Here is a 144179-nt window from a genome sequence, read left to right as displayed (position 1 = left end):
TTCTTCTTCACGTGTTCTGTTGTAATGTGATGTGATATGATGTTGTAATATGATGTTGTATTATGGGTTCTTTTTTGTTGTTGTTGTTGTTGTTGTTTTTTGCTCTTTTTTTGCTTTTTGTTTTTTTGTTTTTTGTTTCTGTGTGTGTGTGTTTTTTTTTTGTTTGTTTGTTTGTTTGTTTGTTTTTTTTTTGGGGGGGTATTTCCTCATTGCCATATGTTGCGGATCCGGTCCAGGGCAGCATCAGTCGCAAGTTCTGAAAGCCTTCCTGGGAACATCCGCAGATGGCATCGTCCTCCACGATCATATGACGCAGTTTAATTTAGTTCTATTTTGTTTTTTATTTTTTCTGTAAAATAAACCGTAACCAAAAAAAAAAAAAATAATAAAGTCTGTCAGTCACAAACAAACTACAAGCTTCAATGTCTGATGCCTTTTTACTTAAATTCTAATAAGTAGTGGTTATTAACACATTTGACTTTCAGAGGATCAAGGTCATATAGGCTTACATCCAAAAATCCCACGTACGACAGCACTACTATGTTGAATCAAGCAAAAGTAAATTAATCAAATAAAATGCATATTGTAATCATACAACTCCCCATGACAAGATCATCATGCAGACCTGGTTAAAATTCAACACAATTCCTCTGAGTATTAAAATTTAAGTGGAAGAATATTTCGATGATATTATATCTTCCGATGCTTCAAGAGGAATAGGCACTGATACATATTTTACCCCTCATCTCGTTATGTATTATTCAATACGTTTGTTGATCTGGATTCATTTTAATCTAATCTCTCATGGGGAATTTCCAGTAAAAGCAGAAATCTTATCTTTTTTTTTTACTTCAGAAAATAAATCCGTTATTTTAAGAATTTAGAATCAGAATTTAGAACTTAGAACGAAGTTTAATCAACTATTCAAAAGGGCTGTCTTTAATGTATTGATTCTCGAAACAATCCCTACTTTTACATTTGAAATTTTTATTTATTTTATATTTTTTTATAACACAGTGTCCATTCATAGCCAACTCGTCTTTTGTCTTTTATTTTGAACAGCCCCAGATCACTCCTAGCGCAAATAACCATAAGACTTCACTCTGAACAATGGCAATATTACTCCGCAAAGACAAAGTTCCCAGCAATGTGCACACTGCATCACACTTTGCACAGCACAAACGTATGCAGTTTCCTTTAAAATGGCAAATCATTATTATCGATTATGACATTTTATACTCTTAATGATTCAAGCTGGCTGTATGTGTCCTTAATCATTAAAAAATGGATGGGGGGGGGGGGGTCACAGGCAAGACTGATACCAATAAAAGATACCAAGTTTTGATGCTTTAAAAACACAAGCAAAGTATGGATGCCTGTCTTTTTTTGCCAGGTGAATTCATTTGCGTCTGCATAGTTAAAGAATAAATTAAATTAAAGAGGTCTTTTTCAACAATATAAGCGGCGTTTCATTTTTAAGGGGAGGGGCGAAAGAACATTGAGCTTATGCTGAATACCCACCACGTGAGAAAAACCCTGAGACTGACATGGAGAGGGAAAAAGAACTCTGGAACGTTTTTACAAGTGTCCCGTCATTTAGCCTGGAGACAGGGCTGAGACATTTCTAAAAAGTGATTAATTCATTGTAAATCACAAGAGGATGTGATGTAGGATATAACCTCTGTGGCCTAGAATTATATTGATAAAAATGTTATGATCAAACCGTCCAACTCCAGAGCCTGATTGTTAGTTTTCTCGTTTATTTCTCTCTTTTCCATTTTCAAATTGAATTTTTGATGTAAACACAACACGAATACAACTTTATATAATATATAATTATGTACACACATGTGTGTGTGCATGTGTGTATCTTTTAATTGATCAAACATTGCTAATTGTATATTGTGTTTATACATTCAAGATTAATGTTTTTCATGTGAAATTATAGAAATAAAAAAAAGACTGAAAACAGTGGTTGTGTGTTTGTGTTTGTGTGATGTTACGAAAGAAAAAACGGTGAGTATAGCTTGGCATTATTATTCCTGTATACTGTTCCTCCTTTTTGGAAAAAGTCACGAGTTGAATGCATATATATATATATATATATATATATATATATATATATATATACATGTATATATATATTGCCATGATTGTGAATTCTTATACACGGAAGAAAAATCTATGTAATAAAACCGAAAAACGCAATATTTGAACATAAATATCATTGATACTATCAGTCCTGTATTTTACTGTAAAGTTGTGCCTTACTAAAATGCTAATATCCTGTGTTTGATATAGGCCTACTCCTGGGTCCCAGTGAGATTATACATGCACACATGTCAAACATACCCAAAAGCAAATGACAACAACAACAAGAACAGTAGTAGTAGTAGTAGTAATGTAAATAATAATACTAATAATAATGATATCAATAAACTCTTCAGCAAGGCTTTAAAGTACGATAGATGCAAGTAGACAAATCCTGAAACGTTTTGTCCTGAAAGATATTCTGGTACAAGATGAGTTTATTATAAAATCCACCGCATCATCAGTCTCTCTTTTGCATGTCGGTGCTTTTGAGAATTACAGACTGTATATAGTTATATTGGGAATCTCTAAACAGATAAATGAAAATTCAGCATGACGGTTGGTACATAATATACACTGTAGACCCCCTATACGTATGATTCGCATAAATCACCTCTTGGTACTGACATATTTGTAAAAATATTTGAAGCTGAATTATATTTCGATGAATATAGTAGAGGCCCATGGATATGCCAGACATTTCGCTCCAGCTGGCCTGGTGGCAAAATGGATTCTATTAGACTTTTTTTTTTTTTTTTTTTTTTTGGGGGGGGGGGGCAATTTTGGGTTCCTGATTCAAATATAAAATGTATTTACTTAAAGTATACTGTCATTAGTTTAGGAACTTCTGTCCGTCTCTTCTGAAACAGACTGAACAGTTTGAATAAACACACAATTGATTCCTACGTAGAAAAATCAGTGAGATTGATGAAGCCCATTGAGAGACATAATTAACCCTAGTCTTACTTTGAATGGCACTTATTCAGAAAGACACGTGTTGAATGTTCTTATGTACAATCAAGTTTACACAGCTGACAGCCAACAGCTGTGTGTACAAAGTGCTGTTGTGAGTTTTGGATTGTGCATTATAAAACAAACAAAACGTCGCACGACCTGACTTTTAATTCAATTTGCAGGGACTCAAAATAGGGGAAATGAATCAACCTGATAATTTTCCTACTTTTTTTTCTAAAAAGGGTAAATCTTTTTTTCATGTATAGACTTATTGTTTGTATCATAAAGAAATGGGATATAACCCAATTTTTCTATATTAATAAAGATTTTTTATTATTTATGTGATTGGGTATGGCCGAGAGGTCCCTTTCCATTTCTTAAAAACCTTTTACACACTCTTCACCTTCAACTCTACTAACTTTTTGAAAGAATGATGCTAATACATTGAAAGTTGGTATGCATTGGCCATGAAGAGAATACAAAATAAAATATCAGATTAACTTCATAATTCCTTCATAGTGCTAGCTATGATTTTTTTTTTTTTTTGGTCTTAGTCACTGCACTGATAATGGGTGAGAGAGATTAAACCCTACTATGTATCATCTTTTCTCAGTCAACACTTCTCCAGTAATGTTCCTTCGTAAATGAAAATAATATATTATTCAGAGGAAATGTCGGAATTTCGGAGCTTGGGTATTTCAATTTCAATTCGTTTATTCATCTCATTTTCTGATAAAACAATACAACAGTATTGAATTTTACAATACAGAACAAACAAGATAATCAATCATTTACATATATCTGTGAAAATGAAAAAAAGAGAACTTGAATAAAGCCAAAAGGGCCTTGTAAAGTAAGTTCCCTTATGTACGAGTATGCACAAAATAATTGATTTTTAAAGTACAAAGTGTAGACATGGACAGAAAACCAACAAATACAACAACACATAACAAAACAAAACAAAACAAAACAAAACAAAACTTAAGACAAATTATATGATAGATTGACAATGTGTGATTTGTTGGAAGGTATATTTTCAAAAATTTCTTAAATGAGGACAGGCTATTGCGTGAACAGATATCTTAAGGAATCGAATACCAGATTAATGGAAATTGGTGACGTAGGGAGTTTGAAACCAGATATGTTTTTACTAACAACATATGACGTCTATTGCAATTTCGTGTGTTGTATTTATGAATTTCATTATTGGTGCAAAACATACATGAAATATTATGAGGTAACATACCTTTGAAATAACAAAATCCCAAAATAGCGGTATTATAAGTATACAAATCAAATATATTCAAAGTATTATATTTACGAAAAAGAGGAGCAAAATGAGCAAGTTCCAAGTTGTTCCAAGTTTATGGCGTTACTGCTGGCAACCAGAGATAGCTTGCTGCCCGAAAGCAGTAGATGACAGGTTCGAGTCCCACTGGTTCCTTTTTTTTCCCGACATGTTTGTTAGTTTATAGATCAGCAGTTGCGATCTTAACAAATTTCATTTGCAGAGGGAGACAAATTGAAGAAACTCACACCTGAATGTTCCTTCTTGTCATTGTTAGATAAAGCAACAAAAAGCAATCTTGCTTGCTGATCGATAGACACGATATCAGACTGGTATCGTTTCATTGAAATAACCATTTTATCGACCGTTGAATATAGATTTTCCCGGCCAATTTCCCACTTTTGTCAGTCTAATTCCTTATTGCTGCATTCAATTTAGCAAAATTAAGTGTAGATGACATGCTTGGTATTTCAATTTTATAATCTCTTCATTCAAATTCATTTTGGAGCATTCAAATTACCTTTAACCTCATTCTAATCAACACTTATTCAATTTAAATTCGTAAAACAAGCATCATTTCGTTATTCGTTCATTCAATTTAGAATGATATGGTCACGTGATCACGTATATGCTGCACTCGTTCATTCGAATTCATTTTTGGGCATCCAATTTAACATATTTTGCAGACAATTTAGCACACATGTTTATGCTTTGGTTCTTTCTTTACTTTTTTTTTCAACATAGTTATTGTTTTGTAAACATCATTATATTTCATCTTTTCGTATTCATTTTAGAGATTTTGGCAACAGTTTCCTTTTTTCAATGTGCTTATTGAGTCTCCCAGTCCGGAGATGGTGCATGTGGCTACAACTTCATCTACCCCTTCTGAGAACATTATTGGCTCAGAATACATTTATATACACAGGCCCTTGATTCTGGAATTCATTAAGTTGTGAAATAAAAAATTCTCCTTCTTTGTATTCCTTTAAGCGTAAGTTGAAATCCTTTCTGTTAAACCCTCTCTGATGTTCGTTTTTATTAACCAAGTCCCAACAACCACAGGGTTCATCATCCAACCATCAATCAATTAATCTCTGAACTCATCAATTCATGAAATAGCCATCATAATCTCTACACGGCTGTATGCAACCACCGGCTGTTTAAAGCATCTCTTCAATTCCCTCTTCAATTCCCTCTTTCGTTTCTTTGATCAGCGTGTAGGCATTCTCTTTCTTCCTTCCTTCCTTCCATTTTCCACCTTTCTGTCTAGTCGTGTCATGTTATTGTGTGTCTCCTGTTTTGTTCCGTCTTGTTTAAATTATACTTGTGTTAAGCATATACAAATAAGTATTTCGTTAGAGTTTCTTGAGTGGTTCACAATCTACAAGCTTACTTTTAAGTGGACCTCTCAGTTCTCCTTTTTTTTTTCAACTGAAACATAGACTTGTATTATTTTGCGTATACATGTATATATATGTGAATTTATTATTGTATCATTTGATATTATTTCCAAGCTGTGTGTATACGATTGTGATGATAACCTAATTCATACTGTGTTGTGTTCTGTTGGAAAAAGGAGAATGAAATAAAAATGAAATGAAAATGAAAATGAAAACTTATCTGGCCGTTGAGCGCTTTATTCGGAGTGTGTCGGCCAGTTCTTGGAAGTCAAGGTTATCATCATCAAATGTTCCTATAATTCTTTCTCTGTCTTCTTGAGATATACGTTTGTATCTAACTTGTGCTGTCATGACTGTAAGAAGATGAAGTTAATCTGTAGTACTGGTACATGTTGGCCTATATGTATGAAAGAAAAGGGGCGTTACAGAACAACAAACTCGAGTTATATCTGGTCAAAAAATGACACTTTTGCTGCGTAACAGTGTGTGGATGAAACAAAAAGTCACATAGAAATGCACACATTTAAATGCTCTCACCTTTTCAAAATTTGAATGAAAATGTTTGGAATTTGACTGCCCATTCGCGAAATTGACTGACTCAAATACCCTTTTCGGCAAGTGTTAATGGCGAATTTGAATGAACGTAGAGTACCAGCCAATTTGAATGCCCTTTTTACGAATTCGAAAGCCACATGTGCAAATTTCTTTGATCGAAATGCTAAATTGAACGCACGGATTGCAATTTTGAAAGACAGACTGTGCGATAACGAGGGGTTTTGTTGAATTGAATGAACCTTCTATCAAATGGTCTTGCAGGCATAAGTGCGAAATAGGCCAGGAAAACCTATAATAATATTTTGTAAAGTAGTAACTCTTCCCTGTTGACTTAGATGACTTGTAGAACGCTGAGTGAGTCGCAAAAACAAGAAAAACAACAAGAAAAACAACAACAACAACAACAACAACAAAACCCGAAGTTCCTGTACAGATAGATGAAGACTGGCTGAGCCACATAAATGTAAGAAAACTTGCAATCAGTTCTGCTCTACCCTAGGAAGACGTATGTTCAGAATGTTTATTCGATTCCACACGTTTGTAAGGGCCCTGTCAAAACTTTCCGGGCAAGCCCAGCATGCGACTTGCGAAGAACAATTTTTGCTATACCCGGAGGTGACCGTAGATGACCCACACATGACAGTACCTAGCACGTATCGGAGTTGCGCACGCAAGTCCTATTCACCCCAGCCAAGTTTAGGCCCTGTCACACTGTCACTTATTTGTTGCCAATTAAATATCGACTAAACAATTAAGTGAAGTTTGTTTAATATAAAAAAAAAACTTTCAATTATGAACTTAAGTACGAAAAAAAAAACACAACTTCAAAGAATCAAACCAGTCAAACTTTGGATAAGTCACAAACAGTCAATTAACTTGATTTTTAAAGGGACTGTACAGTACTGGTTGAGGTGGGGATTCATGTTTTGAACATTCTTAAGTGAGATCATGAGAAACCTCTTACGAAATATGAAAGAGCATGTAAATTTAAGGAGTATTCAACGTTTATTTGATGAAAATTGGTTTTCAAATGGCTGAGATATCCAAAAAAGTGATAATAATAAAAGGCGACATGCCACAACTTTATTAGGATCTCTTTGTTTCACCTTGTTTTTGGATATCTCAGCCATTTCAAAACCGATTTTCATCAAATAAACTTTTGATACCCCCTCAGAATTGCATGCTCTTTGGCATCTCATAGAGTGGTTTCTGAATATCTCGCAAAACATTAAAAGCTAAATCCTCACCTCGTCCAGAACTGTACACACCCTTTAATATAATGTACCTTTCCCCTCAAATATTCAAATACATATACTATCAATACAATAATCACAGTCAAATGTACGATTTTGGTTGACAACATACACAGTATTTTGATTACAAATTTGATGGTTTTATAATTTTACAACAGTTTCAATATTCAAAATTCTTGCAATATATTTTGATTAACTTGACCTAAAACCCTAAGGTGCACCAATAAAATAATACCGACTTTACATGGGGGCGGAAATATAAAGCTCCGCGATGAGGGAGATCACGCGTGGGTAATCATGGTGATAAAGAGTTCGTCGGCTACTGGTAATCAATGACGAGGTCGTTGTCGGAGATAATCGAGGTCGTTCGAGACCAATTTGCCGAAAGCGTGGAGTTCGAGGAGTTGACAGTCTTGGCCAATGGCCGGCGTCTACGAAGAAGACATGGAGCTTACTTAGCCCAGCTAAGTTTGGAGTAAGACGAGGAACGGGATGAGGAAATCTCTGTGGTCTTGGGTTTGGAGATGTGCTTTGGTGTGCTGTGGCAGCCAAAAGGAAGTCCAGAAAATTGCAAGTCTGACAATTACTTGCTAGTGGGGGATCCAAGTCGAGGCCTTTTCACACCCAGAATCCACACACATCCAGTCACACCACTGTGAGGATGAAGAGCTCTCTCTCTCTCAACTCAAAGGTTCAATATGGAGTGCACCGATTTTCCCTCACACAACTCTCTCCTAAACACAGGACTGCACGCACCCAAAAACTTAACCAATTATCTCCTACCCTGCCAAGTAACCTAGCAACTGAAAAACAATTTAATTACCGCATTCCTAAGCCTATATAAACTGTGCACAGCCCCAGCACAGCTAGCTAAAACACCAGACTGAGGCTTTGTTAAAATTAGCCAAACGCGGAGACCTACTACAGCACTAGGCCGAACAAGAGAGAATGCAAATGAGTATGCCTTGCCAGAGTGAGTTTAAGAAAAAGAAATAAAAATGCAAATGAGTTTGCCTTGCCAGAATGAGCTTAGGGAACAGGGTGACACACACCTTTCCGGGCAAACTAGGCGGGCTTGTTGCGTGTGGGGATTTTCCTGCACGCACGACAATTATTGCAGGCGGACAAGGATTTGGGCGAGTTTCGCATGCGTCTTACCTGCTGGACCCGAGCTACTTACGTTCTACTTACGTGCATTCCGTTTGGCCTGCGTGTCAGGCGCATGGGTGGCGAGTGAGGGCCGACAACTCGGTGAAGGAATCCCTCTGAAGGAATTTGATATGGCACAATTCCCACAGAATGTCATTATCTTGGCCGCAGCCAACTCTCAAAAAAGCAGCAGAAAGGCAGTAACCGACCCTCAGCATGCACGCAATTTCCTCGTACAGCTCGCTCCACGCCCACAGAATTGAAGAGTTACACGGATATTGGCAGTTTCGACACCTTTCCTTGCCAGTAAAACGCCTGTATTATGCTCGTAGAACACCCGCAGATGACACGCGCTTCTGGCGCATAAGCATAGATCCACGGGCAACTTACGTACTTCAAGCGTGTTAACTGCCTGTGACTTGCGGCAGCTACGGGCCTCCTACTGGCGTTCTGCGCGGACTAGCTCTGCGGGCAATCCCCGCGACTCACCCGGAAAAAGTTTTTGTCGTGCTCTAAACTTGGCTGCGGGTAAATCGGACATGCGTGCGCACCTCCGGACAACTATGGGCGAGATACGCGCTAGGTACTGTCAGGTGCGGGCCAACTGCTGGGAGGTCCGGGTAGCAAAAAAAAAAAAAAAAAAAAAATCCCCGGATGTCAACCCGCAAGGCTTACCCACACACGGTGTGACAAGGCCTTGAGCATGCTCAAAACTCGTTCCGGGTGAGTCGCGGGGGTTTGCCCGCAGAGGTACACGCAGAACACCAGTAGGAGGCCCTTAGCGGTAGCACCTCGCAAGCAACTCCCACGCAGGTACTTCGCACCTGTAACGCAGGTACTTCGCAGTCCCCGTATGTCGCTCGTAACTGAAAACGGATCGGTTTCGAAACTCTCACACAGGTCACACGGAACACACGCACGTAGCGGGTAAGTAGCACGCGTCTAGCAGTAAGACGCAAGTACGGAACTCGCAAACATCCTTGTCAGCCCGCAGGAAATTCTCCTGCGAGCTGCAAAATCCGTACTCGCAACAAGCCCGCGGAAAGGTGTGACAGGGCCTTAAAAATAGGACATAGAATGCAGCATATGCTGCTCCTGTGACCATACTCTATGAACCATTGGTTTATGTATAGATAGTCGTGCCACTTTGATTGCAGTATAAGCTTTGGATCATTAATTCATCATTTTATTGCATATCTGATAATCCGTCTTCAATATAGGGCTCACACCCGTAAGTACAATGGACCGTCCCAGACCCCTTCACAAATTCGTACCAAAGATACCAAAATAAATGAAGAAAAAAAAATTAATTAAAAATCAATGATGTAGTTTGGCAAAAAACTGAATAGCTGTAGATATTGAGTATGAATTCCTCTACAAATTGCATTTTGGTTGGAAGATGAAAGCTTTTCTGGTGGAATTTGAGGGGACTATATTTCATTGGGTACGTGTACGGAAAATGGTGATATTTTGAGTGACAAGAACTCGTAGTCTGGCTTTGCGGACCCCTGGACAGAATTTGAACTGAATTATCCACCCTGAGAATTTGATGGATGAAAGGGTATATCTAACTTATTCAGGTTAGTGAAGCTGAAACACCTCATTTCTCCCAGCTATTTTACAGAATTTTTTGAAATGTGATTTTTAACACACATCCCTATGGGGAAATATTTATGGGTGTGAGCCCTATACAGGTAATACATCAATTGCCAAAGAGTCATCGAGAGAGGGCGGTAGAGTCCCATTCTTTTAAAGATGTTTTTCCCGTCATTGGTTATACATGTACTGGCAAAAAAAGAGATTAGTAATGTGTGTGTGTAGTGTGTGTGTGTGTGGGGGGGGGGGGGTGGTCCTAACAAATGTATATCAAAATGTCAACCTCTGTATTTCTAAGGTCCAAAGTGCTTATCTTCATTTTAACAAACATGATGGGATCTACTGCTCTCAGTGCAGCGACACTACCACCAGGCTTTCCCTGGTTGCCGGCAGTGACACGATAAACTGGAAACAAATGCCTAGGCTCGGAAATTCCGACGTTCTTATGTTAAACAGTCCAAAGCGGACAAGACTTATCAAACGAGAGAAAGCGATTATCAATACACACGGGAATATGTGCTGTGATAAATTTGTACCAAATTAATGTCACCCTCTACATATTTATCAGTGAAAACTGAGCAAAGAAAATGGATTCCATCAGAATAGTGCAGTGTCGCTGCCTATAAAGCAATAGATCACAGGTCCGAATCACAGGGGATTATTTTCTATGAGTGGTACATGTATTCTTGTACTATATGTTATCATAAACACCGATCGTCTTCTTCTTCTTCTTCTTCTTCTTCTTCTTCCTTCTCTTCTTGTCATTATCATTATCTTTGACAGGCGTGTATCTTTAGAATTAAAGGGAAAGGTTATAACCGCATTTTCAGCAGTGCAGTACTCTTGTCACACAAATTCTGTCATTTTTCATGTATCGAAATTAGAAAGTTATTAGCTACAACTACTTTTGTTGTTGTTGTTGTTGTTGTTGTTTTCACCTCGTGCCCAACATCTTCCACAGCTCGGTTGCTCCGCACCCTTGTATTCTCCAAGTTTTGCAACACCCCCCCCCCCCCCCGAAAACGGATCAATATCCCTGTTTGTGTATGTGGATGATAAAATAATGTTCATGATTATAGTTGGTTGTGTTTGTGTGTATGTGTGTATGTGTGTGTGGTTGTTTGAACATTACATTATGATAGCCTCTCTGGACCGCGAATCCCCCCCCCCCCCCCCAGGCCTGAGGACTTGTCTATCTGGAAGTGACACGATGCAGGGGCCGTGGAACCAGGAGGGTGGTCTGCAGCCCCTCCCCCCCACCCCCCCCCCCCCCCCCACACACACACTTTTTATGGGAGGCCTATGTCAAGAAAAAAGTAAAAACAAACCACATTATTAAGCAGGGGCGGGGGGGGGGGGGAGGTATAGGGAATCGGGAAATAGGGACCCGTTATAGCCATTTCAGCCCTGTTATGAAGTTTTGGCCGTAATTAGGATAGACTATTAATGATAATGACACTTTTTATAACTCTTGTCAAAACATGTTATTGCAATTTGGAACAGTAATGCAGCTAAGATTAATTTCAATCCACTAACTTGTTCTATAATTTACATATTTTATATTTTCCACGGATTGGTAATGCTTAGTGTGGTCATGAAAATTAAGTATTAGCTTCTATATGAATATATTCTTGCAAGCAAAGCGTTTTACACTTAGGACTCGAGGGTAGCATCTCTAAACAGCATCATGAACAGGAAATTTCGCGAGTGAATGGTCAAAGTTACAAAGTAGAAAAGATTTAAGTACCGATGCACTTTTAACAGAGTAAAGAAATCAATTGACAACAGCCGTTGTTTATTTAGTTATTTATTTCGGCTACTCTCTCTCTTGCAGATCGATGATGAATAAGTTGTCCACATGGATCTATTTCTTAAAGCAAGAATACCATGCAGATCTAGGCTGTAGTTTTCGTAATGACCCACCGACTGTTCCGTACAAGATATATTGATTACAAGGGGGTACATTATCAAGAGGCTTAAGGTTAAATCAATTTCTCAATTAATCAATCAAGTGATCAATTAGTTTGTAATTCAGTTACTAAATAGATAATATTTGGTGTCAGCTTAAAGATGAGATGTGATATGATGCAAATGATTGATTTATACACATGGTGTATATACAGTGAAATTCGCAACATTCTAACCATTATGTCATCGCATACATTTAAATACATTTTGCTAACATTTACGGGATATGATAGACATGAAGATACTTTTGTAACAAATAAAACTAGGCATAGAATTGCAACCTTGTAGATATACTCCGAAGATGATAGTTCAAAGCCGATTCAACAGGATGCGTGAATTTTTACACTCAGTTCAAGTCGTGTAAGGAACAATGATTTACTGTATACACTGTATGAATCTCACCCGTACATGCGTATGGGTTAACGGTGGTTCTATCAGGTATTGAGAAACCTCGAAAACTATAATCATTGTGAGCGCAGTTCGCTTTTTTCCAGGAAAGTCGGTAAATGTCATGTAAATTGGCAATGTTAAAAGGTGATACGTTTTCATGCTGCCATGGCTAAACGATTTTTGATTTAATGTGTGAAAATATGATTGTTGCTTCTAAAAATCCTATACCACAATGTATTGGACCTAGCTTATGAAATTCATCACCATCTAGTTTGCTCCTTTAGCAATAATCATTAGCCTGCAATATCTCTAGAATTTGGAATAATTAAGATAACATTCTGACTGGTATTTCATTTTTCAGTATTTCTCATTACACAAATGATTTGGCATAGACGCCTGAAAAATACAGAAGTTGATTTGTGGTGAAGTTGTAACGCACACCATAAGAGCTTTGGCTTACTACAGCCGATGAGTCAAGTACTTTGTAATTGGCAAGTTAACTGATATACAGTTCTCTCGCTAAGATTTTTTTGTTCAATAAAAAAAGGACAGACTGCATATTTTTCCCATTTTTTCTCTACATGCTTCAGATATTGGTGCCGACGATGACTCCAACTTCCTTGACTGAATTCTTTCCGATGAATTGAATACGATAGATTTATGAAATCACAAAGCTATCACATCTTGTTTTTGTTAAACCTATAGGATAAAGAGCAAACCCTCTTTCATACAGACTCTGTTGTCTTTTGCCGTATGCAATTTATTTATTTATTCATTTATTTATTCTCCACTCATGGGATGGATTGCCCTGGTCAGCTAAAAGCTGGTTTTCACAGGGGTGCATTATGGGCTCTTTGACCTTTAACTGAACTTTTTATATTCACCCTTTTAAAGAAAGACGCATTCACAATGGTACCCGTCTCGCAATGGCTCCACATAGAAAACATCTTGTAGTTTGAGATGGGAGTGAAGTGGAACGTGGCCATATATCGCCTTAACCCTATATTTTAACTGGGCTATATGAGACCAAGTTTTTACTGGGGGGGGGGGGGGTCAAATTTGACCCCCCCCCCCCTTCAGATCTCGGCCGCCTATCGCGCGATCGCCGCAAAATTTTGCCTGAAGATAGAGCCGGATGTCACCTCAAGATTTCATGGTCATACAATAGAAAAATATTGGCTTTCTATTTTTAGTTAATTAATTATGCAAATTTACGCACGAAATCATATTTTCACCTATAACTCCATTAAAATGACTGAAGGATCCCTAAATTTTTGTGTCAGAGTTCCTCTAGACACATCAAGCAATTTTCTTGTAAAAAATAGCGAAATCAAAATCAGTTTCTTTTGTTTTTCATTGTTTTGTTGATTTCTTATGTAATTTACTGTTTTTTCGACCTTTCGTTTTCTATTGTTTTTTGCCAAAATTTGTTGCAAGTACTTTTTCAAGCTTATCTTTATTAGAAGTGATTAATTTCAATGGTTAAAAGTTGAAATAATCTGATTTATATCAATTTTACAAAAAAACACAATTTGCATTGTATTTGCACACGATATCATGAATTTGAGCCATTTTTGGGTTGATATGCATATGCAAAACATTATATGTAACTACAGAACAGTGTACCCGGACGTCGCAAATTTGGTCTCAAAATATGCGGGAGACTTCAATTTAAAAAAAAAGTAATGAAACGACGCGGCAAATTCTTTGCGCGTTGTGAAATCGTGGCGCGAAATGTCGAGGGGGGGGGGGACAATTTGACCCCCCCCCCCCAAAGTTGGAATAGGGTTAAAGGGAAAGTCCATCTTGATTATCTTGCTTCGTTTGAAAACAGAAAAATCAGAGAGACAATATTTTTCATTTTTCCTAATTATTTTGTCACAGACATAACTTATCTACAGAGAAGGACATGCAAACACGGATTACTCCTCATTACATACCAAGAACAGGTCTGAAGAAATTTGTTTTTCTCGTGGGGAAAAAAATGAAAATTTATGACTTTTTGTGCACAAACGGAATGGAAAGTTGCTCAACACCTATGTCGCATAGAGTTGCCTATTTGTCTAGCTCTCTGAACTTTAACAGTTCATAACTTTGTGTGTGTGTGTGTGTGTGTGTGTGTGTGTGATTCCCTCCCTCCCCCCCCCACACCAAAAAAAAAAAAATCACTGATCTACTTTTCTGATTTTTGTTTGTTTGTTTTCCAACAAAGCAATATAATATCAGAATGGAACTTCCCTTTAAAGGTCCACAGAAATCAAGAACATTCTTCTCGCAATTTTCTTTGTTGACTTTGAATGTTGTATTGCATACCTACTTCTGGCGTATTGTGCCCTTTTACCAGTTTTTTTTTTTTTGTTTCACCTACAAAAGTAATAACTGAACTTGAGATACATTTGAATAAGATGCAAAAAAACTTTAACAATTTTCAGGTTTGCAATCTTAACTGAATCACGCATACACACACACACACACACACACACATATTCTACGAAAGGGGCCCTCTGAAAAGACTGACTGCAGAAATTGTGTGAGACAGTCCGAAAGAAGGAAGAAAAAACACCGTGTGGGGGAGGAGCTCTAAAATGATAGGACACTCTTACAGAGCTAGCGTGGCGTGAACTCATGTCTATTATATTTAGAATTAATCCTTGAAATGTCTAAATCAAACAAGCTTTCTTTGCGCTTGGTGTTTGCAGCGTAAGAGCATCAAGCGGTTGGGGAGATGTTTGATGGCTGCAATGGGTTTGTGATTTCTCGAATCATTTAAGGGTCACACAGTCATGTCATTGATTCACGATTTTTGTATTCGCTATGGAAAACAATATGTCTTCATATCATTGTTATGCCGACGAAACCGTTTCCGATTTACTTTGTTTATCGAGCGTCACTGCTGGAAACTGATGTCCCATAAACTGCAATGAAATTGGCCTACACAGTGTAACGTATACTGCAACGGTGAAGGTGGAAATTCTCTCTTTGTTTGCTAGTGTGTGTGCGGTTTTTTTTAATAGATGGTTCAGAATGGATGATTCCACGGGAATTACGAGATATCCAGAGATTTCCTTTAAAAAATAGGTCTTGTTGCTATTTGAATGTTTTCAGAAGCTAATTCAGTTCGATTTCTGTGGACTTAATCAGACCAGTCACATATCAGCTCCGGCGTCAGTTCCCGACGTGGGCTCTCAATGCGAGTACAATAGATAACTGGTAAAATGGACCACCATTGTGTTCAAGTCTCTTGAGTCTTAATTCCACCTATTACTCATCGTAGCAGCGTTCAGTCACTAATCGGAGTACACCCTCTTCGTCTAGCTTTCGCAGCAAAGAAAATTCCCGAGGCATCTTGTGCACACCCACTGTGTTGTTTTTAGAGTAAAAGTTTCTTATGGTGGGTTCATAGTAATGGTATCGCAGCTCTCGGTTCCGGGAATCTTGCGGGAACGGATAGAACCCATATATGTTAACTTCATCACAGTGTAGAAGAGCGACAGTAACCACAGACAGTCCCGTAGACGGCAAGGGAATCTTCCAAATCCTGTAGAGAGAAAACAAGCCCACACAAGAAAACAATGTGGAATTTGATAACACAGTGAATTGTTCTCTGTAATGTTAAAATGACTTATTGTCAGAGAATGCTGACTCGGGGTCAACGGGTGGGACTCAGCAAAATTGAAATGGTTAAGTTTATATACGGGTGCGTTTACGCATTTTTTGATCTTATTTGAAATTTGAAATTCTGATGTGTCACAAAAATATCTGCCCTGTATTGTCTTTGCAGAGTTAATAACATTGTTTCAATGTCATGAAATGAATGATTTAAACAAAATACACTTAAATGCAAATAGAGCGAAAAGCTTCAATTAACATAGCATCTGTATGTGTGAAAATTTTTACGATGAAGGGTGCCGAACCACATTCATGGAATGAAACAACCGAGTGAGGGCACTCAGCCCCAGACCATCCCGTCCCAAGGGTAGGGGAACTTGTGGCATTTTCCTTTATGAAAATCAAAGTTGAATTCTAATTTGGGGACAGCTAAGAAGCGCATTGGTATATAGAAAGATACCACGTAGCGAACAGCCAATTCAATAATAACGTAATGTAAATCATACAAACTAGTGCCAATTTTAACTTGTATATTCCTTGAACACTTTTTTAGTCGCATATCCGCTGTAAGTATCTAGCAAGTGACAGTTTGCATTATTTTTGGGAACTATTGGAATCCGCAACACGATTGAAGACATAATAATTACGATGACTCAAGATTATCAAGAAATAATGGACAATGAAGTGGTTTTATGATCTGCACAGAATGTGTGCATTAAGATGTTTAAACAGCACTTACAGAGCAGTCTGTCCCTAATATTGATTCCATTGACATTACTACTGTCTTCTGCGTTGAAGTTTGCTATTTCTATATGTTATGTTGTTTTATGAAGAACATGAAAACATAGGACGTTATGCCGACAATCGCATGTAGTGATATCACATCGCGCATGGCACTGACCCAATTTAAATCGGTTGTGTGGAAGATATGGAATTTTCTTTTCCGAAATTTGAGGTGAATGATTTTCAAGTCATTTTTGGCACCACCAAACAGCAGGGTTCCACTCTGAACACAAGATGCATAGCATGAGCGAAAAGCTAGCGCTATTACTCTTGTTGCACTAAGTCAATCCTTACAAATAATGGCTGATTGTCCTGCCCGATATATCAGACCAACTGTTAAAATTTGTCCAAAAGCACCAAATTTGGTGCACATATAATCTTTTATAATTTACATTTAATATTTTATAACATACTTCATTTCTTCACAGATCATAAAGATCTAAACTTTCGCTTTGATATTGCAGAATTATTGTTTTCTGTTTTTGTATGACGCGATCATCTTAACAGCTATATATATTTAATGCAGTTTGCTGTCTTCTGTGGATAAGCACCATTAAATGATTGGTTTGAAACTAGTTTCTCCTTTTTGTTTGATTCCTTCTCTTTTTGAATAATTTCAAATATTACCATTATTGTGTTTTGGTGTTGTTGTCATTTTTATCACAATCATTACTAACATCGTTGTAGTTGCTGTTGCATGTATTAACAATTGACAAAAAGTATTTGAAAGCCGACAGGTTTCCAGCGCACACTTTCTGCAACCAGCCCCCCCCCCCCCCCCCGGGGGGGGGGGGGGGGGCTTTGGACGAATGGTGGGGTTCCAGTCAACACAACGGGATGCGTTTGTCTGTTTGTTTGTTTGTGTGTGTGTGTGTGTGTGTGTGTGTGTGTGTGCAAATATCTCAGCAGTCATGCAGATCTCGAAATTTGTTGTCTGTTGGAAGATGGAAAAAGCAAAAGGGTTGTAACTACAAATAGATCATGCATATTGCGATACCTGGACGCAAGGTACATCAATGACTCTGGACTATAGGCCCATGATGGCTGGAGATTTAGAGTTCTGTTAAACAGCGAAGCCACAGTACGCAGCTTTTGAGGATTTCCCTTAGGGTACCACACAATTGTCTTGTTTGTAATGCTGAACGTTCTCTCTGCGTAAGGAAGTCCCTTTTTATCCCGAAGTAAGTCACGTGGCACTTTTATTTTTGACAGTTCGAGCAATTCTGCTCTGTTTACTGTAGTTAAACTTATCCTTGACCCGACATCAGATGAGAAATTCCTCCCAACGGGCGCGAGATTCAGCCTGAAAATAAAGTCGTGCTCGTCGATTTCGCTTCCACACCGACTATTCTCCAGTATCCCAGAGTTCCCCACGACAGCGCATCGTGGCCCTATGGCTGGTAGTGGTTCCGTCTGGTTTTGCGCGATGATGGTAGATTCATTGGCGCCGAATTGAAAAGCTTCCGCTGCGATGCCCAGGCGATATATTCTGACCGTTGTATTGGTGTTCAAGTATTTCTTTATTTTTTTGCTGGAAGACAAAAAAAAAATGGTGAAAGAGACCCTTTAGTTCGACCTGGTTAGGAAAGTAAAAATGAGGTTATGATAGCGTGCTTGGATATCTATATACGTGTTGATAGACAACGTAACGGACCCCGGAGAAAGTCATGCGTTTTCATGAAATCCTTTTGATCTTCTTCGTCTTAATCTGTTAAAGAATGTGTTATTGATACTGCAACCCCTACACTCTGGGAATGGAAATGACGGAAACGCGCTTTGATAGCAAGCATTTGTTTGAATAGTAGGAATTCGGTACAAAGAGATCAGATACTATGAATAACTTCCTGCACACAAAAAAAAAATCGTATTCGCTTCTAATCGAATAACTGTTTCGTTCTAATATTAATCTTTGTGGACTAATACAACAAAATGTCTAATTGAAACACTGCTTCAGTTGGAAATACTATGATATAGATAAAAGTGCGCTTATAATTTCAGTATGATGAATCATATACACTGTAAAAACATCGGTGTTAGATTTAACACCACGGGTGTTAAATCTAACACCGATCAAACTTCAATAAAGGACCACACCCACAGGTGTTAAAAATGCACTGTGATGGTGTTGAAAAGTGCTCACCTGACACTTCGTGGTGTTAATTTGACACTGTACCTGGTGTTATTTTGACACTGTACTGGTGTTAATTCAAAAATGACACCACATGGTGTTGATTTGATATTTGTTGGTGTTAATATCAATGGTTTAACACCCGTCCAGCTTCAATAAGAGACCACACCAGCTGGTGTTACTTTGGTGTAAATTTATTTTCACATTTTTTTCAAAAATCTAGTATTTCAATGTAAAATTCTTGATCGTCTTGTTTAAATTAAAAATCAACAAGAAGTGCAGTTACTAAGAAACTCTTCAAAAAACAGTTTAAAATTTGGAAATGACACCCGTAGGTGTTAATTCAACACCATAAATGAGCACCGAAAATTTAACACCAGCTCGGTGTTTACTATTTAACACCGGACTTTTTGCAGTGTACAGGTAAAGGGAAAACTGGATTAATAAACTCAAATTAATGTATTCGTGCATCGAGTGCTTTTATTTCAACTGATTGCCCTTTATCGACTTGAATACTCACCGGGTATTCATTGTTTTAGTAGTAGTCACGATAAAAAAAAAAAAAAAGTTCATAGGCATACATACTTCAACGAGTGTATGTACAAGCGCATGACTGTTTTTAGCATGGCTGCTACACCGAATAATCGGTACTTTATATTCACGTCGATAAAGGGTCAATTTGTTTATCAGTTAGATTAATAAAGTAAAAAAAAAAATGGGGATCACTCAAAGAAATAGAGAACAGTGTCCTGATCTCTCATTTGTGATTTGCATTTGTATGATGAAATAATAACTACACTGCACGTATATTGGGGGTTTTTTTCTCTCTCTCTACCGAATTCTGCTGATTGAGTTGTAGTCATCTACGATGTAATAGGTTTCCATTTTTTCTTCACAATGCTACTAAACATATTGCCGTTATTATGAAAAAGAAAGAAAGAAAGAAGAAGAAGAGGAAGAAGAAAGAGAAAGAGAAGGAGAAAAGTGAGAGAAAAAAGCTATAGTCTGTCCGGTCTGCAAAGTGCATTTAGAGATGTTTGATTAAATCCAAATGTAAATGTGGATGGAGTGAAAGCAGCAATATTAATGGAGCACATCAGTGACAATTTGAGGAAAATCTGACCCTTTGTTCAACATTCTTGATTTTTTTTAAAGTTCGAGTGCCGTCATTGCTTGATAAGACGAAAATTTGTCAAGAAACGTATCTATCGCACACGCAAATGTGACACAACGGGAGGCGTAACATTAAGGCCGTGTCACACCATTCCGGGCAAGCTACGCGGGCTTGTGGCGAGGAGGTAGTTTCCATCACGTAGAAGATTTTCAGCGGGCGAACAAGAATGTTTGCAATTTTCATTCATGCCTTGTCATACCGCACGGGGGAACTTCTGCGGCTTGACTTGCGGGGAAACAAATTTACTCCCCGGAGCTCTCCGCAGTTGGTCCGCACCTGACAGTATTTAGCGCGTAGTTGCCCGGAGGTGCTCACGCAAGTCCGATTTAACCGCAGCCAAGTTTTGAGCATGACCAAAACTTTTTCCGGGTGAGTCGCGGGAATGCCCGTAGATGTCCACGCAGAACGCCAGTAGGAGACCCTTAGCGGCAGTACTTCCCAGGCAATTCCCACGCAGGTACTTCGCAGTCCCGTATGCAGCCAAGATAATGAAATTCTGTGAGATTTCAGCCATTCCATTAGAAGAATTCCTTCACTGAGTTGTCAGCCCCCAAGCGACTGGTACAAAGGTCACACAGTATACTCGCAAGTATAACGCGTCCAGCAAGTAAGACACATGCGCTGACTCGCAGAAATCCTTTTCCGCCCTCAGGAATGTCCGGTATGCTAGAAAATCCCTACACGTAACAAGCCCGAGTAGCTTGCCCGGAAAGGTGTGACAGGGCCTAAACACGGTTGCGGGTAATAAAATATGCGTGCGCACCTCCGGGCGACTACTTTTGAGATACATGCTAGGTATTGTCATGTGCGGATCATCTACGGGAACCTCCGGGTAGTCAAAATTGTTCTTTGCAAGTCGCACGCAAGGGTGGTGTGACACGGCCTTTACAAATCCAAATACCGCGCTGCATGCGCGTCCCCGTTTTTGCACATGACACCACGAGCGTGGTACCCCGGGGTGCGGGGGCGTACCGTTATACCCCGGGTAGCGGGTTATAATTATGGCGCCATCTCATGTTCAGAAGACTTATATTTATACACTGCGGTCATTGTGGCCAAAATTTAGCACTCGGGAATAATGATCCAAATGCAATCATGTACCACTATTCGGCCCTGTTATGGAGTTTCATGCCCTTTTTACTATAGGTCTAATAATAATGATGATGATACTTTTTAGGTTTTCAAAATATTCTATGTCGATTTTGAACAGTTTTTCAGAACAAGATGATTTCAATCGACGAACTTGTCCTATATGTTTACTTATTTTACGTCTTCCGTGGATTGGTAGTGCATGGTGCTGTGCAGCTGTCTACGAGTGTGTGACACTCACATCATTGGTGCATAGTGTATGTAATGAGCACTGTGATGAGCACTGAGGCTGATTCTGCTGCACTGCTAAGATCATTGTTGTGAAAACAAAAAAATCTTCCAAGAAGCACTGAAATATTTTGGGTAACCAAAGATAAAGTACTGACAAACGATAATGATAATTATAATAATGATAATAATAATGATAATGATAATAATAACAATAATAATGATAATAATAATAATAATTATAATAACTATAATTGTAACAATAATGATAATAATAATAATCAAAAAGAATTGCGGATTTCTGTTTGGTACCCCCAGGGTACCATAGACCACATCACATGAGCCCACTGATCTCTCCTCGGAGATCAGTGCATGAGCCTAGGGGCTTCGCTTAAAATTTACGCACTGACGGCTGGGCGTAGAGTCTAACTGAGCTCCACACCGGCGCCATGGTGTCTATCGTGCGAGAACTGTACAATTATTGTACATGTATTGTTATTCAGATTACAGGTGCGCTGGGCCAGTGACTTATTGTTGCCTGATATCAATTGTATCTGTCCAGTCTACCATATCGCTGCAATTGATATCACTACAAAAAATGGTTGCGCGAAATGGAGGATGCTACACCAGACTCTCATAATAACCATGATAACGTAGAAGATCTTCTTTCTTTTTTCTTTTCTTTTTGAGCTGATTTCTGAAAAGAACCAGTAAACATGCCAAAATAAACTTGCGCTATGATATTGTATAGTCACCTCCTGGGATCGATAGTCAACATGATTATCATTAGACCTTGAACAGTCTGAGATGAACTAAGTTTTTCAATGTTTTTCTACGTGCTGTCAACATTTCAAGGGAATCTAAGTATAAGGCGTAAATATTCAAGATAGAAAAATAGTCATTTTAAGGTCATACTTGCGTCTTACAGTTAAGTAAACCTCTTTGATCCCCGCCTGTCTGTGTGTTTGTGGTTAAATATGTTGCGAATCAAAATCTGGATTCACTGGTTGACATAACTGAAGTTAATAAAATAATGGCGTTCATGAAAACAAGAGGATGGGGAGGGGGAGGTGAATCTAAAATGTGAAAACTTGTATACCTCACGTGAGGTGGTTTAGCTGCAACTGAAATTCTTTCTCACTTAAAAAAGAAGCACTGTTGCAAACTAGAGTTCCTCCATGTGAAACCGGTATAGTATATGCTAAAAAATACAATCTTTTTCTAGAGTGTAACTAAACTCCCCCTGTAATAAAATTCACCAAGCATACGCCACATGTGTACGTTTACGTTGTACGTCCAGAAAAGATATGGCGATAAAGAGCAGAAAGATTATTTTTCAGAAACAAAGTCTGGTAGCTGACCGACTCTGTTGATTATAATTTTTCGCTTAGTCTCTCACCCATTACCTAAAATGTGAGAAAACACAGATTTAATACCATTATAATATGTTATTTAATAAATATTTCATCAATTATCAATTATTCATTTATTCTATTCATCTTTGTATCTAATACCATAATAATATTACAGTATTTAATACATATTAAGATAAACATCATGTCATCTGCTAATAGGGCAAAGTGGCACGATCTGGGGGCAAATTACAAATGGTATTCCATTTTGCCTAATCCACTCTGTCCCGACTATGTCCGAAGATTTCTCCGGACATGTATCACTGTATTCACTAGCCCTGGTGCAATTACCATGTTCAAAGTAAGCTTAAGCCCATTTATAATTGATATGATTTTCGAGGTAATTCAGCATAATCATGGTGATCTAGATGCAAAATGTTTGTATCATTATTGGTTAGATGTATGGAAGACAGATGATATATATATATATATATATATATATATATATATATATATTATTATTATTATTATTATCATTATTATTATTCATGTTCCATATTCTACATTTCATACAAGTTTTATATTCCATTTGATTTGAAGCAGAAATGTTTTTCACACAATGGTCAGTTTGAACCAATAATGCACAAATGTATAAGGACATTTATAATTGACGTGTAATATGAGGAACCCACTAAAATGCAAAGCTTGTAGGATGTGGGCTCCAAAAATAAAACATAGGGTTTAGTACAGTACAGCAATGTCAGAAGTGACGTAACATGCAAAATACAAAATATCGAGAATATTACAAAGTTTACTGGATGTACAAAGTATAATATATAATGTTTATGATTAACTTATGGTATAAATGCTAAGAAAAGTAGCAAGTTGATCAAGCTAATGAAGTCATCCGAGCGAGGCATCATTTGAGTATGCAAAAAAAAAAAATTTTCAAGTGATTACGGCAAAATAATTAAACATAGGATTTTAGAAAATTGGCTTTCAGATTTTTCTTAAAGGAGCTTAAAGAACTTGAGTGCAACCGAACCGAATCTAACTCATTCCAGAAAGAAGGGCCGGTCGATGTAATTGTCTTAAGGGCTAAAGCTGTACGGACAGGGGAAAAATGATAGGATTCACTGTGTCTTGTAGGGTAAGTATGAATATCACTGTTTTTCACAAACATTGAGGAAAATATACTAGGAAGGTCACCAGTATTCAACTTATACATGAAAATTCCAACATGATACAAATACAAATCAGAAATTTTTAACAATTTACTTGAAACAAACAATTCATCAGTGTGATCAAAAAATTGTGCTCGATTTATAATCCGTAAGGCCTTTTTCTTAACCAAAAATAACGAATCAATTTTAGTCTTTGAGCAATTCCCCCAGGCTAATATTCCGTAATTCAAGTAAGGTAATAATAAGGTTGTATAAAGAGAATGCAATATTGGCTTTGGGAAGAGATATTTCAGTTTGTGAATAATTCCAACATTCTTGCACAATAATTTACATAAATAATCAACATGTACCTTCCATGAAAGGTTACTGTCAATATAAATACCAAAAAATTTTGTTGAATCTATTTGATTTAACTGTAAACCGTCCATTAAAACTAAACCTGGAAGAGATTTTGTTGTGTTACTGAAAACCATATAATTGGTCTTATTTATGTTAAGCGACAATTTATTTGCCTGAATCCACTCCAACAACAACTTAAGTTCATTATTCAAAGAATCGAGCAAAACATAAGGATCTGAGTGAGAATAAAAGAGACTTGTATCATCTGCGAACAGAAGAAAAGACAGCAGAAAGGATGAGTTCCGGAAGTCATTGATGTATAAAACGAATAAAAGAGGACCTAAGAGGGAGCCCTGCGGAACACCACAACAAATCGAGTTTATATCAGATTCATGATTATTTACGGAAACAAATTGAGTTCGACCGGTAAGATAACTTCTGAACCGCTCCGAGGCCTTTCCACGAATACCGTAATGATTTGGTTTATACAAAAGAATTTCGTGATCTATTGTGTCAAAGGCCTTGGAGTAGTCCAGAAACAGACCGACTGTATGCGACTTTGTGTCTATAGCTCTTACAACTTTCTCAACCAGTAGTAATATAGCATGGGTGGTTGCATGTTTTTTCCGGAACCCGAATTGATTATCAGCTAAAATATCACATTCGTTTACAAATTTGATTAAACGATTATAAACCACCTTCTCAAGTAATTTAGAAAAGAATGACAGAAGCGATATTGGTCGATAATTTCCTAACTCATCCTCTCTGCCTTTCTTATGAATTGGGATAACTTTAGCAATTTTCATTTTAATTGGCACAATACCAGTTAATAAAGATAAATTCAAAATGTGAACTAATGGTGATAGTATTTCGTTTACAATACATTTCATGAGGTGATTAGAAATCCCATCATGACCTGTACTCTTCTTGGGGCTAAAAGAATTGACAATATCTAAGACCTCTGTTTCAAGTACTGGGAGAAAAAAAAAAAGACTGTGGATTGGAATTTAGTAGGTAAGAATGAAAGGGTATACATGTGTACAGATGAAATATTGCGGGCCAGATTCGGACCAATATTAACAAAAAAAGAGTTAAATGCTTCCGCAATTTCCACATCATCTGTTAAATTCTTCCCTTCACAAAGGATATTATCAATAATACCCTTATTTACACGTTTATGAATAACACTATTTATTACATGCCAGGTAGATTTTGCATCTGACTTGTGCTGTTCAAACAAAGAACAAAAATAATCTTTTTTTTTTTGCTTTACGCAACAGGGACGTAAGAGTATTCCGATATTCTGTACAAATCACGTATAAATATTTTTAATACTTATTCCTTTCTTCTTCTTTTTTTGCCCAGCCCTAATCACAAATGATGCAGCATTTCTGCTTGGTTCGATCTTTGTGCATGAGCTCAGAGTGAGGACAGCAGAACATAGAATTTGTAAGCAGGGAGGTGCCACCTCCCTGTTCTAAGGATGTGTTTCTCTTTGCTCCATGCTCCACTTGACTCGGGGTCTCCTACGTGTCATGGCGTTATCGTGGAATCGCCCTGATATTAGAAGCATTACAAGTGCATGTAAAGTATATGTATATGAATTACTGGTGCTGGCATGGCATTACAAATCTTCCTGAACAAAAATCTTCTGACTACAAAGAAAGCCTTGTTCAAATATTTTTTTTTTGTGTGTGTGTGTGTGTGTGTGTGTGTGTGTGTGTGTGTGTGTGTTGCAACAATTAAGCAATTATGACTTTTGGGTGAAAGCGTTGAAGTTGATGAATTATCGACTAAATCAAGAACTTTACATTTTTTGAACAAACCAAAGGAAGAGTTGTGAGCTGAGAACAGAACCAAGTTAATTTATTGACACAAGTGGTAGCAACCGATAACACTGTCTGACGAAAACTTGAAAACTTTGATGCAACATCTACCACTCTGTTGATTTTGTTCTGTTTGATTTTGCCCAGTGTATAAAAGTCAACTTGAATTTGACGTATTTTTTTGCATCAGCCTCAGACATCTTAGTGCAAGAAGTTGCGAAACATGCTGGTGAACTACGCGAAACATTTATACACGTGTATTAGTAAGCTACTCCAGAAGTACGTTTCAGACCTATATGATCTTTCAAAGTTTTTATCGCTTCGTATCGTGGAAATATCCAATCAGATTACTTGTATGTTTTGCAAGTACAATAACTGTTCATTGGATTTGCACTGGGATGACAGAAATTGGTTAGTTTCCTTGTGAACAAGACAGCACAGACTGTAAAAGAGCTATAGTTAAGATGACTTTAGGTGCATAACAACATAACGGGTACCAAAAAGACTGAGACGCTTACATTTTTTTTTCCCTTGCTCATCCATGCTGAAAGTTTTTTCTCGTTTTTTCCCCCCGACACGTCATTCGTTCAACATTGGAGGTACAAAGAAAGATCATTAGTCTTTTGTGTCTCCATGGTTCAACGTGTGACGCCTACACGCCGTGGTATTGGGAGAGTTGGGTGTTGTCCCTCTTTTATTTGGCAAACGGTCAAGACCATACAATATTGACAATTCACTCAAGCTCTTGTCAAAAGTATAGTCTTTTTGAAAGCACTGCTGCAATGAAAACTCAATGGTGTGATATGAATCAGCCACCATGCAGTGACTCTACTTTGTAAGATATTAATTTGCAAATTATGAATGGCCCCACTGGAAAAGTATTTCGTTTTTCTTTGATAGTGACTTTCTATTTTTTGTGAAAAGTTACTTTCCTGCAACATGCGAAAATAATCCCTGTGTAACGAAGAAATGTGGAGTGAGCCATTCGAAAGAGTAAGAAGTTAACTCCCTATACATCCCTTTGTTTAAAGTTATTGTTTTGTTAGTTCCCGGGCACGTGACACATGACATATTAATATATTTATGTACCTATATTCAGAGAGAGGCATGACAAAGATCGATGGGACGAGTGGTATACGTGTGCATGCGTTGTGTCTTCCTGTGTATATTGGCTTACCGTGAAATAGCAATTGCTGTAGCCGATAATGATCTCTTCATGTGCTTCATGTGCTCAACCGACGAGATTAGAACAGATGTGCTATCATATGTGTCTTCAACGGCTACCTTGGGTATCGCATTCATGGCTGCTGACACTGAAAAAGAAAATACAAAACTTAATCTTTCTCATGATATAATCATTCAGTGGTCTTTCTACAATATTGTATGATCGTTTTCACCAGATTATAGCTTCTTCAGGGTTGCCGACGTTCTGTATAGGGACGCCTGCAAATAAGGAGGGACAATTTGTTCAAAGATTTTGTCCAAGGATAAACACACTTGGCCCGTGCTTATTAAAAAAACAGAATCCAGCCTTATCCAAATGCATAAACACATTGATATTAGAATCAAAGTAAAGCATGCAAAGCTCAACTCGTCAACTTGGGCATTTCGAATTACTTGGTAAATAGACCTGTTCTATGGGGTAAGTACACAATGTTGTTTGATGTTTGAAAAAAAAATCTGATTCTGTCGTCATTAGTTTAGCAATGTCTATACTGCAGAGAAGGGATTCAGTACGCTATATTAAAGCTCTGTAGTCTAGAGTCAAGTAGAAACTGCCAACTTTACCTGATCCTTCTCTGCGCATGAGTAAATGTACCTTCCCGAAGTTGATTCTCCACACTACACAAGCAATCAGGACCTCGGTGACGAGAAGCCATGTTCTTCCCCGGCATAACATTGATCGTTTCAGCGGATACATGCCTGCATAGCAAACTCACAGCGATTGCATGAATTTTCTTCCTAATCTATCAAACAGTCTGAATCAGTATGATCCGCTACATCAACTATAATGGGGTCAATCTCTGCTCGGTATACGAGTAGAATACAACCATGCGTAAAACATGACACACTGACACGTTCCATTCACTCAAAGCGCTCAGTGGTTCCATTACAAACGAAAAGTCAACGTTGCCACAATTGGCATAATCAAGCTCTCCGGTATAAATTTGACCTCTTTGTCATCTATAGCATTATGCTAAGCATAATTTGACTTTTTCGAATGCTTTCAATTCATTATGATCTATTTTTTTTTAATGGCACATCTGTGTGAATTTTGTTTAGATTGTACACATTGGTCTCTACCATCGGAGTAGAGATCAGTGGTGGTACATCCCTCCTTCCATGCGCCACACGCCAAGCAACGAGGAAAGAGGGGAAATTTCCCGTGCGTTTGGTTCATAACGTTCAGCATATGATGCTACATAGTCACAACTCCGAGCGGCGAGCGGCCGATTTGCAGCCTGCCAGGGAATTGCTGGGAATTTAGGCATCGCATCGAGTGATTCCTTTTAAAGGGGCTGTACAGTACTGGTTGAGGTGGGGATTCATGGTTTTTACATTCCTAAGTGAGATAATGAGAAACATCTTATGAAACATGAAAGAGCATGTAATTGTAAGAAGGATTCAACGTTTATTTGATGAAAATTGGTTTTCAATTGGCTGAGATATCCAAAAAAGTGATAATAATAAAAGACTTCATGCCCCAACTTTATTAGGATCTCTTTGTTTCACCTTGTTTTTGGATATCTCGGCCACTTCAAAACCGATTTTCATCAAATAAAGTTTTGATACTCCTTAGAATTGCAAGCTCTTTGACATCTCATAGAGTGGTTTCTGAATATCTCGCAAAATGTTAAAAACTAAATCCTCACCTCGACCAGAACTGTACACACCCTTTAAGTCGCCGCTCAATTTGGAACTCGCCAACTGGTGAGCGACCGATCTCCCAACGGCGACAAGGCGGCGACCGCTCGGCAGCCATTTATTTAGCAGGGTTTTTTTTTACCTTATTAAACTCGCTCTACGGCGACGGTCCGGCCACTGAGCGTATTTTGGGCAGCGAGTGAAAAGTGGGCAGGCGACGTCGAAATTTAACTCCGCGGTAAAACTTCGCGGCGACCGAGCGATGCCCTAATAAATAGCGATACCCGGACGTACAGTCTGTATGCAGTAATTGGTAGTGGGGGGGGGGGGGGGGGGGGTTCGGACGACCCCAGCGAGTGAGGTCCGCTTGAACATCCTTCTTTTTATAATAAAGTACATTTATAATGCGCCGTATCTATCATTAATGGTACTCTCGGCGCATGAGAGCCTGCATATTTCAACACATACTGTGTACAACCCTCCAAACCCAGTCCATATCCAATATTACATTAACATTAACAAAAACTACAATTTTTAAACAAATATGATTTAACTGGAGTCTTGAAATGAGAGGGTTTTTTTTCTTTGTTTAAATCACCCAACCATGAAAGTGTGTGTGTTGTCGTTGTTGTTGTTGTTGTTGGTTGTTTTTTTTTTTTTTTTTTGGGGGGGGGGGGAGGATGGTATACTGACATGAATAACAAAGTTATCATCTTACTTTTTTATCACAAGATTTCCAAATATTCCATCCAGTATGTTCACCAGATCGTTGAAATTCAATTTTTAACATTGAAAAGCTCCCTCGTTTGGAAGGGGAATACCCCCTCCCACATGCATCTTCCGCTCGGTCGCTGCCTTCGATTATACTAAATCTACTATAGGCATTAGGCTTTCAGTTATCAGTGTCAGTTTAATTGCATTTGTTCCCTTGTACAATACAGAAAACACGCAAATACACAATGAAAACGACAAAATCAGAGCCTTTTAATCTTTCTCGTAACATAATATAGACATACAGGTATACAGAAAAGGAAATGACATACGTGTGAACACTTATATATTTCGAGGTATAAGTGGAGAAGACCGTCATCAATAAGCACTGTGCTTGACTGGGATGACGGCCTCGGATAACATGATACATAAGAGAAATCAAAGTTCAAAGTGAAACTGAAAGAAACTGCGAACGACAAAAAAAAAGTCACTTCAACCTATAATATTACATGTGCAGTGGATAGCATACATAGGACTGTAACGAGACGAGTAGGAATGACAGAGAAGGGATACAAATATACAACAGTAAAAAAATGTAAGATGATTTAAAACTGCGAAGAGAAACACTGTGCCTAAGTTCCTCAGACAGCGTCTTGTCTGTACTGTCTTTATACTGTCTTTCTTTGTGCTGTAATAAGGTTTGTATTTTTCAAAAGAAAAATGATAATTAGTTGCATGACGGGTTGGATATTGGTGGGTGCCGGAGTTTGAGATAAATGTATCTTTAAACATTGCAGAGAGGTGATTGTAGGCGTATTTATACATAAATATGGCAGTTTGCCGTATGTGTATAACCACATCAGTGATTTTGAGAGTCTTTAAATCATGGAACAGTGAATCAGTGTGTGCTAAGTAGTGAGAACCCGTGATAATTCGTACTGCACGTTTCTGTAAAGGCAAAAGGGTATTGATTTGGTGAAACCACACTTTCCCCAAATAATATTACAGTAAATTGTGTGAGATAATGTTCATGCGTTATAAGGAATTAACGTTTTCTTTTACGATTTGAACTGTTAATGAGGTAGTCAATCAACAATTAATGAATTTAGTTTGATTTTGCTTTTGACAATATTTTTTATGAACAATGAAATAATGATATCACCTTACTTTCTTCCTAAAAATATTGAAATCTTTTTATCCCAAAGTATTCACAAGATCGTTAAATTTCAATCTTAAAATGCAAAAGTATCCTCACATTCCAGCAAATCAAGAAACCCACGAACAGCCAACACTTTTCACCAGGGATCCGAAGATTTCAAGTCAGCATGGAGGACCATCCACATGTGGTGACCCTGAGGAGACATCGCAAATCTTAAATCCCAAATCGAAGTTTGTTTTTAAATTCACAATTAACTCAAAAGTAGTTAAAACATATATATTTGTGATCTTGTGGAACAAATCACGAAGTCATATTGTCACACACAAAAAACAACAAAAACCAACAAATCTCAAATTCACACGCACACAAAATTCACAATAAATTATCATATTACAACCAAACATGGGCAAATATCTGCTAATCATTTATGAGTTATACAAATTCACAAACATTTCATAACTATTTGTGAACAAATTCGCAACATTTCAGTATAACTGTATAACACGTGAAATATGACACGTGAATGAATTCACAATCTACTGAGACCTCGTCTCAAATTTTCTTCAAGCACAAAATATATTGGATCTTGTCAGCGGGGTTGCTATAATTATTATTCATGGAACTTTTTGATGACTTATCATAGTTTAGAGTTTTGGCTTCTATAAGTGAAAAAAAAATGTGTTACGAAGAGTTAAGTTAAACAAATCAATATCAAAGACTTACTTCTATCCGATCAACAAATTTAAAAAGCAATAGAATTTTGAAGGATACTGTGATATTAATCACAATCGTCTATGCTAATCATTAAGGCGGTGTTGTCATTGGTTCATAAATATTAAACGTATTACACGTATACAGTTGTCAATAGTTCGGTAAACTGAACCCTCTATATATTAAATCACTGTGAAATTATTAATTCATTGTGATATGAAGGATGATTATAGGCTCTTCTTTTTTATTTCATATCAAAAGAAAACATCTTTGTAAAACCTATATAAGCGCTATACACAGAGTGTGAGACTTGAGAGGTTTTGGCATAATCATCTCATCTATTTTCATATGTGACTACAGCAGGTTTTCCCGGGAATTCCAAGGAAATGTGAAACTGAAGAATTCCATATTTTTGTTATTATTTTGCATGCGAAATCCAAAAAGAAAACGGTTCACGTAACATTTCTTGATCTTAGTGATGCATTTGGCAGCATAAATCATGATCTCACTGCCCATTCTTTGAATCGTTACAGTGTACCTAGTTGTGTAGTAGACTACATTAATCGATTGTACAGCAGGCTTCAGGGATATGTTTCAGGTCCTTCGTGGGAATCAAAAACTTTTCACTTTCGAAAAGGTGTCTTTCAAGGTGACCCTCTATCCCCGTTTATATCTGTTGCCTGTTTCAACCCTCTACTGGAATATCTGACTTCAATTAAATCCAAGTATGGCTATAACCTCAATGGACACAAGGTCATCACCACCCCTAATGCAGACGATTTTAATCTGATTTCGAATAATAAACGTCACCATCAAAAAATCATATCAGAACTCAACTCCCACTGCCAGTCCATGGGTCTTTCCCTGAAGCCTGCAAAATGCCGAAGTCTGTCAATTTGTAGTGGTACTCCAGGTGATATCTCATTCCGTATTGGTAATACAGAAATAGACTCACTGAAATGTATGTGACTGTATTTATGCGGGGGGGGGGGGGGGAGGGGAGGAGGCGTCGTATTTCATTGGGCTTAGACCTCCTTATTTATTTTCTCCACTTCAATGTATAGTATTTCCTATGTTTTATGTACAATTTCAAGCAGTTCATTATTATACTTCATTCAAGAATTTTGTTCACTTCGTCATGTACATGCATTCTATTTACCATTGTAATCTGGGGGCTTTACGCCTTTTCAAGCTATTGCTTTTTGTAGTCCCCGTTCTCCTCATCAATATTTCTTTTTGCTATGCTGATCTCACAATGTATTTGTCTTTATGATGATTGAGATGAATAAACGAATTGAATTGAATTGAATTGAATTGAATTGAATTGAATTGAATTGAATAAATGGCAATTGTCAAAGTAATAAAAAGAATTCAGCTTCCTGATTGGCTGTTGCTATTGGAAGTTGCCATTCCAGCAAAAATTGCTATCCTAACATCTTTTATGAAATGGGGCCCAGATTCCACAGGCGTGGGGCAGCTGCCAAGAAGGGTCTGCCTCCTGTGCGAGTGAGAGTCCTAGGGACAGATAGCCTCGTTGGGTCTTGGCCTGACCGCATTCCTTGTCTTTCACACTGGTAACACGAGATTAGTTTCTTAAGCACAATTCTGATGGAGTACAATTCTGAAGACTTTACTGCAGGTGATTAACAAGATTCTGTACATTATTCGCTTTTGCACTGGGAGTAATTGTGTAATTGTATAGAGGAGAAGCATGGATAATTGGATCTTTTTGATATTTTGTATTTTTGAATACAAAGTATGTCTCAAAATTCCCCCCCCCCCCCCCCCCCCCCCCCCCCCCCCCCGTTATGACGAACTCGGTTGTGACGAGGTTCCGGTTGCGGAAGTAGCTGTTAGGGCCACGGTGTTGTCCGCCGGTGTGTTTGTTGTTATTATTGTTTTGTTGATGTGTTGTTGTTGTTGTTTTTGTTTGTTTGTTTGCTTGCTTGTTTGTTTTCGGTTGTGGCAAAGTTTCGACATGGCGAAACAAGAATGCCGGTCCCAAGGGCTTTCGTTGTGGCGGGAGTCCACTGTATGAGATACATATCACGAGCGTTTTATATCATTACGCCAGCTGTAATGAGTGCATTTTTGTATTATGATATACGCATGTATGTTCATGCACAGCATCTACCTACGGGCTGTGCACGTCGACTTCGATTCTCCCTCATGTGTTGTTGAATTACAATGTGTAGGCTCATTTCTTCCGATCGGAAAGTTGATTAAATCCACTCAATATTTTGAGTGGATTTATAAATAAATTTATAGATAGTGTATTATGGCAGTTTTGTACGATTGAATGAGTAACCAGAATTGATATTTTCCGGCGTTAAGTTAAATGTATGTTAAAATCGTTTTATTCTGTTTGTTTTGAAACAGCTCATCAAACTAAGGTTTGTTTGTAAATGTATGTATACATTGTGCTCTTGTCAATTGTGCTGTAATAGTGTATTGTATTTTTCCTCGTACTTACCGTAACCAGGCAATGTTGGTTTAAGAAGAATTAAAGTATCTTAACTGGTTTGTGTACAAAGTGCAATGTCATGCAAAATGGTTAAACTGATGAAGCACAAATCCGGTTAATCCATGATACATCACTTGCTGATACAAAGTCATGTATAGGCAAAACAGTGCAAAAATAATGTGGTACATAACATATTCTAAAGTAATGAAAACCACGAGACAACACACGATGACGAAATGTAGACATATCTGCCGGTCCGTTTATTAAAGAACAATGTGAATGACCTGCCATCAATGATCATAATTATTTACGATGGGTCGATATAGTTATTCTTCGAGATGTGTTAACGACAGACATAGCGGCTGTGCAATTCTGGATGTAAATCTAAGTGGCCAAATACTGACATGACAACTGCGCGTTAATATGGATTCTCAGTAGAAATAAATAAAGGCAAGATTTTTTTTTTCTTGTTTGTTTGGTCGTTTGTTTTTCACGGTGCAATTTTAAAGATGACTACTATCAGTCACTTTCCTCTCTGATCTCCATGATTTCCAGCCTTCAACTTCTTTTACCGCTAAGACCATAACACAGGCCCGTAACTAGGATTTTTTGGGAGGGTTCAGAATTAGAAAAAGTGGACCTTTTTATTTCAAATTCTTCGCCACTTCGCGGTTTAATTAACTGACAAGCAAAAAACCAGAACAAAAAAACAGAACTCCCCCATGCAGTTTTTTTTTTTTGCGTTTCTTGTGCCACTTCACCCCCCCCCCCCCCCCCCGATCTGCGACAAACAAACTCGAAACTACAGTCACTAATCTAAATTACTCATTGCACCACCTTAGATAATCACTCACGGTTTCAAAGAACATTTGTAAAGATTCTTTAATTTTGAGGGTTTGTCTGTCTCCCCCCCCCCCCTTCCCGGCCCCACCTCCGGCATTGTGCTCCACCCCAGGGGACCCCTTAGGTGGGGAATGGTGTGCCCATTTGAACAAATTAAGATCATATTCCACAAGGGATACTACCTGACAAGTTTGGTGAAAATCTATCGTGAGGTTCTGAAGAAGATGAAAATGCGCAATTTCATTTAGGCTCAAATTTGGACCCCTGGGTTTCAAGGTGGAGGAGGGGCACCCCTGGATCCGCCAAGAACAAACTTCCCTTCAGGTGGGGAATGGTGTGCCCATTTGAACAAATTAATTAAGATCCTATTCCACTAGGGATACTACCTGAGAAGTTTGGTGAAAATCTATCGTGGGGTTCTGAAGAAGATGAAAATGCACAATTTCATTTAGGCTCCAATTTGGACCCCCGGGTTTCAAGGTGGGGGAGGGGCACCCCTGGATCCGCCAAGAACAAACTTGAAACTACAGTTATCAATGTACTTACTCATTGTATGAATTCAGCTCTATACCTTCTCGTTCTAGAGAAGATTCCCAAAGATTCCTTGGGGGTTGCCGTGCCCATTTGAACAAATTTAGATCCTATCTCTCTTGGGATGCTACCTGCCAAGTTTGGTGATACATGTAATTCGTCATGATGTTTTCAAGAATATAAAAATGTAAATAGTTAATTAATACATGATTATTGTACATGTACGTACGACGGACGACGGACGGCGGACGAGTGATCGCCGTAGCTCACTTAATTAGGTGGACCAAAAATTGTACTCCCGGGTCCGCCGCCCTTGCGTGAAGAGTGTTTTGCTTCTTAGTTTTGAACGAAAAGAAATTTACTGAAGATTTGTACACATGAAAATCGGAAACTTATGAGGCCATGACGCTACCACCTCATCTTATTTGCGTCATTGACATAATAGAAACATGTTATTCCATAAAGCTTTCCTTTCTTGTCTAATCTCAATGATTTTTTTTTTTAATTTCCAATGTGTGTATGGGAGGCCAAATTTAGTTTAATCAGCATCATTATACATCATATTGCTATGACGTCATCTATGGAGATGTTTAAAAAAATACGCAGGTTCAACTAATACTGAGAGAAAATATTTGTGACAAAAGCTTATCTTTTTAAACAATTAATATTTCGTTACATCTCCACTTGTTTTATTTTGTTTTCTTTAAACAATTTTTTTTTACTTTCTTCCTGAACTCTCACATGACAAAGAGCATTTTGTTTGACTTACAAATTTGAATAAAGAGCAAATATATATATATAATTATATACACGTATAATATTAATAATATAAATAATAATATAAATAATAATAATAATATTAATAATATTAATAATATAAATAATAATAACAACAATAATAATAATAATAATAATAATAATAATAATAAGACTGTAGCACGCAGTGTAATACATTGTATGAGACACTCGGTAGTACCAAAGTTTCATTGGGGATAGGAGGTGGCATTCTTGACAACAAAACACATTCATTGACAATCGGAAATATTTACATATGTGTATACATATTGCTTTTATTTCAATTATCCTTCATTTCATATAATTTGCATTTAAAATCCCTTTATGCACAGAACCTAAAGAACATAATACACCAAGCACAAATTCTTCAGAACCCATTATGCTGAAGAAAGAAAGAAATGAAGTGGGATTAGGACTACCATGCTTCCAAAAAATAAATTAGTAACGATTAGGAGATTGTGGGGAAAAAATCACATTATGCCTATTTGTGTATGAATATGTTTTGTGGACCACTTTTGTACAGCATCAAAGAATGAGGCTTCCCTTACTTAGATTATCCACGTGGCTTAAACCTGTCAAAATGATTTATTCATGTTGTTACAATGTTGTGAGAGTTTTTGTTTGTTTGGTTTTGGTTTTTTTTGGCCATGTGACAATGTAATGATAATCAATCTCTTTTGTATGAAGAATTTTACATGGGCAGATGAAATATGCAACACAGTAACGTATTACGGTTGTACTGGTGCAACACTGTAGAGGCGTTTCTTCACGTTCTCAAACTTTCTATGTGTAAAGCATGACTCATCAAGCACTGAAACCCCAGAATGCAACATTACCGGTAAACTGCCTAGAACCACAGTATGTTTGCAATGACTATGACATATCTGTCTCAGTTCCTGTTTAGAAACTGCCTACAGAAAGTTAAAATATACAATCGGAGCTTTCTTGTGATATGTATGAAATGCATGTATTTGTATACCGTCATATACAGTCACAGTTCCAATCATTTTAACAGTGTGTTCCTTTTGATATGTGATGTGTGTTCTGTGTTTCAGTCATATCTGAGGAAGATCAAATCACTTTGCCTCATCCCCTCATTCACTCACTGGAAAATCCCAGTATGATTAGGTTTGCCATTCAAAACATGGTATGTGTCTTATTACTGTGTATGTGTACCATAACAATAGAAACTGCTCTTGCAAACACAGGAAGCAATAGCTTGATCTTACAACATTTGCTATCACAAAAATATGTGTCACAGTTTCTCCAGATCAGTCAATTTGCACAGCTAAAGCCAGAACCATTTCTTTCTTTTTTTTTTTTTTTAGGTGATCCGAGTATCCTCTCGGATCACCTATTGTATCTGTACGGATTCTTTCTTCTTCTTCTTCTTCTTCTTTCTTTATTTCTCCCCAAAAGTTGTGCAGAGGTTAGCTCAGAAAGTACTCTGCCTATCAATTTCAAACTTATACCATGTATGTATCGTGTCCCAAAGACGGCAATCGAACTAAAATCAAAGTGATCAGTTGACCGTGACGTCACTATGACGTCATTATATGAAAACACATTTTCAGTCATATCTCATTAATGGAATGAAGTTTTTCAATGAAATTTACGTCACATATATTTCAAGTTATGCGCATTCTACTAATATTCTCAAAATTCACATTTTCTCTTGGTACGTGCGCGTACGCGCGCGTTGAAATATTTGTATGCTCAAATCGAGCTCAAATTTTTTTTGCACACGTTTCAGACCATTTGGAGCATTTTTTGAAAAATTGAAAAAATCGGACGGACGCGTACGCGCGCGCGCATATACGCACGCACAGCTCATATGCAATAGAAATTTCCCGTTTTTTCACACATATCGGCTGCCTGAAATGTCAAGCAATATTTCTACCAAGTTTCAAGTCAATCCGACTCAATATGACGTCATACGGGCCCGTCAAAGTTGAAATTCCGCGCGCGCGTCAATGGCGATATGCAGTACAACTATGCCAAAAAACTGCCAATTTTAAATCGGATTTTACTCGTCAGGATGGACGGTGACCCCCCATTTTCTATACATATTTTGAAAACTGATGAGTTGTACATGTCATTTCATGGGTTGGCAACGCTGACAAAATGATTAAAAGATATCAAATTTCTTAATAAAGTAAAAAAAGTAAATTTTCAAAATGACGTCATCAAATTTCAAGTTCATTCGAGCGTATCTCACTAGTCCTTTGTCAATTTTCACCCAGATTTCAGTATGATGTAGCTCATTTAATGTTCTTTCAAACATAAAATAACAGTGTTCTGATTGGATAACGGTATCACCTCGTAAAAATGGATAAAGTAATCTTGTCAAATTTGACCAGTTTACGTGTTATCTCTATGGGAGTGCAGTTTTTCTGGAAATGAAAATTGACATGACTATCTTTATCGAGCACTAGCTCACTTAAGCTTTGGTAAATTTCTCCCAGATTTTAATATGTTGTAGCTGAGACTTTACGCTACCGTAAGTGTGCCCTTTGTTTTTTCATACGATGTCAAAATCACGTCAAAAAATTGGGTTGAAATTCAGGCTTATCTTCGATGTATTGAGATATTTCTTTCTTTCTGCAACTTTCTTTGCAATAACTCAAGAAAAACGGCCTCTATCACTTCTATATTTTGCACATGTTTAGTTCATGTCACGTGAATTATTTCATAAAATAACAGCTACTTGATCGGACACCATCTTGGGTATGTAAATTAGGGTCAAAGGTCATAGGTGTTTCACCCTGTATCTTAGTGAATACATGTCTTATCTTTCCCATATTTTGCACACGCAAAGACCATGTTACAAGGATCATTTCACAAAATAATCACTTTTTACTCAGATGCCATCTTGTCTGTGCAAATTGAGGTCAAAGGTCATATGTACTTCTTTTTGTATCTTCGTTATGACGTGTTATCTCTATGGGAGGGAATTTTCTTTAATGTGAAAATTGACATGATTGTCTTTATCGAGCACTAGCTCACTTACCCTTCGGTGAATTTCTCCCAGATTTTAATATATTGTAGCTGAGACTTTGCGCTATCGTTTCATTTCCTTCATTTTTTCATACGATGTCGGAATTACGATAAAAAATTGGTTGAAATTAAAGCTTATCTTCTATGTATTGAGATATTTCTTTCTTTCTGCAACTTTCTTTGCAATAACTCAAGAAAAACACGCCCTATCACCCCCATATTTTGCACATGTTTAGTTCATGTCTCGTACATTATTTCATAAAATAACAACTACTAGATCGGACAACATCTTGGGTATGTAAATTAGGGTCAAAGGTCATAAATGTTTCATCTTGTATCTTAGTGAATACCTGTCCTATCTTTCCCATATTTTTCACACGTATAGACGATGTCGCGAGAATCATTTCACAAAATAACCACTATTTCATCAGATGCAATCTTGGGAGTGCAAAGGTGGGTCAAAGGTCATATGTATTCATTGCTGTATCTTCGTTATTCAGTGTATACAGAATTTGGTACCAAAGATGGCAGATATGACTCCCTTTTCTAAATGAGAATGCAAACATCACACGGCCAATGTCTCTAAACACAGATGAAACTTGTATGGTCATGCCTATTGCGATCGGGACTCGAATCATTGATAAAAAAAAAATCGGATCACCTTAATTTGTCAGTGATGACAAATTACAATCTCTAGTTTTTTTTGCTGTTGTGGTTGGGGGTGTTCTTCTTTTTTTTTTCTTTTTTTTTGGGGGGGGGTGGGGTGGTTGACAGCTGTATCAAATGTACAATTCATATGAGTATCAAAAGCGATGTTGCACAACCAATGTGTAAAATTTGGAACATGTGAATCATAGAGTTGGGAGTGCTTCTATTAAAAATTAGTACACACGGTCAGGTTTATAGCACACAGAAAGATCATACCACAATAGAAAATGCCAACAATATTCATAATGCCAGTCTCTTTCATGTGCAGGCAACTCCCGTTACAGTCAAATCCTCAGGCGGGCAGTTTTCTTTTGTTATATCGAAATTCCATCATATATAGCTGAATAAAAAAGCATGTAAAGATATATTAATGGTAATCGTAGGACCTGAATTCTCATTTCATTTTAACAAGAGTTCCATTATAATCATGTTCATTTTAACCAGAGTGCACTACACTTAAAAAAGGAAATACTGTTTTCATAATGACAAATAGCTGGCTTACAAATTTCCACATGTGACAAGACTTTTCTCTCACTAACAGCATGAAGAAAAACAGGGGAACTTTGACCACAGACCATTAACGAGTTTATGCAAGCACTTCTTCTAATTTAATAAATCAATAAATGTGTTTTAGTGTTATCTGTGCAAATATACACATTAATATATCACACAATGTCAACAGATACCTTGCCATGGATTAAAGTAATCATGTTTCTTCCACAATCTTGTACACTGTCCATTCTGAATGGTACTGCAATGAAAAACCTCTTATGAATTATGAAAGAGCATACAATTCTAGGAGGATTTCATGGTTTATTTGATCAAAATTAGTTTTGAAATGGTCGAGACATCCAGAAACAAAGAGGTCCTAATAAAAAGTGGGACATACCTTTTATTGTGACATCTCTGTTTTATTTTGTTTTTGGATATCTAAGCCATTTGAAAACAGATTTTCATCAAAGAAACTTTGAATCCTTCTTAGAATTGTGTGCTCCTTAATATTTCATAAGTGGTTTCCGATTTTCTCGCAAAAAGTTATAATCTGAATCCCCATGTCAACCAATTAATATACCATCCCTTTAGGTCGCACTATGACATATAATGGCACTCGATGTATAATGCTCAGGTGACATTAATGTTGGAAGTGAGGAATTCTTACTGGTATTCAGCAGTACAATGTACATGTTTACACAGGGTTTCTCATCCTCATGCATCATGGCTTACGCACTTGGTATGAACCATTTGTAATGCACATTAGGATACACAATGTACTTTTTGTCAATACACCGTAATGCTGCTGTAAGATGTCATTATCTTAAAATTTGGGATGTACACTGCACATACACAAGAGATTGGTGCATATCATTGCTGGGGTGACAAAATCTTGTATCTAAAATTTTGGTGAAAATGACTTTCTTTGATTAACCAGTACTGTACAGTCCCTTTAATGGCCAGATACACATAATTATTTCAGTGATGTCCTCTCCAAATCCTAGCTGTCTTACCCCAAAAATGAAGCCACCACGGCATGTCAACTGAAAGGCTATCCCATTTGATATAGTGCTTTGGCTGCCATGTTTTTTTTTGTTCTCCAGAACATTTGACATTTTGTAGATACGGGGTCTTGTCCCCCTCGCAACAATATGTATGCACTGCTGCCAGTCCATGTTAGTTGTAAACCGAAAAGCAGAAGTATTCGATCATGAGACATCAGATAATAAGGAAAACTTGGCAGTTCCACCTACACATCATTTTGTTCCACTGCAGCAAGAACTCTCATTAATTTATCATTATAACCAAATATAATCTGGTATGAATCAAAACATGCCGAAAGGTTAAGAAAGGAACACCAATTAAAACCAAGATACAAGGGACTGCAGGATGCTTTTTCTCTTTATAACAAAATTTACATTAGATGGGACGGTTGCTACATAAATAATACACATATGTAGGACTACACACTGATGCTACAAATCAAGCCCCACTTGCAGGTGAGAAATCTGTAATGATAGTGTGAGTTTGTGTCATGTCAAAAAGACAATATTGAATACTACTTTTGTAAACATATGTATTTCTAACCTCACATTACAAGCATTCACTGTTCATTATGATATGGTACTCAGTTTCTGTGGGTCTCCAGACATCCTGTGGAGAGAGAGAGATGGCATGGAGGATAGCTTCCAATGGCACGCTATCTATGGATTCTTACCATCCACATAGGAGTGGAGGCATCTGTTAATCATGGCCAAAGAATCAGTCACACACTTATGCCGAAGACTAATGCATAAATTGGTACTGTAGATGGTACACTACATCCCAATGCTACAAAAGGGAAACTTAGGACCAATACAGCAAACAGTGCAGCAGGTGTTACCTCTCAAATTCTTGTGTACAATGAACATGCAATATGCTCCGCATGTTTGTGTATGTAACATATACAAGATGTTGTAAATCCTTGTAGCGTATGCACTGGGCAATTAATCATTTCACCTGTTCATTTGATCCTGTTGTAACAAACAAAGCTAGTAAATGGAAATATCGCATGCTCTATTATTGATATCATCTCATGCTTCCAATAGTTGGGTATTTCCAAAATAAGCTGGCTTTATTGAACAGGTAATGCCATTCACATTTGCATAAAATATGCGTACTAGGAAAAAATTCTTGCGATAATCACATCTCATTGTATTAACGTTCAATATACTGGGATGTGCTTGTATCTCATTCAGCAAAATACACAGGGTGGTGTCTCCTGTAGATGAAACTAAATCTGCCAATGTGTAATCTGGTAGCAACTTTTATAGCAAATTACACAATGTTGTATGGGTGTACAGTAGCAGTTTAATTTGTCCATCTGACCATGCACTGTGATCAACTCTAGGATTTACGTGATCGCTTCGTATCATCTTCCTTCTCTGTGATGTCATCAGCTACTTTGGTGGCAAAGTCTTGTGTGCTGGGAGTGTTTAGGGCCAGGCGTATCCGTCCCACAGCTCCATTTGGATCATCTGTGACAATATTTGCACCTGGTGATACACACATGCAAAAATGAATTTATAAATATATGAACAAATGTTCAGAATGTCAAAAATGTGAGTTTTAGAATACTTTACGACAGCAATAGATCCTGACCACATGTAAGCCACATACAGTGGAAACTCGATATAACGAGATGGTCGGGACCGAGTCGTTTTCCTCGTTATAGCCGATATCTCGTTATATCAGTAGGCTTAAAAGAAAGCATAACATTAAGACATTAATTTGCACATGTGGGACTACCCATGATCTTTCAATCAATACTGACAACTTGATAATGTGTTTGAGGGAATTACTCACCTTTATGGGTAAAATGTTTTTCGCCAATGAAATCCAATATCAAGAACATGTTTTTTGATAACTGTAGACGTTTGAATGTGTAAATTAATATAGCTTGCGATTGTCAAGATCGTCAGTGGATTGGTATGGTTATGGTATGGGTGTATGTTATATGTGGAAAGCTTGAATACTAGTATGGTCTGCACAATGATGTGTGTGTATGTGACACATTCTGTAGTACATTATGACTGCGTGTGTGTGAAGATGGGGAATTCCCTACGTAGAAAGCCAATCACAGCATCAGATTGCCTCACACCCTGCCAAACGTCATGATGACGTCATGTATACATACGGCCGTCCCACCACATTTTCTGCATGTATCAGTGCACACACACACACATACAAGTACAACATGCCGTGCTAGCTGGAGTGCACTGAAGAAAATACGTGTGTACAAGACAGTTTTTGGCGCATCGCGAGCTTTACAATATCGGAACATGATAGCACAGGCGAAGTAAAGCTTTACCCGAAGACATTTTGCTTTACCTCGCTATAACAGGTTTGATTGGCTATGTTTTTCTTTGTTTGGAAATCACAAAATTTATCTCGTTATAGCAGTTATTTCGTTATAGCCGATCTCGCTATAAGAGTAGCATTTTACATAGACTTGTGTGGAAGGAAATTTGGGACCGGGAAAATTTTCTCGTAATAACCGATATCTCGTTATAGCAGTGTTCGTTATACCGAGTTTCCCCTGTATAACATGAAATGATTACTATCATGAAATGTTTTGATGTATGATTTGTAACCTGAAGTCCTATAATCCAATTATTAAGTGCTTTGTTTACTGTGAAGTACATTTAGACTTTGCAGAACATGAAAGGAATACTACATGTATACCATTAATCCACATATCATGGCTGCCTAGATGGCACTCTGATCAAGAATTCTAAATAGGCTATTAATTCATAAAATTACATCTACAGAATAAATGTGGTAACACTAGAATAGCTCATGAAAAAATGTCACCACCCCAGGAAACAGAATATTTTTCACTTGCTATCATACGACTAGCATTTAAAAATGACATAAACATAAATCATTCAGTTTGATTTTGGAAAAAAAACCAAGGTAACCGCAAACACTGAACATAAACTTTGGTATCCAAAAAGAATTAGAGCATTTGGCAGGAGAACCAAATGAGGCTGAAATGGCAGTCTGAGTGGTGCTCTTTCCCTTAGTGGCCTGGTACTTTATCCCTCAATAGAATTTAATGAAGGAAATAATTAAAGAGTGGGCATGGAGATCAAATATGGCTGAGTTATCACTAGTCAGCGTAACCTGAAGAAATAACTTAACAAAGTTATTACATTTCTTAAATGGGTGAGTGATTGTTGCATATAGATTTCAGAATTTCTCATTTTTCCATCTTAATACGTCTTCCAAATCAAACTAGTGACAAGAACGGAACACTTGTCATACATGGGTGAGAGCAAGACGGGCAAACAAGGGGACAATGCAAACGGTACAATAAAATTCTGTTTCAAACACTGTCAGGATCAGACTGTATGGCTTCTTTTAGTGCAATGACTACTACTGCCTTACAGCAAACTTTGATGTCAATGTTCACATGACCAGCAGCAAAATTTTCCCATTTCTCTGAGTAGGAATCAGTGAGTAACAGAGGAAAAATTGAACAACCCACGCACCTTAAGATATCTTGAGTAAAATGGAGAAGACAGAGCAAGGTTAATTGCCTCTGATTCTGTTTAGCAGTCGCCCAAAGAAACCCGGCTCGCTCTCCTCATCACTTTCCCCTAAAGGTTCTTCTTTTGATTTCTTGTCTGCATTGAATGGACCAAACACGAGAAAGGAACACAGCAGTAAGGAAAATTGTTCACCTTTCCAGAATGTCTTTCTCGAATGATATAAAAATAAGCCATGTTGAGAAACTGCGCAGTTTTACACTGTTTAAAACTACAACCACCAATTATCCAGGAAATGATTTGATCTGTTAATCCTCCAGATATCAAGTAAGCCACCATCTCATAAATGAGCCAACTCATTCAATCATAGTACTAGCCTTCAGGTTTTTGGCAGTACACTGATCAAAATCACCTCATTTGTGAGAGTCTGGCATCATTTTACATATGCCACCTATTGCTTTACTCCCTCAAATGTTTGATGTTGACTTACCTTGTGTACAAAATATGATTAACAGTGACCAACCAGTCACATTGTACCAAATGAATATGGCATCTCTATCAGTTATGGCCTAAAGCTACCAGAGCATAATCAATTCTGATGCTATTTTTGTACATATCTAATTTTCTATCAATATTCTTCATCAGCAGTATATGATCTATCATTTTTTAAATCTACCATGACCTGCCATTTTGTCAACAGCATCATAGAGTCTACTGACAACTTAGGGAGGTTTGATTCAATTAGACTCTACAACAATTTTGCTTACATGGCACAGAATACTGCTTTTTGACATTAAAAATAACAAATTCCTTGATTCACTATTAAAAATCCCAGAGCTGTTAGCATAAAGAAACAGCTAAATGCTAAAAAATTATAGTTTTCAACAGAACTTCACAGAAAGCAGAACCCCTCAAAGGTACATTAATATGCTTGTTTGTTTGCTTATTTTTTTAAATAAAAAGAAATTAATCACTTATCAGAAGAAATTGTGGATGTACAAAGGTAACAGCTTCAACAAGTTTTCAGCAGAGAAGTATTAGGTACGGCTGAAGCACCAAGGACTATAACTGTGAGATGGTTGCACCTGATGAGCCCATCTGATGTACTGACGTACTGAAATTGTGCACCCATTTTGTGCATTGTGTTCATGGTTATCATTGCATTTCACATTTACAAAGTGTGGAATAATATACTAACAAAGTGAAAGTCAAGAAAAGGCATGTACAGAATAAATCCACACAAGTATGCAAGCAACAGTAACATACTTTTCAATTGTAGTTCTGACCCCTGTGTACATGGATATGGCCAGGAATTGCATCAAGTTGCATTTTTAGGATGTTACACTATCCGCCCTAGTCCCAGGCCCTGTTTCATAAAGCTGTTTGTAAAGTTACACATGACCTAATGAACGACTGGAATATGAAGTGCCAATAAGTGAACCCATTTTTTTTATTTCCTTACGTTTTCATAAAGCACGACCGTACATGTATGTCAATATTTCATCTACACTGGGGCAAAAATACACTTTCAACTAAAAACGTGCGCTAACATGTAAGAATAATCATTATCATCTGCAAATTTCAAATTTTGCTACTGAAATTAACAATGATCAGGGGCCCGTTTCATAAAACTTGTCATCAGTGACAACTGCCACATTTCTATGACAGATTTGCTCTCAGCCAATCAGATGCAAGGATTTCAGTAGCTTGTCACAACTATGACAACCTGTCACTGATGACAAGTTTTATGAAATGGGCCCCAGGAAACCCACTTGGGTTGCTCTATTCCAGCTGTTCATAAAGTTGTGTGTAACTCTTCAACAGGCTGGGCAGCATTTGAGGCACTCAAAAATATTACCCAATGTAAATGTTTGTCTGCAAATCTCAGTATATTCCAAACCCACCCACGCAATATAAATGAACTTCCCCTGACAAACCCCAGTGTATACCCGAGCAACCCGGGCCAAAAAAACAAATAAATTAATTAATTAAAAAATCCCCACTCAGCTTGGATGCAAGTGGCCGCCATCCCTGCTTACCCAGGGGTCGGGACTATGATTGACAAGTGCATAAAAACAGTCCATTCAGCTTTTTATGGACTACTATGTCAAAATGTGAGTACCATTTCAAATGGGTCACTTAATGTTATGACAGAGGTTAAGGTAGTACTGTTGCTCCACTCACCATCCTGTGTCTTGCTCAGCCCATTGATGGTCCCAGTCACACCAGACTCTTCCTCAGCATATGCCATCATGAGAGCTTTCTGCTTGCTTGACAGAGACCTGGGCAAACATTATACAGTCAATAACCATCTCATCCCATTTCATGGAGAGACTGTTCGATCATTTGAATTACACTAATTGCAATTGCCATAGCAACAGCTCTTTCATGCTTATCGCTAATAGCTTAGTGCCTTCATGCAGCCATAATGCCTATTAGCATTATGGGCTGCTATATAAGGTGGTCTGGCTCTACATCATTTTGTTCACATTAATTTGTCTCTAGCTATGTCCTTTGATAATCATTTTGCCAAATGTTCACCTTGCCCTTCTGAAAGTTTATCTAGAAGCTGAATGGGCTAGGAAACACAAGATAAAAACAAAGTTATAGGAGAAATATTGTACAATTGAAGTCAAAATAAAAATTACTACATTTCTTTTTTACCAGAAGCCCATAGTACACCATACCATATGACACACATATTCACATAGGCATAGTCTCCCTAGATATTGGTAATTATTAACTTCTACTTCACAGATCTGCAGCTTTGTTTTTGCACCCATTCACACAGCATTGGTCTGACTGTGATAACATTCTTCTGTAATGGAACCACCTTGCTGAGAAGGCCACACTTTTATTATGATATTATTGTGTTTATACATTCAGCTTCCATTTTGTGCAGAAACACTTGTTTGACATTTTCAACAGGTAACACAAAACACATCCCTTGAGATTAATTCACTTCCATTAAATAATCCATCAAGAATGATGGTGGTACATTTTGCTAGATGACAATTACATGCTAACTTGCATTTTGTCCTGCTTAGATGCAGACTGATGAAGATGGCATCAGTCTGCATCTAAGCAGGACAGAAATCAAATTGTCTCCTTGCTTTGCACTATGAACTAAGCTGATACTAACATTCCACAGTTGTTTGGCTGCCAACAGTCACCTCCTCAAGCTATATTTACATTGCTCCTGATGAGCTCCTTACTTTCTTAAGCAGGCTTTTATGAGTGTGAGAGTGTGTGCAAATCTGTATGTGTGTGGGTGGGTGGGTGTGTTCCGTCTTACAGCATTGGCAGATGGCAAATTGCATCAATAAAACAACATAATACCATAAGCTTAGAATATGTCTTAAATTAAACATAGCAGTCAACCAGACCATGAAAAAAAAAGACTTTTGTTCTTCATCTTTTGCAATGTTAGGACACTTTGCAGATGACTGTTATTATTATCATTTTATTATTATTATTATTATTATTATCATTATTATTAATATTACTACTACTACCACTACTACTACTACTACTACTACTACTATTATTATTATTATTATTATTATTATTACTACTACTACTACTACTACTACTACTACTACTACTACTACTACAACTACTACTATTACTATCATACTATTATCATTGCTGTTCTTATATAATGCATAATACCTTTGGCAAGATCTCTATGTACTTTAGAGGAAAAAAGTTTCCTTTGTTTTTTTTTTTTTAAGTTTGTTGAAATGAAGGGTATCACATATAGATTCTCCCATGACGACCTAAGAACTCTCCTAGACTCATATCTTACATGAAACTCTGAGAGATATGAAGGAGCACTTTCGTGAAAACATTGGTACGCAATCAATAAGATCTTAAATTCAATACGTGATCTGATAGAAAGCCAATGCAATGCACGTCAGACTATGACACAAGAGTATTGCTTTCAGACCAAGTTTCTATTGCTACAGTGCAATCTATGATGCAATGAATGCTGTGATATGTCACTTCTCCAAGTAGCTCTGCTCTAAACTTAAAGGAAGCCAAAACCCACAGAGATATGTGGATTGAGTGAAAGCGGCAACATTTGTATAGCACGTCAGTGAAAGTTTGAGGAAAATCGGACAATCAATGCAACAGTTATGAAGTTTAAAAGTTTTGGTGTTGGAACCACTGGATAAGGAGACAACTTGAGTTTATGACATCATGTGTGGACAACAATATAAAGAAAATATAAAGAAAATTCAACATGCTTTCACTTTTCTAGCACTTTCAGAAAGCAGGGGGAATGATTACTGCCCTTAACATATGACAGTATCAAGTTGAAGGAATGTATAACTTTCATGAAAAAAGAATTTTCGTGGAATTCTCTTTATATTTTCTTTATATTGTTATCCACAAATGATGTGATGAACACTAGTAGTCACCTTATCCAGTCATTACAACACCAAATTAATAACTTTTGCATCGATTGTCCGATTTTCCTCAAACTTTCACTGATGTGTTTTCCTAATGTTGCTGCTTTCACTCAATCCACATTGCTCTTTGGGTTTTGGTTTCCTTTAAAACAAATAAGTACCACATGAGACCTGCATCATTCATAAAATGTTGCAATACATCTTACTGCACGGTTTGACTTTCTATCCAATCACTTTGCATAGTCTCTGTTCAAGAACCTAAAGGTTTGTTTACAGAGCGAGGGCATTTCCCTTGAACAAGAATAAAAATTATATGTTTGTTGCATGACAAACTCCGAAAAGTACGACTTCACTTTAACTTACATGGGGATCTTGATCTTGACATGGACATAATGGTCACCATAACCATAGCCATTGACTCTGCTGATACCTTTCCCTGGCAGTCGTATCCTGGCATGTGACTGGGTGCCTGCTGGAATCTGTATGAAATCACAGCAAAAGAGGACAAATATTGCATCCCCAGTACGAGATATGAAGTTCACAGAGACTTCTTCTTATGTAATCTTTACAAAAATAATTGATATACATATACATCAGGACTAAAAATGACACTGGCAAAAATATTTATGAGATTATTGATAAGACAATCATACGGTAGGTGCTGTAATGTCCTTGTTGCTTACCGACACTGGAAATTTTAAATTTGAATATGATTTAGAATTACGGGTTGTTGTTTTTTTCTCCAGGGGTAGTTAAAGGGAGGCAGTCCTGAGATTTTCACTGTACTGATAATTAAGAAGAGTAAAAAATATAACCTTTCACCAGTTTATAAGTGTGAAAATTAAAAACTGTCTCTGTACGCGATTTTTGAAAAATAATTCCTGCAAGCGATTGTGTAAGAGCCTGCAAAAAGATGCTATGTCATTGATGCCCTACTCTCAAGTTGACAGGCGTGCCTCTAAAAACCAATTTAACCCATTGAAGACGGTTTGATTTAGCTACAACACGCATTTCCCATAGACGCTTGCCCGAGTATACACGGGACTCGTCTTCAACAGGTTAAGTGTTCAAATGATCAGTTGTAATTTTATCATAAAATGTGAAAATATGTGATTTTATTATTTTAAACAAAATAATTCAAGCTTAGTTATATATAATTCATGTAAATTAATATTGTAAATATAAATGTATATATATTCTAAAATCAAATAAACCATGTATTTGACATCAAATATCTCGGTCCTCTTCTAGCTTCTCTCCGTGTTGCATACTACTTTGCGTACAAACCACTCTCGCGCGCGAATTCTTACCATACTAATGTACACAGTACTCCGTCTAGCTGAGTTTGGCGTTCAGACCGAAGATCACCTGGGCATAAGAGACTCGAATTCTTCAAAGGAAATATTGTTTCTATCTCGATATTTCTGTAAGTACTCAGATATCAAACGAATATGACTTCTACCGGGCAGGGTAAAAACAGGGGACCGGAGGAATATGATTTCGCTCCACTTTAGCCATGCAGGTCCAGTCGGCACTTGCAGTGGCACTGTACTGCAGTCCAACCCCGGCTGCAGCCCCACCGTAAATGACACATAGCTAGCCACTTTCCTTACCTCTCTAACATTTACGCTTCCTTTCCTCGGTTCTCTTCGAAGTTGATGCTTGAGGTGTTTCTGTTTTATAACTCATATGAGCAAATATGGTCGGGATTGCATCTGGCTAGCTTCAGTTTTCTCGGCTTATAAGCGAGGGCCACAGCCTGCCTGTCCACGTCAAAACATGCTTCTCAAATGGTCCTCGCATAGGCCTAACGTTACAACACGATATCGAGAATGCTTTAAGTTTTAATGTTCGGCTTCGTTGTACCGAGATTTCTCAGCCATACAGCGCACCTTTCACGATCCTTTTGTGGGTCTGGGATGGAAAAAAACGATTTTCCTGGGCAATTTTCTCTACGATTCGAGCAAAATACTTCTTGACACATCGCCATCGGCATGATGAAAGATAGCCTTACAAGACGACGCCAAATATGTAGAACTGTTTCTACGCACGTACATGTACTGGAACATGGCCTACTACTGTAAACAGTGTAACTACATGCGCGGCGACAGGGCTGCGCTGTGATAGACTGGAACGCACAAAGGGCAAACGCAACGGGGTATCTACCGTAGACCTGTAGTACTGTAGTACTGTCCACAGATGTACTGTGCGAATATACAATACGCAATACATACACACACACAAACACACACACACACACACACACACAGAGTACGTAAAAACAACGTCAAATATTAGCCATCGCCTTCTTCATGCATCCGGGTAACAATTAGCATACGCATAACGAGCAGAACACGGCTGGGAAGAGTTGTGCCTCAGTGACGTCGGACTCTCTGCCAAGATTTGCTCATTAGCATATTCACCATGCAGATTCACACTTTTTCAACAAAAATTTATGAGCTTATTTGGTGATTTGAAAGTTTGTTTTTAGTGAAAGTAGTTCATTGGAGGTACCAACAACAACATATTTTTTTAAAATTCGTGAGGACTGCCTCACTTTAAGAATGTTTGTAAGCCAGCAATTATGGGACCGACAGCCTTAAAGTCCCCTTTGAAAGACTAGGCAATGAGGATAAAGTGCTTTGCCAAAGGGCACAACTGCTGCAGCCGGGGGAGTTGAACCTTGGACTTTGTGAGTGAGAGTTGACAGTCTTATCCCCTGAGCCACAAAAGATTTTGATTTAGTACACATCAGCAATTAAACCTACGACAGTTCTCTAATGGTTCTCTCACACAATGCACATTTAGACAGAATACTGGGTAGGGAAAACTTGGTGAGTTATAATCCCACTATGAAGTACACAACGACCATGTTCAACATGGTAGGACTCACATCTAGTGTTATGGTGTCGTAAATGCCTCTGATTTTCACGGTGCCTCCAAGCGCGGCTTGAGTGAAACTAATTGCAGCATCTGAGTGAATGTCGGCCCCCTCTCGCCTGAACTGGTTGCTCCTGGCGACACGGAAGGTGATGAAGAGCTCCTGACTACCAACGGGCATTCTCACTGTCTGTCCATCTTCAATGCCTGGTGAACAAGTCAATTGTGTTCAGACAGATGTGCATTAAACCAGAGCACTCGCAATTGAGCACATGTATCCCCCGAACCCATCTCCCATACCCCATCTGGATTACTTTTTAGGCCAGAATGTTGTATAATATGGCAACTGTCGCAGGATACAATAAAATCCGACGAGAAATGAGGCTAGTATATATAGCACATACGAGGAATATGCCATCCTATAAAAGTTTGAACAATGAGAGCACTGGCAATGAAAACTTTTGTTACCTAGAATAACTCCGCATAAACCTCCATAGCAAGTTTGAATAAAATCTGACAAGAAATGTGGCTTATACAGCATATACAAGAAATGTGACATGGCCTCCAAGTCGGAACACTGAGGGCGCTGTCACTACAAACTGTTGTGTCCTTCATGTACAATGACCACCCATACACCTCTTTAGCAAGTCTGAGTAAAATCAAGTAGCAATCAAGTTATTGCCTAAATAAGCATGCATTTTTGCAAATTTTGACATGATCAGGGTGACCTTTGACCCTGTAAAAGGTGGAATAGAGAGGGCAGCATTAATTATCAATAGGTGTAGGTGTATAGATTTGACTATGATACATTTATATACCAAATTTGAAAAAAAATTGGTCGAGAAACAAGGCCAGCGTCGTACACACAAGCACACCCTGTTAAATTTACCTTTTCATGTATAAAGACGGAACAAGCGAGGGCGCCACCACCAAAAAAAAAAATATAGGCATCTTCATTTCATTATAATGCACCTTTTTGCCAAATTTGAAGAAAATCTGATAAGAAATGTGGCTGATAGAGCACACACAAGAAATGTGCATTGGCATCCAAGTTGGAACACTGAGGGCGCCATCACCATAAACTGTTGTGTCCTTCCTTCATATAAAATGACCATCCATACATCTCCTTCGCAAGTCTGTGTAAAATCCATCGAGTAACTATCAAGTTATTGCATAAATAAGCACTTCTGTAAGTTTTGACATGATCAGGATGACCTTTGACCCTGTAAAACGTGGAACAGTGAGGGCAGCATTATCAATACATATAGGTGTATAGATTTGACTGATACATTTACATACCAAATTTGAAAAAAATCGGTCGAGAAACAAGGCCAGCGTCGCACACACAAGCAGACCCTGTTAAATCTACCTTTTCATGTATAAAGACGGAACAAGCGAGGGCGCCATCAATAAAAACAATAGGCTTCTTCGTCTTACCATAATACACCTTCATGCCAAATTTGAAGATGATCGAAGAAGAACTGCAGCCAGTAGAGTGCTCACAAGAAAATCTCTGCGGCAGACACGGCACAACGAGGCCAAATCCATAGTATCCTCCGAACTCTGTTCGGGGGATACAACTATGATTTTTCATCTTTTCTTATACATCAGTTTACGATGTATAATGCAGGGCTGCACACTAACCCATTTTTTCTGCCGGTCCGACCTGTCTCTGTCGGACCGGTAAATGCCCCGTTTTACCATTTTTTACCGGTCCGAATAGAAAATTTACTGGTCAACAACGACAATCTAAAAAACATTAAATGACTTGCAAACTTATTTTCTTGTTTTTTTATGGACGTACCCCCCCCCCCCCCCCCAAATGTACATTGTACAGATTAATATTTTTTTTAAAACTTGCATTATTTATTGCACAAGAACTTTAAAAAAAGATAAGAAAAAAATAGAATGTTTGTTTGTGAATTACAGTGTAAAATGGTAATGAACAAAATCAGATTTTATCAAATGCGTGCAAGTGACTTTTTCTAAACATCGGCGCACGAACTTGCTGCGTAATCTGCTCTTGGTGCTCAGTTGGATTGCGATGATTTAATGAATTATTTTAGCTGTGATATTTTGTGATGCACGCGCTACAAGGGGTTCTCTATTTTTCTCCCGATAATCTCTTCGCATTTGTGCATGCGTTCTTGAAAGATACACGACATGCAGGGCCGAATCCTTTTTGCGCCCATTTCTACCTCAAATATTAGCGGGATTGTGACGATTTCATAAATTACTTCGGCTGTAATATTTTATGATGCACGCACCAAAAGGGGTTGAAAATGTGTCCTTTATTTTTTCTCGATAAACTCTTCGAATTTCATAAGTGCGTTCTTAAAAGATGTACCACACGGCCGCATACATGATACTTTTTGCGCCTATTTCTACCTCAAATATCAGCGGGATTGTGACGATTTCATGAATTACTTCGGCTGTAATCTTTTATGACGCACGCGCCAAAAGGGGTTGAAAATGTGTCCTTTATTTTTCCCCGATAAACTCTTCGAATTTCGTAAGTGCGTTCTTGTACCACACGGCCGCATTCATGATACTTTTTGCGCCTATTTCTACCTCAAATATTAGCGGAATTGTGGCGATGTCATGAATTACTTCGATTTAATCTTTTGTGATGCACGCACCAGCTAGAATGGTTGAAAATGCGTTCTCTATTTTTCTCCCCATAATCTCTTCGCATTTCCGTACATGCGTTCTTGAAAGGTATATGACACGGCCGAATTTACGATCCTTTTTGCGCCTATTTCTACCTCAAATATCAGCGGGATTGCAATGATTTCATGAATTACTTCGGCTGTAATCTTTTATAATACACGCGCCAAAAGGGGTTGAAAATGTGTCCTTTATGTTTTCCCCGATAAATTCTTCGCATTTCGTGAATGCATTCTTAAAGGGATTGTACAGTACTGGTTGAGGTAGGGATTCATGTTTTGAACATTCCTAAGTGAGATAATGAAAAGCCTCTAATGAAATATGAAAGAGCATGTAATTTTAAGAAGGATTCAATGTTTATTCGATGAAAATTGGTTTTCAAATGGCTGAGATATCCAAAAAAGTGCTAATAATAAAAGGCGACATGCCCCAACTTTATTAGTATCTCTTTGTTTCACCTTGTTTTTGGATATCTTAGCCATTTCAAAACCGATTTTCATCGAATAAACTTTTGATACCCCTTAGAACTGCATGCTCTTTGACATCTCATAGAGTGGTTTCTGAATATCTCATAAAACGTTAAAAGCTAAATCTTCACCTCGACCAGAACTGTACACACCCTTTAAAATATATACGACACGGCCAAAAATCATGATTCTTTTTGCACCTACTGTTTCCTCAAACTTCAACGGGATTGCGATGATTTTATGAATTATCATTCGGCTGTAATCTTTATGATGCACTCGCCAAAAGGGGTTGAAAATGTGTCCTGTATTTTTCTCCCAATAATCTCTTCGCATTTCGTACCTGCGTTCTTAAAAGGTAGGCCTATACGACACGGCCGAATTCACGATCCTTTTAGCGCCTATTTCTACATCAAATATCAGCAGGATTGCGAAATTTCATTAATTATTTCGGCTGTAATCTTGTGTGATACACGCACCAGAAGGGTTGAAAATGCGTTCTTTATTTTTCTCCCGATAATCTCTTCGCATTTCTGCATGCGTTTTCAAAATTATATACTGCATGCAGGGCCGAATTCGAGATTCTTTTTGCGCCGATTATTGTTTACTCAAATTTCAACGGGATTGCGATAATTTCATGAATTACTATTCGGCTGTAAGCTATATGATGCAAGCGCCAAAAGGGGATGAAAATGTGTCCTTTATTTTTCTCCCGCTAATCTCTTCCCATTTCGTACATGCGTTTTTAAAAGGTAGGCCTATACGACACGACGACCGAATAAAATTCACGATCCTTTTGCACCTATTTCTACGTCAAGTATCAGCGGGATTGTGGCGATTTTCATGAATTACTTCGGATGTAATCTTTTGTAATGCACGCACCAGAAGGGTAAAAATGTGGGTTTTTTTTTATTTTTCTCCCGATAATCTCGTCGCATTTGTGCATGCGTTTTTGATAACCAACACGGCATGCAGGACTGAATTCAGGATCCTTTTTGCGCCTATTATTTCCTCAAATTTCAACGGGATTGCGTTGATTTCATGAATTGTTATTCGGCTGTAATTTTTTATGATGCACGCACCAAATGTGTCATTTATTTTTTTTCCTCTATAATCTCTTCGCATTTCGTACATGAGCTTTTGAAAGGTGCGACGCGGCCGAATTCATGATCCTTTTTGGGACGATTTCTACCTCAAATATGTAAGCGGGACTGCGATGATTTTATGATTTTTTTTTTCTCCCTAGCATTATCTCTTCACATTTTGTGCATGCATTCTTAAAAAGTACACGGAAGGGCCGATTTCGTGATCCTTTTTGCGCCTATCTTCCTTATGAGACCATTCTGAACGAATGAAAATATTCATTTGTGAAATGACTGTGTAAAATGAAAATGAACGCAATCAGATCAATTAACTGTATCGCTGAATATCGAATATGTTTTTAGTTTTTCTAAAAATCGGCACAAGTAAATCAGTTCTAACATGTCAACTGCCACGCTGCTGCGAAGCCGGGATCGGATCGATCTTGGGTTAAAAAATCATGAGTAAAATGACCCAGAAATGCGTGCGCTTCTATCAATGCTTCTTATCATGACCGCCGATTGCAAGCAAACGAACAATCAAAACGAGATCGGGGAATTACATGCATTTCAACAGTTACATCAACATGCTTTGCATGTATTGCATGGCATGGCAGTGCGTGAGCAGCGCCAATGCGCAAGCGAGCGCGAATAACTAGTCGACTGCTAGTGCTCAAAAATAACATGGTATGTTTACTGTACAAATTGCACCGGTAGACATAAACGAAAACTTGCGTAAAACTTGTTGAACAGTGCGATATCTTGCATTCTGTTTCTCCCTGATCGGGGCTGCTCTTTTTCATTCTAATGACCCCGCCAATGCTGTTTTTTTACTGGTCATGTCGGACCGGTAACTTGTGGATTTACTGCCTGAAAAGTTACCAGTCTTTGACCGTCGGACCGGCGCCAGTGTGCAGCCCTGTATAATGTATTCTTAGCATGCTGATATGTTGTGGTTTAAAAAGTTAACTAATTTTCATAGCCCTAAAACTAAAAGAAAAAAAAATCAGTGGAATGGGACTTCCAACAAAATGAAATGAAGCCAATGATATACATACATACATACACACATACTTACATACATACCTACATATATATGCATACTACTAGCATATAAATCATCATGTAAACTGCGAAGTCAATTAAAGGTTAAAGGTTAATCAATCCCAAGATCTATGCCACACATAGCATTATTTTATCATGTACTGTATGGGTGACTGGGACTATGCAGCATGACTCATTCCCTCATGTTTAATCATTAAGACACAGCTTTAATATAGATAGCTGAAATACAATTGGTTGGACCCTACCATTCCAATCCTTTCCCCACCTCAATCTGAAAAAAAAACAAAACAAGGCAATCGCCAAATTGTGTCTCGCCCATTCGCGTACAGGAAATTAATATTTTTTATAACTCCCAGAAGTTAATTGACCTGCTTATGACCTTTGACCTTGTGGTGACCTTCAACACCCTAAGGGACATTTACCATCCAAGTTTGGTCACAAACGGACATAGGGATCAAAAGTTATGAGCCACAATCAAAACGCGCCCATAAAACATAACATTGGGCCCTTAAAGTTTGTTGACCCCTGTCTGTGACCTTTGACCTTGTGACGACCTTCACCTCCCCAAGGAACATCTTCCATCCAAGTTTGGTCACAAACGGACAAAGGGATCAAAAGTTATGAGCCATACACGAAATGCGGCCTAAAAACTTAACATTGGGCCCTAAAAGTTCGTTGACCCCTATCTGTAACCTTTGACCTTGTGGTTACCTTCAACTTCCAAAGAGACATCTACCATCATCCAAGTTTGATTGCCATTGTAGCAACATGTGCTGAGTTACATGTGATAAGAGAGTCTTGCAAGTAAACTTTAACGTATGACCTCGAATGACCTTTGACCTTATCATGTGACCTCTTACGGCACCATAACATGAAGGTACCCCCAGTGCATCCATCACCCAAGTTTGATTGCCATTGTAGCAACATGTGTCGAGTTACGTGTGATAAGAGAGTCTTGCAAGCAAACTTTAACGTATGACCTCAAATGACCTTTGACCTTATCCTGTGACCTCCAACGGCACCATAACATGAAGGTACCCCCAGTGCATCTATGACCCAAGTTAGGTTGTAATCCAAGCAACTTATGTGAAGTTATTTGTCAAAAGAGAGTCTTGCAGGTAAACTTTAACATAGAAAAGAGAGTCTTGCACATACTCTTTAATATATGACCTCAAATGACCTTTGACATCATCACATGACGTGTGATAAGAGAGTCTTGCAAGCAAACTTTAACGTATGACCTCAAATGACCTTTGACCTTATCCTGTGACCTCCAACGGCACCATAACATGAAGGTACCCCCAGTGCATCTATGACCCAAGTTAGGTTGTAATCCAAGCAACTTATGTGAAGTTATTTGTCAAAAGAGAGTCTTGCAGGTAAACTTTAACATAGAAAAGAGAGTCTTGCACATACTCTTTAATATATGACCTCAAATGACCTTTGACATCATCACATGACCTCCGACAACACCATAACATGAAGATACCCCTAGTGCTTCTATCACGGTAAGCACTATTTGGGCACCCGTCCCGCTTCATCATGAATATTCATCAGGCAGTAAGATACTGTACTAGTAAATGGCAGAACGCTGGATACGTGCAAAACGTATGGCCGGTAAATGTAAAAATCTCGAAAAATTGCATCAACGGGGAATGTTAAAATGTCTCGCCGGGAGATGGTAAAATGTTCAGTTTTGCCGAGAAATGTAAAAACGCTGCCGGGAAATGAAAAAAGTATGTATTTTCCCGGTATTACGGATACATGTAGATGATGAATATTCATGATGAAGCGGGACGGATGCCCAGATAGTGCTTACCTTCTATCACCCAAGTGTGGCTGCCATTGCTGTAACAGTTGCCAAGTTATGCATCATAAGAGAGTCTTGCAGGTAAACTTTAACATTTGTGACGGACGACGGACGACGGACGACGGACGATGGACGGACGACGGACGGACGACGGACGACGGACGGACGCCATTTGGATCCCTTAGTCTCGCCTTCACCTCCGGTGGGCGAGACAAAAAGCAGGAAAAAATAATAACAAAACATGGATGTCAGCCCTTTTTACATGTCACTATAGTCTTTTAATGAATTACATTGAAATATCTGGTAAATATCAAGTATCTTTTGACATCTTTATGACTGGCTTACCAGCTGGAACTGGCACTGTGACTTTCTTCCGCTGTAATGTTTGCCCAGCCCCTTTGCACATGATACATGGAACATTGATGATTACACGAGTGCCACGGCATCGCCGACAGGTGGTCCGCATCACAAATGGTCCGGTGTTAATAGTTTCCTGCAAGGTTAATTCAAAGTTAAAAACAAAGTGCATAATCAATCTTTGTCATTAATCCTATACATATCATACACTACAGCAACAAAAAAATATCTTTGTAAAAAGTATCTCCTTAACTCTTTTTGCTTAGACTTGCACTATGAACCTAATGACAATTGATATGAGTTACTAAAAAAAAAGATTATCATCCTGCACAAACTTTCAGAAATAATCTTTAAATAACATGGCAAAGTATTATCATAATAAGGAGCCTTCGGAGTAACAAACGTAAGAAACAAACCTTTGGAATAGCGAACTGTAACCGAATCCTACGCCATCATTTTCTATGCATATGTGACAATACAAACAACTTTATGCTCTCTTTTAAATGTAATACTTAAACCAAATTGAAAAGGTACCATCCCATTTCATGTAGCTTTCCAGTGTGTGATTTGTATTCAACAAGTATTATGATATATGCGTGGCGTCCTTGTTTTCGCTATTATTGTATTTGTTCGGTTATAACGAAATTTTGTTATAACGTAAGAAAACTGCCGGTCCCGAGCATTTCGTTATAACAGGAGTGCACTGTATATATACTTTGATATGTTAGATTACTTTCATTTTGTTGCCTCCTCCTGGTACACCTTTCAGGGCTCACTGTTTGCTCAGCCCCCTCCAACCCCGCCCCCCCCCCCCCTTCCCCCTTGCTGTTGCTTTTTCACTCTTTCCCTTTCTTTATCCCTCTGTTGCCTCCCTCTTCATCCTTTTCCTTCAATGGTTGCCCCCATGATCCTCATGATCATTAACTGACCCTCCTCTGCCTTTTGTCTGTCCACCCTCCTGCTCTAATCTCCTCCATTTACCTGTTGGGCTCCTTGCCCCTGACCTCCCACCCTCTCCTTTGTTTTCTTTGTTCTGTGTACCCAGCCTGTCCCTGACTGTTCTTGTTGTGTGAAGTCCTTATATGTGATTGCTTTCCCTGCTTGTTTGTCATTTTGCCTCTGACAAAGATTCTGCTAGGATCGAAAGCTCAGGCCCCTTTTGACTACATTTTACTCCATTGGCTCGCCTTTATTGGATAAGCAGTTTTCAGCAGGTTTTTTTGCTACACTTATTTCATGTCTTATATGCTCTTAATCAAGCAGAGTTGAAAAATCCACATTCGTCAGCAATGTATTGTATCTTCTCGTAAGGTACGGTACCGATTGTCTTCTCCTTAATTTCCTGAAATGTCTTTTTTGTAGCTGAGAAATTACCCCCCCCCCAAGAAAAAAAAAAAAATGCAAACCAGGTAATCAGATGTCCCCAAATCTAAATCATGCTTTTCTAACCTGTCCCGTTCCATTACACTGGTGGCAGGGGGATGACTTGGTGCCTGGTTCTGCCCTAGAACCTTTGCAGCGTTGACAGGTGTCCTCAATGTTGACCGTCACCTCCTTGTTGACACCACGCGCTGCCTCACTGAATGACAAATCCATCATCACCTGGGTACACATCAAAAATTATTTATATAGTAAAAATATCAAATAACATTCAGTTTTAAACTTCCTCTATCAAGATATGCGCAAAGGAGGGGAGAAAAAAAAACCCAGTGACCTTAGCCTTTTACTACTTTAAATTCATGGTACTGATTATTGTCTTTTTATGTTTTTAAACGATTTCTAACCTTCCTCAAAAGTTTTCTACCACTGTACATTCCTAGATTAGGTTACAGCATATCTTTATCTTATTTTATTTTTTATTCTTCGGACAAGTTATGTGACATTTGGCCATTCAAGATTTATTGCAAAATCTAATCAGCAGATGCACACCTCATCTATTGATTTTCTTAAATCGTAATGATGAAATACAAGATGAACAACAATTCTAAAAACATGACTCCGCCACACACCAACAAACCAAACATGAGACCCGCGGGTCTAGCGCTCACCTGAGTATCGCAAGTTCACCTTTCACGCAGTCACTAGTAGTTAATCTAAATTATTCACAGCTCTACCAAAATTTGACCAGGCATTCTCAAGTAGAAGATGAAAATGTACAATAAGGGCCCAAATTTTTTAAGATTCCTTAATTTGGGGGAATTGGGGCCCCCTGGGGCCCTCTGGGTGGGGTATGGTGCCCATTTTTATAAATTAAGATCCTGAACCCTTGGGGAGGCTACCTGCCAAGTTTGACAAAAATACATCATGATGTTTTCAGGAAGAAGATGAAAATGTACAATTCAGGCCCCCATTTGGACCTTCCCAACCAACCCCCCCCCCCCCCTGCCCCCAAGAGGGGCACCCCTGGATCTCCTATGAACAAACTTGAAACTATAGTCATTAATGTACTCACTCATAGCGTTATCTTATCTCTACAACTTCTGATTCTAGAGAAGATTTTAAAAGATTCCTTCATTTTGGGGGTTTGGGCCCCCCTGGGGGCACCCTGGGTGGGGCATGGTGCCCATTTTAACAAATTGAGTTCCTAACCCCCTAGGGATGCTACCTGCCAAGTTTGGTGAAAATGGGTCACGGGGTTCTCAAGAAGAAGATAAAAATGTACAATTCAGGCCCCATTAGGACCCCTCCTCACCCCCCTCCCCTGGGTCCCAAGGGGGGCACCCCTGATTCTGCCATGTACAAACTTGAAACTACAGTCATCAATGTACAAACTCATAGTATTAACTTAGCTCTATCACTTCTGGTTCTAGAGAAGAAGATTTTTACAGATTCCTTAATTTTGGGGTGTTTGGGCCCCCTGGGGGCCCCCTGGGTGGGGCATGGTGCCCGTTTTAACAAATTGACTTCCTAACCCCCTAGGGATGCTACTTGCCTAGTTTGGTGAAAATGGGTCACGGGGTTCTCAAGAAGAAGATAAAAATGTACAATTCAGGCCCCATTAGGACCCCTCCTCACCCCCCTCCCCTGGGTCCCAAGGGGGGCACCCCTGATTCTGCCATGTACAAACTTGAAACTACAGTCATCAATGTACAAACTCATAGTATTAACTTAGCTCTATCACTTCTGGTTCTAGAGAAGAAGATTTTTACAGATTCCTTAATTTTGGGGCGTTTGGGCCCCCCTGGGGGCCCCCTGGGTGGGGCATGGTGCCCATTTTAACAAATTGAGTTCCTAACCCCCTAGGGATGCTACCTGCCAAGTTTGATGAAAATCGGTCTTGGGGTTTTCAAGAAGAAGATGAAAGTGTAAAAAGTTTACGCACAACGCACGACACAGGACGCACCACGCACGACGGACGACGGGCGATCGCAATACGTAGGTCACTTGAGCCTTTGGCTCAGGTGAGCTAAAAACCAAAACCAATACATGGGTGGGACATTTACACACAAGTAAATTCAAATACCATACTAACATGTCTCATTGATACAAAAAGTCTTGACTTCCAAACAATTCTTTTTTTATCTTTAATTTTACCTCTAGAACTTTTAAATTTGAATATTGATATTTCTTCTTTTTTAGGTAAATCACCTTACTTTTGCATTATCTTGACAAATGTAACTTAATTAGGGTACCATCACAACATATCATTAGTTTCAGATCAAATACAAATGGGAAGTGTCACATATTCATGGTACACAATGACCAGCACATACCTCATGTGCCCTGTTGAATCCCCCAAACACAGATTCATCAAACATGCCACCTCGGTCAAAGGCCTGGTTACCAAAGATTTTTCTGAAGAGCTCTTCTGGGTCTAAATTGGTCTGCTGCCACTGGCCCTGGAAACCTCCAGCACCACCCATGCCACCAGCCCCAAAGCCTGCCTGGCCTATGGTGTCATACTCTTTCCTCCTGGTGTCATCACCCAAGACCTGTGAGAGTAGATCAACAACATATGACTCTTTCAACAACAACAACAACAAAAGTTCCACAAACTCTAAAATTCATCTTTCCAAACAGTGATGTACACATAACATAACAAAAATATGAACAGCAACCATTGCGATAGTGTCTTTGTGAACTGCAAATAAGTAACACACATTATATCAAATTTAATATGAGATCGTTTCTGAAGTCACAATTATCACTGCTTTCACTTTATTTGTACTGTTGTTCACTTATCTCTAAGCAAATGGCACTTAGAACTTGAGCCATGTACCAAGCTGCGATGTTAAGTCACTCGTAGAGCACATTTGTTATGACTGGCAAGCAAATATAAATAAAACCATGGATGGCAAAGCAGGCCAGAATGAAGACTTCTTTATATTGACTGGAGCAGTTGCTATCTACCTACACCAATTAATTTGTATTCAGCCAAATTACCTCAAACTGAGGTGAATGGGAAAAGACACTTTCATGTGACATCCAATTCTTTTTTTCTTTTCTTTTTTTTTTAGTGGAGAAAAACAAACAATCTAGAAAATGAACCTCTGAGAAAAAACAAGATCTACATTTACACTGTGAATGCCAACAAATCAAATCACGATTTATCAAGTACAAGTAAGATAACAAATGCAGTTCTTTGCAAATAGAAAGTTTTGTGGCTACATGTACATAAGGGTAATTCCATGAAGTTGGGGCACAAAGTGTTACATTTTAGCATAACTCAATGCTAATTATGCTATACATATATTCATTATAGGCTTTACATTTGTATTGAGACCATACATTTTCCTGGAAATTTTGTGCCATTCAGACTCAATTTTGATGAAGTTATTTTTAAAAAATGTAACGGTGTCCTGTAGCATCGTGACGTGTCCATGTGGCATCGTGATAGTTAAAATCTGGTCCTAAAAGACAAATTAATGCAATTAGCTTGACCAAAATTTGATATAATATGCATAATTACTAGATTAGTCAGATAGCTAAATATCTTAACTCTATTTTCCACAGTTTAACTTTTTACAAGAAAATTACACGATGTGTCACTATGCTACACGGTGTCCACCAAATGTAACAAAAAAGGACACCGCGTAGCATCGTGATACATTTTGTAATATTCTTTTAAAATTAAAACTGTGTACAGGAAATGTGAGATACTTAGCTATCTGACTAATCTAGTAAATATGCATATTGCATCAAATTTTGGTCAAGCTAATTGCCATAATTTGTCTCTTAGGACCAAATGTTAAAATTTCACGATGCTACATGGACACGTCACGATGCTACAGGACACCGTTACATATTGTTTAATAACTTCATCAAAATTGAGTCTGAATGGCACAAAATTTCCAGGAAAATGTGTGGCCTCAATGCAAACGTAAAGCCTACAAACAATAAATGTATAGCATAATCAATATTGAGTTATGCTGAAATGTATTTTTCAAATATTACGATGCTACATGGACAATGCCCCAACTTCATGGAATTACCCATAACCAAATGCAAATCAAAGCATGCTGACACATATTAGCCGGGTTCATACGTACAAAATAGCGGGATGACGATAGCACTCCTTATCTCGAGATTTTTCAAGGCATGCAAACTTGGTCACACAGCGCCCTTCTCTATCACTGCCTGCACGCGCTTCTCTTTGTCCACTGTTTTTTGCGTGTCAGTGGTGTGGTTTGCGCACTGTTGTTGTGATGCGCCAAAGAGGTGAAGGACCTCTTCGCAAAGGCCTTGCTGTTGTGATGTGCGCATTGCATGATGGGATATAAAAACTTGAGATTCTAAACCCGACTGTTCACACATACCAGGGCGGGGCAAATTATCCCGCTAATTGAGGAATTAGCGCAAGATTTCTTGGATTAGCATCGCGATGCTTATCGTGCTAATTGTCAGGTTTTTTCTGTCCAGATGTGCAAACAACTCGAGATACCGATCGTGATGCAAATCGCGAGATTTGTATCCCGCTAACTGGTGTACGTGTGAACCCCCCTAGTGGATGTAACCACTTGCCAAATACCTTGTGTATGTGTGGTTAGAAAATTGGTACTGAATGTAGAATGGATCTAGTGGAGATTTCAGTCATCATTTAATCATATCCAAAATGCAGCAGTCATTCAAACTGCAGGTTTATATGACAACAACCTTGGGCCAAGAAACTGCATTACATTTCAATTAAATATTGAATGCTATGCAGACCATTCTCTTCTTTTTTTTTTCAAATAAGGCACTCCACAGATTTATTGCAAAATAAGGCTGGATCAACAACATTTGAAACTTAATTTCTGGAGAAATCAAATTATGAACAACATTATTCTCAACCACAAATTGCCCTAGTGCAAGAAATAAATCATTTCATTTGTACAATATATACATTTATACGATATACAGTTCGTACCTCATATGCCTCAGCAACCTCAGCAAATTTTCTTGAGGCATCTGGATTTCCTTTATTCCTGTCTGGATGGTATTTCTTCGCCAGCTATTCAATTAGTAAACAGACATAAAACTTTCATTAAAATATTCATTCTACACAGGAGGTTTGTTTTAAATGGACAGTGGTTCGGCACTTTAAGTTGTAGAGATGCACAGGCATATTCACAAAAACCACTCTATTTGAATGGATGGATTTTATCACTGAGTTCATATACCTTGTACAGTACAATGCTCATTAATGGTCATTGCAAAAACAATATTAACAAATTCTTCAAATAACTCAACAATGCAGGACATAAAATAGTATGAGCAAAACTGATCTCTAAGGCATCTGCAGGATGAACCCTATCACACAAACAACTGGCATATTCATCATTTGAACACAATATTGAACATTAGACACAATTGCTCAGAGATTCTTTTCCTTTCTTCTTTGCCTGTTTTTCATAATAACTGAGTCATTAAGTGATGGTTTTGTGTAAGAATAGACATATTAATATTGTCAAATTCATACAATGTTTGATAATATGCTTTTCATGTGGTGTGTCAATCTTGTTGATGTACATTCCACAAGAAAACATTAAAGGCTCATTCACAGGTTTATGACACCACCTCAAATACATAAGGGAGCCAGAGGATAAGACTATTCAGATCTACTAGACCAAGGCACAAATATTCAAACTTGAATGATACACCTCTTAACCACAACCACCACCTATAATTATATATGACAAGCACAATAAGACCCAAACCAACAACAAAAACCAGCTAACAAGCAGGAGCATAGGCCATGTTTCAATTATCCAGGTGTTGGGATATATGCATTTAGTTTCAATGTACATGACTGAAATAATTTGCATTGAGAAATACAGAGTATTACCTTGAATTTTGTCACCACTAATCAATGCTTCGAATAAATCTCACCTCATAGTATGCCTTCTTGATTTCTTTCTGTGTTGCTGTCTTTGGAACACCAAGCACTTCATACAGATCTTTTTTCCCTGCTAGAACGGCACTGCTTGTATGTATGTCACGACAGGAGACATTAGTTTTGATAGGATGGAAGCTGACTGCATGAACAAAAGAAAAAAAAAGGTAACCCATCAACATTTGCCATCATGATAAAGTTGTCATACAAGTTCATACATAGAATCTAGTGTGTAGAATATTTGTCACATATAGCAGCTCTAACAGTTCCAAGAATCATTTAATTACACTGTAATTCTACCCAACCTAGAAGCTTCAGTATATTATAAAGCAGTTGCAAAGCTCTTTTAAAATATCACTGTAAGTGTAATGAAGATCCTTTCCAAATTGTTAAACTTGTACATTGTAACTTGCCTTATGCTTGCTAACATAATTTGACAACCAATTTATGACTAGTGCAGTCAGACACTAGACCTACAGACATAATTACAATTGATGAATTTGAGCTACAATAAATAAAGTTCTTCTATCGTGTCATACACATATTCTAGATGGATATGGATTGTTTGGTTGGTACTACTAGTACTACTATTCAGTGTTAATGTTAGTATCAACAGTACAAATTATGCACAATTACTTTTGTATCCATGTAGTAGATACAAGTGTACATTTCAAATTCTACATAACCAAATTCCATCAAAATCACAGGAAATACTAGATACTCGATACAGTGTAGTACATTTCCAATCTTCCATGCAAATTTACACCGAAAATCCAGCTGTCAATCCAGTTTACCAAGAGCTAAAATGAGTATAAATCAATGTAATTTTAAAAGTCGGCAATGATTATGGGAAGTTGAAAGAAATCGGTTGTGAAAAGTTTGTGTGTGTGTGTGTGTGTGCGCGCGCTCCATGAACTGCATTTCTCACTCGACTTTTTTCAACTTGCCATATTTGAACAAAGATTTTAACTTCCAGTTTGAGTTACTTGAAAAATACATTGCCTATCATTTAGCTGAACATTACATGGCTAATTTCTCAGCTTTAGCACAAAGGCAGCATACAGCATCATTAACAAAGGCAAAGACTTTATTGTTTTGAACAATCAACCACATGAAACTTAGTACCTGCCAATCTAATGCTTCAATAAGTTCAACAGCTAACATTACAAATCAGTTCGGGAAACCCACTCACAAGGGGGGCCCCTCCTTATAAGTAACCCGTCCCCCTTATAAGTAACCCCGTCCACCTTATAAGTAACCCCCGGGGCACCCCTTATAAGGAGTCTCCACGCTTTTTTGCAATGCAACGCGAAAATGAAAGGACTGCGGCAATTCGCTTGATTATGTCCATAAAGCTTCACAAGTTTCCTAGTTACTCACGAAATTTGAGCAAAATTGGTTTGAGGCATCATATCTAAAATCATGGATTTAAATGCGATGTCAAACGACCCATGCGAATGCTGCAATGCTTGAGTGCAGACGTGGCGACTGAGTACGAAAGTCTCCGTACTCAGTCGCCACGTCTGCACTCAAGCATTGCCGCGCCGCCGCGCCTGGCGACACTCACGCCAGTAATCGCTCGCACTTCAGCATTCGCATGGGTCGTTTGACATCGCATTTAAATGCATGATTTTAGATATGATGCCTCAAACCGATTTTGCTCAAATTTCGTGAGTAACTAGGAAACTTGTGAAGCTTTATGGACATAATCAAGCGAATTGCCGCAGTCCTTTCATTTTCGCGTTGCATTGCAAAAAAGCGTGGAGACTCCTTATAAGGGGTGCCCCGGGGGTTACTTATATTAAGGGGGATGGGGTTACTTATAAGGGGGACGGGTTACTTATAAGGATGGGCCCCCCTTGTGAGTGGGTTTCCCGAACTGAAATACAAATGGTTGATCAGGATGCGATCAGCACTATAAAAGAGCACCCCAAAAACAATTTTTAAAGTCCCTAACCAGAAAGTGGGCACACACACACACACACACACACACGTACACACACTCCAGCCAGATACAAACTACAGTATCACACCATACGCTTTAGACTAGATCTAGTATAAATTTAATTATATCTCGGTTTTGTTAAACTCAAAGAATGGTATAAATTTAAACATAACATCGTTTTGAGCACATGGGACTAGCTCCAACAAGCATGCATTCGATATAACTTACCCTTGCTCTTTGTCATTAACAAGGAGGTAAACCGCGGTGAGTTTCTTGCAGACGTTGCTAAATTTCTGGAAGTTACAAATATACAAGTTTGGCAGGTTCTTTGACGGTTGACTTCTACTTGGGCGAAGATAGCACGCAACAACATCGGGGAGGTCCTCATGCACCGCAGCGCAACGGCAGCAGCCATGTTGAAATGTCGTAAAGAAGGAGAATGATGTGGATGGATAAGATTGAAATCATGCAGACGGTAGGAGTTGGTAATACACATCCGCTTTGTCAGACCCGGAATATTTTGGATGAAAGGGTACCAGTCTGTAGATGTCGTCATTCGGAAACCAGGCTTGTTCCAAAAAGTGCTGCATCAAAATGAAGGAGGTTGATCCCTGGAAACAAGAAGAAGCTAATATTAATTTGGCCAGTTATTGTTGTTTCCTTGGTGCGGGGTCTCGTGGTATTGGGCAGCACTAAAAAACGCCAAAAGAAGAAGAAGAGGGGGAGGAGCGAGGAGAAGGAGGAGGAGGAGCTGGAATTCTAACTGGCTGTATAGGCCTAATAATGATATTCTCTATTTTAGAAATTATTTCTACACTAGAGAATATTTGAGAGAGGGGTGAAAAAGTTGTCTCCCTCTACAAGCTGTAGTCTTTTTCAGAGATGCATGAAGGAATTCCACTTTTGGCATTAAGTTTTGTGCCTATGATGATCGGGGTTCGACGCCGCCTTTGAACTCTGAAGATTATTTTGAACTCTAGTGACATGATGTTAGGTATTTCACTTTGTGTATACTTTATTTTTAATGAAATAAGATTTTATCTAATGATAAAACACAGGGCTGCCAACCTTGAGTGAGAGTTTGGAGTGATCGAGACACTGTTAGGGAGAGAGTGACCAAACCTGGTCTTGTACTCAAACGACGGTGGTGGCGGGGGCTGGGGGATGTGGAATGGGAGTGTTTTCCCGATCCCCCTCCCCCTTCCGACTTGAGCCGGGAGCTTTGACAATCTTACATTTTAACATGGAGCCTCTGGTGCATACTTCAGTAAAAGATTTCACACATGCATAGAGAGTGTGTCTGTGGGAAAATCTCGAAAGTTTGGGCTTGGAACTTTTTATCAAAAGTACGGATTATCAGGGATTGGTGAAATATGTCTATCTGAAGGTATCTGTTTGAGGGGTTTAGCGTGAAAATTCTTTCATCGGAGTGATCGAGACATTTAAAATTTGGTGAGTTGCGTTAGTCATTTGCGTACGGTGAAAGTTGTGGCACCTTAAACCGATTTTACATTTCCGATTAATGCCGACACTGGTAAAAATGACGTAGAATCTTCACTGCTTAATAGGGCCTATCTGGCCTAATAGGATCGATAAGTCAGATGATGATCTGAACATTTATTGTCTGTTCATTCATTAAAACAGAAATTTGATTTCACTGGTTGACGTATAAATGACGAAACAATCATACCATACATAAACACAGACATAAATTCATACATTGTATGATTAAGACCATCATCATTAATTTTAAATCATATTTTAAAACACACTATTGAAACCTATATAACCTGCAACCCAATTACCGACTTTACCCTCCTTATTATAGAATAACCACAATTTGATGCATATGTTATCATATACACACAGTAGTTTAAACATAGGTATTGTGTGTGTTTTCTGTCTCTGCAATCCAACATCCTTAAAGAGAAAAAAATCCAGAAAACACGAATTACTCTTCACTTAAAACTTGCTCCTACAACAACTAACATTAAAATCTAACACACTCCCATCACTCCTTACACAAAATACAATTACTATTTCATCAACAGAATATATTTACTGAAAATTATACAATAACAAATGACAACTATGTTCATCATTAACATAAATAAAACATACAAATGTTCATTCGGGCTATTTTGATTTTCATCTCATCGATGTTTCCGCAATTTATATTCGCGCATGATTAAAAGTAATTTCCATATTGAATACAATCATCTTCCCGCATACATAATCATCCTTAGTCATTCGAGTGAATGAATTGCGCAATGAGATATGAGCCAATCATCTTCCTATTATCTGTGAGGCAAATCCAGTTTGATACATACAACTTGTACTTCAGATAATTTTGAGTAGCATCATACATGGGGTTGCGAAAGTAATAATGTGACTTCATCTCTTGAACCTCCTTGATCATAACAAGGATTGATTTAGTTGTTTGGCGATCGAGCTCTCCCCGCATAGGTAATGTAATAAGGCACTTTAACCTTGACAATAATACACGTAATTCTGTTGGCCCAACAATTATTAATTGTAAGCCTATATACCAACACCACAATATTCGTCTGAAGGCCAACATGGCCAATGCATCAGAGAGATCGCATGAGCGCGAAGAATAGTCTGACAGTAGCTCTATGATTTTACTAGACTATGTACTTATTAATACACTCAGCACAAAAAGAAAGAAAGTAAACACTTTTTCGAGGTCATATTTTTCATAGAAGATTTTTATGAAAATCAATGTATTATATACCATATAAAAGGTAATTTAATTTGCTATTAAGCTCATAGGTTAATTAAAAAGAAAACTTTACGCATGAGTGAGCACAATCGTTTTTGTCCTCCAAGGCACAAAATCAAAAATGGCAAAATTTGACATGTTCTCTTTCATTTGCAAATGCCCTTCACGATAACATTGACAACAAAAGACCAGTTTAACACAACGAGAGACATGAAAGGAATAGGAAAAATAAGTTTCTGTTCTCTTTATCTCTTTATTACCTCTAAGAAAAAAAAAGGTGGGAAACTAAAGGGGAAAATAAGAATTTTCTGTCAAGATATGGGCTGGAGCTGGTTCCACTGTACTTGGGCTACTGGACAGGCTACAGAGAAAAGCCCTTCGCCTCCTAAGAATTGATGACCCCATCAAAGTTGGAATTTATCCACTGGAGCATCGGAGAAATGTGGCATCTCTTTGTACCTTCTACCGCCACTTCTTCTTGAGACCGTCCCTTGAGCTGTCTGGAGTTCTATACTCCCCCATTGGTCTCCAATGTTCGATTGACACGCTCTTCTACTGCAACTGCTCACTCCTACAGAGTTACTGTACCAAAGTCAAACACGTATCTCCATATCAGTCTTCCTGTATACCAAGGATGACTCGGCTGTGGAACTCAGTTCTCATCAACATATTTCCTCTAGCTCCAAACATGGACAGATTTAAGAATTGTGTTAATTCGTATTTAATTAGTTTGTTGTAAGAAATAATGATTTTTGTTATTTTGTATATGCATACAGTGTATAAGTTATTTTGATTATGGTCTACAATTTGGTAATCTGGGGCCACCTTCCATCATATTATCATGGTAACATCAGGTCCCCCCCCCCCCAAAAAAAAAAAAATAAATAAATAAATAAATAAATAAAACTTCAAATGACATGGGGAATAAAAAGCATAAAGATGGTTAAATGAACAGAATTTCTTTCTTTATTTCTTTTATTTTACTTTTTCTTTACTGTTTGATTGCTTAACAGACAGCGTTCATGAAATTCATTGTATGAATTATTAATACAAGAAGTTTATTAAAACGGTACCACTTATCAATAGGCAAATTGTTCAATAATAATCCACATCAAAATATCCTGCTACCTTAAACAAGAGGGGCCAATTCATGTCAGTAAAACACGCAGAAACATGCATCAAATTGCACCATTTACTACATCAAAATGCAAAAAGTTCTCTCCGTGGGAGGGGGGGGGGGGGGGACACGGGACATGCCTGTACAGTGACGGAACAATCGTTAATGGGCCATTAACGATCGTCCCGTCACTGTACAGGCATGCTAACCTGGAACATAGAACTGCACATTACGTGAATATGAGACCATTCTGAAGCAAATAATTTTCACACAACAATAGATAATATACTTTTCAATGAATCCCACAAGGAATGGAACAATCATCCCCAGCATTCCCACTGATTCCCACTGATCAGTTACTAGCCATCCCCTTTGAAACATAGACCTCGTTTACAGTGCGAGGCTCGGCCGTGGCCGAGCCCGCCTTCATTTCAGTGTAAACGCGCAAAAGGCCAAATGCGGGGCCAAAATTGGCCGCGCATTTGGCCACGCTCTGGAGGTGGTATCGACCGCGGCTCGGTTGCGGCCGAGCCCGGCCTTTTCTCAGTGTATAAACAAGGAAAAGTAGAAATTACGCGGTGCGTAATATATGTCCCCGCCGGAAGTAGCATTGTGTAGCCAATGTACAATACAGGTCGAATATCAAGGTCAAAGGTCAAAGGTCAAAGAAGTCAAAGGTCAAAATTCTGTGTAGAATTTTTGAATTTTTTGCCATCACATAAAGCAAACGGAATCGAAATCGGGTTAGAAATGGCGAAGGAGTAGCATTTTGTAGCAAAATGTACCATACAGGTCAAAAATCAAGGTCAAAGGTCAAAATTCTGTGTAGAAGTTTTGAAGCCCTCACCTATAGTGCCATCACATGAAGCAAACGGAATCGAAATCGGGTTAGAAATGGCGAAGGAGTAGCATTTTGAAGCAAAATGTACCATATAGGTCAAAGGTCAAGGTCAAAGGTCACAACTGAAACTCTGTGTAGAAGTTTCAAAGCTCCCATGTAGTGCTATCATATAAAGCAAACAGAATCAAAATTGGCTCATAAATGACAGAGAAGTAGCAAATTGAACATTTTGATCACACACGGACGCACACATTCACAGACGGACGGACGGACGGACGGACACATGGACACACGGACACACACACGTACGGAGCCCGTTTCATAGTCCCCTGCTCGAACTCGTTCGGCGGGGACAAAAACGCAAACTGGGCCAAATGTGCAGCCAATTTTAGTCTGGCTTCCAAACCCTCTGCCCGTACAATTTCGTTATTCAGGATATTAACCCCCTCAACGTCGAAAACTAGTATAGTTTAAGGTGGTTTTGTCCTGCAAAGGATTTTTCCTTCGGCAAAGGCCTTTGCCCGAACGGCGACTTTGTCGCCACGGAATCCAGTTGGCAAAGGGTCTGAAAACCAGACTATACCAAATTGCGTTTGTTTACAAGCAGAGCGCCACTACTACAAAATATCAGGGGCGGCGCAGCCGTGGGGGCCGTGGGGGCTCGGGCCCCCACACTTTTTGTGCACCATACAAAGGAATACATAAGGTGTCATCACTTTGGGCCCCCACACTTTTTTAAACCCGGAAGTACGTAAGAGGCACTACAATGGGAGAGGAGAGAATGAGCTGAGGACCTTTTTTTTTTTTTTTTTTTTGCTTGTCAGCTGAAGAAACTCGGAAGTGGACGGGGACGGGGAGAGATGAGCTGAGGACCATTTTTTTTTGCTTTTTTTTTTTGCTTGTTAGCTCATGAAACCCGGAAGTGGGCCCCCACACTTTTGAAAACAGTGCGCCGGCCCTGAATATTGGCAGGGGGGTGTTTCATAACGCTGTTCGTAAAGTTATGAACGACTTACGAGCGACTGGTGATCAGTTCTTGTGCTGAATTGTGGACATTCTGATAAGTATAGCACATCAGAACTGATCACCAGTCGCTCGTAAGTTGTTCGTAACTTTACGAACAGCTTTATGAAACACCCCCCTGGTATGAATTAAAAGCGCGGCCGAGCCCGGCAGAGTAAACGGACAAAATTGCGGGGCTCAGCCGCGGCTCGGCCCAGCTCCGCACTGTAAACAGGGTCTATTATGTCGTCATAAGTATCAATGGTTTTTCGTCGAAAAATGTGTGTCAAAGTGCTCTCGACATCAATTTCTTAGACCACTGTGTAAATCACGTCCACCAAAAGACTTGGGTTTTTCACAAAGATCCACTTAATTCTGATGGAGTTCGACTTAAACGGCACTCATGCAGTTTAATCGTCGCATAATCTCTCAATAGAGATTGTCTTGACTCATTTCGCCTATGCTCTCCCATTTTCGGGCATGGGTCATTCATGTATTTGTGCGGTTCATTTAGCTCGGAGTTCGTGGGTGCTGGCCTGGGTATTTTGCAAAACTGCCTGTAATGGAATTGAAATCATGTTTTCTTTTTATCAAAAAAAAATTTAAAAAATGGGTGCTGTTGAATCACCCAATTTTCCGAAACTTTTTAACAGTCCAAAACACACTAGACACACACACACACACACACACACACACAAACACACACACACACACACACACACACACACACACACAAACACACACACAAAGTTGGAAACCTGCAGCCCCATCTAAACCAAAAGTGTACCATCTCTTTAAGACAAGAGAGACCTATTGAATCTAGCCCTAACCAGAGTATTGCAAGTTTACCTTCCACACATTCTTGCAATCTATGTGTATTATCTAAGAGGAATATTGCAAACTTGGGGTGGTCCCCAGGGTGCCCATTGTCACATTTGTGATAATACCTGTCTAGTTTGTAGAAAGACTGACCATGCACAGAGACTCCAACCCCAAGCACCTTCTGATCTGGAGATTCTCCCGCCCGAAACCCCTAGCAAACGGGAGACTCCAAGTTGATGTGTGCGAAGCGCGAAGTTCCTATGGTTCTAGATGCTCTCTGGTGCTATCTAAGGCTTATTTTTTCAACATACGATAGCAATAAGTAAGAAATCCTTTCCACCGCGAGACGCAGTGCCAGGACGGGAGAAATCAAATCTCAAGCGGGAGAACGGGAGATTTTGCAAAAATGGGGTTTCGGCGGGAGATCTCCCGTCGAAAACGGGAGAGTTGGAGTCTCTGCATGCATATCCAAAAGGAAGATAAAATGTGAAACTGGCTCCAAATTAAGCAGCGACCCCAAGCGGGCCACCCCTGGATCTGACGTAAACAACCTTGTAAGAATGCTCACTGATGTGTTTACTTTGAGCATTTTGTCATGTATATGACTCTTGTTTGTTTGTTTTTTCTTCTTTTTTTTCTTTCCATGACTCCTTAACTTGGGAGGCTTTGGGGTCCCCCTGGGTGCATGGGGGCAAGGTGCTCATTTGCACAGACGTTAGTGTTCATTCTAAATGATAATACAGTATCTACTTGTACCAAGTTTGGTAACAAATTTGATCTATTCAAGTTAATGATAAAAATGTGAAAGTTGGTCCCACTTTGGTCTCCCCACCAAACAAGGGCACCCCTTGATTTGAACTGAACAAACTTGAAGCACTCACATCACACTTATCAACAGAATTATCACTCTATAGGCCCACTTCTCTGGTTTTATGCTGCAAGGGGGTGGGGGGCAGGGCAAGTGGGCCATGGCGCCCATTTGTACAAATACATGTACATGTATAATATTCTATCACCCTCGTCATGATACCTGCCAAGTTTGGTGACAATTTGAAAATGAATTTTCAAGAAGTCAAAGCTGAAGTAACAGTTCACTGGAGCCTTTGGCTCAGGTGGAGCTGAAGAGCACATTAAAACATTGTTTGTTTATTTTGAAAGGTAAAAGTGGTGGCTACCATGCATATATGTGTACCGATGTTCATTTGTTGGCTTCCTCAGTCATATCACTCAAAGCATGTGCATATATACAAACACACACACACGCACACAAACAAACACACAAACAAAAACCAAACATTTGAACAAGGTTATCTCTACAAGGTACATGCTTGCATTTGCCTTTATTTCCAGACACCTTACTGACGATATGAAAAGAACACAGACATCACAATGAGCATCACAATGAATACTACCTAGAAAAAAAAAGAATCCACAGAGGGCATCCTGTACAGAGAAATTAAAACCTCCATTTCTCATAGATTTGAAATCAAATGTTAAGTCATTAATGCTTTAATGCCCCAGTTTTCATGAAGACTGAACAAGGTCTGAGGCATGCAAAAGTTATTATTGTCATTAATATTTTTAACTACAAACCCTAAGAGATGTGAAGAAGTTTGTCAGTTTTCTTTTGATTTTGTTTCCAAGCATGACCAATTTAAACCAAAATGTATGTTTGTACTGTACATAATTCAGTGATTCAACTGCTCCTCTGCTCACATCAAGCAGGCACTGTCCTTCATTTATGTCAGCTAGGAGTGACTATCACTTTGGTCACCTCTACTACCATTCACTTTGTCCATTGGTTTTGAAAGTTAACCCCACAAGGGTATTAAATTCTGGCATATGCACAGCCACATGTACAGACAATATTCATAAGCCCCCAGAAATTAAGCCTTGACCAATATGTTGCTCTCAGTTCCTTTAGGTACAATGAACAATATGTAGATTGTTTCCATGGTAAGAGCCACTCCAAACATTTTCAGCACATGAACTGAAACAATGGTACATCTCAATTTTTTTGCTGTTAAATCCTTTGTGGCATCAAAGCATCACGCTGTAGATAACTGCAATAAAAAATCATTTCACCTACAGGGAGTTTGTAAAACAGGAGACAATGTATTTCAGTGAAGCAATCATGAATAATACTAATAAAATCAATTCTTCACGAATTTTCCTGCAGGGACGACAGGAAAGATGGAATAAGAGGGGCGAATATAATTAGAAATATGTTATAGCCCTGATTCTGACAATTCTTCATCAAAACCATTAAGCAGACATCACAGAAAAGTTCCCTTTTGGAGGAGCATATGTTTAAAAGCAAAATAAATTAGCATATTGGCATTTTTCATTCACGAAGAAGAAAGAATTATTAAATCACAATCCATCCACAGGTGAGGCTTGATTAATCTATTCCCTTTCTAACATGCTCAAATAATCTTATATACAAAGTTAAGATATTATTTACAGCGCATACTCAAAACACTCATCACATATGTATAAAGTGCCTGAGCTTTATATTAACAAATACAGCAAACAAGATATTCATTTTTAATTCACTGAAATACCTGATAAAGGGTTGCAAGATAATGGACTTTGACTCTTAAGGCTACACCCATATATATCACAAGGGTTTGTATTGCATCAAAATATGATACACATTATAATCTCTTTCCTGTTCCCCTCTGTGTGGTTGAATTCCGAAATATTTGGATAGCCTGTGTATGTTGTGAAATGCTTTTTGATTGGGATACTAGTGGTTAAAAGCAAAAGCATGTTTTACATTCATGTCTACATCTGGTTACTTGTTCATTATGTGCATAATACATACACTTCACCAGTATACAAACTCAACGTTTTTAAGCACATCTTGGATTTTGTCACAAAAATAGTTGCAACCATTTTATTTCACACTAACCATGTGTAGTAAGACAAAAAAAAAAAAAAAAAAAATGGACAACAACCAAAACCTGAAACACTTGCAACTGATCTACTAAGCTGATAATGCAAAACTGCATTCACTGTACGTTGCTATCATTCCTCAAGGTTTCTATTATGAACTGAGATCCTAGTCTAGCAGCAGGCTGTGGTCACTGTCGCATTGGTTGTTGGAGGTGATCCTGCCTTCTGCAGTGACTGCAGCATCTGCTGGCAGCTCTGCATGCCACGCTTGTCACCAACCTTCTCCAGGGAGCGCACCGCGTCGTTCAGGAGGTTCTTACGCTCTACCTGGTCAGCTGGCATGGCGGAGTAGAGGTAACAGCTCTTAACCAGCAGTGACTGGGCGCGGTCCCGCTCAGTTGTGGGAGCCTCCTCACGCTCTGCATGACAAATAATATAAATCCAATGACAACTATGAATGGAATGTGAACGGTTCGGTTGAACAGTACAGGAAATTTTTAATGAAGAGCACTCAACCATCAAAGAAATGTCCCCAGGCTCTAACCATGACAGCAATTACTCCTCTGAGAGTAAGAGTGAATAACGTTTTTCATGCACTTTAAGTCAATCATAATATCAATCCATTTGGGCAAATTCCATGTTTATTAGGAAGCTCGATCAGGCTCAAGGTAGTATCAAATGTCAACAGTAAGCAAGACTGGAGATTAACCACATGCATTTTAAATGTAAAGTTCTCACATCTGACTTTACAGTACAGAATAGTAGATACATGCCTCGTGTGTCATTGCTTGTATTTGTGGCATACATACTCAAGTCTATCATATGCAACTTGCTTCAGCAAAACCAACACCTAATTACTACAATTTGACACCATTTAAGCATGACATGTACAATACTCACCTCTCTGCTTGGGATCTGTGACCCTTTTCCTCAGGTTTCGGTCAAGGAGAACCTGAGTGCGGACAGGGTTGGCACCTGCCATCAGGCGTGCTACCGCTTCGTAGAGAGTGACCTTCGAGCTGACATGTGGGAAGTTGCTGGCCAGCTTGCGAAGGGAGTTCAGATCCTGCTGGAAGGCAGAGACCTCTGCCTTGGGGGAGAGAGTGGAGCTGGAACCCTGGCGTCGCTGCCAGATGGTGGACCGTGTCGAGAGGAGCCAGTCAACCACTAGCAGTTGGACCAACTGAGGAAATAAGATAACACAATAGTTGTTAATCATAGCTACATGTACTCGTCTGTTAGCTAATCACCAAAGCTGATGAGTAATACGGAGCAACTAACCGAAGCATGACAAGCCCCAAAATACACATGCATACAAACAGCAATCCTCACTTTAAATAGTATGCAGCAATGTCCACACACTAATGCTGCTGCAAAGAATTGTCATGCCTACATTGTGCAAATCTGCTCTTGAAGGGTATTTCCTCTACATACACCTTCCTCATACTCCCCCCTCCCACCGCCCCCACCCCCCATTCTTACAAATGACACCTTTAACCCTAACTAGGCCGGGCTTTTTTGGGTGTTCTGTGGCCGGGGAGGGGTTGAAATTTGGCACATGCATTACCTGTGGCGTAATCTACCAAACTATACAAAAAGAAATGGAAATTTTCGTCATAATAATTAATTATGCTAATATATGCATAAAATCATACATTTTGCTCTAAATCAGAAATTAAAGCTCCTAGAATCCTAATTTTTGGTGAAAACATTCTTTGTAGCATTCCGAACAATGTACTTCAAAAAAATTTGGTATTCAAATCAATTTCTTATGTATTTTACTGTTTTATGAATTTCTTATGTATTTCTGTGTTTTTTCGACCTTTTGTTTTATCAATTTTTTTCCGCAAAATTTAAGACAGAAACTATTTCAAGCATAATTATGCTAAAATTAATTAGTGTCAGCCTATGAAAGTGAAAATAATCATATCTTCATGAATAAGAAGAGAAAACTCCATTTGCATAGACTTTATACACAAAATCACGTTTTTGAGCCATTTTCGGTCTGACAGGCATGTATAAAACGTCATGCAGCATTGTAACGGTATGCTCGATTTTCGCTAAAATGGTGTCAAAAGATGCGCGAGACTTGAAAGTAAAAAGTCAGTGAACGGCGTGGTCAAAAAAGTTCATGCGGCGGAGTAGTCGCGAAAAATGTCGAGGGGGGGTTGATTCAACCCCCCCCCCCCCGCCTTTTTAGGGTTAAAGGGATGGTACAGTATTGGTGGAGATGAGAATTGGGCTTTTAACTTTTTGCAAGATACCAAGAAAACACTTATAATATAGTACAGAGCATACAATTTTAAGAGGAATTCAAAGTTTATTTGATGAAAATCGAGTTTGGAATGACTGAAACATCCACACACAAAGTAAAACAAAGCGATCGTAATAAAGTGTGGGTCCCACACTTTATTAGAATCGCTCTTTTTTGGATATCTCAGCCATTTCAAAACCAACTTTCATCAAATAAACGTTGAATTCCTCATAGAATTACATGTTCTTTCATATTTCATAAGAGGTTCCTCATTATCTCACCAAAAAATGTTAGAAACCTGAAATAAGTTCTCAACCAAAACTGTACGATCCCTAGTCTTATGGCATGCCATTCTAACTACAGTCAAACCTGCCTTAGCGGCCACCTGTCTATAGCGGCCACCTGTCTATAGCGGCCATGGCAAAATCCCCCCGAGAGAAAAGCCCTGTTAAAGACCCTGTGTATAGCGGCCACCTCTCTAACGCGGCCAGCGGCCACAAATTTTGTTTCCCGCGGGAGATATTAACCTGTCTATAGCGGCCAAAAACCCAATGGAGCCGTAGCCAAGCCGATAATTCAGCGTATTTTTCTGTTTGGTAGCCGTGCGAGCAACGTTCAGTGATCGCCACCGCTGCATTCATCCCTCATTCAGTCATAATAATGCACGATTCTTCACGACAATAAACATGCTACTGTGCAACAATTTCATATACACCGGCATGATTAAATGCATGAAACACACGATTATGCATACGTACACACATACACTGTATATGTACATGTAAGGATACAACGATGATACATGTACATGTAAGCAATGCACTCAAAGTTGGAGTACCTGTCTATAGCGGCCACCTGTCTATAACGGCCACTTTTTCCGTCTCCCTTGGGTGGCCGCTATAGACAGGTTTGACTGTATATTAAAAGGAAGACTGCTTTCACAGTCCGGGTCTCCTTCAAGTTTAATCTGTAGTAAAAGCTGACCTGAGAGACAAGCTACAAGATATAGATCTCCAGTCGACTGTTGCTATCTTCCTTCAGTTGCAGCTCCTGCCTCTGTGTTGCACTGCAGATGCACTGCATTAGCAGTACGCGCATGCAATGCAACTACAATGCACCACAGCGACAAGTCGTTTGGACAGTCTGATGCGCTGACCCTCTGTGGCTGTTTCATGACTGGCTTCCTCCAGTGTCCACACCAGTTTCCTCCAGTGTCCACATCAATTTCTTTCAGTGATCCACCCAACTACCCTCAATCATAAATCAAACCACTGGTAGAAACAATCTGTGATGCTTGACATACTAAACAACTCTACAATTTTTCCATTTATTTCATTGCATTTGGATACTCTAAACTCCTGGTGTACTTCTAAAAATCAAACTCCCCAACTCATGCATCAATTTTCATGAAGTTTTTTTTTTCCCCCTTGTCTAATTCATCTTAAATATTTGATGATGTTTCCTACAAAGGTGCAAAGGGTGGGGCAACTGCAAGGACTTACCATGATGGATTCCTGGCTCTCTCCTGGATGGCAACTGTCCATGCTGCGAACCAGGTTGTCACTAGCAAGGTCCAACATCCTTGGGCACTCTTCGGGCACTCTGTTTGGTGCGGCAGCCAGGAGAGCACGGCGAGCCTTGTAGGCTTGGAGGGCAGCCAGGGGGAAGCTGTGGAATGAGTGGAAAACAAATTAAGAGATTGATAAATACTTAGGTCTGCTATGCTCACGATATTCAAGGCTATCAAATATCCCTCTCTTGCTTTCACTGTCATATATATATATATATATAAATAGCTTTTAACAAAAAAAAAAAATGAACACCACTATCTTTCCAGCATGGACTGAAACTTTTGTTTGAATATTATTCACAAACACTGCCTTTTTACACCTGCTGAGCAAACGTAATCTCCAAGAAGAAATTTACACAAGACTGTCATGAAACTACAGTCTCGGGTACTGACAATTAACTTAACATACATACTGAATGGAGAGTGGGTTGGGGAGAGGAAAATGGGGAGTGAAAATAATCCTGTAATAGTCATCATGCTTGTCTCTCCAACAGAAACATTTGTCATTCACAGCTATCTTACCCCTCATGCTCAAGCTCTGGTGGGGGAGAGTCTACACAGGCAAAGTAGTCTTCCGCCTTCTCCTCCTCCCCGATCTGCCAATAAGCCGCCACAAAGAGGAGGTTGATCCACCAGCGGGCAAGAGGGTCATGATCTGAAAACAAAGAGAACAAAGATATTATTCTTCAATCAACCATATACTACCCAAGAGTCATCCTCGAAGGTACATGCACCACTTTCCAGTCAATTCACTTAAAATCCATGCAATGGTTTCAGCAAATAGCAGCTCACATCAAAGATGCTTACCATTTCTTGCTTGCAGGTTTGAGCTCATATCGATGTTCGGCTGGTGGTAGTTGGTAGCTTCCTCAAGAGAGATGTTCAGGCAGTTCAGCAACATGAGGAAGTCATGGTTCTTGCCACTGTTGAGAAAAATTGAAGCATAAAGAGTGACTCCAAGCTGAGTGAGGAATGAGGATAGGGATTTGCATTGCCCTGACTAAGCAGAGAATTTTCAATTTGACTTTGTTCATTATTACCACATTGAGAACTTGCATTACCTGTGGTCCATTTACTATGTTGTTTTACCCTGTTCACTTCCTTTACAGGCTAACTACATTTTCTCCTTCCTTTCTTTATTTCTTTCTTAATTTCACATAAGAACCTGATTTTCTGTTTCAAGCTTACAAACAAGATAATCAGTCAGGGTAACATTTTTTCAACTATATCCTATTGATCATAAGAGCATACATATGAACTGTGCAAGGCAGGAGAGAAACAATGTTATGAAACAATATGACATAATTGCCAGGATTGTCAACTTGCCCATTCATCCTCCGTACTGTATCAGGTGTAAGTTTAAAAAAAATATAAAAAAATATAAAAAAACTTCAAGCAAGATAAGTTCCCGTCAAAGCAAATCTTCTCGTACATCAGTAAGGCTCGCTGCACCTATGACCATAAGAATTCTTGAAGACAAGAGTTTCTCCTCTCTCTCCAAAGAATTGTCATCTGTGATTGCTTTCTCGCTCATAATGAGTTCATGTAACTCCTTCGAGACAAATCACGAAGTAATTTCACGAAGATTTTCCTGATATAGGACAGAAAGACAATTTTTCTGCGCAAAAAATCCTCGTGTATCACACGAATCCCAATGCGCTGAACATAGTGATGTCTGCACATGTGCATAAGCGGAATCTCACATGAATTCTCGAAGCGAGAATTACGAAATAAAATATACATAACAAAAGTAGAAGCAGTCAGCTCAATATTTTCAGGTTACTAGGAGACAGGAAGATTGTATATACCTCTTTCTCTTCTTCTGAGCATCATCTCCATCCTCCGGGCTCTGTGTTAGGATCCCCTTCAGAATGCTGTGAATCATTTTCTCTCTCAGATGCTGAGCTACAATTACCAGGGGGTTTCCTGTACCAACACAGAGAACAAATCACATAATTAACTGTCACCACTGCTTCCATACACACAGAAGTACACATCAGAGATTCTTATATCACACAAGAGGAGGGTTGTTGCAAAATCATTCGAATAATAATTGCTGCCATCATACAACGTGTACATAATTAGGTGGGCATCACCATAAAATATGACACCAAACTTCTGCATCTACTTCTTACTTAGATTGTGATATGTTTTGTATGTTTCAATTCCTGGACAAGCATAATTATATCACTTCCAGACACACAGTTTCATAGCCTAATGTTGCACCTTTACCAATTCCGGCAGAACTAAAAATCAGTGAAGTTTTGGAAGCTTAACCTGAAACATGCAATAATTCAGAGAGACACAGATAAGAGTCAAGTAAGAGAAACATCTCTTTGACTTACGTTTCTCAGACACAGATGTGAAGAAACTCGGACCCTGCCAAGATGTAGGAACTGTTGTGTCAAGCTTGAAGTGCTGGCTGAAGGCAGGCAAGGTCCAGCTAAGAACGGCTGGGCTTGGGCCCTTTGTCAGCAAGCGGCGAACCCTGTAGAATGCCGGTGACTGCACACAGAGAGGAGAGAAGTTTAAATTTTGTTTTCTTATTTTTCTAAGATTTCATAAGGCACTTGAATTGTGAGCCTTTGGGTAGGTATAAAACTCTGGACACATATTACTGCTACCTTCAGACAACTTAATAAGGAGCAAACAATACTAATCTCCAACTCTGATCACTCTGCAACACAAGGCGCACTGTGTTTATCATCATAGCATGTTCTATTTATAAGGGGCAAAAATTGGTGTTGGCCACAGCCAACCACAAAAGGAGCAGTGGATAATTTCCTCATCAGATTTAGAGATTACCACTATAACTACTAAAGTTGCCAGCTACAGATTAATAAGAAACCAGATTTCTACAAATTGTTACATAGTCATAAAATATAGTTACCAATATCTACTATTAGTTTTTTCTTTTCTTTTCTGTTTTTTGAGGTGTAGACAATCAACAATTTTTAGAATACTTCAGTATTACTGTTTAGCATCAAACAGTTCATCATATGCATTAAGATGAAAGAGATACAACATACCATGCGAGAGACAGTCCAACCAACATAGGACCTACAGCCAGCCGTGGTCTCACACACAAAGATATTCCATGCACAGAAAAGGCTATATGGCATATACACATAGTGAACTTACAGCTAGCCACTGCAAACTCTTAGGGCAGCGTGTCCTGATGAGGACCCCGACAGTGGCATAGATCTCGGCCAGCTTGGTATGGGTCATGGCTTCCCTCGCCCTCTCTCCGTGGTTGATACTACAAAGTCCCATGTAGAATGCCCTCGGCACTCCAAGAGAGAAGTTTCCTGAGAAAGGGGACAACGTTTGAAAGGGAATTACAAGGAATGCTATCAGAACTGAAATTGATGAAGTCAAGCTAAATGGCATCACAGTTGAACATAAACCTGACACAGAAACTACTGAGGCAAAGTGACATCATATCTAGTCGCTTTATGATCCCATTGTTTTGGTTTGTTTCATTTTGCGTGTGTGTTTTTTTAAAGGGTGTGTGTGTGGCGGGGGGGGGGGGGGGGGGGGGGGGGGGGGGGCTTAATGAAGATGACCAATTAGAATGTTTAAAGGACTTTAGGGGTAGGCAGTACTCACCAGTCAGGAAAAGCTGAAGGATCTTGTGGTATGTGAGAGCAATGTCCTTTGCCAGAGTCTCTGGAGTAGGGGGCTTTCCATTCCCATCTCTGCTCTTTGAGGAGGAAGATCGCATCCCAATACCACGCCCCTTGAAGAGGATGTTGAGTGGTAGGCAGAGAAGGTTCCAGATGAAGGAGGCATAGTACTCCAAGCTGGTGAGGGGATGGTTGCGTCCCAACACACCAAAGCAGTGGAAGAGCTGGTTGAGAGCTTGGGCTATGTTTCCCTATTGAGAGGAAGGTCAACAGTGAAATTACACATGATGCATAGCCATAGGCAGCTCAAAAGAACCATCTGTATCTTTTTAGACCAAAATAACTCAATTCAAATTATACAATGTCCTCTCACAATTTTACATCCAAGCCAGGGCAAGGCTTTTCTTTTTAATTCTCATTCTGTAGTTCTCGTTCATTCTGTTGCTTAGTTGTGGCTGCACCAGCAAACAGAGAGTGTACCTCATTTTCCAATGTACAGGGGAATCCTATTATAACGAGGTTGTCAGGTCTGCCTAATTTACCTAATTACTGTAAAACAAGGTATATTTGAATAATGGCATGATTTTTTTTTTTTTGCATTTTTTCAGAGGCTAACATATATTCCCAGAGGTTAACATATATTCCCAGAGGCTAACATATATTCCCAGAGGCTAACACATAAAGGTTAGCTGGGACCTGACAATCTACTCCTTAAAGTATACTTTCATAGAATTCCACCTTGCTATAATGAGACTTCCCTGTATAACCTAAATACTGGCTATTCACAACTTACTCTTGAGATCTCAAGATCCGCCTGAGTTCTGAAGCGGAAGTAAGCTGTGCCGTCAATGGAAAGACTCTTGGAGGTCTTGTCACCATAGAGCATTGTGATGAGGACGGTTGCCACGACAGCGCCATTGACCAGCCAGATTAGCAGCGTGGGTATCAGCTGCCAGAAGAAAAATGCTGAGGCATCTTCTGATCCAACTGGAGTGTGACAGAGCAAATCATTGAAAAACATTCATTTATTCATTTTATCCGTCTACCGACCACTCTCAAATTTCACCTCTACTGCACATTAAAGGGTGAGTACAGTTCTGGTTGAGGTGAGGATTTAGCTTTTAACGTTTTGCAATATATTCAGAAACCACTCTATGAGACATCAAAGAGCATGCAATTCTAAGGGGTATCATAAGTTTATTTGATGAAAATCGGTTTTGAAATGGCCGAGATATCCAAAAAGAATGTGAAACAAAGAGATCCTAATAAAAGGCGTGGCCTGTCACCTTTTATCATCATCAATATTTTGGATATCTCAGCCATTTGAAAACCAATTTTCATCAAATAAACGCCGAATCCTTCTTAAAATTACACGCTCTTTCATATTTCATAAGAGGTTTCTCATTATCTCACTTAGGAATGTTAAACACATGAATCCCCACCACAACCAGTACTGTACAGTCCCTTTAATGGCTTGGAGCAGTTTGCTCCAGAGGAGTTTTTCTACTTGGTTGATGTATATATTCACAGAGAAGCAGAAGAATGTTTTTTAAAAGTAATGGAAAACAATGCATATTTGCTTCTCCCATTCCTTACTTGATATTTGGGAACAGCTTCAGGTCTCTTGGAGAAACTAGGACCCTTGAACCACAGCCCTGTTCCTACACAATACTTGTTTAAATACTGCTGCTGCTTATGCTGTCAAATCATGAACTACATTAAAAGCTTTACAGGTATTTCCCATTAATGAAAACAGTAATGATTAATGACCCCTCAGCTTTTTACAAATACATATACATCTGCTTGTACAGCAGGTACACTAACTGCCAAGAAAGGGGACAAATATCCTTTTTCATTTCAATTACTCACTTTCAAAAACTTACTCAGTCTTTTCAGAGTACCCTCTCACTCTAGCAAATAGCTTTAGAATAAAGATTACACGATGTCAATGTGTGACTTTTACAATCACTGTTAACAACTTACGAGAATATTGACAAATCCTCTTACCATCCATGAGCTTTCTGCCACCACCATTCATCCCACCAGAGTGGCCACTCCCGCTGGAGGAGCTACCAAAGACGTAACTCTCGAACCCCTTGTTGATGAGGAATCCGAACGGGTTGAAGGCCAGTATGGAGAACATGAAGACGCACAGCACCAGGCGGGTTCGGTCCAACAAACCTGTGGGGCCTAGCGTGTGCGCTGGGCTGGGCGGGGACATGTCCATCTCCTTGGGGGAGGGCAAGGACTCAGGGTAAGGTGAATCAGGGTCGCTGCAAGACTGGCTGCTATGGTCCGGAGAGTCGGTGAAGGATGATGGAGGTGTAAGTGGGTCTTTGACATCTGGAACTGTTGGGGATCAATAAGGTAAATTGTCAACTTGGGAAGCTCTCACTTTACCAGGCATTATATGAAAGGGGTGAGTGATATGTATTCAGTGCAACTTTCCATTCACATATAGAAGCAGAAACAACTGTGCAAAGTGTTGATGAGAAAGACTCCTTACCAGCAGTTGTCGTCCCTTTCAACTTGTCAAGTTCCATCTTCAGGTTGAAGTTCTCCTGCTTCAAAGTGTGCACCATCTTCCTCAGTCCCACCAGATGATCAATTGCCTTTTGCAATGTGTGAGACTTTGACACCTTCAACAGTGGAAAAAAAATAAAAATACAAAATTGGACATATGCTCCATTGTAAAACCATGATTACATTCTACATGCAGCACAAACCTGAATTTAAATACAAAACTGATTATTCTAGGCATTTATCAACTGATTCTATTTTCTATGCACATCTGTAGATACATATCCAGCTTTTCTCAACAGTCAACAAAGACAGTATTTTTTTTAAATGCAAAATGTGGTTATGCCTCTACAAAATTCTAGACCTGAAATCCATTATGAATCTGCATTATGACTGTGCTCCTAAAAAGAATAACTTCAAACCACATTGAGCATACTTCAAAATTTTCAAGTTTAAATATATGGTGGCTGACTTTTAATCTATTGAAAAAATAATGAATGATATCAATTTGCTTTTCTTTTGGTGACAAGATGCAGCATTACTACCTTTTTGTTCTCCTTGAACAGCATGACTTTGAGGTCCTCTATCCTGCCATTGATGCTACGACGGTACCGCTGCTCAATAGCATTGTGGGCCTTGCGTTTCTCTGGCTTCTTCACGATCTGGATGCCGTTTGAGGTTGGAGAAGAGGAGAGGGGTGCAATGGGGATCTTGGACATCGGGGAGGAGGTTGTTGTGGTCTCCGTTGCTGAACCCGTTGCTGTGACGCCAGTAGAACCAACGATGGCGACACTCCCATTCTGAGATGTCTGGATCACCAACTGGAGAGACATAAGTTGGGTATATAAGCAACGAGAGTGGTGGCATTACATATCCTCACCATAGTTTCTACTTCTGTAAAACATAATTAATGGTTGCCTGAGAGTATTCATTTTTTCCTTTATACTGAGAACTGTAGAGTATAAACATAAGATTACTGATGTCTTGAAACTGGGATGCCCTTATTCGACAATTGGTTTTTATTGGAATAATATTTGACACACATTTTCAAATTGTAAATATACTTCGCAAAAGTTGTCTCTTTAACACCCTTTTGTCCTAGGAAATGTGTCAAAACAAAATCAGACGAGTGAAATTACACAAGTCAACAAACCAGTTTGGTTGTTTACAAACTGACATGCTCAATGCAAAGGACACCCTACCACCTCCCCCACACACACACCTTCATATTCTTGAACCACACTGATTCAAATCAATTCTTGCCTTACCTGTGGCACAGTCGTAACTACAGGCTTTGGCTGCTCCTGTTTGATCACCTGCATGCTGGGCATGGCTGAACTGGGAACTGTCACAGGGAACACCTTCTGCTGTACCGTAGTGGTCTGCTGCTGTTGCTGCTGCTGTTGCTGCAACTGGGCTGGCTTCTGTGGCTGCAACTGAGCCTGAGGTTGTTGCTGAATGGCAGCCTATAAAAAATTAGAAAATATCATGGTTATGACATGCTGGAAACATTGTTTTCAGAAACCTATACCCCTCTTTCAGTCTACCTTGATGTCAAAATATGTTTTGACTGGCATCCAGGCATTAATGAAAACTAAAAGTTTGTAATATGACATATGGATCAAAAATGCAAATATCAGCACATCACACATCACAGAAATCACTAAAGCTCCTAGGTGAAGTCTGATAGATGCAATGAATCACAGCAGACTTGCTTTATAATGGACTGCTGGATCAGATCAGTACTTGTAGGCAGCTGTATGATTTAATTTCAGGAGAATCACCTGCAGTGCAGGCACGAGCAGCTGTGCTTGTTGCTGTGCCTGTTGCTGTTGCTGTTGCTGCTGCTGTTGTTGCTGCATCTGAAGGATGACTGCAAGCTGTGCCAGGGTCTTGTTCTGTAGCTGCTTCTGCTGCTCCTTCTGAACCAGCTGCTGGATCACCTCACTGGCTGTGGTGGCTCTCATGGGGGCTGCAGTGCCCACCACCTGTGAAGTGGTGACAACTTGGGGTGCAGCGACAACCTGTGGTGTCGCTGCAACTTGCGTGGTCGCTGGTGCTGACACATTGCTGGATGTTATCTGTAAACAACATGTATCAATGAAATGGTAATATGAACTGTACATTGCTTTGTGCTTCCATCTCTTTCAACGATTTAGAAACATGGCAATTTGTAGAAAAGTGAACATACATTGTACATGTAGATGAATCTGGATTTTCTTTCCCTGGGTAACACAATATCATACACTGTTAATGGCTCCATCAAGAATGAGTTTCACCAAGCAAATATCTGTAGAAGAGTAAGTTCTACAAATTCCATAATTCATTATATTTTTAGGGGTGCAAATTGCAGTAAACATGAATCTAACAATAACATGCTCACCTGAGAAACACATACACAGCAAAAAAAAAAAAAAAAAAAAATAGTTTGGAATACAAAATATAATCAGTCCCTGAGCAAGGAACAGGAGACCACTTTTCAAATATGGCAGGGATTAAAATACTTGGCTATCACAATAAATCACAATCTTGATACAGACATAGTGGTCATATTCAATATCACAGGAGTATTTCCAGACAATGGTGATAACAAGAGTGTATTGAACATTTTCCAAGAATGAGAACGTATTAAGAAGCTTCCCATAATAGACTGACTGACAGAAGAGGAGATAAAAAAATCTAGCAGCTTTATGTGTGTTTCTCCAAGTTTGGAAAGTTTGAAACTTTTTGAGACAGTTGGCCACAATGGGAAATATGAACAAAAGTAAACATACATTGCATACTTTGCAATGTACAGTATGCTGGTATGTATCTACACTGTCTAATGTCATCTTCTGTGCGTTTTGCTATTTAATGTACATATGTGACCCGCTACAACAAAATGATCCTAAAGTCGGGCGAGGTCGATTATTTGAAAATTACATGACACAATTCCCTAATCTTTCTGCTTTAAATTGATATACTACACGTCTTATAAAAATAATCGGCTGCGGAGATATCGATGTTTAAATGAGAGCATGTCAAGACGTCTGGGAAATCACTGTTTCGAGAAAAGCGCCCTAAAAGTTCTCCTTGCGACGCAATCACAATCAAGAGACACGCAAGTCAGTATTCACCTCCGGATAATAGAAGTTAAGCCCTAGCAACTCCCGAAATGCTCATTCAAACACAGCGTCGGCGGTCTCCTCACCGACCAATCAGTGACCAGGATGTCAGGAGAAGCGGCTGGGCATAGCGCAACCCGCCCGCACGCACCAGTCGACTGGGCAGTGTGCGAGCTTCACGCTTCGGTCAGCGGCAAGCAGCAAACTGACCAATGGGATCACTGGTCGTTGTTAGGGGCGGAGCCTATGTGTGGCGCTCAATCCAAATGTGCGAACCAGTTTCTGCTTCGTTGAAACGCCAAAAAAACATGGCCCAGAAAAACGCTATTTTTTGGTCTTTCCTCTCATCATTTTGCTTCAAAATTTCGACAGATGATAGAAGACATGTCAGAATCTAATAATAAGTCAAATTCAGAAAATCGTAAGTTTTGACCAATTTTGATGCTCTAACTTCAAACTCGATTTTCAAGGCTTCGAACGTGCGCGACTTTAGGACCATTTTGTTGTAGCGGGTCACATATGTTCATCAATATTAATCAGGGCTCCATGGAAGACGACTATTTATTGGTGAATGGGCTACCCTGACAAAAGATTAGAAATAAATAAATAAATAAATAAAATAAACGAAAACATGAATGAAGCAGAAGTGAAATTGCCTTTGCACTAAAGATGAAATGTGAATTTGTCATAGTGCAATGTGGTTGAAACAAATTTTAAAGCACACCGTCAACATTGGTCAGATGAAACTCTGCATCTTACCCCCCCCCCCCCCCACCGAAAAAAATAAAATAATGAATCTGAATATAGGCCTAAATGTCCCTACAGTTTCTCAATCATAACAGCTTTTCTTAAATAATTCTGCTACGTACACATCATCCAACCCAAACAGTGTTTTTCACCTATACGTATGCATGCTGAAAATCGCCCCATTTCCAAATATAGAAGCTTTTTGTTACATCATCAACTTCCAGCTGAACAGTATCCATCGCCCCAGCAGAAACTAGAGTAGTGGACCCAGACCCAAATAGCGCTATAATGTGTAAATCCCATAGGGGTACCACAAACCGGGCCTATCCCGACATTTGGTCACTGTTGCAATCCTCAAAACTGACAAAGGAAATTAATTCTAGAATATTTAACACAGTCACAAGAGGAATCCTTACCATGCCAGGCCTCTTTTGATATCAAGATTTTGTATAAAGATACAAACGTGGGATGATGGTGGTGACCTAGCAACAGAACAACAGTTTAATGTTTTATTATGAAAGTCATACTTTTTTTAAGAACAGCGCGACAAAGACGGTTTAAATTAGAATTATGAAGGCCATCATCCGGGTTACTTCATAATTTTGGCATCAAAAGAAAGCTCTTCAGTTGCTCTTCAAATAAAACAATCTAGAAAAAAAAAATACTCTCCTACTTTTGTACTGTAAACTGGACCCCTGCAGCAAACTGATGCCCCGACTCATTCTACAGCACGCATTTGAGTGCGCATCTAGGGTAAAATCCCTAGTATTCGGTCATTTAAGCTTTTCTGCAATATTTTTTGAACTAAAATAATACATTATACATCATATCTACAGCAATGTATGTGAAATATATCAAATTTCTTTAATCTTAATGTTCATTTTGTTAAATATCTCACAGAATATCACAAAATCCAAAAATATATCACCTTGAAAATCCCCCAGAATACGGTCACCGCGATCAGAACTCCGTCATGCGATATGCGCGTTCAAAGTCAATGCGTGTTCAAGGCAACTGAAAAATAAGCCGCACACTAGTCACTACCTTGTTGGCGCATAATTGCATCGGGGACATTGCGGCGCCCATTGGTGACCGAATACTGGGAAATTGGCACTTGCATTCAACCCTTGTACATTGAGTCACTGCATCGGCACATACAGAAATTTTGTTTTTCTTTTGCGTTTTTGAGGATACCATCACACTCTGAGCTTGCGATAAGCAAAAACTCCCGCAAGAGAACGGCGTATTTCTCAATTTTCAGCGCTTTTTCGGCGACCCACACTCTTAAAACTGGGCTTAGTCTGCGCGCGCTTTGGGAAAGGCGTGCCGATTCTGCACTTTTGACGGTGAAATTTGAGATTTTGGATGGATTTTTGGAGGGGACTAAGGGACTTTCACGTTGTGAATGAGTGTGCAAGTACACTGTACATGTGAACTGATGTGATTTGCAGGTGTTGTGACAGTAGAACTTACTGGCTGGTGATTAGTGATATAAGTGACCAAATTCCGGTAGGTGACTGAATACTGGCTATCTTGCAAACCTCAAAAAATGTGCAGCTTGAACTCCCAAGTTTATTGACCCTACCTGCCAAAATATCAAAAAATCTATTATATAAAATCCATAACAATTCCCGCATCACTACCAAAATTTAATCGTTTTTTCCTTGTGACAAGTTGTGTCATTCTCAACCTTTCCTGTAAGTTTCATTCAAATCTGTTCACAACTTTATGAGTTAATTTGCACAAACAGTCCAACTAACCAACCAACAAACAAATGCCAATGAAAACATCACCTTCTTCCTTGGTAGAGGTAAATACAAGTATTTGTAACACACTTTAATACTTAGAAAACTAATATGTTATACATACAAATGTATTTCTAAATGCAGTAGAAACTTTACTTACAACATTACACACACTAACATCACTCAGCATACTCAGGCAAGTCTTGACTAGAGCATGGAGCTACAAACTTGTAGCTCCATGGTAGCTCCATGACTAGAGCTAGTAGAGCACCAACAAGCAGCTAGGTACCGGTATGATGTCAAAAGACAGATAATCAGTCACCCTCATGCAGGGTAAAAGAGGTCTGCTAGACATGCTAGAGGTTTACTAAATTCCTAAATCACAACAAAGGTCAAAGCTACATAGTGAAAGCGTACTAGCGCCCAAAGATTTAACCATCCACTAAGACTGAAGAGCTGATAATCAGGGATTATCTCGTCTAGATTAAGCATCAAGCATCCAACTAGCTTTCAACATTTATTAACAGGGTATAACGGCAACAATCTAACATTAGTTTGATAGACGAATGAAGTTCTGACTAGGCTACCTACCAAAAATTAATTAAAGTATCAGATCACGTTGATGAACAAAGCTCAGTCAAGACAAGGGTTAGTAGAGAAGTCCGGCACATCCCCCTCTCCATGCTTTTACCACAAAATAAAAATCTTGGAGCTCCGACAGCAGGAACATGCAACGACTGTACATCCCACACAGAATTGTGCCAGAATAGCCACTAAAGGAAAGCTGCCTTGCTGGCAGGGGCTGAAGAGCGACAAGCATGACAGGACTTTGTACATGGGCCACCCCAGCCAGCCTGCATGTGACTACCATGTGCCCAGCTGGCAAGCATCCCTCCCTTTCTCTGCATGACATACGTGTAACTGTACATGCAGTACGGGCCTGATATCAAGGTTGGGACATGGCCAATGGGCGGGGAGGCACCCCATTCAAGGGGCCTTGGCCTTTATTGTATGGCAGTCATGCTGCACGGGACAGCAAAGAGTCATAGTCTCCATCCTAGACATGTTTTGCCTGTTTGCTCTGCAGTTAATTGTTTAACATGGTCTTTCTTCTTGATTGTGTGAATCAACAAAATTGTATCTCTGCTTTGGGGTCTATACAAGGCAAAATAAAGACACACAAGTGGAAAACTTACTGAATCATACATTTGACCACTTCACTGCGAATCAACAGTGGAAAAAGAAACCTTCAAAAAAGGTCCGTGTTATGAGACTCTGAGAGTAAAACAAATTTACAAGAATAGATGTAGGCCTACTTTTAATATGTTTTGAGATTAGTAGGTATACAATTTGAAATCACAAATTGTATTGTTGCACATATACATGTAGTACATATGTTCCATGCTTTTGTACTGTAATATTTGGTATGTTTACTTATATTCTGTTATATACATTTCAATAAAAAAATACAGAAGGAAAAAAAAAATGTTCAAAAGAGAATAGGCCCTATCTGCTATTCATTATATACAAACTTACAAACAATCTTCTACTGAAATATCAACTGAAACTACATGTACAAGGCTAATAAGAATTATTGAATCTGGTATTCCAGAGATGAAGAGGTCAGAGTTGCTAGTACTGGGGTTGGTGTACTGTATGCTGCTGCCCAAGGGAGCCAAAGTGGATTGAGGAGGGGTGGGCAGGGCAGTTCCCCCTCCCTCAGTACAGTCAGAGAGCTTTAATCACTACTCTAACGTACAAGTGTATTAAACAGTATCATGCCATCTGATGCAAATTAATAAACCTAATTCGTGTGAGAAGTCTGGTATTGTGTGGAATTTGAAAGTCAAAAATGCAAGAAAAAAAGCTGAACAAAAGAAAACTATGTCACTCGTTGGATCACTAAAGTCTACATTGTACGTGTAATCGATAGCTCAGAGATTATTGATTTAAAATTTTAATAGAATTTCACAGACCTTGAAAAAAGCTATTACAATTGTACATGACAATCAACTTCATATACTGAAACAATTTATTAATCTACTACACTTATTGTGAAAGATCATAGAGACATGAGAGCCAATGAGATGGGCCTTGTTTCATCAAAAGATCAAATTGATTATAAATTTCCTTAACACAAAGGCTGCCATAGACTTATGATAGAAATCAACTATATAATCAATTACAACTCTTCATAAAACAGGGCTCTGGAATTATTAAAGAAAGTGAGTAATACATATACATGTACAATGCAAATCAATCCTAGTTCATCAGGATGCAAATCATAAATTGCTAAAGGAATTTATAAATTCCATTTATAAAACCTCACATACAGCTGTACAGCTACGATATAGAAATCCTGGTATATGATGGACAACTGAGATCTTCTTGACATCTGAATACTGTACAAGCTGTTATTTCTGTGAATTTTGCAATCACAGTTGGATCGCAAATTTAGCAACATACGAAAAGGTCTACACATGCTAGAGTAATAGTGCATTCACTTTAGCATCGGCATCAATTCGCGAAAACAACATCTCGCAAAAATGTCTATGACCTCCTCATTTGCAAAAATATTTGTACACAAAAATAACAGCGTATACAGTAAGATACTGACTAGAAGAATCTAAGCTAGTTTCACAGTTCCACTTTGGGCACGAGCAGAAAAAAAGGACATTCGTAACAACAGGGATGTTGGTTTTTTAATTCCCTGGGATAAGCATCTGTGATGTAACGATTATTCATGTAATCTTTATAAATGCTGCTTGCCAGCACATCCCACCTGACAGCAAAAGTGGTACTTGGCAATATCTACAGAAAGAGACTGTTAATATATTTTAAATATGCTTTCACAGGTGTTAATTGATGGATAATTCTGGTCATAATATGGTCTACACAGGTTCATTCTTTGTTTGAACCTAGGACTGATGAATCCAATGAATATTTACGTAAAGTTTATGCATTAAATGTTGCTCCAAAAAAATAGGCGAAGTGCCCCTAACAAGCTGAGAAAAAAGAAAGGTACAAGTAATTCATACCAATGTGCCCATGAGCTAACTCCAAACTGGTTTATTGTAGTCAGTTAGTCAAAATTTTAAAGATAAGGCAATCACATTTCTATAGGAAAAAGCACATGGGGCCCCTATGAATAACTTGCATTTCAAAACTCTTAAAAATAAACAATATGTACATGTGCATGTGTATGAAGCTTACCTGCTGCTGCTGTTGCTGATTCCCAAGCAAGAGGGCTACCAGATTGGTGAGATCACTGGACACACTTATCCCTGGCTGGGATGTTGTCTCTGCCTGCTTCAGCTGGGCAACCTCCTGCAACAAGGTCTCTCGTTGCTGCTGTTGCTCCTGCTGCTGCGGGACAATGCAGACATCTGGCACTTGCTCCACCACAGTCCGCTGCTGTGGTTGCAGAAGTTGCGAAGGTTGCTGTTGCTGTTGCTGTAACTGAAAGGTCAGATTCTGTTGTTGCATGTGAGGGAGTTCCTGCTGATTGGTGCACATCCCTGTCAGCTCTTCCTCACTCATCCCAAGGAGGCGCTCTCCAACGAGGTCTGAGTAATCCGACACATTGAACGTCAAGTCGGAAAAACTCATGTCCTCTGCAAAAGAATGAATGGGAATATCACAAAGTCAATGATTTATGGATGTCACTATCACCATGATCACAGTCTTAGCGGGTCTATAGGTAGTTTTATGCTAGAGTCATACACGGCCAGGTCACAAAACGGGTTTGATCTGGGTGAATATGAGCCGGATTAGTCCCAGAATGGTGGGCAATTTATGCTACTTGTACAGTCACACACGGCCAGATTTCGAAACAGGTCCAGAAGGAATTAAAACCATATCGTCCAGGCTCGAGCCGTAGAGACCCGTATTGACCCGTATTGAACTGCACAAAAATCAGCTTTAAAATCCTCAACTGAATCCCTTTCGACCCCTATCGACCCGTACCGACCCGGATGTAAACCTTGTCATCATCTGTTGCATGAAGGCAATGCGGTATACGGCAAGGGTCCATAGGGTTTTGCGCTGTGGGTTGCAGCGGGTCGATGCAGGTCAATGCGGTTCGACCCGTGTCAATTTGGATATCAATACCGAATTGAAATCCGTGAGAAAATTTTGAACATGACCTAAAAATTTTCCCCGCCGTATCGTAGCCCCTGGAATCCATCAGGAATTGACACGGGTTACGATGCGTGTCAATGTGGGTCTGTACCATGTTTACAGCTCAAACCGGGTCGATACGGTTTTAATTCCTTATGGACCCGCCATCCGGTATGAAATCCGGCCGTGTAAGAAACTGGCATTACAATTGTAAAAACTATCAAGCTCAGGATGTCACTATGTCATGGTGATGCTGCAAGCCACTGCTACATAACATAGAAGTCTATTTCACTTTTAGAAAAGCACACTCGAATCATCAAATTTTTACAAATTGTTGTATTAAGTGTGAAATCAAGATGATCTCTTTGTTTTCACAGGTTAAATACATATCTTTATCGGGTATAATGCACCCAATTTAACACCACTGATACTCTACTGTTTCACTGAATCAACATGGCAATGCAATAACATACAGCATAGATTCTACAGGAGAATGACATGCAAGTACGGGTTGTCCATCATACTTCACAACTTGCAAGAACCTTCAAGGAGTGAAAGAGGCAAATTAAATCATCATCTGTTGCATCTACCTCTAGAGGCAAAGCAGAACAAAGCATAAGACAATACAATGTATACAGATGGATGATAGAGATTGTAGTATTCACTCCCTCCTGCCAGCAATGATTCTCATTAATAGACAATATACCGGATACCAGTAGGGCCTACTGTCTACATGAAATGACTAACAAACTTCTTACACTTCCATGGCCATCTTCATGCTCTAGGGAGAAGACCAACCAGCAAGCCCAAGAGAAACAATGTACATAAGAATGGAGTGAGTGAAGTGTGTCCTCACTCTCGCTGTCCAATCTTAGCACATCCTCAATATCATTTTGAACAGAGATCATCATCCTGATATCAAAACTGCTCACAGTCACTGCAATATGCAATGACGTTCGTCTGTGATCATATTTCATGGCAGATCATTTCTCAGGTGGGATAACAGAGAAGGAGGCATATTAAATGTCAACCAGAGCACATCATTGATCCTTGACCATGAATTAACCACAGATGAGCAGTTGGTCTCTTCATTTTCAGTGGAGTGGCTTGTGGATACCGATTGGTGCCTGACCCAGGACCAACGCTGCCAATGAGCAAGATGTACATACATTGTACATAGATTGATACAATTCCCTCCAAGAAATACTGCAGGCAGACGTGACAAGTGGGTCCCCTAGCTCTGAACACAGATTGATACCGGTATGTCTTTAAGTCTTGGCAGCTATTAAATGATCATCGTTTGATCTGCCAGAGCATTTACTGCTGGTCAGTTCTCAACAGGCATCTGATAAAAGCCCTTGTCCCAGTTTAGAATTTGGCGGTCAGATAAATCCTTCCCAACTACTTGGCAAGAGAGCACGTGCACAAAGCATGTCCCCAGTGCTATTCCCCACATCTTTAAAACACGCTGCCACTTATAGCATACAACTTCATCCAATAATAGGACACCTATTGAACAGCTTCCAGGAATTATAGTCTCACTATGCAGACCCTGTGCTGCATGAAAAACACACTGACTGGAAGCTGTACACAAAGAAAAGTTCCTTGGAGGTCATATGACTAGTGACTACTCTACATAGCCATGACAGACAGGAACAAATGGACTGAAAAGGCAAAAGACAACACACTAATGGAATAAAATCACAATATCTTGCCACTTCATCCCACATTTGTTATTTCCTCAGTGGTTCATCGTGCCTGCTGGCAGTGACACTGATGTCCGACCCTGATCTCTCCTGACTGCTCACATGATATGCATATGACCAGCAAACAATGATTTATGATAGAGGGATGGCTGAGACTGTGGGAAGGGCTGGCAGGACCTGAGAACTCTGTTTGCCTAGGGAGGTTTGCTGGTTCACATGTAGCTTCCCTGATCACCATGGTGTGACCTCTGTGATACTTACATCACCACTCAAACTGGAACTAATGTTGCTATAGATCTCACATCATAACCCTGAGATGCCATGATCTTGACTTTTCTTGACATACATGTAGATAGCCAATGATAGCTTCAAATACACTGCTACAAGTTTACCTATGTATGGTATTTCTGATATCTGGCAAATAACCCACTGTTAGTTCACAGAACCAAGGGAATGTTTTTTGCTAATCATAAATCTATCAACCACCATGGCATTATTTTGCAATATATGAAAATGTGTACGTATCTATGTATGATGTATGTATGCCCTGGGCCCTGTTTTATCAAGATATAATTTATTCTAAATTTCCTTACCTGTTACCACACAGGATGCCATAGACTTGCCATAGAAATCAACTTCATAATCAATTTCAACTCTTCATAAAACAGGGCCCTGATATATGCTGCATTCTTGCTGCTGCATGCACCCCAACATTCTCTTCACGAAAACTGTGACTATCATCCAGAGCTACCAAGTCTCACGCAGAATGCGTGAGACTCAAGCATTTAGGGTCCATCTCACGATCTCACGCATGGCGCCCATTATTCTCACACATCGGGCGATGTCTGCAACTTGGGCCTATAATAATAATGAGCATAGCTCAAAGGATTAAAGTGACAGTTGCAATTGAAGGTATATACCGTAGTTATGGGTAAACTTGGCCGAGAGGGTAAAGTCGGCCCCCAGCGCGCGCAGTACAACTACTTGTAATGCGCGCGCTGGGGGACGACTTTACCCGCTCGGCCGAGTTTACCCATAACTCCAGTATATCCCTTTTGTCTTTCAAAATACGTGAAAAATATAGTCACTCAAGTATGCACCCGATCGCACCATTAAGAGCTAAAAATTGAAAAAGCTCCCTAACGGGCCGTGGGAGGGGGGAAAACCCCTCCCATACCTTCACTCGCGCGCACATTCGCGCGCTAAGATGCCGAGTCATGAAAATTTCACTCATAAAATTTTTTTGAACTTGGCATCCCTGTATCACCATGCTATTAGCGCACACTGGGGTATATTTAAATGCTTTCATTGAGCAGTCTAGCATCAGTTAATTCTTATTCTTTACACCATTGACCACATTTGATGAGAAGAGAAAATCCAAAGCACAAAAATAAAGGAATTGAACATGAAATTCCTTTTGCTTTTTTTTGTTGAAAGAACTTATTTTGTGAAAATAAAGTTCAGTCGAATTGAAGACTTTCAGCACTTTCAGACACACTGAGTTTTTATATCTATATTCGTAAAACATTTTGATATGAGGCAATTTAGATGCAACGTCCTGATGAATAATAATAATATGATGCCAGTGATATCATATGACAGTAATAATAGTGAAAGTTTGATATCAAGAAATATTATCATCATGTATCAGCATTATTACTTGGTGATTCCCTGTACTTATTAACTAGTAGTGCATTCATGTCCTAATGCCCTACATAATATTTAGATATATCATGGACTATGCAGTGTGCTAGACCTTCAGTAGTGCAGTTGTATGAACTTTACTACATTGTGGAGCCTAGTTGCAAGCAGTCTACATGTAGCACAGGCATGGCTTAACTTTTGTTTGTTTTTTATACAAATGGCATTTTTATGCAATGTTGTTTTTACATGTTACTATATTCGCATAAAGTTACATTCCAGTTCAAGAGTGATTTGCGAAATTAAACAAAACAAAACAAAAACAAAAACAAACCAACAGATAAAATTCAGCTGTTACAGTATGTTTAGCACAAGCCAAATGTTAAAGATCCTTCTTGGCTGCTCATAGAACAGATCAGCACAATTGGTGAAAGTGAAAACATGAACTCTCTATAAAGATATATTCTGGTGCTGGTAGGAGGAAGTAACCTTTAAACAACGTGTCGACTTTTCATCACATGACAGTCACATGTTTGCAATCAATGATTTGTACATGTATGTATAAAAACCATGTAAGAATGTTTTTGTTTTGAAACCCACTGTCCCCTCCCCCCCCCCCCCCCCCCTTCAAAATTAACTCAATTATGTGCTCTTTGGCTATTATTGGTATTCAGTCTGTGTACAATGAAGTCTGATCAGGAAACACAGGGGTTTTTCACAAAGCATAAAGATCTACTGTAAAAGTGGAAATATTCATTCAGTGTTGAAATTTTCGTGCATTTCGCGCAACCAGAAACTAGCGCAAAAATAAAAGCACGAGAATATTTTTGCTTGCCATATGTTCCTGTAGTTGATGTCTTGATTCCACGGAATTAAAAACACATAAACTCTTCTTACCCCGCTGAGCGCGAAAAATTAGTCGCGCGAAAATATCCACTTTTACAGTAATATGTAAAAACAGAGTTTGATGATAACTGATATATTTTCCAGTGTCTGCCCCAGAGTTCCGAACACATTGTTCTCATAGCCCAAGGTGGCATATCTCAAGTCTATTATATGCAATTATAAAATGTAATTTAGGGAAAACAATTCCTGAGCCATATGCACATCCTCACAGTGACATTCATCCTGATGCAATATGCTAAAGATTGTTAGGGAAAGGGGTGGGATATGGGCATTGCGTTCAATCTTACAACTCCATCATATAGTGAAAACACAGAGATGATACCTAATTGTACGTGAATTACTTGTAAGTAGAATCTGCAAAACTTACAGAAATCATCTATGAGTAGAATTAAAAATGGCATAAAATATATTAATTGTATGTCATGACAACTTTCTAGGGTTATCACTATATACATGTACAAGTTGTAAGTATTCCTAAAATTAATACTACTTTCTTTGCCTTTTCCCATGGCTTAATCTTACTTAATGCGAGACATAGAAGTCAAGTGAATTATTCATCTAATTAGGGGACTGACTTGTTTTATAAGGTTGGCATTACCATAAAGACTGCTATCCCTCTACACTCCATGTCTGACCATGTGCTGAAATGCCAATTTTTCTGTATGATGCCCATTACTGTATATTCATCATTGGCCCAATTTTAAATGTACATACTCTTATCAACATGATCTGAACAATGATGATAATAATAATAATAAAAATAACAATAATGATAATAATAATAACAATAATAATAATACAAAGTAATTTCGACATGTAGTTTTTCAGATGTCTGTAATTTCTCCCACATATTTCTCAGAGTTTATTTTACGTTATGAATGCCGTAAAAATGCAAAGAAACTTAATCTTCATGAATATTTTACACTAAATATCCTGGAAAAGAGGCTAGTTATTTGTCGTTTTAATATACCCTAATGAAAAGTTTAGATTTCCACGGATTTCCAACTAAATTCTATAACCACCACATTCCTTGATGTCTCAGCTTTAAGCTGATACCAAATTTGGCTGCCACCTTTTGCCACTTTTTGTGTTAGAGCCGATTTTCCGCGACACATTACATCTATTTTTGACCTTGCAGTCGCATAGGAATGCTGCTATATCATACGGGGCCGCATGAGGGCGGCATTTTTTTTTTTTAATCATTTTTTTCTCGCACATTAAAGGCACAAAAACATGAATAACACTGAATAAGAGGTAAACAGAGTTATAAAATACATGTATAGGGCTAGTCCGGTACCTAAAAGAACCCTCTTCTGAAGACAAAAGAGTACATAATTGCACATAGCCAAGGCCATAGCCATATTGTCCATAATTGTCACAGCCACTACTGTAAACATAGCTACTCCCTCTGCGATATATGTTATGGACACCTAATACTTCGATCCTACTCTTGATTCATGCAGATAGAACGTTATACACTAAAACACAGAGATTTTATTCTCATCGGTTACTCGTTGGAAGCCAAGTCTGTTGCTTTCCGGCCGCTCACCAAAGTGTATATAGGATCGCAGTTTGTGAATCCGATTGCAGGTCAATGTCAGACATTGCTCGCGTGATCCTCATCGGACGATCTTGCCTCATTGGATCATGCCTGACATGTCTTACATTGACCTGATAGGCGACCAATACAAGTCGGATTCATCAGACTGTGATCCCATACACTTTGTGGGTTGTCGGAAGCAAACAACTTTGCTTCTGACGACTGATGAGAAAAAAATCATAGTGGAACGTGAATGAATTTATAATTTCATGTGATAGTGATTCCGATAAATTTTTCATGCAAAAAATCTTTTATTTTAGCTTTTCCAAGAAACTTTCCAACACGGCAAAATCATTCTTAGTTGCCAAGTCATAACCTTTCATTTTCCTGATTAGTGACTTCACAATTTTTTATCTTTCCAGTAAAATTAGACAAAATGGTTTTGGCGCTTGTATGAATTGATATGGCATAGGCCTCAGGTTATAATTACGAAGTAGAGAGATAAGAACTATATCGGAGATTGATTTTATATCGCACATGTATGTCCTGCTAGAATAAAGTGAATAAATTCACCCAAAAGTACAGCGTACATCATAAACTTATATTCTAACTAGTTTACACGGATAACAGTATCATTTTGCAGTAAATTTTACGTGTGTAATATGGAACTTTCAGCATAAATTTGATTCTTTTAACGAAACCTGAATGTCTATACACTTTCTGTGACATGTAAGCATCGTGTATTCAATGGTAGTATGCTAAGCAGTGTCAGTGAATGTGAAAAGATAAATCAATCTTTAAAGAAAAAAAGAAATAATAGCCTAAGATTTGCATTGCTTTATTCGTCATTTACAGACAGATTTTTGGTAGCCAATGAAAAAACAGCATCACAGTGACGTCATATGAGTTTGAAATTATGTTCAATCAATTCTACGTCCCCAATTACCCCTAAACACCAAATTTGGGTAAAAAGAAACCATGGAATATAATTTTGGCGCACTTTGAGCTCATTCTGGCCCACTGTGAATCGGCGTATGCGCCTCGTCTGGTCGGGCTAGGTCTAGGATATTCTGAGAAATGTACAAGACTTCCTTGTATACAAATCAAATGAACAGTATATAAAAATCAAATATATTCAGTTGTTGTTGTTGTTGTTGTTTTGTGTTTAGTATAGTGGCGTCTTCCATTCTCTTCAGAATATTTACGCCAAACACTCGTCTATAAATTTCTTTTCCTTTTATCATTTTTTTTTCAAAAAAAAATTTTTTGTAATGAGTATCCTTGGTCAGCTGTCGGTACGTCTATTTGCCTGCTTAAAATATAGGCAGCCTAAAATATATCTTCTGGCCAATCCGGCTCATTGTCTCGAGCAGACTTCTCAGCCGTTATCAACGGCCTTAGGCCCCTCCGATGGGCGATATCAGTCCGGGAAACCCGCTCATGAGGACCGCTCCCGCGTATGAGGACTGCCCTGCCTCATGAGGACCCCGGGGTTCCTCATACTGACCCCGGGGGGAAGTCCTCACGGGGACCCCTACTCACTTCTTTTTCATCTCACATCTGACGTATAAATTGTCGCAAGTTTGCACGGTGACTTTTTGTTACACACACATGTCCACTATCCATGATGAAAAGAAGAAAAAAACCTGTCTGTTTTTTTCTTCAAAAATCAAGTTTTAATCAACCGATGCAGAGCGCCCATCTAAACACGGGCGCCAACGTTTTCGCACAATGCCAGACTGCCGCACCTAGCGGCCTGATCCGTCTAAATATTTTCGGTGCTTTTTTCTGCGGCTCGCACATCTCCGCATGCAAATCAGCCTCATGAAGCTGAAGTCCGACATCTTTTCACACAAATTCGCAACGAGAAAAATGAAATCAGTACTAACCTGATCTTGTACATATATTCCGAATTACTATTCCACCAGGGTTCGAAATTGGCGATGGTCCGCTGGCCATTGGCCACCCAAAATAACGTCGGACTAGCCAAAAATCATAAATTCTGAAGTTACTTGTCCGTCTGGCTAGCCAAAATATTGCTTTAGTGTCAAAATTGATTCTAAGTAGTCCGCCTGGCTAGTTAAAAAAAAAGTTAAGTGCGACCCCTGTTCCACACTGATAGAGTAGGTGGGTACTCCAGTTTGTTAGCAAACTAATCACTTTGTAGGTATGACGAGTTCACTTCCTTCGTCAATTCCGCACCGTCCACTAATTTTTGTCAGTTTTGGCGCTTTCCTGGAATCATCCCGCGGTGCGACGTCACATCACATCACACATCCAGCACATCCAGACAGCGCGCAAGCTGAGAGATTTTCAGAGCGAACTTGCGCGCTGTCTGTATGTGCTAATGGGGATGCGTGATGTAATGTGACGTCTCTCTCTCGTCGCGGGATTCCAGAAAAAGCGCCCAAAGTTTAGCGGACGGCGGAATTGACGAAGAAAGTGAACCCATCATACCTACAAAGTGATTAGTTTGCTAATAAACTGGAGTACTCACCTACCTTATCAGTGTGGAATAGTAATTTGGAATATATTCACAAGATCAGGTTAGTACTGATTTCATTTTTCTTGTTACGAATTTGTGTAAAAAGTTGTCAGACTTCAGCTTCACGAGGCTGATTCGCGCGCGGAGATGTGCGAGCCGCAGAAAAAAGCACCGAAAATATTTAGACGAATCAGGCCGCTAGGTGCGGCAGTCTGGCATTGTGCGAACACGCTGGCGCCCGTGTTTTGATGGGCGCTCTGCATCGGTTGATTAAAACTCGATTTTTGAAGAAAAAAACAGACAGGATTTTTTCTTCTTTTCATCATAGATAGTGGACAGGTGTGTGTAACAAAAAATCACTGTGCAAAGTTGCGACAATTTATACGTCAGATGTGAGATGAAAAAGAAGTGAATAGGGGTCCTCGTGAGGACTTCCCCCCGGGGTCAGTATGAGGAACCCCGGGGTCCTCATGAGGCGGGGGCAGTCCTCATACGCGGGAGCGGTCCTCATGAGCGGGTTTCCCGGACTGATATGCAGGCAGTATGGTAGGTGTTCAACACACCGACCGGGTCTATATCGACCGACCGCGTACTATAATGGCATTGCGCGTACAGAAAGAAAATGTACGCATGGGACTACGCGCAACGGTGTTCGATTCTTCACTGGGCTACGCTACCGAGTAAAAATGAGGTGAAAACAAATAAATTACCGAAATTTAGCAAAATCGAATAAGATTTATCGTGTAACTACATATAACTAGGCCTACCTTTGCTGACTCGTTGTTAGATGTAGAGTATCCTTCCGTAATAAATTTGACGATTTTGACCGCAAAATTGTCACCGCCGCTTGTACGATCATATGATCGTGCACACACGTACACATACACATTGACATAATTATCTTGTCGCCCGCTACGACCGTACGAGTGGAAGCAGAAACGAGATGTGAATGTGAAAAAACAAACCGACTCATCTAATTTATTTCAATTACGATGAAAAGTTTCCTAATGAAAATCAATTCAAATTCATCAAACAGTCCTTCAAAAGTAACATCGAAGGATTCAAAATATATTCAAATATTATTGGGGAAAAAATGACGGCTAGAAAAAAACAGCGGCCTGTCGAAAAAACGCATTTAAGTGCCCTTTATACGTATTGTCAGGGTGGTCGGTTGAAATGAGCAGGGCAACTGAGTGCGGAAAAAATGAGACCCCACGCGTTCGAAGCCGCCATCTAGAGCGCGTACCTCAGATCGCATTTTCAGTGCGCGCTTGTGAATCCGGAGTATTTTCTCCACACGTGAGTAAAATTTCAGGCAAATTGTGAGATTTTTCACGTTTCTATTGATAGAAAAACGTTAGGTGGCCGGTATTATGAACACCCAACCATACTCATGGTCCGATGCTTACCAGCACAGCCACAGGTTCACCTCAATTGGTCCGATTCAGAGCCAATTAAAACAAACAAGCAATATTGATAAAATACAAATATATATAATAATCACATATACATTTTTAGTAAAGTAAGCAATCTCTGGGCTGTGATATTAGAACTACTAGTGATATTAGAACGACTATAGTCTATTTTCCAACCGGCAAAACTTGTTGACTACACGACCATATTTTGTTGCACTTGCGCCGAAATAAGTATCTGGGACTGTGATAATTCTACGAAACTATTTTGTGTATTATTTCTCACCATCTTGAAGATCTAAGTCATCGAGAAAATTCTCGTCCTCTTCTTTCTTGACAGATATCAAATGTGGATCAGAATTCATAACCGAATCCGGTGAAAATAACCAATGAGTTTGATCGCCCATTTTCGAATCATTTCTCAGCGATTCACTAGCATAATCCCCGTAAGTAAACACGGTAACAAAATAATCGCGATCGTCGTTCCACACCATGCATACAGTACTATGCAATGCTAGGCAAGTGACGTGCCATGCGAGAAAAACCGTGTGACTGTAAACAGGCCCCTGATTGGTCCAAAATACATCGTGCCACGCTACCTCTTAGTCTACAATCGCAGTTTTTCAGGTTAGTGTAATTCGGCGCTCAACCGCCTTCCTTTTATGAATAGCATAAAAGCTCAAAAAGTTGATAATAACATACAAAATTTAATTCCTGGCCATAAATATTCAATCTAATGACTGTTAGATAGAAGCTGTAGAAGTAAAAAAAAAGTAAGAGCACGATGTGGAAAATTTATACCATATAACTGGACTGAAGGTAGAGACTATGTTTCAAGAAAACGATCCCCTTATGCATATGTATAACTTCCCGCTGACGCAATGTCAACTCTTCTTCTACGAAGTTTTGCGATTGTATGTACTTGGACAGCGATGTAGAATAACAATGGTAAACGTGAACATAAAATATGAAATATAACATGAAAGATACACAAACAGCAAGTGCATTATGTGAGCAACAAAATCTTCAATAGTTTATGAAATAAAAAGAGAACTAAAACGTGCTTAAAAATGCATTTGTTGGGGATGTTTTAGTTCACAAGGCCAATAGAAGTGAGCAATATATTATGGATATTGCTCTCATTTATTCATCCATTTATTCATTTGTTTTTCATCTCCAACATAGCATGTAAATACGATTTTTCCAGAAGATATAAGCTCATAAATTGACGTTTCAATATCTAAGTGAAATTTATCATATACCACTTATAAGAAAGGTAAAAAGAAAAACTACAAAAACATGCTGAAAATATGCTTTATTGTAGAGATGGGGAGGAATGCTAAAAAGCAGTGCTTGTAAGGTATACATCCCTCTAACACAGTAAAATAATTATAGGGCCTACTTAGTTAACCTGGTATTTTTACACATGAAAAGTGAAATTGCAAAGATAGACCTAACTATCCCTAAACAAACACCAGTGCCTAGACAAATCCCGACACTAAGACGTTATCATGCAGAAAAGAAAATATGAAAAAACATGGAAAAGAAAACATTGAAATATATCAAGTTTCAAGTTTCAAGTTTATTTAACCAATTCATTAAACATTTGACATTTTACAAAAGGATACAGCATTAAGAATAATGAATGGTTTGGGACCCCAAAAGAAGCAGAGCTTGTAAAAAGGGGTCCCGGATAAACATATAAAACAAAGCAAAACATACTAAAGTTTTAAACATATTAACAAGAAGTATGATAGTAACATATTTACATAGGACAGATGCAACACAAGCACACACACACACACGCGCGCACACACACACATTCAATCACACAAACACGTGTCACAAAAACTCTCATGCACATACATATAATTTACATGAAATTGCAGAAAGATACTTTCTATTTTACTATACTTTTAAATTCAGCTTCCCTGATCATTCTTGTTTTACAAATTTCCCTCAAGATAAATGCGACATGTACGTTTAAAGTTGGAATATATGAAATATATGTATTATGATGTAATAATATTTACAATATCAAAGACATCAATAAAGAAAAATGGACAATTTTATCTATATTAACCTCACACCGCTTCTTTCGTTTTCTTACTCTTTTTATTCTACAAACATCGCGTACGTTGTCCCAAGGTACGTATTTACTTCATTTAGGCCTAGAATAGAGAAAAGTTCAAATTATTTTCCGGTTATAAGGGATTTGATAGATTTCATAGAAAACTGAGAATCGGATTTTCAAGCCAGTAGAGAAAATTCAGTTCAATCATACAGACTGCCTGAAGGACAGAAAAGCTTTTTTTTTCTGATGCATATCTTATGTAAAGTAATAATCACCCTTTTTATTTTAGTTTATTTCATATACCTGCATGTGAGTTGCAAGATCATGACTCATTAGCAGGCAGATGGAAAAAGACATTTCCCTGCTTACAGTCAAGCAAATACATTCAGTTTACATCAAGAGAACTCGATACTGAAATAATGAGTTGTATATGACAGGATGCCCTCCATGAGGAAAATAATATTCCAGTTCCCATAGGCCATTTGAACTGTGGGGGCGTATGACTGGTATAGGCGAACCAACACAAACTGCGTGGTCTTTATTTTCTCCTTGTTTCATCCTCTGTATAAAGTTATGTTGTGATTTGTGTTTAAACCGACGCAGCGCATTTTCTTGTGCAATAAAATCATTTCTCAGTGGCCTTTATTTCCTCTTTGTTTCATCCTCTGATTCATGATTTTAATTATACATTTCTTATCGAATAGCACAGCGTTTGACTGCACTTCAGGTCTTTGGAGGCGGGTGATTATATTGCAGTATCAGTACCAGGGGAGGGATTCATTGTCCTGTAACCCGATACTTCGAATTTTTTAAATCTAATTTTTGTGAATTACTTTTAATATCATACTGCTGTGACATCACATGCTGTAGCCTACACTTATAGTTAACAAGCAATGACGGCAAAAGTTTATAACATGACTGTACGGCTAGGCCTATAAATGCGCAAGAGCGTACAGACCAAGGAGCTTATATTGGCCCTACAGTTCATTCTCTTGTAGCATTTTGTGTTGCGTGAACCTATCCCATGTCATTGTGTAATAATCAATGTGTCTTCTATACGTTCTTTCTATGTTTGTTAAATTGAACTGAATGATCTGTTAATATTTTCTTTTTTATTATTGCAAATTAGTGTGGTTACAGTCTATCTGATTCTGAAACGGCCTTTTTGGCTGTTCGAGGGCACTGAAATATCCCGTGATTGGATGACATAAAACACAAACGAACCAACAATCAAAATATTCAAAGCGTTTGAATGGATTGTCTGAGTTACTAACTCAAACCTAGATGCATTTCTAATAATGTTTCTGTTGTCTTTGAATTTTATATCTGAGTGGGGTCCCCCCCCCCCACACACACACGCACACACAAAGTGTACAGCATCTTCGACTGTTCTGAAGCGCACACCTTCTATGGAGGATTCTCGAAAAACTCACAAAAAGCGCGTTGTCATGATAGTCTTCAGTATTATGCAATCACAAAGTGTCTGAAAGGGATAGTCTAGTACACTGTACCAACTTTCTTTTTTTTTAGCACGATTCTCGCTTTACACCTGTTTTTTTTTTTTTTTTTTTTTTTTTGGATAACTAACTAGCTCAAGGCCTACAGAAGGAAAGCACGATTTTGGTAAATCAGACTCTATACCAACTTGGGGGCTATGTTATCTTACTAATAGCTATAGGAGTTAGAACTGGCCACAGTTTCATAACTGTTACTTAACAGTTTTTCAATAGATGATTCACTGTGGATCGGTGCAGAAAAGGAAATGTATTTCTCTTTACTGATTGAACTACATGTTGTATATAATTATATATATATTTTTTAAAGGTGTTAGACAAGTCTCATGAGTCTTTTGGAATTAGAGTCTTCGTTTTAGACTATGATCTTAGTATATGCTGGTAGGTCGGTGAAATATGCATATATGCATGCAGGCCTTACACAAGGTGGTACACAAGTAATGACGTATGTTCTATTTTTAGATAGTCAGGACATAAACAAAGCAGTCAATCGAAACTTGTGCACACGAACCCCTACTGAAACGTTCTGGAAAACGTAATGTCGACGTTCAATTTTGCTGCGTAAGTCCGGATTTGTGCGTTCCAGAAACGGGAGTGTCCACACTATAAATACGGGTGGTTTCGTAAGGGCGTTTCACTTTTCAAAGCCAGCGCAACGAAAAATCTGCTACAACCCTGCGAGCCAAACTGAACCTACTTGCACCATAACTTCTAACCAGACGCTGGGAGCTGAGAAGAGAGTTGGACACCGAATTTTGTGTAGTAATTTTGACGGACGGAAAAGAACGTTTCAGAAGGTACGGAAAATCGGGGTCCGGAAAATCGCTACGATTACACCGTGGATATATGAACCTTTGTTGATAGCCTGTAGATTTTTGGGGCGTGGCATTTCGTATGATATGATAGCCCGTTTAGCTGATCGTAGTATTAACGAAATCACCATGATCACATAACGTTAAGAGGTAGAAATACTAGAATTTGTAAAGACTCTTTCTATAGGCCTATGCCTACCTCCATGGTTTAATGTTTTTAAATTGGAAATGAATCCCTGGGGCCTGGCCTGGTCTGGCGTGGTCGGGTTGTTTCACGAAAAATTTAAGTTGAACCTAACTGTAAGATCAACTTTATCTATGGAAGGCTGTGCGGGACTTTGATATTTAACATGTAACGTTAGTTTACAAACGTTAGGGCCTATTAACACATGAACGGTAATAGATTTTGCCAATTCTAACAAATAAACATTGGCAAAATCTTGAAATCAGCCCCACCCCCACCGCAGAACATATCTCGATCATAATGAAATTTTTGGGGACTTTTTTTTATGCAGGTCGGGTATCAATTAAATATAAAATAGTAAAGTAAGGAACGAAGGGTTTTTTCTCTCAATTTTGATAACAATTTGAAGTGGATTCTGAAAACAGATAAAACTGAAATTACAGTGAAAAGAGAAACCAGCAGCATAGACTATAGAGCCTGCCATTTTTAAGTCCATCTTCTTTGCTCTTTCTACTCTAAAACGTTACAAATGTAGTTTCAGCAGTGACATTGCATTATGTAACTTGATCAGATTGCGTCATCGAAAATTTCTTCTTTGCGGCTGTTGCATTAAACTCATACTTGAATTCCACTGATCTGGTGAATTATCTGCTTTTGTATCCGTATATAGACTGCTGTATACCCTGAATATTTTGCGAGGTTTTTATTTTCATGAATTTTAAAACACATAAAAATGCATGTTACTGTTGTTAGCTCTCATTCTGCGTGCATTTCTCTGTTGGTCACTGCAGACACTTGTACTTAACAATCGTGAATTTAACCACCTGTGAATTTGTCGGGAAGGCCCGATTTTCAAAATAAGATTAGACTTGCTAGATATCAACATATGGCGTAGAACCTCTACAGAATAGCTAGATCATATCATGATGATGGTCATCATTACTGTTTGTACAGTTGTAATAATTTGGGCTCCTTATTTTGTTCCTGTGTGTAGCATAAACCAACATGGCTATGACTGTGAAAGCCTACCTGAAGCGTGGGGAGAATGCAAATGCGGAAATCAGACGCTTCGTTGTGGATGAAAGTGTGACCTCCAGCTTTGAGTACCTATCAAAGAAGGTGTCTCAAGTGTTTCCCAGCCTTGGCAGTCCAGAGAACTTCACCATTGCATGGAAAGGTAACACAGAAGTACTTTTTTTTTTGGGGGGGGGGGGGGGATGAGGACTTACCAGAGAGATGAAAATGCTGCTGCTCATATGGCTTCTGTACAAATAGAGCTCATGCAGAAAATGATACTTGAACATATGCTATTCTAATGTTCTAGTGATATGATTCTATTATGAAGACAATAACTCTTGCATTGTAACATGATTCTATAACGGGCTGTATGAGTGTGCAACTCGAAGATAAACCTAATCCTATTAAAGGATCGTATAGTTTTGGTTGAGATCTAATTTCAGGTTTCTAACATTTTTTTTTGTGAAATAATGAGAAACCTCTTATAAAATATGAAAGAGCATGTAATTCTGTGAGGAATTCAACATTTATTTGATGAAAATTGGTTTTGAAATAGCTGAGATATCCAAGAAAGAGCGATTCTAATAAAGTGTGGGACCCACACTTGATTACGATCGCTTTGTTTTACTTTGTTTTTGGATGTTTCAGTCATTCCAAACCCGATTTTCATCAAATAAACTCTAAATTCCTCTTAAAATGGTATGCTCTGTACTAAATCATAAGTGTTTTCTTGGTATCTCGCAAACAGTTAAAAGCCCAATTCTCATCTCCACCAATACCATACCATCCCTTTAAAGGGGATGATTTCCATAATTTCACATCATGTAGTACATAGACGTTCTAAATCAACAGCTCCATGTATAGACTTGTGAAATTTATTGTGGCAGAGAAACCAATAATCTAAACATCTTTAACAAATTTTCACCGATCAGTGTTGATGACATAGAGCCTCACATATTTCAGAAATGTAGCAGTGAAATTCCATTACAATACTGCTTTCTTAACAAGTTCACCTGTGTAGAAGTTATGCGTGCCTTCTTCTTTTGTTCTGCTTCCTTGAGCCCCAACTCATGCATTCTCCTGGTGTGGCTGCTATGTCATCATCCTTGTTTATTGCAATTCGTTATAAATTTTGAAAACATTAGTATTCCTGCCTGTCCTCATCCCAGTCACTATAAAATCTGAAACTCTGTACTCAGTACCCGTATAACTTATTTATAGTTGTTCAAATGTAAAAGTTTGAAAATCTTTCGGAGGTCCTGGCTGATGGCCCTTTAAGTATTACCAGGTTTCTTACTGTTGCTACAGGTGGACAAGTGTGCCATAAATAAAATGTAGGCCTACCAGTTTTCCTAGGAAGGAATGCTAATTTTTCAACAGTTATTGTACTGTACGTGTTATTTATGTCTGACCACTTCCCATAATAAATGTATCAGTTCCAGGCAATCAATTGTATAATCTTAGTGACAATGTAGTTGCCTTTCTAAGAAAGACAAATGAAAAAAAAAAAAAAAGCTCTGGATGATAGCATTTCAGAATGCACATTGTTGAGATCAAAATGCAGAGAGTAAATATGGGAAATACTTATAAAACTGAAATGGGGATGGGGTGTACTGAAACAAAACTTTCGAGAAAAAGATGCTGATACAGATCACAAGCTCCATACAGGGACAGTAATGTGTTGCCACATATTGATCTCACTGGCAGGTAATCGTAGCAGTTTGAGGAAAAAGAAACTCGCTGATATGGAGGAGAAAATTAGTGAAGGTACATTGACTTGTACCACACAATCTTGTTTGCTTCCATATTGATGGCAAGTTATTTGATGGGTAGTATCTGGAACGATTGATACAATACTATGTTTTTTTATTGCTATTTTGCTTCCATGATTGAGGTACGCTAGTCCTTGATGTAAAAAGAAAAAAAAAAGCGATAATTTGCATGTAATTTCACAGCATCAGAGGAAATATTTCCTGCATTGTCAGAGTATTTCCTTTTGCTGTGACTGGATTTCAGAGAGTAGGGCTTACACTGAATACATTGTACAATGTATGTAGTCAGTAGAGGGCGCTATACAATAATATAATATGAGAATTGAAATAAAATTATAGGAGGTTTTTTTTTTCCTTTCTTTTTTTTTTTGAGAAGAGCTCTTGCAATTTGATGCCACTTCTACTGATATCCAGTGTGGGAGAACTGTTGGTCTGTGAGAACTGCTCGCACCCTAAGATTCCTTGATAGCCTTTGTGATATTTTATGCACATTTGTGTGAGAGAAAAAGAGGGACGTAATAGAGTGATGTTTTCAAACCAGCTAAAATACAAAAATCTTCAGTGTACACAAGAAGCTTCTTTGAACCCTTGACTAAGGGACAATGTCACTATTTTTACTTGTAATGTGCTCGTAACGAACGATGTAAAGATACCTTCTTGATGTAAATATACATTGAACGTCTATGCGTTTGTGCTTTTATAGACACTGAGGGAGACCTCATCACTTTTTCCAGTGATGATGAGCTGATGGAAGCTCTAGGACAGCTGAATGAGGACATCTTCCGCATCTATGTGAAAGGTGAGTGAAATCAAACACTACAATTATATCAGCTAGAATTATGACAGCTTATATGACTTCATTTCCCCCCCAGTAATTTGCTGTCATACTGTACTACTGTGCTGCTATAGATCATCCAATACAAAAAGTATAATCTGATGGTGGCAGGGGTAGGGGGGGGGGGGGGCGAGGAGTATGCTTCATGTAGTGATTTGTTCGCAAGAAATGAGAGGAGGGTTTTCAGATGCTGCCACATAGTGTGCAACCATCTAGCTGTAAGAAAGTCTACCCAAACCTTTTGTTGCTTCTTGATACATCTAGGAAAGTTATTTCACTTCTCAATCATAGTACTTAGATGTTATACAGTAGATATCAAAATTCTTTAGTTCTGTCACTCTGCATGAATTAGTGAAAAACAGGGCCAAGATTAGGAAGTCTGATGAAAAAGAGGTATGGAAAGGGCAGGATTTTAAAGCAGACATGTTTGATGTGTCAAGTAAGAATGGAAAGTTATGCATTTCCAATGATCTCTCAATTGAGGCTCCGTAGCAGCCATTGTGTATTGCATTTCACATTCTCTGAAAATTTGGATCAGTAACCACATCTTTCCCTTTCTTTGTCATACTTGTACAGTACACTGATTTGCATATTGACCGTGCATCACGAAACGAACAAAAAGTCGCACACACTGATTTTGCGCGAGGACTGAAAATAGGTGAAATGGGTCAGGTACCTAGCCGATCTTGACTTTTTCATATTTTCTGAAAGAGCAAGTCTTCTTCAACATTATGATAAAATTTGGGATCATAAAACGGTCAGGAAAGTGTGTTTTTTAGCAGTTTATCTCGAACATTTTTTGTAGAATATTGTGATTAGATGTGTCCTTAGAGTCCAATTTTCATTTCTGAGAAACCTTGTACACACTCTTCACTTTCAACTCTAATGACTTTTGAAAGGATGACGCTACTGCTTTGAAAGCTGGCGTTTATTATGGACAGAGAGTGTTAATAAGGCATGCTCAATTTCAGTTCAATTAATCCCTTCATTGTTGTTACTCCAGTGGTTTACTTCCTGTTTTTTGTCCCATTCATCGCACAGGCAGCACGGCTTGGTAAAGATTGAGCGCTTGAATACACACTGTACTTCAGAGCCTCTTTTCTCAGTTCACACTTTTCCTGAGTGTCTGCTTTCTTTCCAATATTTATATAGGTTAGGAGAATCCATTTGAATTGAGTTATGCATCATTTTAAAGCTAAGAGTCTGCTCTTTCAGAATCTGTCCTTAACTAAAAATCCATGTCTGGCGACTTTTTGTGTGTTTTGTGGTGCAGGGTCACATATGTGCATGCTCCACACATGCCAATATTTCAGTGCGTCAAAGACTCCTTCCTACAGTTGATGAATCATACAAGTAGATGCAGTCTTGAAGGTGTCATAACATGCAAAAGTTATTATTGGCAATGGAAAAATGTTTGAATTTATGTAATCATGAATGGTAGATGGAATCCAGTTATTTCGCCCCAAATTGTACAATTGTATGTATTGCCGGTTTTCTGCGTGTTCACATCTCACATGTATTGCTTTATAAATACAGGTAATGCCTGTCATTCACACCTGTTTTGTCTTGAGTTGAGAATCTGCATTCTAACTCCACTGAACTTAATATACCTCCTCAGCTCCTCATGCAACAATTGTATGTAGTCCTTGTGATTGATGCATATAAATATGACTCCCTTGCTTTTTGTCTGTGTGGTTTTTACCCATCATTGCAGAAAACAGGAAGGGACGCCGAGATCGTGAGTGCCCTGGCAAGTCTTCTACAGATGGCCCTCCCCCAAAACAGGGCACTGAAGAGGAGGTGTTCCATCCTGGGGTTATCTGTGACGGCTGCAACAACCGCATCCGTGGCCCACGCTTCAAGTGCGTCACCTGCCCTGACTATGACCTCTGCAAGTTCTGCGAGGGACAGGGCATCCACCCGGAGCACAGCTTCGTGAAATTCCGCAAGCCACAAGTTGGTCGCAGCCATCATGGGGTATGACAAAGCATATTTCTGGGCTACTTTTCCTTGATGACTGTTTTACTCTTGCAATTAAAGGCAATATGTATTGTGTATGTGTTTTTAAAGATATCATTATATTGTATTATTGAATTAGCTTTATCATAGGAAATGACAAGCATTCAGCATCAACAAAAACTTTTGAAATGATATACACTCCATCCTGCTTCCAAGAAACATGGGAACCGCTGACGCACACTTTTTTGTACATTGATGTAGGTAAATGCAGTGAAGGAGGCAGATGAAAAACTGTAGTCTTTCTACCACTGTAATACTCAATACGTTCTTTCTCTTGTTGTGAATGTGATATTTTGTACCGGTATTGTATTGTGTGTTGTTTAATGCTGTAAACCGATGTGTGGACTCACACTGAAATGCAACCCTAAGGCCAATAGTGGGTTTTTTCCTGTACTGATAAGCAAACGGGCAAAGCAATCTTCAGCAATCATTGTCACTACTTGCGCTTGAATTTGATACCGAGTATTTATTAAATCAAGTTGTTTGCACTTTCTTTTCATAGGTACATGTTTGTGTAAACAAGATACCTGCTCATTGGTACTCGTGCCCTCCAGTCTACATACTTTGTTACCTCTGACCATGATCTCTCCCCCCCCCCCCCCCCCCCCCCCCACCATAGGGCTTCTTCCACCATCCCGGCATGTTCCGTCCGTATGGACACCGAGGCTGGCGCCACTGGTGGGCATGGAACCAGCAGCAGCAGCAGCAGAACCAAAGCCAAGAGGGAGAGCAGGGTGGAGCTGGACCAAGTGCCCACCAAGGCCCGGGTGCTCCTGGACCTCATGGAGATGGCCCAGCTGGTCCCATGGGTCCTGGACCATTCGGCCCCCCACCCCATCCACACATGCCACCACCACCACCACCTCATGAATTTCTGAGGGACATCGGTCAGTCTGTGGCACAGATGCTTGACCCTCTTGGTGAGTACTGCGAAATCTTCCATTTGTCATAATTAAATGATGATATCCTGGTCTGGATGAGCATCATTAATGTGTCATGTGAATAGAGATTCCTTGTGCAGGGACTTTTTAATATGATGACCAGTTAGATGAAGTGGAGAAATTTTTCTGATTATATGAATATCAGACAAAGTTAATTTTGGAAGCAATGCAGGGCATGTTTTCTGCAGCAAGATTACTGCAAAAGTAGATTAAAGTTTTGCTGAAACAAATGTGATCATGTGTCACATCGACATATATCGTTGCTGGGGTGACAAGACCTTGTATCTGCAATTTTGGTGAAAATGACTTTTTTGGATTAATGGTCAGATAATCAGTTAAGTGTTGTCCTGTCCAAATCCTAGATGTCTTACCTAAAAAAAATGAAGCTACCACCCACTGCATGTCAAGGGAATGTCTATCCCATTGGATACAGTGCTTTGGCTGCCATGTTTTTTTGCTCTCCTGAACATTTGACATTTTGTAGATACGAGGTCTTGTCGCCCCAGCGACGAAATGAAGATTTCATTCACTTTTTTCAGAGTTTATAGACTCTGTACTAGTCATGCACTCATAATGCTCTGAAACTTGCTTTAATGTTCAAGTATCTTAACCAGAAATTGTTAGGGACTGAAACTAAGTATCCTCTATGATTTCCTCTCAAACAGGCATTGATGTTGACATCGACATTGATCACAATGGACAGCGCACACACTGTGGGGGCCGGGGCAAGCACGGCCGTCGCCATGGCAAAGGTCGTCGGGGGTGTCGCTACACATGGGCTGGCACTTCTCAAGAAGAGGAGGAGGAAAGGGCTGCACCATCGGCTCCAACGGAAGGCGAGGGTCAGAAGAAGCCAGATGAAGGATCAGGGAGCCAGGAGAAACAGCAAGGCAATACCCCCTCACAGGGCAGCAAGGGTACAGCTGAGCCAATGGTAAGATTGCTGCTACTGCTCCTGTAGAATTGGCCAGTATGTAGGGTTAGACTTCTTCATTTTCTCTTTCTCTCAGCTCTACACTTTGAGCCCTGATTAGAATGGAAAATGCCAAGCCCCTATGCCACCTTGTAGATTTCAAAATCTTTGAATGAAATTAAAATTCCCAGAAGTATGCCTTGATTTAGTTGACAGTTCATGTAATGCTTGAAGTGAAAGATTTAATGTACCGAATGCTGCAAGCTTGCTGAGCTCATCAAAGTATTTGCTTCTCTGTTTGTGTCATTCCTGTTGTATATGTCTTATGCCAGTGAGTTTAGTAATGGCAAATATTTGAGTGTCCTGGTTGTTGATACACCAGCAATGCGCACAGATAATGGCAGTGAGCATGTTTGATGCCATATTTGTCACACTGATATTTTTTTTTTTGCACTGGCTTTGGAAAAGATAGACTTAAAATGAGAGCACATTTATCAAATTGATGATGTGCTAGTTTGATATAAGTCTGACATTCTTGTAGAGGTTCAGTATAAGAAAATGTGTCATCAGCTTGTTATCTGTGCATGGCTTATCTTGTTAGGTGATACGCTATCAGCGTATCACCTATTGTGATTGTCAAAATCTCTCTTTATTTTTTTTTATTCTTCTTTCTTTCTGGACAATTTTGTGTCGTCAATATCTCAACAATGACATTACGGAATGACATGAAATTTTCAGTCAACATGTCTCATAACAATATCTAGCCACAATAAGGTTTTCATGACAGTAACATATCTATGACGTCATCTAGGCGCCATTTTATGATTTTCGGACCTTGTCACATGATCGATCATAACTTCATAACTAGATGTCATTTCTGCATCATTTTCGGTGGACATCAAGTTCAGGTCACGCTCTATCTTACTTTTTAACGCTAGTTACCCAGGTCTTCATTACGCGCGCCTACGCGCGCGTCAAAATTTTAAAAGGCTCAAAACGACTTCCCAATGGGAAATCTCGAAGTTTCAGACAATTATAAGCGTTTCAAGCATTTTCTCGCGTGCGCGTCCGTCCGCGCAATTTCGCGCGCAGAGGGCGTAACCAACATGAAAATGCAATTTTTTTGACTGATTTGGATTCCTGATACTTTGAGTAACAATATCCACTGATTTCCGATCGATGTTGACCTATAACAAAGGAATGCACTGGCGTCAAAGTTGAAATTCCGCGCGCGCGTCTTTCTGCAAATATAGTGAAAAAACATGTCTTTGTTTATTTCGCCATAGCTCTTTAAATCGTCCGTTGACCCGATATTTCTATTGCATATTACAAAAGCATATGAATTGTAAATAACATTCCTAGTATCAATATTGCCAGGAAAACGCGATGAAGTGATCATATCGTCATTTTGAATAAAAAAAGTGGAATTGATTTTTTTGAGGTACTGTTTCTGACATTCATTTGCTCGTATCTGTGTTGTTTAAGCTCAATATTATCCCAGATTCACATATGTTGTCCTTTAAACATTTGCCTTTCAAGTCCATGTCATGGTTTTGAAATTTGATGACGTCATCATACTTTAAATTGTGATTAAAAGTAAAGATGCAAAATCGGACAAGTTTACGTGTTATGTCTATGGGAGGTGATTTTTTTTAAAAGCATGCATTGACTTAACAACGTTTAAGCACCTTTATCTCAGCTGATTTTGCTTCATTTCCTCTGAAACTTTAGTATGTTGTAGCTGAGACAATAAGCTGCAGTAATCATGCATTTTATTCTTTGAAATCTCCTCATCAGATTGACAATTTTGCAGTTTAAAACTGAAAATGAAAATGGAATGTGGACAAAACGATTCCTTATGTATCTTTCACATACATAAGTTTACGTTCCCCATATTTTCTCGTCGAGACGTATGGCCGAGTGGTTAAAGGCGCCGTCTCAGAGACGTGAGGTTGCGGGTTCGAACCCCACAAGATCACGAAACAATTTTTTTTATTTTACTTTTTTTTTCTTCAATTTGTATTATATATTCGTCCATGTAGAAATCACGTTCGTATATAAACGCACCTATACACACACAGACACACACACACGCCATATCCCTCTTTTTTGTGTGTTGGAGACCACATTGCTTCGACTGCAGCAACATTTTGCAGGTTGACTTTGTCAAACCGATCATAGTATGTAATGACGACGACTGAGGTGTTGTACTTTGAACAATTGTCTTTCAAGACGATGTCATTGTTTTGTAATTTGATGACGTCATTACACTGAAAATTGTGATTAAAGGCAAGGTATCAAAACCAGCCGATTATAGGTTTTATGTCTGCGGGACGTATTTTTCCCAAGTTGCCAGAAATGGCATAGCGACCTCAGTCGTTACAAGGCCGCTTTTCCGTCTAGCAATGCAATAGATGTTCACACGGCCACGTTAGTTGAGTGGGCATTGACTTCCCCCTGTTATATCTATACATTGTTTTTTTTTTTTTGTCTTACCATTTCCGTGGATGACCCGTGGCCGAGTGGTTACAGAAACGGTTTCGCATGCACGCTCAATATAACTTCAAGGTGCCTATATCACATTCTTTTCTTTGTCGATCACAGATGACTGTCATCTGATGACCACAAGCGTATCACCTAACTCGTCCTCAATGTGACGAGTTTTCATGTCTCGTTGAACATCAAATTTGTATTGTCAATGCATGTTTTCTTGGTCACAGGAAATGGGTGAGAATGGTACAGGTGCAGGCGGTTCCAGTGGAAGCGACGATGCAGACTGGACCATGCTTGAGGATGGGACGGGTACCAAGTCTACACCACCACCAGATCAAGTCAAAGTGCAAGATGGTGAGTAATGCATTCCTCTTGTGTGAATACCACTGCAGAGCCCATGAGTGTGTAGCTTGGAATGTCCCACTCCTTAGATTTTTGTGTCTGGGCACAGACATGTTTTGCTTGTTTGATTTCCTGTTCATACAATTTAATTTTATTACATTTTCTATCTGCTCATACAATTTAATAGATTATGTTCAATGCACATTCATTATTTTCTTTTTTGTTTATAAGTTATTCTATCTTAACATAGAAATATACAGATGTTGGTATGTAACACTTTTTGATACATGGTTGTGTTTGTGCTACTTTGTCTATACCATAAGTGCAGCCATAATTTGACATTCTATTCAGTGAGTTTCAAGAGAAAATAAAAGATTCATGCATTCCCTTCAAACATTTTGGATAATTATGTATACTGGTACATACTTGTACTTTTCACAAATTATCACATAGATTCAAAATAATGTAGACACTTTGTGATAGGTAGTTACTGAACAGATGTCCTTTCCACAGTGCAGTATATTTCATATATAAAGAGATGGCAAAGATTTCAACAATGTTCTGACAAAGAATGTTAAGTGATTCTCAGTCTCATTTTACTTGTGCCTGGTCCTGAGAATTTGCTGTAATGCTTCTGAAGAAGCATGGTTGGAAATGAGTTACAAATTGGAAAGTGGTGTTCTTGCTACATAAGATGATCAAGAGTGCAATCATCTGCTTACACCAGACCTTCCATCAAGTTATCCAGTTCTTCTAGAAGTCTTGACATTGATTTCTTTGATCTTTATGACAGATTCCACTGAATATGCTTTCATGTACGAGACTGCCCTGCGCCAGATGCAGGCAATGGGCTTCGACAATGATGGCGGCTGGCTGCAGAGCCTTCTCGAGGCCAAGGGCGGCGACATTGGGCGTGTCCTCGATGCCATCAAGGTTGGCAACCAGCCAACCTACCCGAGCAACGCAAAGTAGACGAGCCAGACACCAGTCACGTTGTCAAGTTGAATGAATCGATTGATGAATTGATTGCAGCACATGTGTTACACTGCTTGCTCTAGTTATAGCTATCATATATTATCCATTTTCATGAAAATGATTATCAATTAAGTTATAAGTCACATCAGGTTTGTATAATGTCCAATCAACATGTCTTTAAAAATAATGGTATCTATCAAGTTATCCCAACTCCGGTCTAAGGTCAAGATGCCATGCAAGCAAATCTTCAAGGGAAATGTTGTGAATTTGTGTGCCAAGAGAAGATTGCAGTTGTCTATAAAGCACTGTTACAGTGCCTGGTGTCAGTTGAAAATTCCATTCCCATCACATCAACTATAGAATTTGGCCGAGATTCAGTGTGTCAAACAGAATTTCTGTGCCTCAACACAGAATTGAATAACAAAGAACATGCAGGTATTGGCTGCTTAAAACAATATATGAAAAAAGGGAAACTGGCATTTAATACTTATGCTTTACATCTTAAAATCTTCCTAATGCAGCAGTCATGGCTGAAAATAAAAGTTCAGAAAAGTACTTGTAACCAGCATGATCACTCCATAGTTATGATTTCCTAAGCCTAACTCTGTGAAGGAGTGTGCATTTTATGCAATGAAATTACCCATTTTTGGCTGTTTTTGTTCTTCCTACTGTTGAAGTATCTATATAGTTTGGATAGGTTCAACAGAGTACAGTTTTTTTGCAAGTTTAGTAACTCTTTATTACAATTGTTTAATGTTACTTCAATGTGCATTATGTACATATATTCAATGCAATTTTCACATGTGAAAATGCAAATCTTTTGTGATAAAGTGCTTTTGACATATATCATTGAATGTTTACAATCATACTTCAACCAAAATGCAAACATTAAATGGGTGTAACTTACCTTACTTTTAAAAACAATGCCACTGTCAGCCAGAGTTGTGATCATGTCATATACAACTTGTACCCTGGTGAAGGCAAGGATGTATTCAGTCTATTCTTTGTTACATCTGTGGTGATCTTTTATCGTACAATTGCCACTCTGCATCGTACTGCCTTTGTGCATGCATAATCATGCCAGATTTAATCGTATCACTTGCATCTTTTATGTTAAATGTTAAACATCCCACTGACTGTAACAAAGGTTACATGGGCATTGAGAAATATAGTACCTGACTAGTGGTATATCCATTGTTCTGGAGCTTAATATCAAGTCAAGTTGGAGAGAAAGTGATAACAAGAAGTTTTGATAACAAGCCATAGACAGAGTTCTGCAGGTGAGCCAGAGATCCTCTTAAGCAGTGCAACAACTTTGTGCAGCATGGTTTAAGAGGCAGCATTTCTTGCAGCAGTCAAAGCTGTTTGTCCATTTTTTTGTGTGATTTGAAAAAAACACCAAGACTCGGCCTATCCACCCCAATCCCCTCCCCTGCCAAGAAAAAAAAAAATCATAGGCAGACCCAAGACAATGCAAGAAATAGCTGAAGAGCTGTTAATTTGACATTGCAAACTTTGTTGGTGTTTGGCTTTTATTGGTAGACTTGTAACTTAATTGATACTCTTGATGAGTGCCTATTCTTTGTGGTACCTTAGCTGGTCTGGGTACTGCTTTAGGGATATGGTGGACTCCTGTATCATGAGTATAACCATTGTGTATCTTGAATTTTTTCACCTGTTTGTATCGCGTTGTTTTGCTTTGTCGTGCATTAAATTGTCATACATGAATCAAGTCTGTTAAAAGATTTTTTTTTTTTTTTTGCAGTGATCTGTCCTATACATGTTGAATTCATGAAACAATGATGAGGATGATTGTAGGAATGCTCCCAAATATTAAGAATTTTAATGAAAAAATAAATATTTTCATTCAAAGATTGGCATTGAAATATATATTTTTTACAGTAAAGAAACAATTTTTATACAATTGTACTTGGTTTCTACTCAGAAGATTTTACCCATTTTAAAAATGTCAAGTACAATTTCATTTTACAGGAAAAAACCTTTACTTGCTATTGTAGTGATACAATTGTTATCAATGTGTAAGCATGCTCATGTATTGGTTGTTGTTTTTTTCCATATGACGTATGACAATTACATACTGTGTCTCACAAAGAAACTACTTGTGTAAGTGATTGAAGTTATTTGGGATTATATTATGGTTACTAACAAGCAGTGCACTAGTGTATCATTTATCCTGGCTTGAGGAATAAAACTTGCAGAAACCCATGGGGTTTGCATCATGAATGAAATTGTGTCACATTTGATTATGTCTGTGAACTCTTTATTTGCCTTGTTTGCCTTGTTTGCAAGCCTGATTCAGTCGACGGTGTGCCAAGTTTGCATATTTTGCTCAAACACAAAAGCCCGCCCCAACCCATCGATGAATCGCCAAATGCCACAGTATAATGAAAGCTTCACTCACGATTCCATTCCTGTCACATGTAGCTTGCAATTTGTGGTGATTGAATATCAAACTGTGTTCTCTATTGAATTTGGGGGTACATTAAACTTTCTGTCATTGCTTTTGAATAGAGCAGTCATGCCTGGACAATATACTAGCTACTGGTCATTTGAAAGAAAAATAATCACTGATTTGTCATGAAATTTACATCATAAGCAAATTCCTGCACTTTCTTTCTCTGCAACTTTACTTATTGCATGCGCAGCATAGCAAACATCTATTCAAAGTCACGTGGATCTGAAAACTGAATGTTTTCCCACAACATGCCTACGTTGTATTATCAGAATGTGGCACACATGTTTACACCGTGGTGCATAAAGAGGCGCCATTATAATGGACATTGTGTTGGGAAGAAATTCCATGGGACCAGTAAAAGACAGCCTTATGAGAGATGTGAAAAGTGGTGTAATTGTAAAGTACAGTGAAGATCTGCAGATTTCCCAGCCTAAAATAGCAAAGTGATGTTTGTTTGAAAGTGCGAAAGTGCTATGACACACACACACATACATGTATACATATACATACATATCATTTTTTTTTCTTTCCTTCTTTCTTTTTCCCTTCCCAATTATTTTAATGTCAGTTGACATTGGTTGGTTTCATTTTGTTTTATATTGCTGTCTTTTTTTTTTTCTGAGGGTCCCATATCGTACAAGCTCTGCTTCTTAGTGGGACCCTCCACTTCCATCCTCATCATCAGTTGACTTGTATTACACGCTTTATTAGACTTGTATTACACGCTTTATGTATGTAATCACAAAGATATAATTGTGTTTTTTTCTTCATCTGCTTCTCATTTTCATATGTACTTTGTCAAATCACATTCTGCAATTATTACAAATATCCTGTATGTATGCAATGTATATAATTTCTTTGTTTATTTGATGGAAGAGAAAATAAATTTGAATCTTGAATCTTGAATATATATACACACACACGCACACACACACACACACACACACACACACACACACACACACACACACACACACACACACACACACACACACACACACACACACACACACACTATTGTACAGTGCACTTCCGTCATAACAAATCAAGGTTATAACAAAAATCTTGTTTCAACAAAGAAAAAATTCAGGGCCCAAAATTTATCATCTACATTTGTATTGCTGGAAACTGGCAGTCTTGAGGACTTCATACTGGGAGTTGCCTGTATATGAAACATTTCCATTACATGTATCACTGAAACATGAGATTTATTTGTTTCTACAGTACTCAACTTTTGTCATAACTTAAGCTGTGATTGTATGAATTGTATGATGAAATCATTCAAATCCTTTGCAATGAGGGCCAACTCTACTGCAAACTTGACCTGAGGATAAGTAAGGAAGGTAATCAACTATCTACAGTACCCACTGGTTCCATACGGCATGACTGTAGTGAACCTGTAGCAAAAAGGCATGGAATGGGAATGCAAAACACAAATAACTTGTTCATCACTGTGATATCTTTTATTGACAATTACAACCAAGATGTACAATCACAGGCTGTATATTACAACACTATTTTCATTTTAAAAAGTGATCCTTCAGTGGATGCCATTACACAGGAAATGCAAACTGCTATGAGAACAGACCTATGTGTAACATGAAGCCCTTATCTTACCCTTTCTTTTCATCTTGATACACGGATATCACATAAAAAAAGATATTTAGACAACTTCACAGTCGGTGGCCTTGTTGGACAAGAAGATGCTCTCTATGCCTTTGCAAAGTCTTAAGTCAGACAAAAGCTGTTTAGCTAAGAGGACCATCAATTTGTGTCAGAATTTTTTTTTTTTTTGGACATGTTTTGGGCATTGAGCACAGCATTGCAAATCTTTCATTAGCCTCATGAAAATTACCAAGTAAATGTTCATGTCTGTGCTTTTTTTATCACATAAAGAGTGCATATACTTTACAACTGATGTATGGAGGAGTGGATGAGACACCCACCCCAACGTAGATCTTGAGGTCATCAGGAATTCCTGTCAGAGCAATTCTAACTTGAGCTTTGTTGCACCACACAGTAGAACACTCTGGCTAAAATCAAGTTTGTTTAATGGAAATCAGAATGTATGACATCCAAAACAAACCTGTCTGGTTACCCAGGGGTGTAAACACAGGACAGCACAGCAAAGTTTAATCCTCATAAGTGACCACAAGAGTTACTGAATTCCTTGAACCCTATAAATATCCTATCCAAGTGAAGGATATCTCATATCCACTACACAAAGCCATCCATGTCATCCATCCTTACTCATACAAGTGCTTGTAAATGCATAATGCATTACACGATCTACAACATGGTGCTAATTTGATCCAGTGATTCACAACCATTGATACAGGGAGCACCACATGGCACAACACAAGGAATCTAGGCTGCGTTAGAGCACTCAAAAGCGAACCCAACCAAACCAAACCATACCGTATCATACTATACCATACCATGCCTGACTGGGAGCGTTCAAGTGCTCTGTGGAGATAGCATGATACCTCATGAGTTATTTTAGACTCAAATCAGAGGGTTCACACATTTTGAAGCAACCAACTCATTCACCTCGCCTACCTACACTACATACAGGTGTCCCTAACAAAGAGAATCAACTTCTCATGCCAACTTCTGGTGCAGTACGGTACGCTTTTGAAGTATATTAGCAAGTGGTCTATTTTTGGCTCAGTGATGTACGGTACACTTTGGGATCATTCGAGCGCTCCCCTGGCTCAGGTATGGCATGGTATGGAACATTTTGGGATATCGCTTGAATGCACCCACTGAGACAAAAATACCTGACAGTTGAAGTAAATACCTGGTTAATCTATTCTGTTGCAGGTTTTCAACTTAAGTCCACTAAGATGACTGTGGAAACAACTGTGGCACTACTTTATATGTAAGGCTGTCCTCAGTCGCATACATTCATACATAAAAATGAACTGTAAATGCCTGTTTCTTATGAACTAATTTTCTTTGATGACACTTTGGTACGGTATATTATTACCTTGGTCACCAAGGATATGCATAGCTGACAGAACGTAAATACCTGTAAAAGAACATGGATTGTTCTTGCTTTGGTATGGACCCGAACCCTTATAGATGAAAAAAAAATAATAATCATAACAATGATAATAATGTCTGATCACTTTGATATCGATAGATTCCACCGAAAAAAAATACTGATATTTACAGTCTGTACATTTTTCTAACTGTACACGTTGTAAATAGTCCTATGTACATCTATCCGATAGAGACTTATACAAGCTGGACGGCAATACATTATACGTTGTGCTCCTCCTCCAGGGGGTCCACTTGTAGAACAGTGTAGTTCCTTGACAGTGGATCCATTTGGTTTGATGGTGAAATGGTGAATGCTTCCAGAGACACATCAGTGTTTGCCATCTGTTGAAAATATGACCATACGGGGACTTTTATTATGGAGCAGTCCTACATGAGGAACAGGTTGCAGTTTCTGTCAAAGAGAGCCCGCATCTCCATTTATACATTATTTGGGTTGTGTCAGCAAATTACCTAAATTTCCTTGTCACAGTTGTAAAATTAGCATTATTGACACAGTTCCTTGTCATTCCAGTTGGCCCATGTCCAAGGCGTTCAATTTGTTATTAACTAATGCTGGTGTTAGTTCCTCGTCATACCTGCTGCCTTTAATATGTTTGAGGAATTAAATTTGCTATTTACTGACACTGGCTGTAATCATCATAATAATCTTTATTGACTCATTTAACAATACGAAATGTGAGAACCTTTGATCTACATGACATACAGTTGGCAGCAGAATTATTCAACCCCCTTGCATTATGGACACTATGGCAAATTAAATAACATTACAATTACTAAATCATATACAAGTGGTGAACAGATAGTTTATTACAAATAATTACCTGATCAATAGTCTTTGATTTGCATATAGTTAGAAACTTTGATCATTCATGCATGAAGAGATACAGTCTAGTGAGCACATTATAGTCATTTCAGATCTTTCTGTGATCACTGAAGCATGACGTGTTATGGTCTGATGATCACGATTAATTTCTTTTGTTTTTATGGAATTTTAAATAATATCTTGCCATTCTATACACAACTCTTAGCATTTCAATGGGTTATATTCATTTTGACATGACTTAAACTTTGACTTATTAATATCATATGGCTATAAACCTTTGTACAAACTCTATGGTGGCAACTTTCACTAGAAATTAGTTCATTCAAATATTTTTGTACAATGAAAAATACCAATTGAAATATTAAGAATCCTACATCATATTCAGTCATATAGTGTCACCTATCAAAACATTGAGTGAACAAACCATGTTCAACAAAGCATTTCACGTTACGCTTCAGTGATCACCAAAAGGACTGAAAATGACCATAAAAGTGCTCACTGGACCTTATCTCTTTATACATGAATGATCAAAGTTTGTAACTATATGCAAATCAAAGGCTATTATACTGATCTGTTATTTACTTGTAACAAACTATCTGATCACCACTTGTATGATTTAGTAATAATCTGCAGTTATAATGTAATTCATTGTGCCAGAGTGTCCAAAATGCAAGAGAGGGGTTGAATAATTTTGCTGCCAACTGTACATGCAACAAGTAAAGCAATACAGCTCTCTAAAACAATATATCACATCATTACTACCCACAGGGCATTTTTTTTTTTACACCTGCCCATATACAGTACATATGAAAGTCATATTCACACATTATCATGGAAGTCTTGTGCCGCAGGACTGTACACAAGTCGCTTGTGTCTGATGTGATTGCCATATAAATCTCAATATGTTTCTAAATACAGCAGAATAATGTTGGTGTATTTGCTCCAAGACACTGACATGGTTCTTATTTAAAGGAAACCGAAACCCAAAGAGAAAGGGGGATTGAGTGAAAGCAGCAACATTAGTAGAACACATCATTGAAAGTTTGAGGAAAATCAGACAATCGATGCAAAAGTTATGAATTTTTAAAGTTTTGGTGTTGGAACCGCTGGATGAGGAGACTACTAGAGGTTATGACTTCATGTGTGGACAAAAATATAAAGAAAATATAAAGGGAATTCCACAAAAATCCACTTTTCTAGCATAATGAAAGAGCACTTGACTAACTGCTTTCAGAAAGCAGGGGGAATAATTGCTACCCTCAACATATGTCAGTATCAAGTTGATGGAATGTGTAATTTTCATGATTTCGATTGTCCGATTTTCCTCAAACTTTCACTGATGTGTTCTACTAATGTTGCTGCTTTCACTAAATCCACAATTCTCCATGGGTTTCGGTTTCCTTTAATACACCTTAAGCAACTGCTTTCCTTACCTTCTGATTCTGCGACGACAAAAGCGTCATTCCTGACATCTTTCCAGTTCATGAGGTGTGACATGACTCTCCGTGAAGGGTTCTCAACAAGGGAGACAAATGCTGTTAATGCCTTGTGCGCAGCAGCAATACCAAACTGTGTTCTTGATTCCTCGATGATCTCAGCATCTCCCATGGTGCGGGCAATTGTGTAGGCCTTGCCAAAGAAGTGTGAAGCCTTTTCGTATTCACCCTGAGAGGGAGTAAGAACATAAATAATGATGATGCCCTGAGGAGTTTGAGATGACTGGCAGGCAAACTGATTGTACATGACCATGCAACTTTATCACCATAAGGGTCACTTTCTCTTGCATCTACATAGAGATCCCATGTATGACCGTCACAAATCTTGAACCTAGCACAATGCTTCATTTCTTCAGTGTTTCAAGGTAATTCAAATATTTATACATTTATTATAGACACCAATCATGTGGTAAATGCAAGATAAGGAAAAGACGAACAAAACGGCGGGGAGACAGACAAATGGAAAACAGCTAAACTGTAGGTCTGATACACATAAAAGAATACCTGAGGGAGACAGAAAATACAAAGGAAGGGAGGAGATGAAGTAGGATGAAACAAAAAGGTACATGACATAGAATTATATAACACAAATACAAAAAATGACCAGCTTGTGAAAGACAAAGGAAAAGAAAAGAACAAATGCAAAAGAACAAAAATAGAGAATCTGAATGGAAAGAGGTGGACACAGGAGAAATGAGAGAGAAGGAAAGAAAATGGAGGAGAAAGGTGCAAAATACAGAGGAAGAGGAGAAAAGGAGTAGGGGGGAAAGGTGTTCTAAATAGACAGTTAGCAGGTGAAAAGTACGTTCCTCATGAGAAAAAAGATATTGCCACATCTATCTTATCAAGATCTTTTTTTTTTCTCTTTCTCCTGATTCCCCAGATGATTTTTGTTAGAAGTCCACTGACCAAACTATAAACCTCACACTATATCCTAATGCCTTATCCTGGATCAACCCTGAACTTCGAGGTCAACCCAGACCTAATGTAGCGTCGACCAATACCCTTATCCAAATCCCTGAATTCTGGTTGTATCATTACTGACAGATCAAACAGCAATTGGACATTAAAGGCCAACAAGAAGAGTTTACGAGCAAAAGAAAGGCGAAGATGAGGCACAGACAAGAATGGCGACTCACCAAAGAGTTGTAGATGGCACCCAGACAACGACATGCTTGACTCATTGACTTCTCTTCTCCACTGTTCTCAGCAATCTCCACAAACATCTCTAGATATGTAACAGCTTCATCCCGCTTGCCTTGCCTGTGATGGATAATACATTAAGAACAAAGGAAAAAGACAACTCTTCACTTGATTTACAGATAATGTCAATGTACGGATTATAAGTGCTTAATCACCAGAAATTCACTCCTTCAACAGATTTTCTCTTGGCCTATATATAAACAGGACCTAGGGTGCATGAACTGTACTGAATATTTGTGAAGATTAGGCTGCAGCCATATAGTACTTGCATACTCTCAGTGGACAACATTGTATTTGTATAAACATTGCTACAAATACTTCTTAACAAGTGCAAGGTAGCAAACTATCTTCCATTGAGAATTCCTACTAGAATGATACATGTTTTATCTACAATTTACCACCGTTACTACAGTGCTCAAACATGATCTTTGTAAAATGCTTGAAATGATGAATATCATACAGATATTGCCTTTGGTGTGAAGTGTGATTTGATATTCGAAATCTCTGCAGGAGTTATATTTTCCCTAAGTGCGCATCGCTGAGGGAAAAAAATTGTCTTGAGGGGAAATCAAAACTCCCAAGGGACTGTCATAAGTTGACTTAAAATGATAGACAGGGCAATATTTCTTACCACATCATTTTAATCTAGCCAGGCTGGCATTGAGTCAAATTCTGAAATTGTATTACCTGACATAGTATCACTGCTCGCGATATAACAATTCTGATTCCCACTGCATTAGTCATGTGATTGCATTATGATCAGTCACTTACCAGTATTTATGTAAATCATTTAACATGAGGCGCGGTCAAATTGGCAAAACATCGAGAACTTTAAGATCGCGATCTTTAAGATCTTTAAATTTTGCCAGTGTGACCACAAACTTCCCGCGAAACTTCCCACATCAACTAGGGATTTTTCCCCCACCCCCGCCAAACTTCTCAATCTTTTGCCAGTGTGACTGCGAAAAACTGAAACTTCATGATCTTTGTCACGTGACCAGTCCACCACATGCTTGCGGACAGTGTCTCCGAAGCGCGAGGCCATTGTCATGTACAGGCGTGGATTGTTACGTCACAATCACTAGCCATCAGAAGGCACGCTGTTTTTTCTTTCTTGCGCGCGCGCACTGATGATCCAACTTCTCGATCCAAAAATCGAGAAGTTTGACTGCCAGTGTGACCGCACGACAAAAGATCGCGAAGACTTCGCGATCTTAAACGTCTCGATATTTTGCCAGTCTGACCATGCCTATGATGTAATTTTAATATAACAGGACATTGTGATTTAGCACCTGCCAAAAGCAGCAGCATGATCCCTCACAATAGTGCATAATGCCAACAGACAGTAACATATGAGGCTCACATTACTTCCAAAGAAAAGGCCTTCCCCTGCAACAGAGGTCAAAAACGACAAGATGCTTAATAATCATGATGCCCTGTGTGTAAAGATCATACATATTAAAGACAAGAGTGTGGGTTTACTTACTTTTCATACGATTTTGCAATTGCTTCACAGGCCTGTCCAATGCCTTGTTGGTCTTTGTACCTTTTGCAGATATCGAGGTAGCCTTGAAGATACTGGAAATAAAGCATTAGAGATACTATGAGTCACAGCATACTTTTGCATGGTGTGTAATAATTCACCTTCATTTCAGTCTACATCACATCTCAGACATGCTATAAAATGTTTCTCATATATCCACAAAAAGCTCAAAGGTAGCAAGGCTTATTGCTTAATCGCAGTAATACAAGTCCCAGCAGGACAGCAACTCTTGTAAGTCTTCATCCAGATGATTCCAGAATGGAGCACCAGGGACAGAATATGACCTCTTCAGTTTGTGAGCATTCTGATAGAAAGTGTGCATTTCATTTCTTATGAAATGAATATTACACCTGCTGCTATGACATTCAGTCACCCACAATGAAATGCTTCTGATCCATCAAACTTTTTAAAATGCTTACTGCTGCTGGAGTCCAAAGCATGAGCAAAGTTAAGTGATGGCAATAGTTGTGCACTAAGATTATGATCAACTATCTATCATACACATCAGATTGTTGATTATTTGGAGGTTGCCTGTATCTCCATTGAAAGCAAGCAAACAAACAAACAAACAAACAAACAAACAAACAATGTATTTCTGGCATCAATTACAGAGCATGGTTCAGTGACTGAGCGACCAATTTTATGAAGCCACACAGACAATGTACTTACCATCAGGGCAGTGTCGCAGTCTCCACTCTGTTCATATGCCAGTCCAAGACGGTAGCTAGCCTCCCCCTCTTTGCGACCATCTTGGCCTGCACATCAAGGACCAAGGAAGACCAAAAATGGTGGAGAACAGTTAGACAATACATTAAAAATTCTTGCCATTAACTACTTCTTCTTCTTTTTACAAACAGGTGTTGCTAACTGTAAAAATCTGTATAGAATCTTTATTTGTGGTATAATACGAAGCATTGTTATGGTATGATAAATGGTAACGTTAACTGCTTGTAAATCTGTTTACTCACTCTCTTTGGCCATCTCAAATGCTTTGAGCAAGAAGTTGATGGCTTCCTGGAAGTCTGTGTCTGTTCCTCTGTGGAATGTCTCCGCCATGGCAGTGTACAGGCGTCGCAGGTGCTCGCATGCAACTGAGTGCAGAGAAGTATTATCTGATGTCATCCACTCCTTGGCATCAGTCAGTGTGTAGAATGCTTCAAAGTGGTTGGCTGCTGCAGTTAATTCTCCTAGAGGATAAAATGTACACAGAGAATTCCTCTTTATAGCTTGTTTGATTTAAATTCTAACACATATAGTAGTCTTAAGACTTCTTTTTTTTTTTGAAAGAGAAAGTTTGACAAGTTATTGCACGTACTAGAAATTGTTTCATGCATCAGTAGTACCAGATTTGGTTTGACTGATTTTACTGTATGTGCAATCATTGGAGCCCTCCAACTATTGTAAACTTACACACTGACAAATTGTCGCTAGACTTGATGTTTTGTCATGATCTCTCCCATCACTGTAGTCTTACACAAACATTCTCCAAGGATGTGACCCATCTTGTGCACCTAGATTAGATTTACCTCAATATTACAGCTCTACATGACACTGTTACAAACGCAAAACCTCACAATGTACGATGGACTTACTTCTCCTCTCATAGCCAAGACCAATATAGCAGTGAGCTTCAGCCTCCTTCCGATCCCCACCATCTGCAATCTTTGTAGCTGTCTCCAGGCAGGACTGAAAGAAGTGGTCAGCCAGCCAAAGGTCATTCCAGTCCAAGAAGTACTTGGCAAGTTTTTCCCTCTCTTCATACACTTTGGCCATATCGTCTGTGAGGTAGACATGCATGAAGTCTTCATTGCATAGATACATACCACTACCAAGCAAATACATTATACAAAATGTACATGTGGTATACTCATTCCATCATTCACAACTTAACACACTCGATTTTCTGTGAAATGTTGACTCTTATAAGTGAGAATACAAAGAGGGTAGAGTAGACATAACTTTAGTTTTATCTTCTTTTCAAATATACATCACCACACAGTCTATCACAAAGTAGAATACACAACTACAAAAACAGTGGCATTACTTAGGTTTTCATATACACTGATTGTAAGCAATAGCATGTGGTTTATATTGCAGGTTCTCCCTCTTTTGTTCATCTTGAATTATTTTGCAAGGGGCAAACTACATAATGACAGCACTGTTTCTTTGTCATAACTGAGAACTATGCATCTGTGTAAAGTGTATAGTGTATGTTCATATAACTATGATGACACACAACCACAATGTAAATGAAAGTATTTTTTTTTTACATTCAGCAGACTATACATAAATATATGAACATACAATAAAAGCACAAACCAAGCTATTTCAGGGTGAGTGCATTTTAATGCTTTTCAACACTCGGTGCTATACATAGGCTATAGGGACATGAGTAATCAACACACCATGCCTGAGGGCAAGCTCTGCAGCAGTGAGGTGTGTCTTCATCTGCCTGAGCTTCTCGTGCTGGTCTGCCAGCAGGGTCCTGTCCTGGAGCAAGGAGTCCGCCCCAGCATCCTCCACAATCTTCTGCTGGTGCTTCACCAGGGCAAAGATCTCAGAGAAGGAGCGATGGAAACCCCCCTGCAGAACCTCCAGGCACAGATTGTGGAAGAAGGTGTTGCGGTACCTGGGAATGTGTGAAGGGATACACAAGAAGTTGGCCTTAAGATACAAATACCTAATCCTTTGAATACTTTTCATAATACGATAAGTATACGAATCATATTTTCAGGATGACCTATACAAGATTAGTCCAGTGCAGATGGCTGGTAGTTGAATTTCTGTATATTTACTACACTAATCAATCGCTAGCATCAACAATACACTAGCTATTCTTCCTTTACAATATGTTGTATACTCTAAAACATGATATATTCGCGGCATGAATTTTTCGCGAATTGGAGCCGACGGCCTTTTTTGCGGCATGAAATTTTCGCGAACTGCCACTGGCATTCAATGCATATAGTGTAGACAAGAACTTTCGCGTGCATTTTAATTTCGCGAATCTTGTTGCTCGCGAAATTAAAATGCACGCGAACATTCCTCGTTTTACAGTATTTTGCTGTGTTTCTAGTATTGTTGACCATCTGATATTTGCAAAATTAACAGCTCACAAAAACATTGCCCCCATAATGCAAATACGCTGTACAAAATGTATATCGTTTCCAAGGAGGGAAATAACAGACTATTCTCCTGAAGATGGAGAATACCAATTCAAGAAATATCATACTCATCTGGGACCTGAACATAGCATGAAAAATGTGGCAAAGTATCTTGCCACCCTTGAAACATTCTTCGTCTCAAAATACACATATACTCGTAGCTGAAGAGAGCATGTAATGATATCATTAGAGAAATTCCATTTGTTTAAAGAGGCTCCCAAATAGTTTGAAACCTTTAAATCCTACAGCCTCTCTTTCAAGGCAATAGAAATATCTACACTTATAAAAGATGCCTTTTCAGTGATTTCCAGACACTGATTTCAAGTAATTTAAGTTTACATTGCATCAGTGACTAGCAATTGAAAGCTGCAGAGGAATAGAAGACTACTGGTACTCAAAGTGAGATTAAATTGTTTTAAATATAGTGCTTCTGGTGCTGTTATTGACTTAGTGTTACCCAGGTAATAGTTCTAAGGCATGGCAAAAGCTTCCCATGCATTGACTTACTTTTGTGCTTCTTGTTTGCTCAGTTGTGGACTCTTGTTCTTGGCAGACCCATGCTTGAGTGAAAGATCCCGGTCTCTCCTGCCCGGCAACCTATATTTTTGCTTATTGTGGAGTTCTGCTGGTCTCACTTTGTTGGGTGGACTGGGTATTCGGTGCTGAATAACTGGGTCAAGGATCGGGGAGTGGCCCCTCATGTTGTGAATGGCTGGCAATGGAGCAGCCATCTTGACGAAGACTGCTTGTCAGATATCTCCACCTAAGCAGACGTCACAGCTGATGTTGAGTGATATTCAATTACACATATATGCCCTCAATATGCTCTAGAAGGTACACTGCACAGATAAAAAAAGAAAATGTGAAATTCACAAACTTGTAATTGTTGGTTTCTGGTTTGCTTTTAAATGATCAATGTTGTCAACAGAGCTCACATAAAGCATGTCATCTTATTTTCTGACAACTTTTATCACCTTTAAAAATTTTGCAAAGTTCATAACACCCATGCACACAGGACACATTGTTAGTATAACCAAATGTCCCATTGTGATAATATTTGTACTTGTAGAATGCATGCCAAACAATACACATAATACACAACATGAAACTTTTGTCAAATTTCACAAGGAGCAAAGATTTGCAAAAGTAAAAATAAAAATGCACATCAAAGGTTTTATCTACCCAATGCATTGAATGCCAGTGGCAATTTGCAAAAGTTTCATGCCCTGAAAAAGGCCATGGCATTGACTCCTTTAAAAAAGTTTCATGTCGCAAATGTTTCTGGTTTCACAAAACAAAGTTGGAGTACTTTCACATTCTGAATTTTATGTACAGTTGAACTCGCCTACGTGTAAGTCGACGTCGCATATGTCGAATAATCGCTTAAGTCGATGATTTTAAAAAGTCCCGATCTTTCCTCATTGACTTACATGTATTAATTCACTCACAAGTCAAATTTTGTAAGTCGAATACTCACCTAAGTCGATGAAATTCCAAGAACACTTTCACGGAAAAACCATTAAATTCACTGTGCCTAAGTCGAATAAGATTTTATTGTGTAATAAATCACTGTCAAAATCACAAGACGCCAGTTTTTGTTTACATAAGACCTAGCCCGACCAGACAGGTGACAAAAAAATGATCTAAAGTATCAAAATTCAAAGCGATCGCATGCGATCGTCGAACTCTCTTCGTATTTGGAGGTCCGCTGGTACAGCCCTGTCGCGCTACGTCCGTACAGCGACTGGGCTGTGTATAGTCTGTGTATGTTTGCAGTCTGCGCTGTGCAGTGGAGTGGTATAGATGAAGCTGCCGAGTTTTCAAAGCGGAAAGTAGGGGGAAGTTACGGGCACGGGCAAATCAGAATTACACCTCTACACACATTTCAAGCCACGGTATGGTAAACTGGAATCAATCACTGCTCAAATATCGTTCATATTCACTTCCCCAAGGTTTAACAAGGGTGTAAAGTAATCAGACCTGTGCCAATACTAATGCACTGTCCATGCAAAGTTAGCCGCGGCCCTGCCGGGCGACCCGTGCTGCGGTACACCTCTTTGGGCACACCTCTCCAGCTCTCGGCTCCAGGAGTAGACAACATACATACATATTAATACATAATGTATGTGTAATGTGGTGTAACTGTAAGTCAATTTTTTTCGACTTACGCACAAGTCGAAAATCGCCTATGTCGATGTGTTTTGCTCAGTCCCGAGAAGATCGACTTATGCGAGTTTAACTGTACCTCATCAATTAAGCAAATGCTGTCTTCAATCTTTTGATGCATTGGCAAACTACATAATGTAGAACTAGACAACTACCCAACTAGCCGGACCAGATGCCATGCGACAGCGACAGGGCTGTGTATACATGTAGTTACTAATACCACCAAACCAGTGATACAAATTTTGTATGTGATTTGGACTTCTGCTCACACACTTCAAATATAATTTTTGAGAAAAAAATCACTGAAAATAATATATGATTTGTTCATCTTGGATGCTTGATGTTTCAAACCTACGTGAATGAATGTCCTACTGCCCCTTCTGATTTATATAAGAAAAACAGTCTTGTTCATAATTACTCTAGGCCTACTCGTCGGCAAAACTTATTCCATATACCTTGTACACTTACACGCACCACCTTTGCACAAAACACTGTTATTTATTCTGGTCCTAAGCTTTGGAACAATTTGCCAATTGATGTTAAATCTGCCCCAGCTTATCTGTATTCATGCAAAGATTTCAAAAACACCTCCTTGCATCTTTCAATATGTTGATTGATGATAATATGACCTTTAATTAATAACCAATGTATTTACGCATACTTGTACCATATGTCATGACTCTCTCCATTTTTATTTTTCTTCTCTTCCTTCCCCACCTCCCTCTTGTTTTTGTTTCTCACCTCAGCCCTTTATTTATTTTGCAATACATTATACATCATTTCCACTCATCTGCATGTAAATTTTTGGGGACCTTGTTTAACAAGCTGTGCTTGTTAAAGGTCGCCAGGTCCCACACAACATTCCATGTAAAACATCAACCTGGTTCAGTTTTGTAATTATACAAAACAATGTACGCGTCCCTACAAGGGGTTTGTATTACATGTGAATGGTTTGTGAAAATAAATTGAAATTGAATTGAAATTGAATTGACGCTAAATCAGAAAAGAACAATATTGGCATATATAGACTCTAACGTCAATTACCGTATAGTCGCCACTTGTGTGTATTTCCTATGCACTCCCGGGTTGGCAAACTAACGCTAGGCACTGAATTAGTTCGCAGTCCATAGCACGCCACATATTCTTAGCGCGTGTGTTAAACACACACTTCAATGACAATGTAGGATGCATTGTGCTAGACAGAAAGATCCGTCTGTCCGGAGGACTGTTTTATACTTTTGCCATTAACGCTGTCCTCCGTAGACAGACGGAAGGTATCAGTACCCATTGCTGTGTGGATGTTATTAACCACTGTCTCTATGGAAAATTGGGTGAGGTACCTCACCCTTCTCGATTGTGTCTAATTCACGGCCCTAGGTCGGCAAATTTAAGCTTGTATAGTGAAATTAGCTTTTTAAGAATACATTTCACTCACCAGATTAATGAATAATCCAACATTTCAGTAGAAATTTCAACGTAAAACACAGACTACACTGCAGAAACACACACTATGAAACTATTAGCCAATCACACGCGAGGTAGTTTCTACGTGTTTATTTTACTAAAACACGTACCTCGCATGTGATTGGCTTACAGATTCAAAATGGCGACTTACTGCTTGCGAACGGCGATGTTGCGATATAGATAAAATTTCTGCGTTATAACCGAGTTTATGTGAGTATTTCGATTGCACAATGTGAGAAATTTATCCCAAATATTGCTGCATAATGTGTCATGTCATGTCAAACTTGTTTGAATGTTAAAAAAACTGTCTGAAATTTGCTTTATCGTAACGTTTGATCTGTGCGCGACTGCTCCACACAGGAGCCGCAATCATTGACTTCGGTCTGTATACGGAGGGAATCCATGAAGCCAGACGCAGTCTTCGCGGAACATTCCCCGACGGACCAGATACAGACCGATCTTTCGGTCAAGCATTGTGCATGATCGCGTTTGAAAAACTGTTAATCTGCCACCTGAAATCCATTCGAAATCAAAAACATTCTCGCATTGAAAATAGTTTTGTTGCCTGTTAGTGTTACATATGGTAAAATACATTTGGATTACAATTATTTGTGTTTTTATGGAGGAAAAAAGTGAATTAGGAATGTCTTTTGAGAGCGATGAAAATCTGTTGGCCCAGCTGATCTCTGATTGCGGCACGCGTTAGGAATCTAGTCTTACATGCAATGTGAATCAATGTCTGGCGACTTTAGGTAGATGATCTAGTGTAGTGGCGACTTAATACTAATGGTAGTCTAACTGACGTTAGACTTTCTAGAGCATCTATCTAATTGCAATCATGCCAAAAAAAACCGAAAAGAACGTTAGAAATAGAATATCTAACGTTAGAACTAGTCTAACGTTAGGTCTAACTTACATAAGATATCACAGGTCATAGGCTATGACATGACATAGGTCATAATAGGTCTACAGCAGTGCCAGAGCCAAGGCTAGACTACAATTTGTACTTTTGAATAGCAATTCTCAGTTCGGGAAACCCACTCACAAGGGGGGCCCCTCCTTATAAGTAACCCATCCCCCTTATAAGTAACCCCGTCCCCCTTATAAGTAACCCCCGGGGCACCCCTTATAAGGAGTCTCCACGCTTTTTTGCAATGCAACGCGAAAATGAAAGGACTGCGGCAATTCGCTTGATTATGTCCATAAAGCTTCACAAGTTTCCTAGTTACTCACGAAATTTGAGCAAAATCGGTTTGAGGCATCATATCTAAAATCATGGATTTAAATGCGATGTCAAACGACCCATGCGAATGCTGAAATGCGAGCGATTACTGGCGCGAGTGTCGCCAGGCGCGGCGGCGCGGCAAATGCTTGAGTGCAGACGTGGCGACTGAGTACATGTACACAGTCGCCACGTCTGCACTCAAGCATTTGCCGCGCCGCCGCGCCTGGCGACACTCGCGCCAGTAATCGCTCGCATTTCAGCATTCGCATGGGTCGTTTGACATCGCATTTAAATCCATGATTTTAGATATGATGCCTCAAACCGATTTTGCTCAAATTTCGTGAGTAACTAGGAAACTTGTGAAGCTTTATGGACATAATCAATGTAGATTAGAATCTAACAACATAACGACAGTCGACACAAAGATACAAAAGATAATACAGTCTAGTCTAGTGTAAACATTAATCATGAGTAAAAGGATATCTACATAAGTGTAAGGATATCTACTGGAACCTTACAAGGTTTTTCTAACATTCTAAACGCGTAACAAAACACTCGGCATCCGCGGCGGCAGCAAGTGGTGTGCGTCACGCTGTGCAAACTGTCTGTGACTGTGGAAAGGCGATGATCGAACTGCAGACTGCTGTGCAGTAGGTTAGTGAGTGAGGTGAGGCACTCCTAATCACAGGATATAATATACACAAAATGTTACTTACCTCAAGTTCCCTTATTACATTTTAAGCTACATGTTGGCTCAAACGTACATTTAGGCTACTGGCGTACTCATATGATCTGTATTATTGTCACAAATCTATAAAAGAGTATAAAATTGGTAGTCTTGTCACAAATTTCCACGATGGGCTGGCTGACAGGCGTTGCTGTTGTTATGGGAACTTTCAGGCACTTTCAGCTAAAGTGATTTTAGTAAGTTAAAATATATATTTAAAAATATAAAAATTATCTGAAAATCATTTAAATAATACAAATATATTAGAATATATATTTATTGATGCATGAAGTTATTATTTATATTTTTTAAATTGCTACAAGAACAGGCCACAAACAGGCATGCTGGTACGCATGCGTTGATGCACTGCCTGTTTATGTTAAATATAGCTATCTCCTAGTTTCGTCCACCGTAGGTACGGTGCGCGTACGGTAATGCACCTGCACTGACGGTTGGTGTAGGTAAGTGGTAGCGCTTGAGGTCAGTGGTCGATGGCAGACTGCGCAACATAAAAGTGGTCATCATTCTGATCATGAGCGGCTCTGGAGATCCCTACCATTTATTTTCCCTGGGCTTTGAGGGGAAATGAAAGGGAAAAAAATGCCGAATTAGACGAGTTTATTTGTTTTGTTTCTGTTTTGTTTTGTTTTGGGTTTTTTTTTTAAAAATCCCGATAGAGATATTAGAAGTGTGTAGGGCCTAAGTGTGTGTCTATCGACTGGAATTATACACGCATTTATAAGAATTTTCGACAATTTTTGTGGCACTTGAACATGGCTGAATGACAAAAGTAGGTATACATACATACACTGTTCATGTATCGAGAACAAAACCATGCTGAGCATTGTGTGGATGAAAAATTATTACATATAGTCTGTTTTATGAAATACGTAGGTCGTAGGTAAACTACACGGATTTTTAAAGTAGATTTCCTAAAGCACTTCCGTAGGGTCGAAGTCTGTAACGGTGTAGCCCTATAAAC

At 38.8% G+C, this 144179-nt stretch overlaps 5 protein-coding genes across 6 annotated transcripts; 1 reads left to right on the top strand and 4 right to left on the bottom strand.

Annotated features, from left to right (window-relative positions):
* Positions 1 to 15905: 15905 nt before the first annotated feature.
* Positions 15906 to 22106, bottom strand: LOC139716271 (CMP-N-acetylneuraminate-poly-alpha-2,8-sialyltransferase-like). The gene is made up of 3 exons (XM_071627838.1): positions 22066 to 22106; positions 18034 to 18567; positions 15906 to 16182 (listed from the first exon to the last, which is right to left on the bottom strand). Exons 1-3 carry the CDS (start codon positions 22104 to 22106, stop codon positions 15906 to 15908), a joined length of 852 nt encoding a protein of 283 aa, XP_071483939.1.
* A 20451-nt stretch (positions 22107 to 42557) lies between these two features.
* LOC139716221 (dnaJ homolog subfamily A member 3, mitochondrial-like) lies at positions 42558 to 69558 on the bottom strand. 2 transcript variants are annotated; one of them, XM_071627785.1, is made up of 11 exons: positions 69384 to 69558; positions 67207 to 67352; positions 66245 to 66328; positions 63612 to 63830; positions 61348 to 61500; positions 59887 to 60034; positions 52470 to 52663; positions 49940 to 50055; positions 47346 to 47443; positions 45165 to 45299; positions 43027 to 43166 (listed from the first exon to the last, which is right to left on the bottom strand). In XM_071627785.1, the coding sequence occupies exons 1-10, from the start codon at positions 69541 to 69543 to the stop codon at positions 45205 to 45207; spliced, it is 1413 nt and encodes a 470-aa protein (XP_071483886.1). In that variant the 5' UTR covers positions 69544 to 69558; the 3' UTR covers positions 43027 to 43166; positions 45165 to 45204. The 2 variants fall into 2 exon arrangements, with proteins under 2 accessions (XP_071483885.1, XP_071483886.1); XM_071627784.1 differs by lacking the exon at positions 45165 to 45299 and having other exon boundaries at positions 42558 to 43166.
* A 7435-nt stretch (positions 69559 to 76993) lies between these two features.
* On the bottom strand, positions 76994 to 108447 carry LOC139716304 (sterol regulatory element-binding protein 1-like). Its single transcript, XM_071627866.1, has 17 exons — positions 108240 to 108447; positions 97358 to 97758; positions 90333 to 90629; positions 89817 to 90014; positions 89094 to 89369; positions 88535 to 88667; positions 88036 to 88377; positions 86822 to 87015; positions 86012 to 86279; positions 85544 to 85710; positions 84748 to 84907; positions 84211 to 84328; positions 83210 to 83325; positions 82925 to 83057; positions 82335 to 82500; positions 79479 to 79761; positions 76994 to 78997 (listed from the first exon to the last, which is right to left on the bottom strand). The coding sequence occupies exons 1-17, from the start codon at positions 108445 to 108447 to the stop codon at positions 78750 to 78752; spliced, it is 3708 nt and encodes a 1235-aa protein (XP_071483967.1). The 3' UTR covers positions 76994 to 78749.
* Positions 108448 to 112039: 3592 nt separating this feature from the next.
* On the top strand, positions 112040 to 126093 carry LOC139716303 (sequestosome-1-like). Its single transcript, XM_071627865.1, has 8 exons — positions 112040 to 112338; positions 113532 to 113714; positions 116030 to 116125; positions 117876 to 118138; positions 118800 to 119100; positions 119787 to 120055; positions 122755 to 122881; positions 123663 to 126093. Exons 2-8 carry the CDS (start codon positions 113543 to 113545, stop codon positions 123839 to 123841), a joined length of 1407 nt encoding a protein of 468 aa, XP_071483966.1. The 5' UTR covers positions 112040 to 112338; positions 113532 to 113542; the 3' UTR covers positions 123842 to 126093.
* A 3502-nt stretch (positions 126094 to 129595) lies between these two features.
* On the bottom strand, positions 129596 to 143322 carry LOC139716220 (tetratricopeptide repeat protein 29-like). Its single transcript, XM_071627783.1, has 10 exons — positions 143187 to 143322; positions 138123 to 138454; positions 136857 to 137080; positions 136044 to 136229; positions 135420 to 135638; positions 135121 to 135206; positions 134395 to 134486; positions 132845 to 132968; positions 131643 to 131874; positions 129596 to 129707 (listed from the first exon to the last, which is right to left on the bottom strand). Exons 2-10 carry the CDS (start codon positions 138344 to 138346, stop codon positions 129694 to 129696), a joined length of 1401 nt encoding a protein of 466 aa, XP_071483884.1. The 5' UTR covers positions 138347 to 138454; positions 143187 to 143322; the 3' UTR covers positions 129596 to 129693.
* Positions 143323 to 144179: the final 857 nt, after the last annotated feature.

This window comes from Diadema antillarum, unplaced genomic scaffold (genome assembly GCF_040938485.1).
Source record: "Diadema antillarum isolate AM-2024a unplaced genomic scaffold, OU_Dant_1.0 scf00000063, whole genome shotgun sequence".
In the NCBI taxonomy this organism is placed as follows: Eukaryota; Metazoa; Echinodermata; class Echinoidea; order Diadematoida; family Diadematidae; genus Diadema; species Diadema antillarum.
The sequence above is the reverse complement of the archived record's forward strand: the minus strand, read 5'-3'. Positions and strand labels throughout refer to the sequence as shown.

Excerpts from the sequence above, each read along its gene's own strand:
- LOC139716271 (XM_071627838.1), bottom strand. The coding sequence starts at position 22,106 with ATGGCGCCGGTGTGGAGCTCAGTTAGACTCTACGCCCAGCC. Across the intron at positions 18,568-22,065 it reads GTTAGACTCTACGCCCAGCC|CAAAAAAATAAAGAAATACT; the intron begins GTCAGTGCGTAA and ends TTTGTCTTCCAG. Across the intron at positions 16,183-18,033 it reads TTGATGTACCTTGCGTCCAG|GATTTGGAAGATTCCCTTGC; the intron begins GTATCGCAATAT and ends TTCTCTCTACAG.
- LOC139716221 (XM_071627784.1), bottom strand. The coding sequence starts at position 69,543 with ATGAGGACCTCCCCGATGTTGTTGCGTGCTATCTTCGCCCAAGTAGAA. Across the intron at positions 66,329-67,206 it reads TCAAGAAGGCATACTATGAG|CTGGCGAAGAAATACCATCC; the intron begins GTGAGATTTATT and ends CTAATTGAATAG. Across the intron at positions 63,831-66,244 it reads AGGTTGCTGAGGCATATGAG|GTCTTGGGTGATGACACCAG; the intron begins GTACGAACTGTA and ends CTACTCTCACAG.
- LOC139716304 (XM_071627866.1), bottom strand. The coding sequence starts at position 108,447 with ATGGTGTGGAACGACGATCGCGATTATTTTGTTACCGTGTTTACTTAC. Across the intron at positions 88,378-88,534 it reads GAAAGGGACGACAACTGCTG|TTCCAGATGTCAAAGACCCA; the intron begins GTAAGGAGTCTT and ends GATCCCCAACAG. Across the intron at positions 87,016-88,035 it reads TGGCAGAAAGCTCATGGATG|TTGGATCAGAAGATGCCTCA; the intron begins GTAAGAGGATTT and ends GTCACACTCCAG.
- LOC139716303 (XM_071627865.1), top strand. The coding sequence starts at position 113,543 with ATGGCTATGACTGTGAAAGCCTACCTGAAGCGTGGGGAGAATGCAAAT. Across the intron at positions 118,139-118,799 it reads TTGGTCGCAGCCATCATGGG|GGCTTCTTCCACCATCCCGG; the intron begins GTATGACAAAGC and ends CCCCCACCATAG. Across the intron at positions 120,056-122,754 it reads AGGGTACAGCTGAGCCAATG|GAAATGGGTGAGAATGGTAC; the intron begins GTAAGATTGCTG and ends TCTTGGTCACAG.
- LOC139716220 (XM_071627783.1), bottom strand. The coding sequence starts at position 138,346 with ATGGCTGCTCCATTGCCAGCCATTCACAACATGAGGGGCCACTCCCCG. Across the intron at positions 136,230-136,856 it reads AGAGCTTGCCCTCAGGCATG|ACGATATGGCCAAAGTGTAT; the intron begins GTGTGTTGATTA and ends TCTACCTCACAG. Across the intron at positions 131,875-132,844 it reads GTGCCATCTACAACTCTTTG|GGTGAATACGAAAAGGCTTC; the intron begins GTGAGTCGCCAT and ends ACTCCCTCTCAG.